Source organism: Macrosteles quadrilineatus, unplaced genomic scaffold (genome assembly GCF_028750875.1).
Source record: "Macrosteles quadrilineatus isolate MER2022 unplaced genomic scaffold, UCM_ALF_1.0 Scaffold_1__1_contigs__length_201487025, whole genome shotgun sequence".
In the NCBI taxonomy this organism is placed as follows: domain Eukaryota; kingdom Metazoa; phylum Arthropoda; class Insecta; order Hemiptera; family Cicadellidae; genus Macrosteles; species Macrosteles quadrilineatus.
Genome location: NW_026542594.1, coordinates 65,141,130 through 65,285,308, shown reverse-complemented (window position 1 = coordinate 65,285,308; position 144,179 = coordinate 65,141,130). Strand labels below are relative to the sequence as shown.

Sequence of the window (144,179 nt, the reverse complement as noted above, 5' to 3'; positions counted from 1 at the left end):
CGCTGGGCGGCTGAGCGACCTAGGCACCGTTACCATTCATATGCACGCCATCGACCGTTATGCCCGCAAATAGGCTCATGTCTCCAGCCGCAACAACCAACATCTACATTCGTATATCTTGTTTCTGCTTCTCTCTAGCTGAAACTATCACCACGATAGTATAGGTAGAATTCACAAGATAACATACGATACAATGTTAGGTTATACGGTTATACCAAAGACTTCCCTTTGTTATACCTAAACCCCATTTCAGCGTTGAACATCAAACTAAAATAAAAATGTTATAAATTACAATAATAATAAATTTCAGTCTCTAGACTACGTGCAATGTTATAATTAGTAATAAAGGGATCTTCACATAAAGGACTGATTATTTTTTGATCGTGTGAACGGCATGTTATCTGACTATAACTACAGACAAGGGAGTAAGGTTCTAATAACCACCCGTTAATAGTTATATGATAAAACAGCAATAAGACACGATCTTGAGTCTCACCAAATAGGCCGGTACTTACCTCCGTGACTGTAAACCATCTCGACTGCTCAGTAAAATATTTCAAATAATTACAAACTGCTTCCAATACAATTACCTTTTTGGTTTTTGTTGCCTTGATGTTTTTGTTGTTTTTGATACCTGATGCGCATTTCGCCACAGGTTGTGGCATCTTCAGAGTTCACTATCCTACACTTACATCCTAATATATACACAGTTTATATACACGAGTCACTGTACCGGTTCACATCGTAGCGTTTTGTCACAACCGGTACAGTGACTCGTGTATATAAACTGTGTATATATTAGGATGTAAGTGTAGGATAGTGAACTCTGAAGATGCCACAACCTCTGTGGCGAAATGCGCATCAGGTATCAAAAACAACAAGAACATCAAGGCAACAAAAACAAAAAAGGTAATTGATTAAAACTGTTCTTGAAACTGGGTTATATCACAAATTTCCGATACAAATTCCATGAGACGAGGGTAAAATGAAAGCTATGAAAATCTACACCATTTATAAAGTAGTCTAGATTTTAAAAATAATTTGTGAACATTTTAGCATCAGGCTATGTTTATATGGCTCAAGCAATACGCTTCAATCAAACAGCTGGTCAACAATGAGTTTCAAAACTGCAACGCAGAAAAGAAACATATGCTTAACCAAGACAGTAATTTTTAGGTATTAGAAAGAAATTGGTAAACGTTTATCATACCACCATTTTGTTTCTGCAATAATTGTTAGTAAGCATTTACAAAGTATTCTCAAAACTTATTTGTGTATAGTTTCGAAGCTATTGGTACGTAAAGAATATCAATAAAGATGTTTCTTTTCCTTTGAATGTCATATTGCATTTGGAATCGTCAATCACACATGTGCAACAACAGTCACAACAGACAAATAACACTCAGAAGTTTACATAAATAAATAAATAAATAACTGACAACAATAATTCTACAATAAATCAGCTCCTGAAGATGCCACACTTGTGGCAAAATGTACATAGAGCTTAAACTTCTTCATTCATCAAGAACCTGGCAATCATAAGGTAAACCAACATAATTAATAATTTGTTCTTGTAACTGGGGATACTACATAAATAATTCTACGTAATGCCACCATAGCAACTCACTAAAAACATGCAAGGTCTTAGTAGTACATTTACATAAGCAATACATAAAAAATATCAAAACTCCAAAGTAAAAAAAAAATAAAATAAAATAAAAAATAGGTACCTTCGGATGCTGCTGTATAGTGGTATATTAAAAAAGTAATTTCAAGAATATTGTGGGTTGGCCAATGAAGGTTTCTAGTGCTTATTTTGAATTTCTAAAAATTCTTGTTGCTGGCTTCACATGGGAGTCTGTTAAGAAATCTTAAACTTATTAAATTGTATTGAACCTGGGGGGTTTCAGTGCCGTATTACATAAGGCACATCAATAAAAGTCGTTAATATTATGTCATGTACATGAAAATTTATCAGCCTTTATCTTAAATTTTAAATGTATCTTAAAGATATAAAACATACAAGCTAAAACATTGCAATAGCAATACACATTTTACGTCTGGCGCACTGCCCCATATCCTCAGGCCGTATAAAATAGCTTTAAAAATCTGTGTATGCAGTCTTGACATAGTCTTTAGGTACACACATCTCCAGGTTTCTGAGTACCGGTAAATATAAAATTCTAGAATGAATTGGGCTAGTAATGACAATTCTACGTCTAAATCTCATCGCGTGGCGCCTTAAATATGTGACTGAAGTAGCCGTGTTATATAGTAGACCTATTAATCAAATACAATTACTGTGGACTATGATTATTTTATTATAGTTTCGCCAACAAGAAATATTACTGAGGATGTTTTAGTCGATGGTCTTAGCTCAAGCATCCTGTCCTAGTCATGCAGTGTGTTCAGTCACGCTCCTGATCCTGGTACTGTTTGGCCAAGGCGAATGACGGTCAATGTTACGTAACACGTCATGCTTTCTGATGTTCCGTTTGACCTTTGACTGTCATTTACTTTTGTTATGTCACGCTCATCTGCTGTTCTGTTTGACCCTTTGATTGCCAATGTCACTTTGTTATGTCACACTTTTCTGATGTTCCGTTTGACCTTTGACTGTCATTTACTTTTGTTATGTCACGCTCATCTGCTGTTCTGTTTGACCCTTTGATTGCCAATGTCACTTTGTTATGTCACACTTTTCTGATGTTCCGTTTGACCCTTTGACTATCATTTACTTTTTTACGTCACACGCTCTTCTGCTGTTCTGTTTGACGCTTGAAGGTCGTCAACTCAGGTATACCCACTTCAATCTTTTGTGTAATCTCTGAAATACTGCTTTGTGGAAATCACGTACAATGTATAATGTGTATGTGAAACTTGATATTTTATCCTGAGGTATTTACAAAGACTTCTAGACGAACAGCGTACAGTGAATAAAAATTAATGTAAACAAAACCAGTTTTTATCAGTTCTTCCTTCTCCGTCATACTATATATTTTTATTGATTTAAAATCAAATCTAACGTAACCTCTGTTTCACGTGCCATCATATCGAATAAGTGAGTGAGCTACATGAGGTTATCCTGTGAAGATGGTGATACATTGCATCAGTCAGGTGGGGCGAGGGGCAAGTGGTAGCCATGATGTTATGGGTAATGGGTTTATGTGATTACCGCATACATGATGGTGTGAGCGGGTAACAACCTGACCTGGCCATGTACTACCCATAATTTCCTCTGCACCCCTCCCCCTCCCCATCACATTTAGCGTCAACGCGCTTTCGACTGCGCGCCTGGAAATCATTGTTTTTATGGTGCGTGAACACGTTGTTGATTAAAATCAATTACTGTAACAATTTTCTGAGAATTTTTTATTACCATAGGAGGAGGAAATTAGAGATATATATTGGGCGGTAAGGTTATAAGCACTCGTTGAAATCAATCATTTGAGCTGTTGGTGCATCGCATTACAATGCTTGGGTACGTTTTAAATAGTCACTTTAATAGTACTCGTTATAACAAAATAATACAATCGTATATACCTAAATGACAATATGAAACTGCAGTCGGTAATGCATGGGTGCATGGACGCGTGTGATTGCCGTGGTCGTCTTCAGTCACTGTCACATTCTATGGCCCATGGCGCTGCTGCAGATCCCAGTCCCAGTCCCAGGTCGAGGAAGTGGAAGGAAGAGTTTCAGTTTCAGTCGGGCAAGTGTGTAACCGTGTCAAGGCACTACGGGACCTTCTGAAGGTCGCTGACCCGGTCCCATCCCGTTAACTCCCGGCCACACCGACACCAACATCAACACCAACATCAATCAGTGCTGGGTCCAACCTGTACTGCAGTTGCAATCTACATACCAAACCAATAGTGGGTCCAGGTACCCTGGGATTGAACCCTTCTTACACTGTTGCACCACTGGCCCGACATCTTTACAACCGTTCGTTAAAGTCTCTGGTCAGGAAACATAGACTTTTGAGAATCAAACTCGAATTTAGTCTCGTACCTCAACACTCGATGATTTCTTGTTAAAAAAAACAAAAAAAACATCTACTTAAAGGATATAAGGCTAGCAGAAATTTTGAAAAAAAAATAGTGGTATTCTGTTAATTACACTAGGATAAATGTCAACTAATACAGAACATTGACTTATCTGTACCGCTATACTGTAGACGTTAACAATCATTATAATAAAGCATATTTACAAAATGATGTAAAATTATACTAGGGTATGAATAAAAACAATAGTAAATCAATCTCCTATTAGATTAGGTATGATGCTGATAAAAATCGACCAGGGATTAACATTGTCAGTGTAATGTTTATTAGGTATTTTTACAACCAACGCCACAAATATATAGGCTTTGCCTAAAATAAACAAATGATTTGTTGATGCGGACGTAGTTGCATCTAGGAATTGACCTCACCTACCTTTAATTTCCCGTCTAAAACTCGGCATTAAACCAAATGATAATATCGTCATTACATAATACAGTATTTGATAATCAGGATGGATATTGTGGCTGAGTATTCAGTATTTACATTAGGCGACAAAAGTGAGGAAAGCACGCTGTACGAATGATTACATGAGCCTCGCGATGCGTGCGATTATGCCATTAGAAAACTCCCGCATTCACATTTCCTGCGAGGATTGCGATCACAAACGAAGGTCGCATTTCACTCGTTAATTGGTGAGAGAAGGAAATGGAAAGTAAAAGAGCATTTGATATGTTTTAGTTTTGCAGTTTCTAAAAACACTGTTTTCACTGGGTAATGGGGTAAATGTATCTAGATACATCACAACTAAACTATAATTGTAAGCGTGCAAGGACAAAGAAAGAGTTGATTGTACGATGCATTTAGTCAAGCTTTTAGGCCACTTACACTAGGTACCCCGCATGGACTTCATTTAGCATAAATTTAAGTACAGTACTATAATTATTTTAACCAATTGGATATTTTCACGACTCTCCTAGCAAATGTCTGAGCATATGTCGTGTGCCTACTACCACGGTTACGTTACGACGTAGCATTATAGCATTATAGCGTAGTAAATTTGCTAAGACATTTCTGTTTCTCCTCACAGGCTAGCGGCAATTCTTCATCGATTAACTCAGTCGTGATGTTATCTAGATCAGTTTTCTCTCTACGGAAAGCATCCACTGTGTGAAACGTCATCATTTGATAGACAGGAAATCCGACGACTTAATCATCGATACGCGATACATTGCTCTCATGACACATTAGAAAAGTAATAGAGAGAGAACCGGTAGTACCAATGGTGCGTGAGTGTAGGACACTTTCATACTTACTTACTTATTTTCTTAATTTTCATTAATTGCAAAGGGTTCTTTTTTTAGCGAATTTTTTATTTTAGTGTGGCCTCACTGAAACATAATTTTAGACTACTATAAATTTGGAATTGACACCCTCTATTCCTCTGTATTCAAATGCATTTAAGGCACTCTGTCGATTCTTCACGTTTATTGAAAATCCCAAAATGTTGAAAAAAACATTATAACGAAACTGTTGATTTTTGTCACTAACTTTATGTTTTCTGATTTAAAAGGGTATCTTCTTGTGCCCATCGTATTGGGATTGAACATTTCTGCATTCCGGCTTAACTCAGGTTAGGTGACCACAGGAATACCAGGTTATGATTGCCTATACCTGCAACTAGGAACTAAATCATCTTAATTTCTTGCTAAAATAATTTTCATAAATACTAAACAATCAATTTAATACGTTACGAGGCATTCGATACATTTTCTGCAAGATATTAGTCATTAAAAGGCAGTTTTTTTTGGCAAAATGATATTCAGGTAAAAAGTGATTGATATCCCCACTACTGAGAGGGTATACCAGGCCCAGTGTAGAGGTTTTGAATTTGAACGGCTGAGGTTCTCTGAACGATTTTAGGCTGTACTGGAATATCACGTACTACAGGGTAGAAACCTTTACAGTCAATGGTATTATCTTGCCTAGGATCTGGAGAAAGCCGGTGCCAACTAGGGGATAATAGTAAAAGTATCTAGGAATCCAAGTGTGCTAGAAGAAAGTGAAATAACTTTCTGATATTATGAAGCGTAATTTTAAGTCAGATATTAAACGTTTCCCTTTTATGTGATTCCAAGGTTGCACGCTAAGGATGTTGGGCTTTTTCCGTTTCTCTTCTCTTGACAACAGGACATGCAACATCTTCTTCGTCTAGTTTTACTTGTGAATATTCATTATAAACTGCATCTGTGACAGTTGTTTCAGCAAATTCCCATGCAGAGAAATTTTTAGGCGTTAGTAAGGAATTGTAAAAACTAAAAATATTTGATTTATTATTCAAATCAGTGTAGGAAGAGAAGAGTGTAGTTTATTTCATGTTTCTTCTACAGTGTGTTAGAAAGCTCCCTGATTGGTGTAATATATATAACTTTTAATACTTTCTTATGAAATGGCGAGCATAAAAAGTAGGTACAGTATTTTGGTCGAAGTATAAATGGAGATGAGTGTAGGATAAGTGGCGCGATCTTGTAGTCTTGTTAGTGAGCTGTTAATTAATAGCCCATGCAGCTAATGACAACTAAGGGACCTACAGTTTATATAGTGGAATCCGAAACACATTTTTTGCCTAGGTGTTAGTATTAACGAATTGGTATAATTATCGGGATAGTACTGCGAATACTCGTAGGGTTATGTCCTATTCCGCCCGAGTTTCATTTCGCCCGTAGCCTAATTAGTCCCAGTTCACCCACGGTCCCAGATTAACCCTTATAATCCTCAGCTCTACCTGTGTCAGGAGTCTCATTCCATCCACGGAGGCGATGTCCCGCCTCCTAGGTACGTACCCATTCTCCCCCAAGTATGACCCCCATCACCTTCCACCTCCGACTACACGGTTATTGGAGCATATATTTCTTGTTAAAATATTTGTTTCACAAACCAAGCGAATTTCCTTTATAGTATTAATGTAAAGTTGAAACACAAAGATCTCAGCATTAAAATATAAAGTGGCATGTGTCCTTATTGATTGGTTAAGTTAATCTTAAAAAAAAAAAACAGAATACAGTAATACCATTGACTATTAACAAAAAATCACACCTGAGGTAATAAATTGAAATAGTCAAAGATTCTAGTTACGTCTTAGAGTTGTTTGAAAACTTGTTAGAAACTAATTTTAAATATCTCTATTTGCGTCGTCAAGGATCACCCGATCACCTACATTATTTCTGCTCTAAGTTTTAACTGATAACTTCTAATGAATGCTAAAAACCCTGCTTCAATTCAAGTAAACATGTTGCAACAAAGTTTTTACATGATTGAGAATTAAAGAAAAATGTTGCTTTACTGAGATAACCTGTGTTGAAGTATTAAGTTGGGTAATTTCTTTATTTATTTATTTTATTTGAGACATCCCCTAAACCATCGAGTTTTCTCCGTAGGGAATCCTGTAAAGTGGGGTGATGTAAACCATTTCATGTGGTCCAAGATTGGACCTGAACCGGCCACGAGTAAAGTCAAGGGTCTTCAGGAGGTATCGCTGCCACCAAACTACTCTAATTATGGGAGAGTAGGCCCTAATGAAAATGGGAAGAAAAAAATAGTAATTTTGATAATGAACACTTGAGGTTTATTTGAACTATTAGATGCGAATGTGTGTGTATATATTAATTTTTAGCAAGAGCAATGACGTATACAGAACGATGGGTAAAAAGCGATTAATACCTATATCACAATGCCCGTGTGCCCCATCCCTATTCCAATACGGGATCAAGTAACTTCAATGCGTCTCTTTGTTCTAACACTCGCATTGAAATCATGAGATTCGCCGTTAGATAAGCCTAAAGGTGCATTGTCCCTGAAGCGACTCTTGCGATAGTAGCTGAGCGATAGTAGCTCAGCGATAATAGCTGAGCACTGGTTAGCGTTGTTTCAAATGGGACCATTGTCCTTGACGCGACTGCGACTCGAGCGGCTAGCGGCTGAACACAGCGACTGTAGCGGGTCTGCTCTGAGGGCAGTCAGAGTCGCAGTCGCTGAGCGATTTGTGTTGTTTATAGACTTGTTTTGGTCGTAATGTCTTCAAAGAATACAAAACTGCTTTTTACCCCTGAAGATGATATCAGATATGTACATAATATTAAATCACTACTATTATAAATTATAAATGAAAATACTTTTTAAAAATGCAACGTTTTTAAACGCACTATAAAGTAAAAAATAGTTTATAAATATGTGGGGAGAATAAATACTTGTAAGATTAAAAAAAAAACGTGGGGCGCATGCTAAGTATTTATTCCCTCCACATATTTATAAATTACTAGCAGAGTACCCGTCCTTCGTACGGGGTTGGCATATAAGTATAAATGCTTATTGTAGTTATGGGAGAGAACACGGTTTAAGAAAATTTGGTCTTTTAATTTATACGGTATCCTATAATGTCCTACAGTATCTACCATAGCCCTAATTTTCTACCACTGCACCTAAACCATGAAGAAATGTTAAGTTCTCATTGTGTTCCACAACTTTTTGTTGCTAGTTGGTTAAAATTAGCTGTGATCATAAATGCAAAAAACATAAAAGTGCTGCACTCTGTTGGTAAGCCTTATACCTTTTTAATGCTATTTAATATCATAGAACCAACTTGTGAAGTTGAAACGGCTGACAACATTCTTTAATTTCTTTAAATATGAATACTCATAAGGTTTACATGTGAAACTCCAGAGCCAGAGCCACTGGGGCGGAGCCTGAAAGGATTTTTGAGGTAAGAATATGTCTATATGTTAATCGGGAATGTCAGCTATAATCATACTAAATTTCAACCTTGTCGGTTTAGTATTTTTCGCGTTTACTTCACAAACATCCATCCATCCATACATCCGTACATCCAAACTTTCTTACTTATACTATTAGTAGGATAAGTAAACAGTTGTAATATTGCTTGTTTATGGATCGATTTTTATCAAACTTGGCAAATTTATTTATTTCACAGTAAGCTAATGATATTTTCCTTAAAGTCGCACTTCCTTACCCTCCCTGTAGGCAGCAAAAACCTAGGTACTCATTAAACCTAATGTTATTGAATTAGATTTAAATGAAAATAAAGGCACACAAATGGAAATTTACTTTGGCTGCAGGTTTGCTGCGGTGGGGGTATTATGGAGTTGTAATTTATGTAGAAAGAATACTTTGTGGTAGTACATGATTAACTCTAATTTATATTAGATACTAAACAAATCAATCCCGTTGGTGCAATTAGTAGCGCCATTGAACAACTACTGCAAATCAGTGCTACTATTCGTATTTGCTAGCAGCTATACGAGTGAAAATTTAAAAACGTACGTTTTCAGGAAAAGCACTTTGCAAATTTTTTTCCCCTTTTTTCAAAACTTTTATTATTTTTTTTAATTCATTAACATTTGAAGTTTCATAAAATGACCATGGTAACGCAATATCTTTGGTAGTTTCTTTTTAAAAGAGCATCTTTAGTAGAAAAACACAAAATCCTGTCACGACCATAACGGACGTTTAAATGAATATTAAAAATAGTTAATATTATTTTTATAACTATATTTTGCTAAAAACTAATTTACTTTTATGACCATTATATAATAAAAAGGTCACTGAGCTTTTTGTATATTTGGTCTTTCTAGAAAAAAATAAAAAACTCAAAAAAATAAAAAAAAGCCTATAAAATCTTTTTAAGTTTGTATAACTCCGAAAAAACTTACCTGAGACCCAAAAAATCGTTATGTTTGTATAGAGGTGTGCTTCTTTTGTGTATAAAACATTGAAATATGACGATATGTTAATTTTTGAAATTTTTATGATAGAAATCATAAACGTGATGGTCAGGGACAAGCGTAACGGTCGTGAATTGTCTGGAATAATCTAAATCTTTCTAAACAATACTTCAATTATCCTGTTAGTTATAATAAAAATATGTGTTTCAATTGAACTAAACTGTTCTATTTACAATTATATTAAAGTTATTGTCACGACCAAACACACTATAATCCATAAGGCTGGATTGGTCGTGAAAAAACCCGCGATGGTCGTGAAACTTTGGTCGTGAAATTACGTGTTATTTGGCTCTGTTCTGGCGGTAGGCCTGCACCTCATGTTCGAGGATACAAAGTGGACTTCTAGGTTATTCTAGCAATTGAAATATCTTATAAACAAAAATTAACACCATGTCTACTTTATCGAATGACTACGTACGGTCATGGACACACCAAAATTACAAAAAACACAATCTTTCCTTTATTAATCTTGTAATTCCTCCTTTCAACTCGAAACGACCGGCACTACAATCCTGACGTACACCCCGAACTAGTCTCTAAAACCAACTGACTCCATCGACGCCAGGCTTGCCACTGTCGTGCTCCAAAGTTGAAAATTTTTCCCAAATGGTCGTGACGCCAAATCGAGGGACAGACTTATTTTGTCATGGTAGTCAGTTTGTAATGACAATAAAATTATAATATGCTCCTTTTTTGTAAGTTTAATAACCATTGATGACATAAAAATATGGCATTATATATTTTGGCATGAATAATTAGTCTAAAAACAGCGTGAAAGTTGGAGAATGTACCCTAGGGACACGTCATGGTCGTGAATTTCGAGACTTTAAAAATACGAAAAAAATACCTAGAACCTATTTAAAACCAAATAAATGTGTGTAACATGTTGCCCCCATCCCAAAAAATATTAAAACACATAATAATAAACTACAAATCCAGTATCTACGAAGTAAAAGGCCAGGGACATGAAAACGTACGTTTTTAAATTTTCACTCATACCCGTGCCTTGCAACGGCGTCAAAAAAGAGACAGTGTTGGTTCTTAGAAACATGCCAAATGGTTTTCCAAATGCCAAATTTAGAAACAAAATTTAACTGTCCTACTGAACTTGATAATAGTACGTTTTTGTTAACTCATACTGTGAATACTTATTTATGCTACCTACGATACAAAACCAATGATAGATTTTAAGGTATAATAAAAGAATGTATTTCATGGTTTGCACTGTAAACGAAAAGCTATCACATAGTTCCAAACCGAAAAATAGGAAAATAGAAATAAATATGGAAAATAAGAGTAATTTTATAACATATTTTAGTGAAATTTTAATCAGACAAATGGAAATTGGCTTAGTCTATAGATTTGCTGCGGTGGGGGTTATTACTGTTTACACAAAAAAAAACCCCTCATAAAACTCACGATAAGAGCCTAGGTTGATACGGCAATGATTATAGAATCTCTTAATTATTCCCTATATCCATGAACGATTTTTTTTACAACGAATTATTTCCTGTAAAATATTATTACAGCATTTCACAAATATTAGAACAGACTCAGTATAATAGATCATAAACAAAACAAATGAAGTAACTGAAAGAATCATATACTAATGAAATTCAAATTACATTAACATATGGTTTGACAGCTCCATTCAAGTAATGTTAAATAATGTTTACATTCGGGTTAGTGACATCATTATTTTAAATTTATAATCCTTACCCTCTCTGTTCTAATATTCGTGCAGTATTTAATATGTTTGAACCAGCTGTGTGGAATTATGAAATCAAAATTCATTTGACAGTTAGTTCTGCTTGTTTACACTTTGTAGGTTTGTTCTTTGTTACCATGGATACCATCAATCAATATTTACTTTTAAATCTTTCACCTCAAATATTTGAAAGCCCACGGGGCAGAGCCCTAGGACAATAGCGGGAATAGTTCTATATGTATCCTCGGAGCTGTAGCTTCATTTGTGTGCAATTTGAGCCCAGTCGGTTCAGTAGTTTTTGAGATTACCTCATACAAACACACACACACACAGACACCACCTCTTCTTTATAATAGTATAGATTTTTACTTTTTAGTGCGTTTAAAAACGTGGCATTTAAAACAAAGTATTTTTATTTATAATTTATTTTATACTTTTTAGTCATTAATGTGTAAATATGTTAAATCTATTTTATATGGCCTGTTAATACATATCAAACCCTTATTATCTGTAGTCATATGTTTTATATTTCCTTTGAACTGCTTATTTTATATTTAGAATCCTCGGGAGCAGAACCTGTACCTCTACCCAAGCTTTTCAAACTGTCAAATTTAAGTATTTACGGCTTACTTCAAAATGGACAATTTGGAAGACCATGGGGCTTAGCCCAAGGAAAATATGAAAATTAAATTATATAGTATTACATTGTCATCCTTTGTGAGCTGTGTTCTCTAGTTTCATTTCTCTAGCTCGTCGGGAAGTTAGTTTAAAATGTATTGCAAAGTTTGTACCGGACAAGAAAGCGAGCTAATAAAAACGTTTTAAAGTTAGGAGGTGTCATGGCACTCATAGCACCAATTCACCCGAAAGTCAGCAAACTAATATACAGAATCGCTCTAGAACAATCGCTTCAGGGACAATGACATGGTTAGCTACTATCGCTGAGCTACTGTCGCTCAACTACTATCGCAAGAGTCGCTTCAGGGACAATGCACCTTTAAGGCCGAAAAGAACCAAGGAAACTGTTACAACTTAACTTAAATAAAAAAATATAAAAAAACAACTAGATATTACACATAATTTAGGGACGGTGACACGCTACAGACCCACAAACTCTGGGTTAAAACACAGCCATAATCCGCTTTTAATAGGCTAAGCAGCGAGCAGCAACGCCATTGAAAGTTGATTAACGGGTTTTAACGTGTTGTCTGTCAGTCACAGTATACATCACAGCATCAGATCATTCTCACGTTGTTCAGTGGAGTTTTTTTTAATCTGTCCCAAAGTTTTGAAAGTATGGATTCATTTGTCAAAATAGGTTGGATAACTTTTCTAGCTGTAAGATTTGGATAACAATTTTCATTTTATCTTTTTGAACAGCGTATATTATTTGAGTCTCCTGAATCATAAAAATAAACTTGACCGTAACAACTCCATCGTTGAATGGATTGCTATTGTATGTTTCTGTTTGCCGTTAAACGCTATAATCCAAATAATTTAACTCGCTTATTAACACATTTTAGATGGGGGGACAATCATACAGTAACTTACAGCACATGGGCAGTAAATTGTATTAATCTGTTATGTCGTAAACATTTATAAATAAAGATTACTGTTGAAGCTTTTCAACCCAAAAAAGTTCCAGATTATAAAGATTTAACATATCTTTATAACGGCTACATCAATAAGGACACATACCACTTTATATTTTCATGCTGATATCTTTGTGTTTCAACTTTATATTAATACTGTAAAGGAATTCACTTGGAGAGGGCCTTTCCATATTGGGGGAGGGTGAGGTCCTAAGAGGCGGGGCTTCGCCTCCGTGGATGAAATGAGACTCCTGACGCAGGTAGAACAGAGGATTATAAGGGTTAATCTGGGACCGTGGGCGAATTGGGACTTATAAGGTTACGGGCGAAATAAAACTCGACTCGGAATAGGACTACACGACTCGTAGTACTCACTAGTGCGGACGTTAATCCACACCAGGGAGTATCGCATCCACAGTGCATGTCTATAAATATCCACAATTCGTGACCTCCTATTAGCTGGATTACGCCACCGTGGAGAATAAATAGTTGTAGTTTGTTTGTTTATGGATATATTTTGACCAAACTTGGCAAATTTATTTTTTCCTACAGTTACCTAACAATGTACATGTTCTCTCACTGATTTAAGAAAGCAAAGTGGCCAATTCGCCCATCAGTGAGACAATGTTAACATTGTCTCACTCTAATTACTTTGTCTCACTCCAGATTTGCAACGTGAAAGCACGAAATAGTTAGCGCGTAACATGCAGGCAACGTACGTTAAATGTTAAATTAAAAGTTCACTTCTGTGTAAAAATAGGTTATGTTTCTTCACCAATTTATTTGTTTTATGGTAACTGTAGGAAAAGTAAAATGTGCAACTCGAGTTCAAAGTACAATTGCCTCACTCGAGAAACCATTCCTCACTCGCCTACGGCTCGTGAGTAAGGATTTCTCTCGAGTGAGTCAATTGCTCACTTTTCTCACTAGTTGCACAAATAACTATTTCTACTACGCTATTGATATTTTCCAACACAAACTTTATCACCTTCCCTGTAGCAGCAAACCTAGGTACTTTTTAAAACCTGATGATATTTAAATAGATTTAATTGAAAATCCAACCAGTTAAATGGAAATTTGCTTAGCCTGCAGGTTTGCTGTGTGGCGGGGTATTTAAGGGCGACGACCCACGAGGAGACAAAAATTATTAAATACTGTAACAGCAAAGGTCGATTTTGGTATGTTTGAGGAAGTGGTTACAACCACAGAGTAGCAATTTTAAATTATTGTAGAAAACGTTTATGGATTTAAAATTTAAACGAAATCTACCTAGCAGCAATAGTGTAAAATGAAATCCCAGCGTATGGAGATTTTAAAATTCGAAAACGTGGTCAAATCATTAAACTACTTTTTGTTTAATTATGCGTACACTGTATACCCCGAAGGTATGTAACAAATAATTCTGAGTATCAAACTAGAATCAACATATTGGCTTAAACTTTTTTATGCTTATCTTTGAATGTAACTTAACTGAAAACTTCGTTTAGTTTTTTTATTGGGATTCCCCGTTAACCCACCTATTCAATATAATAAAAAAATAAATTAAAATAAAATTTCTTCTGAAAATATAATTAAAAAATTAAGGTAATTACAAGGTGAAGAGTTTAAAGATAAATGTGTCAGTTTCAACCGGCTTGAGTGGATCACCGGTATACAGAAATGAAATAAGTCCAGCGCCCGACTAGATGAACTAGACGCTAATTTGAGGGTAGATGAGAAGAAAACGATTAGTTGGAGAGTGAACGGATGGCAGGCGCAGTAAAAAAGTAAAGTATCTGACCTAGATAAGACATAACGGTGGTCCGGGCCTGACCATATCATCGGTACCACCCATCACCCATCCCGCTACACACCAAACTACGTGTCGGGTGTCTCGACCACAATCTATACTACTAGCAAATATGGTATCTTGCGAAAATAGTCACTCATCCTTACTCCTTTTCCTCAGATTGTACCACTTCCAGTCAGTTGTTTGTCAGCTGTAAATGTTCTCAATTTATAACAGCTGAAAGGCCGCGTTATTCTCACAAATCACATTTTCACGTGGATAGGGATATCTTGTATAAAACAACCCATCTTCGAACATATATTCTCACTCCTCACTTGCCGCAGTCATAGTCTACATTTGAACTTTCCTTGGAAACATGCTGTAGACATTCTCGGAGATGGTGGCTAAGTACGAGTGTTATTAGACAGCAACTAGAACGCAGTGAGTGAGTGAGTGAAAGCCCCTACCTCAGCATCAGCATCGTAGTGTTGGGTAAACATGTGTGCCGTGTATCACTTGTGTGATGGCTGTGAGGTCACACACCGGAAACCGGAAGTTACTTTCCCAGCTACAGTATGAGTCTATTACACGCACTGACGCACCACCTACACCACACCCTGTCTCTCATCCCTCTTAGTACACTACACAGAACATGGTCTCCAAGGTCAAAGTAAAGTGAATGTTACAGTGTTCCGCAGAACCATAGCTATTACCAAGTTAGCACGAACTTTGAACCAAACGGCCTACAGTATGAGTCTATTACACGCACTGACGCACCACGACACCACACCCTGTCTCTCATCCCTCTTACTACACTACACAGAACATGGTCTCCAAGGTCAAAGTAAAGTGAATGTTACAGTGTTCCGCAGAACCATAGCTATTACCAAGTTAGCACGAACTTTGAACCAAACGGCCTACAGTATGAGTCTATTACACGCACTGACGCACCACCTACACCACACCCTGTCTCTCATCCCTCTTAGTACACTACACAGAACATGGTCTCCAAGGTCAAAGTAAAGTGAATGTTACAGTGTTCCGCAGAACCATAGCTATTACCAAGTTAGCACGAACTTTGAACCAAACGGCCTACAGTATGAGTCTATTACACGCACTGACGCACCACCTACACCACACCCTGTCTCTCATCCCTCTTAGTACACTACACAGAACATGGTCTCCAAGGTCAAAGTAAAGTGAATGTTACAGTGTTCCGCAGAACCATAGCTATTACCAAGTTAGCACGAACTTTGAACCAAACGGCCTACAGTATGAGTCTATTACACGCACTGACGCACCACCTACACCACACCCTGTCTCTCATCCCTCTTAGTACACTACACAGAACATGGTCTCCAAGGTCAAAGTAAAGTGAATGTTACAGTGTTCCGCAGAACCATAGCTATTACCAAGTTAGCACGAACTTTGAACCAAACGGCCTGCAGTATGAGTCTATTACACGCACTGACGCACCACCTACACCACACCCTGTCTCTCATCCCTCTTAGTACACTACACAGAACATGGTCTCCAAGGTCAAAGTAAAGTGAATGTTACAGTGTTCCGCAGAACCATAGCTATTACCAAGTTAGCACGAACTTTGAACCAAACGGCCTACAGTATGAGTCTATTACACGCACTGACGCACCACCTACACCACACCCTGTCTCTCATCCCTCTTAGTACACTACACAGAACATGGTCTCCAAGGTCAAAGTAAAGTGAATGTTACAGTGTTCCGCAGAACCATAGCTATTACCAAGTTAGCACGAACTTTGCACAAAACGGTCTACAGTATGTGTTCTACGGCCACCTTTAAACGCGGCCTGGAGTTAAAGGTAACCATAATTATCATTTTATGGGTCCATCCTTTGACTGAATTATTTTTGTTCTATGAACGAATAGTGTTTTTGGCCTCTGGGGACATCAAAATGAAAAAGTAAATCGTCCCGGGCCTAGGTCTTACCATGCCATCTACGCTAATAGCTATAGCCCTATGGGCAAATTCGCTAAAATATAGTTACAATATTTTTAATCACCAAGGTCTACCATACAAGGTGCTTAGGAAATTTAAACTCCTTACCTGAATTAAATTAAAAGAATTTTATTACACTAAGTAGTAAAATTAAGGTTTCTTCTAAAATTAATTATGAATGTGTGTTTTGTAATTGTGACTATTCCATACGCTAGGTTTAAAGAACCACATTATTCTGCTTTGCGTCCTCTTCCCGTTGCAAAGCACTGGTATAGCGGTATAGCAGCTCGTATACAGTACAGTATTACACATTTTGTGAAGTGGAAGTGGCAGGGGTAAATACATTAATGTCTTTAGTTTTTTATCGTTTTTATCACACACTAAACCGTAAGTACCTTCTCTACCATAAGAACCATAAGTACGGTACTCATTAACAACATACAATGAAATTGTGATAATTAGTAAACTTTAGTTTTGGATCGAAAGAGTTTTAGTTCCTCAATTCATGTACCTACTTTAAATAGAAATGTTCCAGACCTAATATTGAAACTTATTCATGTTCCGAAGCTGTTGCTCAATACACAATGCGCATCTGAAAGTGTGCCATCAAAAACAATAACCTGATGGCGCGGCGCGGCGGAGCGGTGTCCACGTCACGGAAGATACACCAAGCACCCCTTTCACTTGTTTCCATAGTTCCTGATTGAGCCGCGCCGTAACCCAGATTGTCACAGACATCCTGGTTACCGCGGATGATTCACACATTCCTTGATGTTTAGCGCCTACTTCCTCTCCGCCCATAGTCTCTGACATAGTTCCTTAAAACACTTCTATAAAAACTCTAAGGGTCAAACTAAAATACTTTACATATGGACTTATAACGTGTTACTATTTTTGAATAAATTATAATGTGTGACATAAAATGAGGTTACTTACCTGTCGTCAATCAGTCATCTATTATCGTGGATGACTATAGTTTCGGGGTTAAAACCCCATTTTCAAATCTTCTCTTCAGTCGTCAAATGTCAAACATATTCTCTTTCATAAGCCGTCATCAAAATTACTTCACACATACACATAAACACACACGAAAACATTTATAATTACAAATCATGTACATGCGCGTGAGGCCGGCCAAGGACAAAACCAGAATGCCATTGTATAAATATATAAATTAAAATGTGTATTAAACTATTTGTTTAGAACTGGTTCACATATTTATATCACGAATAGGAGGATTACTTAAGGGGTTTCTTCTCATAGTGTCAAAAACTCCATATTGTGTGTGGTAACTGTATAATGTATTGGAAATGCTGAAAGCAGGCTACTTGATTTATAATATATGTGCTTTATTGATTTGCATAAGCAAATAGAAATAAAAACAGGGAATAATTATTATATTTTTTTGTTATTCTTAAATAATGTAGCCTACCTACATTATTATAATTGACTATTAGTTGAAACAAACTGTCAACGGTAGGCCTACATATTACCATTACATTTGAATTTTGAATATATGAAGTAGACATGAAGGGTGATCAACTCAAGGAGGCCACCATTGGGATATCGGAAACGGTAAGAATTAGAGAAAACTTTAAATGGGGGACATTAATTTATTATTTGTTTGGCAGTTAAAAATATTATTTTATTATTACAATATTCAGCCAACTTTGAAATTTCTTTAGGAACACATTATATTTTATCATGTTTTCGGATAGAACATGCAATTTAAAAACTGTTTTATTCTTGACATTTTTTCGATAAACCCACTTGTTTAGGAGTTACAGCCTTAGGAAAAATGACTTCATGTACATTTTACATCATGTAGCTTCTAACAAGTAGATTTATAGTGAAAATGCGAAGAGTAAATAAGTCAAATGTCTTAAAATTGCATCCACATTCCATAAAGACCATAAAATACACCGTTTTCAACTTTTCAAGTCATTTTGGAAAATGGCCGCCATTTTTGAAATAATATAATTAATATTTTTAACGAATTTTATGGTCTTTTTTGAATGTGGATGTAATTTTAAGACTTATTTGACTTATTTACTCTTTGAATTTTCGCTATAAACCTACTTGTTTAGGAGCTACATTATGTAAAATGTACACCGCAAGTCATTTTTCCATAGGCTGTAAGCTGTAACTCCCAAACGAGTGGGTTTATCGAAAAAATGTCAAGAATAAAAGTTTTTAAATTGCATGTTCCATAAGAGGGAGTTTCATAAGAAATTTCAAAGTTGGCCGCCATTTTGGAAAATGGCGGCTGAATTTCGAAAAAAATAGCTCATATCTTTAACTGCCACAAAAAATAAAGGAATGTCCCCCGTTTAAAGTTTTCTCTAATTCTTACCGTTTCGGATATCCCAATGGTGGCCTCCTTGAGTTGATCACCCTGTATATCGGCCAGCTACAGAGTGTGCAAAGTGCAAGCCCTCACCCTCTAAAGATCTATTTTCTTCCCTAGCTTTGCTGTTACAGCTAACTGTTATGGTTAGTATGGCATAACAGATGCTACCTATAGTTTACAAAAATATGTCCTTTCAGCTTGGCTTGGTAATAATGTGGTGTATCCTACAGAATTTACAAATTTCATTAGCACACCCAATAAGTGACTCTCTGTTTGACACAATAACGGACAATGTCTACTCTTAACTCTGTGGTACAACTACTGTATGTTCATTTTTATCCTAAAATTGGTTATCAAACATTTTCATTAGAATGGGATGTCTAGTGTATATTGAGATAGATCCAATCCATTATAGTGATATACTACAGTATACAACAATTTTGTGTCCAGATATTTAATTAACATTAACAAGTTAAAGCATGTTAATGTAAGAGGTTTCACATTGGTTAAAGGGGTTTTATTTTTGTTTCAGATAGCTGAAAAAATGTTTCTGACTACTGTAGTCCTCTGCGTGCTATTCACTGATCCAGCGATAGCTCTGCCAACAGAGGGTGAAAATGTTACTTCAAGCGACAGTCAAACTGCTTCTGTCAAAGAAGTTTCACAACCGCCAATGACTGTGCAAAATGCTGCTCCTCAAGAGTACATTCCACCCAACTATTATACATTTAACAAAGGTGAACCATTTTATGTAGAAAAAGATCCCTTGACAGGAGCAATTGATTTCAACAGGAAAACCACTCCCAAAAATACTGAGAAGGTAGAATCGTATACGTCTTCAGCCCTCACTAATGAAAAAGATAATCCTGCTGAAAGTGACTACTTTTATGATGATCAAGACTTTACAGAAGATGGGATTGATAGAAAAGACGGAAATATTGAGGGTTCCAACAAATATCGCCCCAATGATATCCTTCAGAATCCATATAAAATTTCCCCAGACTTGCATCAGTTTTTAAACTTGCCAGTTCATTACAGTTCAAGTGATAAATTTCCTCTAATATCAAGCTCTTATGCAAACACCAAGGTCCAAGGGACTGGAAGTTCTACAAGCTACAGTAATCATAAATATGTGAAGACATCGTCGACTCAATCCCCTTCTTATTACACGATGCCAACTACTAAATACACAACTTTGAAGCCTATTCAATATTCAACTACAACCATAAGGCCCTCGACAGCAAAGCCAACCTCTACTACAACTGAAGAAGAAGAATATGAAAATACAGATTACAATGAGTATGAAGAAGATACTGGAGCTGCTCAAGATAATCAAGCAGTACCAAGCGAATACAATACATATAGACCAGAAACGGTTAAATATACAGTTACAACTTACAGACCAACTACCTTCCGCTTTACCACTACAACTACAACACCAAAACCAAGCTCTGAATCTCCAACTACAGAAAAACAAAAACAACAAGTGAGCATTGTCACTTCCTTGCCTTTGGATGTTTATTATTCAACGTCCCAAGAGCAGACAACAGCATCATCAGTTTTAAATGCAGCACCTTCAACACAAACCCCAACCAATATCACTAATGGTTCCAAATCAAACCATACATCAGAATCACCAAGCAAACATTCACCAGAGCCAAACAAGATTGGTAGTATTCCTAACTATAACATACCTTCGGAGGAAATCTATCACAGTTTAGGAGAAGAGCCATTTAGACCAATTTTTGGTCCTATTAAGATAACAGCTGACACCAAAAATGAAGGGGAAAATCAAATAGTTAAGAATGATTTTCCTAAACATAAGCCTGAAGGGATAAATGAGTTTCAAAGATTGCCGTCCCATCAAAACATCAGACCAGTTCCTCCAACACTACTACCCCAGATGGAGCCACCGAGACCTGATGCACCTCTATCATACTTTCCTGAACAACCAAATAAGCTAAGACCATTTCAACAACTACCAAATAATTTTGCAGAAACTGCCGGCCAGAATCCAATAAATAGGCCATCTCTTGGCAATATTTATGAAAGACCGCCCCCACCACCCTACCTCATCAAAGATCCCATTAATCATCCAGATTTTTCACATCCAGGTGTTCAGCATAATAACCAAAATAACCATCCAGTTTATGAAGGTAGACCATCTGAAAGACCCATTCCTAGTGTGAAGCCTCGACCACCAGCAGATATAGGACTACCTAATAAATCAAACTTTAAAGTACCCAGTAAAATTGACAGTCATTTTATCAAAGTGACTCCTGACCAAGAGAATCCCAGTTACTCACTTCAAACTTCTTTCTCCATTGGTGTCCCAGCCCCAGCAGGTCAAGAACCGTTTGAAATTCAGAAAGGTCAAGGAGTTGGACAGGTGCTCTTTCCTGATAATACTCCAGCAGAAACAAATCCATCAGAAGCAAATTCTAACTTTCCAGCCCAACTTCTCCGTCCTCCAAATAATAGGGCACCAGTTCAGAGCTACCAACCAAATAAACCTGGATACAGACAACCGATTCAAATACAGGCCCGACCCCCAGTACACAGACTGCCAAATGATGACCCACAGCCACCTAATGGTGAAGTAGATCTGTATCCCCGACCCCATTGGGAAAATCACAATAAACTAGTTTATAGCCCTGTACAAAATGTGATTCCTAAAAAAGAAATTGTTCTTCCTCAGAACTATCCAGGTCTAAGCAGAGGTAAACCAGAAAACATACAAAGACCTGACTTGCCCAATATTTTACCACAGTTCAGACCAAATGCAAAAGTAGGTCACGTAGATTACCGACAGCCACTGATTCCTGGAGAAATACCGAGGGAGCCATTGGACACACTTCAACCTCCACCTCTTCCAAAACCTCAACATTTAAGAATAAATAGAAATGATGATGAATCGGAGATAGATAGAGAAATATCTTCTGGGGAAATGAGAGCTGAACCTGTCGTTAATAGAAGATCTGGAGCTCAGTTTCCTCGTGTGACTACACTCCAAATGATGCAACAGAACCCTCACAAGAAGACTGGAGTTCGCTTGGATGGATTGGAAAACAGACAATCAACAGAAAAAAATAAGCCTGTTTTTCTAGTATATCCAAGTGCTCATGGAATGGCTCAAAAGCCAGAGCCTGAGGAAGTAGTTGTTATAGGAACTCGTGCACAAAGACCTTTACCTCCTGCAAATTTGGAAAAAGACGATCTTGATTCCTTCCCTCTAGACGATAACAAAAACTTTCCCATCCCTGATCTAGATAGAGTAGACACACCGATACTGAAAACAAAAGTGCCATCAAAACCATTAATCAAGCATGATTTTCCTTACCCCATCGTTAAACCCATAGCAAATGATATACCTGAAGAAAGAATATTATCATCCGGCTCCAATATAAAAGAGTACACTGCTTTTAGTCCAACTCCTGCCAGTAGTACAGAAGAAATTAAAGATCATGACTCAGAAATAAATATCATACCTTACTTACAAGATTATATGCCTTTTGCCACAAAGAAACCACAGGTTATGATTAAATCACCGTCCTTTATTAAAAAGGATTCCAAAATTTCCCAAAAGCCAGTATCAACAAACAACGTAATTTCAACAACACTGAACAATAGTTTAGCAACAACTTCACTGAAAAATACAACAGAGAAAGCTGGTGAAAAACAGACAGAAAATCTGGAGAAAAACGGTTCAGAAATGACAGTGTCAGCCACAATGTACACCCAACAGAGACCAGCAAACCACAAAGTTCCAGTTACGTACACACCGTCTGAACCACAACCACTTGGCTTCCAGGCACCTTTCATGGCAAGTCAAAGTGGTCCTGAGAGCCAGGGCTGGATGGTAGTCACAGACAAGAACTTAAAGCCTGCCGGGGAGGCACAAGAGGAGTCCAACAACACTGACACTGATGGCAACAAGTTTGACATTGAAAACTTTAAGCCACAGTTATTTGGAGGTTTTAAACCAATTTTGCCATCCTCAGGAGATGAATCAGATGTGAGTGTTTCGATCAAAGACAAGGATGTATTGTTGAGTAAAGGAGATAGAGAAGAAAGGGCACTATAATTTAATCTCTCTTATGTTGAAAAATCCAACTCTAATTGTATATTGTTTGCCAACGATTGTTTACTTATCCTGATCTTTTCATCACCACCATTTAATTTTGTACTTATTTGTTTTGTTTGTAAATAGTTTTTTTATATTTCAAGGTTACATTGCAAGCAGTTACTTTGCTAAGATATTTTTTCCTCTTCAGAGGTAAAAACAAGGACTACAGAATGTGCTGTATCAATGAGAAATGTGATATAGGATACTTCCTTTAGAAAACCAAACTAAAACTCACTATATTGAGGTTTTGGCCAGCATAGAAAGTTATTATTAAGAATTGTAAAATGTGCAGCTATAGCAGTAATATATAGAACATTGTTTTATATAACACATCTTTAAGTATAGAATATGATTTTTTTTTAAACCCAACTTTACACTCGATTGTAGTTTTAGAGATAGTTATCAAGTATAATACAGTATTTATTTGTAAATATAGAGTAAGATAATGATATTTATTTTATTTATTTCTATGTTATAGGTTTATATTCATATTTGATGATAAATAATTGATATGTGATAAATAATAGAAAGCTCAGTTTTTCATCACTTAACTCACTTAGCTGCAGGAATGAAGGAAAACTAAAAAATCCTCTATTATATGAATATTTGTTTGGGGACAAACATCTTTTTCATATCATATATAGCGTGCATTTGTAAGACTATGTCAATAAATGTACTTGAAAACAAAAATAAACATTAAAGGAATTGTTTAGTTAATATTGCACAAAGGAAGATTATAATGTACAGAGGGAAAGTAAAAATAATTTAAAATTGTGTTTATGGGATGAAGAAAAGGCTAAAAATGTATTATTTTTAAGGTTAGATTTTGAGGAAGAATATACAGTATTGTAAATTAATAGTCAAACAAATGTCTCGTAGCAATAGCCAAATGGGTAAATTGGAATCTTATTATAAATCCAGTAGACGTTTAAAAAGTGTTGTTTTTTAACAGAATTAAATTATGGTACTGAAGTATAATTTAGTTTAGGCCTACTGTAAATATTATATATATATATTATAATACAAATTATGTTTTTTACCTCTCAGATCAATTTATTTATGATTTTAGAAGATAGTTCTAAAGTTGTATAATTAAAGTTTTTTTGTAAGACTTCCTGATTTGTTACAGTTTATAACTAGCTTTTTGATATTTATCGCAGGAGAGTAAATAAGCGATCCCAAGTAGATTTTACTATTTATATACCTATAGGTACGGTAGCCCAGTCAGGCGTTGGGTTATTTGAATGTGCACACCTAATACAACTCAGCGCTTTGAACAGTAATAGCAACATGTGTGTTCTTACATTAGATATAATTTTAATTACTGATTAAATTTAATACCGTAGCTGAGTTGATTAAATTACAAGTATTGTGAAACAAACAACAAAGTTTTATTAATCTTGTTTCGCTCTTAAACATTTTTTTATATTAACTGTAACTAAATTTTGGTTAGCCTTAAACGAATACCACACAGTATGAATGACTTGTTATATACAACCTAAATATTTAAATAGAAAAACTTACCAGGGATGAGTTTATGGTAGGGTAAATTAGAGTGGTTTAAGGTTAATATCAAGGGCAAGTGGGAACCGGTGGGCCCTTGTGGGATTTCCTTGTAACAGGTTTAAATGATTATTATTTTAATATATTCCTAGTCACCCTGTTCTTTTGTTTTAAGTCATATTTATAATAAATATTTATTAAATAAACAGTTATTGTCAAACAAGTTGTGATTTTTCATAAATCCTCCTCTAATTTGGTAATATTTTCAAAAGGCAGTGTCTAAGAAAGAATTCCCAAAAAAATATTTCATATATATGCCTTAACTATCTAAGAATGTCTAGCATTAACATTCATAAAAATGTAATTTATAATTTATGGATATGAGACTAGAGGGTGCATCTAAATCCCACACCAGTCCTTATCTTCAAAAGGGATCACACATTAACTTGCCCTAACTACATACCTGATAGTCAAGTAACTGAGTTCTAAACTACTGTATTTGGGGCTTTTTAAACCAAGCCCCAAATTATATTAGGACTATAGACCTCGCCACCCTAACTTGAGGCAGCCCAAGGCTGCCGTATATCTAGTGCGGCCTTGGGCTGCCTCAAGTTAGGGTGGCAAGGACTATAAGTCCTCTCTTCCATTCTGCCTGTTGGGGTATATGGCCCTTGATCAAACCATTCCGGCATCCACCCAAGTGAGGAAAGAAACCATAAAAATTTTGTCTCTGAATGGGCGGTCTGGTATTCAAGATTCAAACCTCCCAAAAGCGATACAGCATCTTATTTGTTATGATGTTATGTCACTCAATCAGATTAGTGTTAGTAAGCTAGATGAAATACTTTATATAATACATATACACATGAGATACCCTTAACAGTTAAAAACTAAGTACAAAAGATACTTAATAGGCCTACTAGATACATAACATACTTAATTAATCGCAAGGCTGTTGTAACTCAAACTGTTGTCTGATCTTCTTCAGGCCTTGCCCTTCTTTTGTGCCCCCACTTGTCTTCAATCTTCTCATAGTATTGCTGCAGAACTCTTCAGTTTTCCCTTTTGAAGTTTCCCACATATTCATCTCCTCATCCACTTATGTTTAAGGATTTTAAGATTCAAACTTTAATCAATTGTTTATTTATGATCTTACCCTTTATATCTTAAAAAAACCCTCATGACCTAAACTTCAATAATCATAATCACAATAACAGATTTAAAAATAGTGCCTCGTTAGAATCATATCGCATGAAAAAGACTAGCAAGAACCACATAGTGTTATCAAATAAAGTATATATCCTTTTAAAACACAATATTGATGCTTATATAAAGGAAAAATTAAAAGTCCTTGTTTTATAATTGGCTATTAGAAAACCCTTCTTATAGCCTGGATGTTTTTTCAAATCTGGCCAAATAAATCTTTAATTGCATAAACCCTGCTGCTCACCTGTTGCTTTATCAGGTCCTTAACCCTTTCATTCCCAGTGAGTACATTTTGAATCACAATTTTTATTATAGTTTATAAAGCCAGTTGTTTCCCAATGATTCCATCTGTACTCATTTTTGGGTAGGTAAACTTATATACTTGAAGTTGGCAGCACTGGAATAACTGTTTCCCTGGTTACAAAGTTGTTATTCTGAAAGGCAGACCCCAGCACATGATTTTGGCTGCAACCGCAAAAAAATTCTATAGTAGTTTCAGTACCGCCCACTTCCTGCCGATTTAGTCCGGTTAAACCAATGTACTGATAAAAATTCCGGTTAAAGAGATGTAATTTCCGCTGAGAGTAGTCCGGTTAAACCGATGTCCGGTTAAAAGGTGTCCGGATAAGAGGAAGTCTACTGTACATGTATGTGTGTTCGTTAGCTCACTCGAGAAAAAGGATCGGATTTTGATGAAATATGGTAAAAACATGTAAACCTACATTTATTCGAACAAGTTCACGTACCATCATTATCAGACAATGGGAATGGGGGTTTATGGGGGTTTTAGTGCGGTAAAAAATAAAAATTGATTTTTCCCATTTTGGACCAAAAAACTATAAAATTTAGTAATTTCTCTCCAAACCACTTTGTAGAGCTTAAAATATGCGGAGAATAATTACGTAGAAAATTCCAAAAATTTTAAATTTATATGTTACTAGCTGTACCCGCGGGCTTTGCCCCGTTTAACTTCTTAATTTTCAAGATGAGCTCGTTTGCATGGCTCAATCACGTCCTGGTTGGAGCTCGTTCGCTGCGATCACTTGCCTTCAGGTTAGCTCGTTCGCTACGCTAACTCGCCTCCAGGTTGAAGTTCGTTCGCTACGCTCACTCACCTTTTGGTTGCAAATTAGCTGTTGTCATAAATTTAAAAAAAATGATAGTGCTGCACCCTGTTGGTAATCCTTGTAACTTTAATGCTATTGCACATCATAGAACAGAACCAACATGTTTAATTGAAACAGCTGTTAAGATTCATTAATTCCATTTAAATATGAGTACTCATAACATGGGAAACTCCAGAGCCACTGGGGCGGAGCCCGAGAGTCCGATCAGAATAAAAACAACTTTGTTTTCCTATTTAATGCCTAAAGAATCAGTGTACCAAATTTCAGCCTCCTAGGTAAATGGGAAGTGGGAGAATTAGTGATGAGTGAGTGAGTGAGTGAGTCAGTCAGTGAGGGCTTTGCCTTTTATATATTTTATAGATTCTTATGGAGAATAAGTAAACTGTTGTATTTTGCTTATTTATAAACATATTTTGATCAAATTTTGAAAATGTATTTATTTCTTACTAAATCATTTACACTTTACGAAAAAAAAACTTTTTTACTCTCCCTGTTGCAGCGAACCTAAGTATTCAAAAAATAATTCTATTTATATAAGAAATAAATGTGATATTTTTATGAAGACATTTTAGTGTAAATCAAATCAGGTAAATAGAAATTTGCTTAGTTAAAATTTTAGCTTAATTTCTGCTAGTCATAAAGCAGTCACTAATCGTACAAAATTGCATAAACCAGTTACAGACTTGAATTTAAAAACATGTTTTTAAAATTTACATATTCTGCTATCTGTTAAAGTCTCAGTCCTAACTATGACATTTAATTGAGATTACAACATAAATGTACAGTTTTTGTTAATACAAATTCAACTTCTATCTTATAATAAGTATAATCAAAAGTAGTGTTGAAAAAATCTAAAGTGTACATTTATATAATTTATATATATATAAGTATTTTACAAGTAAGAATAACTATTACACTAAAAATACAAGAACTCATAAACATTTTAACAATAGTTTATTTTACAAGTTGACAAATTTTATCCACACAGAATGCACAAGTCTTAAAAATGAAATGAAAATGTTTGTGAGATCAGTACATTCAATTAGATTTTACCTAACATACATTTGTAGCCTTATTGGTAACAATAATGTTAAATACTATTGACTGGCTACATATAATAAAATCAACAAGATTCATAACTTATTTATTTCTAAGAAGAAAGCTGTTAACACTGAGTAATAACGAGAATGAAGAGTTAAGAAAAAGTGAGAAGACTAAGCTGTTTATCATCAACATAGGATTTGTTCATACAATCAACAGGCTTGACAAAGCTATCTTAACTTGAAACCAAGTTAGTTTTTTCACAGGACTTATGGCAGAAAACGAGTGTACAGAAATTGTTCATCGTGAGCAAACCCTTGCGAAAAATAAAATATTAACCAAAAAATGAAATATAGTATTACAATACATGAAAAAATGAGTAATCATTCTGTAAAGAAAACGTCTTTCCAATCCTGATGAAGTTTATAAATGTTAGTTTACAATGATAATGTTGACAAGTTTGAGTGGTGGCACTGAAAGTTCATTCATATAATTTCCAACCTGAGTAATAGCTGATAGAGATCAGTTAAAGAGGTTTCAGTTTCAGCTAAACAGAGCTGCAATGTGTCTCAATATCATTAAATAAAAATGTACCATTCAAAATATGGCACAGGTTTATTGAACAATTGCTTTATTTGGTGTGCAGTGGGTGTAACCAAATATAAAGTTAAACTTATGATGGTTGAATAAACCATATTCAGTGCATTTCATTTATTACTATGTTTGGTTCCAATCCCGTTTTAATAATTAATAAGTAAAATGTAAGTAAACAATTAGCTACTGGACACAGAAACCAATGAGAAATCCAAATAATTTCAAAATGTGTGAAATACCAACCTGAATTTAAAAAAATAACAGTAATCTTTTGTGGAAATTCTAGGGAAACAAGAGAAAGATTATTAATTTAAAACAATTAGCTGTGGATTTTTTAAAAGATGTTAACACGTTTTTCAGTAGGTCAAGTGCCAAGGAAAATAGTTAACGCCAAACCAAGGGGCTGATGAGGGGGAGCTATCAGTGGTTTATGTCAGTTTTACCTTGCTGTTCCATCACAGGTCTTTTGAGTTCGGTGGCTATACCAGTCCTTATATATTAAACTTATTAACCTATCCTAACACTTCTGAAAGCAACAGGAAAGTCGGAAAACCCAAGTAAATCTGTTATCTAATACTTATATAAAGTTTATTTGTGCCGAGTCTAAATGGTGCAGACAATTCACACAAGGAACTTAACTCTTTGGGTTACATGAGGATAGGTTTTGTTGCAGGGCATGCTATTAGTATTATTGGCTACATGGAATGTAATGTCACACATTTCAAAATTCTTGTTGTTGTGATAAGATCATCTTATTATTGTCATGTTTGTGGGCTTTATTCCCTGTGAACAACAAGTAGTTGTCAGGTCTATAATTCCTTGGTTTAAACAGAGGGTTGAAAGTGGTTGGTCTGTAACATCAGTTTTCCCTTGTTAGGCAAGTAAAGTAGGGTCTGCACAAATCCAGACGACTGCTATCCTTGCACGCTGTATTATATTTGTATTGCCAAGCATATGCCTACAGATAATCATCCAAGCTGTTAATATTTGGAGCATTCATGTTAGTTTAAGGCTAGTTCTGCCCCATTGCTTTTTTGTAATTTTTGAATACCATAAAGACAGTTCCCGAATAACTTTTTACTAAATTTGATTCAGATTTTCATTAAACTCCAGCAGGATTGGAAAGTAGTCATTTTTTTACAAAAAGATAATGTTAATGACTTGATGGCAAATTATTTGATGTTTTATTTTTACCCTTACTATACTCATATTCCTCAGATAATAAGGAAATATTTACTTTTCTTTGAACAAAACATTCGGTAAATTATATAGCCTATGAAAACAAAAAAGGAATTAATCATTATTTAGGAATATAAAACCTAAATATCAGTAGGCGTTTAGCCTCTATTTCGCAAATTTTAAAATTTTGAACCAGCAAAGATCTTTATTTTAGATGGACAAACAGTATTTTACACATTTAATATAACGATTGGACATGTTGGATCCGTAATTGATTGTTCCCGAGTTACATGTTGTACTCACTGTTTATGTATCATGCAATTTTGTGTGTCTTTTAACAGATGACCCATCATTGAAGTGTTTTCCACAGATGTTACAGAAGAAGTAAGTGCCATTGTGTATATTCATGTGCCTGGAGAGTCCAGAATCGTGGCGGAAACTCTTTGGACAGAGTTTGCATTTGTACTCTTTATTCGTGCTGCAACAAAAACTCCATTAGATTGTACTTAACAGACAACATTAATAAAAATAAAATGGCCAAAAAGTTTGTAACTTTCCAACTATTGAAAATTGATATTTTGATTTTACATATTTTTTTCACAATTCTGTTATTCACCATTAATTACATGGACAACAAATTATTCGATATTAAAATTAATGTATATGATTAATAATTTCTTTTTTTATCTCTTTAGTAATTAATATTAATTCCCTTTTATTTACCAAGCTCTACTGGGATTCCTCTAAGTTGATTTTTTTTGCAATTTAATTGTTACCCAACTTTGGCATTTCATTTCTTTACAGATTTTATTGTACTTTATTCAGATAAATGACTCATAAAATACAATGATGTAAAATACAATACATCGATCCATCCAATAATGTTTACTACAAAAATAATTTTCAATTATAAATAAAAAAAACTACAAATTACAAGATCTGGTGAGGGAATTTAATAAATTTGTCTTTAGTCCTCTTGGTATGTAATCAACCAAAAGAAATCTACTCGTTGGTAAAACGTGTCATGGATCTTGAAATTGTAGATCCCCTGTGTGACCCTCTCGTCAAAATTAGCTTCAGAGCTGACCATAGCAAAGGCAGAATTGAATTGACAAATTTTATCCAGATAATTTCTGGATCCAAGCCTCACAGCCCTGTTTTCAGATTGGGAGTATCCAAGTTCCTGAAAGTATGGTGGATTCCGCAAATGAGGTAAACGAACCTTTCATTTTTGGCAACCAAGAGTAGAAATTAAACTGTCTCGGCCAGTCTTTTCTTGCTTAAAACGTAAACCACCACCAATGTAAAAATTTAACATTCATTTATCCGAGATTCGATGTATCACCATCACCATCGGCGGTACTACTGTATCCGTCAAATTGGGAGGTTGATGCAAGCGGTTACGTTTGCGTTCTCTCCAGCCACTCACAGTTCTTCGTCTTACTGGTGGCATCTAATTTTAAATTTAGATAAAATACGAAAGTTAACCAATCAACAACATTACAAAGGAATTTTAATACACATTGTAAATTACATGATAATATGGTAATGTAACGGGTAACTGCACTGTGAATAATCACTTTCAAACATTCACTTAACACACCGAAATGTAACCAAAACTACATGATAATACAGTAAAATACGATGAAGGTATATAAATTTAACTTTTACAAACATTTGTTTTTGTCAGGTATCTATATATTTAATACGCTAGGCATATTTTTGTCATAATTGTTTTGGAGTGGTTGTGCTACCGATCACCATGTCAAAGGTGTCGTTAGAAAGGTCCTAGCATGTAGTTTTGCCATCAAACAAAAAAACTTTGGAATTCCATCAGGACTCTGCCCCAGTGGCCTTCAAAGTTCCCATGTTATTCTTAGGGGGAAAATGTTTGTTTACATTTGAACAGATGAATACTTTGAAATTGACACTGATATTTGAAACAGCTGGTTATACTAAAATTTTGCACAAAATCAAAACATAACAAAAAATCTTTTGACATAATGGAGACTATAAAACGTCGACCAGGACGGCCAATAGGAGGAGGCCGACGAACATTAACTGGTAGACGCGAACGCAATACAAATAATACTATTGCCGTTGATAGCTGAATACAGCCAACAGCCACCTGAAGATTTCACATTCAATTTAGGACTGTTTGATAATCGCTTCATAAGCTGTTGATTTTGGAAAACAAGGAGGCGGTTAGGACTACATCGGAAACAGAAGAGAGGAGATATTAGATGAGTGGCAAATGCGTTGGAAGCAGAGTGTTTTATGTTAACGTTTTAAAGGTAAACGTTCGGATGTATACCTAACATCAGAAAGAGACTGGAACAAGATTGGGAGATGGGCCATTATGAAACGCAGTTTAATTGTCACAGGACATGGAAAATTTCAAGGAAAATTTGTGAAGAATCCACATGGTGGAAGAGGAAGTATGTAGATGTGGAGAAATAAAAACCACGAGTCACGTGTATTTATAAATTGTTCACTTCAGGAGACAAATAGGAGAGAACAGGAATAAGTCTTGGATAAGAGAGGTCTAGAGTTGAGAAAATTAAACATGATGAGTGACAAGGAAACAAATTGAGTTGTTTAGAAAAGTAGCTAGGGAAATAGGAAAAAACCAGGAATACATACAGGCAATAAAATTTTAAAAAAAGAAACAAACAAAAACTAAGAAATAAGGAATGAAAACTTGCCTATGATGGAAAGGTTAGAGCAAATCTCAAGGATCCCTATCGCTCAGGGTGGTATGGGGAAGGGAGTCGTGCTGTTAGGCATTTGGATACATAGTGTGTCTGGAAACCTAATGCGGCTATGAGTAAGGCTGTTTGTAGAAAACACTATACACAATAAATGTTGATTATATCAATCTGTTATGTACATGTTGAGTATTTACATAATCTTTGACTTTGAGTCAAATGTTTTAAAGTCATCAGAAATTATGACTGTTATTCGTTTTAAAATAACGCCTGTAATACTTAGCAATTGCTCGAATTCGAGCAACAGGTACACTAGTTGTAAGGAAACTCTTTATTTATGAACCAGACTTAGTTAACAGATGTTTGAATAATATAAAATATAAAAATATATTGTTATCCTTATGAAGAACATAATTGTTTACATTTTGATCAGCTGGATAATTTTGTTGCTGTTAACCTCCAAGTGTCTCTAGTTGGGGTAGCGGATTTTTATCCCCCTGGGCAAACGTGACGTCACAAACCAGAGGGTAAAATTCCGGCCGCGAACTTTTGAGTTTCGCGACATCAGCTCGATGGATTAAACGTGGAATTAAACATATATTTTCACGGTTGTGAATTTAATCAGAACACATCAAATTATAAAAACCTAGAGTGTACGGCCCGGATTTTTACCCCTGGAATTTTACCCCCTGGCCAGATATATAAATTAGTGAGAATGATTAATTATCTTCATTCTGCTTTAATAGCTAATATAAACATTATATAATAATAATAGTAAACATTTTATTATTAAGTAGCCTATCTTAATTTAGTAGGTTTTTGATTTTAATTTTGACATTCGAGTATCAGGATTTGATCTTTGAAGCCAACTGTTGATTAATATGATGTATAAACAAACATCAGAATGGTAATTAATTCGAAGATTTCTTTAACGATTTATTATACAACCGTGGTAAAACAATGTTTTCGTTTGTATTGTAACAATAACAAAATATGCCTTATTGTTTCTTTACGAAGAAATGTTCACCCAATTATCATTTAAATGAGCTACTCAGTTTATTTTACAGTACCTGGGGACCGAGCTTTGCTCGGGGAAATTCATTCCCCAACTCTGCGATGCCAGCCTTTACTACTTCCCTCACCATTTCCTACGTCATGGACCTGTTTCCTTCCCTTCTCATAGCATTTACGTATTACAGATACATTAATCGAACTGCCACAAAAGGTTCCCACACTCTGCGATGCTAAACTTTACTACTTCCTACGTCGTGGACCTGTTTTAATCTCTTTCAATACCATTTTAGTATTTTAAATACATTAATCTAATTGCCACAAACATTTACCACACTCCGCACTGCTAGCATTTACTACTTCTTTCACCATTTCCTATGACTTGGACATGTTTCCATCCCTTCTCATAGCATTTCAGTATTTAAATTTCAGATACATAAATATAACTGTTACAATTGGTTTCCAGTTCCCAGACTCCACACTGCTCGCCTTTACTACTTCCTTCACCACTTCCTACGTCGCGGACCTGTTTCCCTCCCTTCCCATAGCATTTTAGGATTGTAGATACCTTAATATAATCGTCATAAACAGTTCCCACACTCCGGACTACTCACCTTTACTACTTCCTTCACCACTTCCTATGTCGCGGACCTGTTTCCCTCCCTTCCCATAGCATTTTAGGATTGTAAATACCTTAATCTGTTCGTCATAAACAGTTCCCACACTCCGGACCGCTCACCTTTACTATTTCCTTTACCACTTCCTACGTCACGGAGCTATTTCCTTGCCTTCCCATAGCATTTTAGAATTGCAGATACCTTAATCTAATCGTCATAAAAAGTTCCCGCACTCAGGATAGCTCACATTTACTACTTCCTTCACCACTTTTTACGTCGCTTGTACGTCGGTCCTGTTTCCTAACCGTCCCACAGCATTTTAGAATTGCAGTTACCTTACCATCCTTATGGAATAGCTGAAGCCACTTTTCTTGTTAGTTCTGTCTGGTTTTCTGTAGATGTCATGTTTTGTTTACAATTTGTTTCTATTATTTTAGGGTCATTTTCTCATTATTTGTGTCTCACTGTTTTCTTATATAGCCAACTATAGTAATATAGTCATATAGTACGGTAATATAGTGAACGAGTCTTCGTTTATGATTAAATAGTATTACTTGGTTAAATGAGGTTTTAAATTACTGAAATAACAAGAAACAAATTGTATACAAAGCTCGACATCTGCAGAAAACCGGACAGAACTAACAATAAAATTGGCTTCAGCTGTTCCATAAGGATGGGAAATTTACCTTAATCTAATCGTCATAACAGATCCCACACTCTGCACTGCTAAGTTAGCCTTTACTACAATGTATCGAGTAAGCTTCAGTATAATCATTGCTCAATAGTAACAAGTGATGTTTTTGCTTTTGTACTTTATTTTGGAATTTCTAGTATACTGTGGGTAGATGCCTTTACGAACACATGTGTTACAACTTACAAGTCTTTTGTTTACTTTTTCCTTGTTATTTAATTCTTCCAACATGGTTACTTAGCAACCCATAAGACTAATGTTAAAAAAATGTGACTTTCAGTTTCATTTTTCTACGTAATTAGATTTTTGTTGGCAGTTGTAACTATAGTAAACTCGTTTTTAGGCCAAAAATAATCTATTTACAACATTTGAAGAAAATCGTCGGAGCCGTTTTCGAGATCTTGGTACAAGCAAGCAAGCATACATACATACAAGCAAACATTGCTCGTATTAGATTATAGGATACTTATTAACCAACAGTTGGCCCTAAACGCAAATCCCGAAAATAAAAATTAAACAGCAAATTCTGTTTACTTAGTTGAGATTACAAAATAAATAAATAAAGATAAGCGACTAAATAATGAAATGTTTACAATAAATTAAAAACAGAAATAAGAAAATCAATAATTCAATTTCTAAAATCGGCCAGGGGGTAAAATTCCAGGGGGGTAAAAATCCGGGGGTAAAAATCCGGCCCGTACATCTTCACTTGTCTAAACTCTAGTTATATGGACAGAGGGTAAAATTCCGGGTTTTATCGCGCTAATCTAATTAATCACGCTCTGGCTATTTTCATTAGACTTCCAAATTCGCAGGGGTAAAATTCCGGCCGCGAACAAATTTTGGCCACTCAGGTTACTACGTCATAGTGACGTCAGCTTTGCCCAGGGGGTAAAATTCCAGGGGGATAAAATTCCGGCGACCCCTCTAGTTTTGGTCTTTATGTTCACCCATTTATTGCGCAATCGCAGGGTTTTATTAATATGTATCTTAGAAACTTAAAAGCAATGTAAAGTATACTGTTTTATATATCATTTTGTTTGGAAAATTATGGGCTTTAATGTAACATATAAAACATTACAAAATAAATGTTCAATAATTTTTGTGGGGTTAACATTTCTCAAAAATTATAAAATAAATGAAAAAAATTCATGTTTGCGCTTAGTAAATTGTTATAGTTTATAGGTCTACAAATATTTTAAAATAGCCACTTTGTTCAGAATTTTATGAGGATTCCAAAAATATAATATAATAAGGAAGTAGGTTTGCAAATAAATAAGTTATAGGCAAAAAACAGATTTCCGTACATAGTGTTTAGCTAAGAATGCATAGCCTAACCATAGCTAGGAATCTGGCTGATAATTTACATCAATATCACTACCTACTTCTTCAGGATCATCAACCAGCCCTTCAAAATCACTTAAATCTTCTTATAATGCACCACGTATATCACTACTTTTGATTTTTAACACTAAAACAATGATAAAAGTAATAAAACACATCAGTCATCGGTGCGAGGTTAACCAAGCTGTTTACAAATACGCATGTCAGCTGTCTGCTACAATATTTTCGGAACTAAAATGAAAAGCATATAGAAACAGACATCAGGAGAAAGCTCTGAATCTGCTGAAAAAATGATACCTAACTCGATCCAGTTCAATCCGATTCAGTCAGTCCCAGAGCCGTCGCCGTATACAGTGTTTGTGAGTCGCAAAAGCGACACATAACACTACAGCGGATGTGTTATGAGTCGCTTTTACGACACACGCTTTTACAATTTAAGGAAATGCAACCTACAAAAAATAAAATTTGAGTAACCTGGTTGAAATTAAATATTTACTCTTTGAATTTGGGTTTGCGTATATATTACATTGGAAAAAGTGAGAAAGCCTGGACAATTTGATATACTATGCAAATAATAACATTGAATTGACATAGTACTGTATTTCTTGACAATCGTTGAACAAACCGATTTGCAAACAATGGAAACATAAAAAGTCATAGAACGCCACCGAGTAGAAGAAATAGAGATAGTGTTTTTAAGAATTTATCATCGTTATTAGCCTATATAATTAAGAGCACCTACAAGATGAAGGATTCCTAAAAACGATAAACGAGGATGTTAGCAGGAATACTTTTTAGTAGGAGGCAAGGACTTAACTTTGTGATCATTGCAGAGGAAAGCCCTCTAAGGCTAAATAAATCTGGTAAGTCAAGGACATTGATCTATGTTTCCATAAAAGTCAAGTGATTTTAGAACAGTAGCCTATGACTACATACAAGAAACCCTTACCAACATTGTCATTGAAGGATTTAATTACTATCCATAGTTAAGCAAAACAAAAACCAACTGAAAAACATCAGGCATTTTACCCTACATTTTCTCAAGTAAATATAATTAACGTTATTGTTATTGCAACTATCCAAAAGATAGGTTATGGAGGAAGTCCTTAAGGTAATGAGAACAAATTTTATCTTTATTAAAGAATTACTGTAATTTGTAAACTTACTGCTGGGGACAGGGGTGGTACCATGCAGGTTTATCAATAACGAAGATAGACATGGACAAAACCTAATGCGGCTATAAGTCAGAAAATGTTTGTAGAAAACACTTAAAAACAATATCAGCTAATGAAATTAAAGGGGTAGCGGATTTCTACCCCCGGATATTTACCCCCATGAAAAAACGCCTACGTCATTTTGACGTCACGAGGGGCGGGGCCTATACACGGTCGAGAAACAGCCCGCGACTGGAAATTTACCCCCAATATATTATTAAATAATCAACATGTAATTGTTTGATTATAAAGTGATTTGCCATAGCACGGAAATCTACCCCCGGATATCTACCCCCAGACATTTACCCCCGGATATCTACCCCCGGATATCTACCCCCGGACATCTACCCCCGGATATCTACCCCCGGAAATCTACCCCCAGATATCTACCCCCGGACATCTACCCCCAGACATCTACCCCCGGACATCTACCCCCGGACATCTACCCCCGGAAATCAACGGCTCTTCGGTTAAGCATTGTCTTGTAATATCCAGTATTAAGCATGCGATATGTCATTGTCTTGTTTAACATTATCTATCTTCCTAATTCAGTAAGCTGTAACAGTCCTTTTTTCACCCGACCTTCTTCGCCGATTGTTACGATTGAGGTGTCATTTTAAAGCTTAAGATCTTGCGCAGAGCAAAATGGCAATTAAAAAGGATATTTCGATTAGGGCTTCAAAAGGTTGACCCCTAAGCCTTTGATTTATTCCTAGAAGGTGCTTCCAATGGTTGACCAACTTTCACACTATACAGTAACAGTTTTAAAGGTGAAATGTGAGCAGATTACTAATCAGTTCCATTTTTAAGTCAGGTTGAAAACCAGAATAGATCGTCTGCATCTGTAAACAAGAGATGGAACACTACCCCAAAACGACTTTTCGTTCTCAATTGGCCCTCTATCAATAACCTGTGTTGCCTGTACAGCGAGGCATTTTGAGAAGGAGAAAACCAGCCGGATGAAAGCTTTAGGTTTATCAATAACGAAGATAAACGTGGTTTTAGTTACACACCGGTAATCTTTGAGTTGACTCATTTAAACTCATTGTAAATATTCATTGTTATTCATTTTGAAATAACTCCTTTAATACTTTGCAATTGCTCGAATTCGAGCAACATGTACACTAAATACATATTTTTGCACTTACGATTTATTTGATCCGTTTATTTACGTGAGTCACAACGTTTTTAATCTTACTTGGTTTTGGATTTTATTACAAAACATGATCGGAAATGGTTGCAGTATTTGTAAACTAAATGTAATAACAAATTTCCAGTGACAGCTAGAAAAAAATCATCTTTATCCAGCTTTTCATCTTTCACAGCTGTTCGGTATTTCATTGATGTCGTATTCTCCAAACAAATTATTAGTATTTCATTAATTACTGGTAAACATTAGGAGTAGACTAAACTTGACAAAAATTCAAAAAATTGGGGGTTTGAACCAAATTTATTTTAATTCAAAAGTAGTGAGGCCATATTTTAGTGGCTTAAGTTACTCGTGTCAATCCACCGAATCCAAAAAGGCTATTTAAATCGAATCACGATCGATGCTCTAGTTTTTGAGAAGAAGGCCACGTAAAATGCCTTCTGGGCCTTGACAGACAAGACATAAATTGAGATAAAGACTTGTTTTGGCTTCTTTAATGTATGAAACGTAAAAATGACAAAAATAAATAATTTTAAGCAATGTTCATACTAAACTCTAATTTCATTAAAATAAATTTGTAAAACCAAAAGAACCATGAGGTAAAAATACCTTCCCTATCCCGAAATATCCAATTTTATGCTTTTACATTATTCTCCGTTATTTCACAACCAGCATTGACAACCAGAACCAATCATAAAATATGTTTATGTTTTATTTTTTACGATTAATTATATGTGTAAACAACTAGACTTTTTAGCCAATGTAAAACTCCGGATAGTGTCTACGACATAGGAGGTAATTACTACTTATTACTAGGAGGTAATTGATAGTGAAAAAATTATTAATTCATTAATCTACCTGTGGCAGGCTTTTTATGAACATTTAATTTCATTTTTACCACTAGTAATCAGAAAATAACCTCCTTCAGTGATATGTTTTAAATTTCACGATCTGCGCTCGTGCATGTGCCGTTAGCTATGAATGTATGTGAAAATTGGTTAACAATTTAAATCACTGTCTGAAAATAAATCAAATGCTTATGGGTTACACTTTTGGAGCCCTTTATCAAAATATCCTTTTTAATTACCATTTGCGTTGCACTGAATCTTAAAGCTTAAAAATTACACCTAAATCAGTAACAGCTTAATGAATTGGGAAGATAGATTACATTAAACAAGACAACGACATATCACATGCTTAATACTAGATATTAGAGAGTAATTATTAAACGAAGAGCCATTGATTATTTTTATAAACCAATTACTAAAATCAACTACAACAATGAATATTGACCGATACGTAGTGTAGCACGGGGGGTAGATTTCTGGGGGTCGCAAATAAATATTCCGGGGTCGGACATTTATGATTTGACCACTGGGGGTACATTTCTGGGGGTAGATTTCCGGGGGTAGATATCCGGGGGTAGATGTCTGGGGGTAAATGTCCGGGGGTAGATGTCCGGGGGTAGATGTCCGGGGGTAGATGTCTGGGGGTAGATTTCCGGGGGTAGATGTCCGGGGGTAGATGTCCGGGGGTAGATGTCTGGGGGTAGATTTCCGGGGGTAGATGTCCGGGGGTAGATGTCCGGGGGTGGATGTCTGGGGGTAGATTTCCGGGGGTAAAGTTCCGGTGTCAGGTTTATTAGCATTTTGATTAATTACAACTGTTAAGTAAACCGTGAAATGCGAGTTGATTGAATATACAATAATTTATCCATCCTAAAAGTTCGCGGCCGGAAATCTACCCCCATACATGTGACGTCAAAGTGACGTAGGCGTTTTTTCATGGGGGTAGAAATCCGGCGACCCAAATTAAAATATTAATTCTATATTATTTTTATATAAATAAAAATTACTTACGTTAAATGTGTTTTTTTAATATGAAAACGAAGAATGGCAAATGTACCATAAGCTTTCTTACAGTATTGACATTTGTGTGGCTTGTCCAAACTATGTATTTGCTGAAAAAAAATACAAAAAATTATGATGAGCAGTGGTTGGATCAAGTGAAATTCTCAAGTTATTCAAATCTTTAGTCTATTCAGCTCAAATAAATCAAAACTCTTCTATGTTTTGGTTAATTAATATGCATTTTAGGGTCTGCACCCAATTAAAAAAATGGTTCATTCTACTCGAAATTCAAAGCTGATTCCAAAAATGACATTCTTTTTCCGCAGAAAAAGTCTGTAAAACCCGTATAAAGATAAAAGAATTGCTTATCACAACATGTAACGTGGGTAATCAAATTAACTGGAAAAACAAGCAGATCACAAATATGAAATATTTCTTTTGATTTGACATGAAATAAGCCAGACATTCACGAAAATGTGCGTTAGCTAGGTTAGGGGTACCACTATCTTAAACTTTCTAATAACTCTCTTCAACTATTCTTTAACATAAACACTGCAACTTTATAAAATGAATTGTTGGTGCTACTACCTTTTTTTTATTACTAATTAAATACATAAGCAATAACCTCTTAAGGGGGTCTGTGAGAATTCGGTGGTTTAGGGTGGGGGAGACATCCACCATGGTTGAAAATAGGGAGAAAAGGGTAGTTAGATGGGCAAAAGGCAATTGTACAGGTAACAATGGGTATAGAGCTAGGAGGAATGGAAATTTTATATGAGAACACAAATTGAACATTGATCTTATTTAGGCGTGTGGGGAGGGCAGTTCGTATCTAGGGGGGTTCGTGGCTGCATTAAGTGTAATAAGTTAGGTTAGATTAGGAAGGTAAATTGTAGGTTATAGTCTACTGGGTTGTTAATTGTGTTGAATCCATATAGGTTAAAGCGATTGGAGTAGTTGGTTAAACATCAAGGGAATGATTTCAAAAATGCTTCCAATAGTTTAAAAATATGGATTCAACACAAATAACAACCCGGTAGACTAAATAACCCGCACTTTAGCTTACCTAATCTAACCTATCTTCAGCAGTCACAAATCTGCATAATGCACGGCCTGCCCTCATGCTTTTTCTCTTATAAAACTGATTAATTAGCAAGTTTTATTTAGCTTAGAAGATTAGTTTATCAAGATTAGTTTAGAACAGTTTCATTTGATAAAAAATGCTTATAATACGGGTTTAAGAGTTCGTAAGAGCTACATGGTGAAATCTAAAGTGTAACAATTTGCTATTAAAATGGGTAAAGCGCAATAATTTTCTAATAAAAAAACAGGTAGGGTACAATAATTTGCTATTAAAACTGGATTAATGGTATAATAAACAGGGGAGTTTTCAGGGTATTTTTAGGGTATTCCGTAATCGCGCCACACATCTTTGTAGATACCTTGCTTTTTTGAAGTCAGATCAAAATAATTTTGCATGTTCATGATCTGCTCGTAAAAAAAAAAAAGAATGTAGTTGGAATCAGCATTGAATTTCAAGAAGAATGGAAAAAAGTTTTCAAAAATCAGGTACAGACCCTAAGATGCATATTCACCGAAGTGCATATTTACACAAATTAGAGTTAACATAATAATCCATATGATATATAACAACAACCAATAATGTAAATAACACCCCTGGAACCGCCGCAATGTGGGAGGTGCCGAGGTCCAACTGTTACCGCTCACCCAAATCCCAGAAAAAGGTTATGTTGTTTCCATGAGACGTTGACGATGTCTTCAAGAGCGAAGAAGATATACTACTTACACCACTGACCAAACTCCGATCAATCAAAAATAAAGGAGGCAAGGCCATTTTGGGCCATTAAAGTATTTGGTTAATAAATAGTTGGCATTTGAAGGTTATTTCAGTTCAAAGGGATCTAAAATAGTTGTTTTTAAAATCTACAACCGTATAGTGTAGTTTATACACAAAAAAGGAGTTTACTGCATAACAAGATTTTTTATCCATACAAAAGCAAGTTTTTTTAGGTTTAAACATTATTTGCATTGATTGTAGTGGTACAAAAAGGTCATTGATGCAGTACTATTTAGAAAATATCTAACAGCTGTTGTGTCTAGGACTGTCAATTCCACTATGTTAGTATCGAGTGATTCAGTAATTTTACAATTTGAAACACATCCAGCTACACCTCAGCTGGCCTCTTGTACCCTGTGTAATGAAAGTAAACCCAGATTAATTGTAATCAGAATAAAGGGTTTTATTAATCTGAAAACTGAACTATGAACAATAATGGAATATAAACAAAGCTGAGTATTTACTAATAACATATGACAGTAAACATATTAAATAATCAATCATGTGAGTTAAGTTTAGTTGTATTTATCATTGACTGTAGATTTTATTCCCTACATTCTCCCCTCCTAGATAGAGAATAGTCTTTCAGGTATTTTGGAGGATATCTGATTCTTGATGTTCACCTTAGGCTAGGATTATACTAGGACGCTGGCGTCCGAGAGGCCAGCGTCCGGGACGCTTGCGGGGCATTAAATCAAATGGGGGCGATTATACTATGGATGCTGGCGTCGGATGCTAAAAAAGCCACCGGACGCTCGAAGCTATTACCGTAGGTGGCATGGTAAGACCTAGGCCCGGGACCGACTAAACATTGAAATAAATTGGCAGTCCGAGAGGCTAGCATCCCAACACAAATCACGTCATTTATCGGCTCGAGGTGGGACGCTAGCCTCTCAGATGCCAGCATCCCGGACGCCAGCGTCCTAGTATAATCCTAGCCTTAGTGTTGCTTGACCATCACTTAAACTATTCAACTGGTCAGCTTTGGTCTGGTTGGAGTTTGGTTGAGATTGATAGACAGTTGGAAGTGACTGAACATGTGTGTTCAGTTGCTGTTGTTTTGTCTGAGAGATGGTGTCTTCATTTATGGTCAAATGACATTCTTCCCTGATGTCAGCAAGCTCAGGTTCATCTACACTTTTCTCCGTATACTCTTCAGAACGGTTTGTGAGCTCAATGTCTCCCCTTGGAGCCAACTGTCTAAGAGAGACTGTCTTTTCTTCTCCATTTGTTAGTTGTATTGTTGCGTAGTTAGGATTAACGTCAATCAGATCAACTTCGTCAACCAATGGATCATATTTACTTTGTCTAACATTTCTTTTCAATAATACTTTTTGGGATTCAAGAAGCCAAGTTGGTAAGGACTGACCGTTGGAGGATTTTCTCGAATGAATAAACATCCGTTCATGTGGAGTCTGGTTTGTGGCAGTGCATAGAAGCGAACGAATAGCGTGCAGGGAATCATTTAATACAAGTTCCCAATTATGTACTGAAAGATTGCGACTTTTTAACAATAGTGTAATTGCTTTCCAAATTGTACCATTATACCGCTCGATTTGACCATTTCCTTGTGGGTTATATGGCGTGGTTTGGCTTGTCACTACACCTTTAGTGTTTAAGAAATCTTTTAGTTCTCTTGACATGAATGATGCGCCTCGATCAGTGTGAATAAAAGAAGGTAGACCGAATAAGCAAAACAAATCACATAGCTTTTCTATCACTGTGTTAGTCGTCATATCCTGGCACGGAAACGCAAATGGAAAGCGTGAAAATTCATCTACTATAGTCAGCAAGTACCTATTTTTAGAATTTGTTGGCAATGGTCCTTTGAAATCTATATTCAACCTTTTGAATGGAGCAGTTGCTTTTATAAGAGTTGTTTCCTGAGGTCTGTAAAAACGAGGTTTTATTTCCGCACAGGTGGGACACAAAGCAGTCATTCTCTTTATTTCTTCCAAGGAGTATGGTAAATTCCGACTTCTCACCCAATGTGCCATCCTTGTGATTCCTGGATGACAAAGTTGAGCATGCAGTTGATGCAGCTTGTTTGAATTGGTTGATCCACAGACTCGGGATAAGGTATCAGCAACATTATTTTGTTTTCCCGGCCTGTAAATAATGTCATAACTATAGCATGCAAGCTCCAAACGCCATCGAAGTATTTTTTCATTCTTGATTTTGCTTGAGTGGGTGTTATCAAACATGAAGGACACAGATTTTTGGTCCGTAATGAGTTTGAAGTGTCGACCAATAAGGAAATGTCGCCACTTTTTCAGAGCTTCGACTATAGCATAAGCTTCTTTTTCAACAGCAGAGTGTCTTTGTTCACTTGATGATAAGGTTCTTGAGAAAAATGCAACAGGTCGACCGTTCTGGGAAAGGCTTGCTGCAATTGAATGCTCGGATGCATCAGTTTCAACATCAAAGGGGATATCCTCATCAATAGCAGAAATAGCTGATTTGATTATTTCTTGCTTCAGATTTTCAAAGCTTGCGGCAGCCTGAGATGAAACTGGAAACGTTTTAGTTTGTATTAAACAATGTACTTTTTCTGAGTAATGTGGGACCCACTTTGAGTAGTGAGACAGCATACCTATAGTTCTTCTCAGTGAAGCAGTGTCTGTAGGCAGCGGTAGATTCTGTAATGGTTTCAGTCTATCTTGATCGGGCCGGATGGTTTTATTACTTATATCCCAAGAGGTTTATTGACTTTAGCGAATACCTGCTTTTGTTCTCATTAATAGTAAGGCCATATTTCTTGACAGCTTCAAGAAATTTGTCTAAGTTTGCATCATGGTCACATTGATCATTTCCGCATACTGTGATGTCATCGAGATATGCAAAAGTTCCATTTAAATTTTCAGTTCGAATGATATCATCAATTACCCTCTGAAAACAAGCTACTCCATTTGTGACCCCAAATGGAATCCTGGTGAATTGATAAAGTCTACCATCACCTTCAAAAGCTGTATATTGCTTTTCATCCTCTCTAATAGGAATCTGATGGTACGCACTAGATAAATCGATGGTACTGAACACTGAGTATTTTGATACTTTAGAAACTACGCTTTCTATGCTAGGAAGTGGATAAGCATCCAGCAGCGTAAAGCGGTTTATAGTTTGAGAATAGTCTATAACCATTCGTTTCTTATGGTTTTCATTGGTTGTGACTAGAGCTTGAGCCCGCCATGGTGATCGACTTTCTTCAATTATTCCTTCCGACAAAAGTTTTTGAACTTCGCTTCGAATGAAGAGGCTGTCATTCATTGAATGTTTGCGAGATTTAGTCGCTATAGGTCTTATGTTTTCAGTAAGATTGCTGAATAACGGCGGAGGATCAATTTGAGCATGAGCTAGAGCGCATTTTTATGTTTAATGGTGATTTATGTCCTCCAAAATCCATCTGAATTTGTGAGTGATGTTTTAACAAATCGTGACCTATCACAACGTCAGCACATAGATCCTTCAAAACCGCCACTCTTGCTTTGGTGTATGAATGTTCTAAAAGCCTTACATTTACAATGCAATACCCAACAATTTGAGAGCTAAGTGAAGTGGATGCCATTGAAACTCTACCAGAACTATGGAAAAGTCTAATTTTATGTTTAGAAACAAATGCATCACTTAAAAAAGTTTCTGAACTTCCTGTATCTATTAATGCATCGGCTTGAAGATTATCTACAGTGACTGGTACCACAGCTCGTTTTAAACAAGAAGGTGAAGCTGCTGTCACAGTAGCAACGACATTTGGATCAGTCGTAACGGCGTTAGAAGCTTTATTGTTACTCTTTTTGAGATTAGACCTACAGACTTTTGAATAATGGCCTGTTTTAGAGCAGTTCTTGCAGACTGCATCTTTAGCTGGACATGATGCACGTGGATGTCTACCGTATCCACAGAAGTAGCATTTAGAGGTTGTTGCTGAAAGCTGTGACACATCATTCTCAGAAGCAGAATTTACAGATGAAGTAGCATTTACAACAGGATCGACATTAGAATAGCAGACTGACTGATTATGAGCAGCTTCCAAAGCTAGAGCTTGATTACAAGCTTGTTCCAGAGATAGAGTATTATTTTCTAAAAGCCGTTGTCGTATTGAAGAAGATAAAATTCCACTAAGAAATACATCCCGAATAAAGTTGTTTTTATGTTCTTCAGCAGTGACATTCCTTACTTAGAACTTTTAGGGATAGTAGGTATTCACTTTTTTCACTGATAGTCTCACCTGATTTTTGCTTATGTGATGCTAACTGGTACCTTGCGAAGATTTCACTCGTTGGTTTTATAAATATACTGTAGGGATGGTCAAGTCTCGAAATTTCGGGAAATTTTCGGGAAATTTTCTATCTCGTTACCCGAGACGAGATAACTTTTTGGCCGAGATTTTTATCGAGACGAGAATTAAAAAAAAAAAAAAAAAAAAAAAAAAAAAATAAATAAAAACGCCTGCAGAAAGTCAATGCAATACCCGCAATACAGGAGCGTGTTGTAGTTGCGTTTCCTTTTCGAAGGCGTTCTTATTTAATTAATTCTTTTAATGTAAATATTACTTTAATTCTTTTAATGTAAATATTACTTTCATTATTTTAATAATATTACTTTAATAACATTTGAGAAGTTTTGTTAAGTGTAAGCAGTGTGAGGAATGTTTTATTACTATAAAAAAAGTCAAAACAAGTAACTATTTTATAAAAATTAATATTGCTTTTATTTTATGATTTATTTTATTTTAGGACAAGTTGAACTCTATCCTAACTGATATCACCATGTTTCCTAATCGTAGGCATTTTTAAAAAGTTAGGCGTGATTAATAAAAAAATGTTATGCTGATGTTATTTAATGAAAGATTGTAAATATTCTTGCCTATTATCATTATTTTAGTATTTAAACAGTCATCTAACAATGTTACAAAATCAGGTAAAAATTTTGAACGTGCATTTCCCGTTGTGTATGAGAAGAGAAATCTCGTCTCGATCTCGTCTCGAAATTTTATGAGAAATAAAAAATCTCGTCTCGTCTCGTCTCGAACTAAAAATCCAATCTCGTCCATCCCTAATATACTGTTCAGAATCTTGATGGCTTCATCATAGCTATTACATTCAGTTATGAATTCGAAGATAGGTTGGGAAACATGATTAATTAAAAGGTTCAGTTTGTCCTCTGAAGTTACTCTTTCTTCATTTGTTCCAATTTTGTTTACAAAACTTTCAAATGTTTTTAGGAAATGTTTCTAAAGTTTAGCACTGTTGGGAGAACTTGGATCAGTGTCAAATCTATCTGGTTTTAGAAATCTTTCCATAGTTTAAGAGTTAGAGGTAAGGAAAATTAAATTATAAATAATCTAACATTTGAATAATTCAGATTAATAAATTGTAATGAAAGTAAACCCAGATTAATTGTAATCAGAATAAAGGGTTTTATTAATCTGAAAACTGAACTATGAACAATAATGGAATATAAACAAAGCTGAGTATTTACTAATAACATATGACAGTAAACATATTAAATAATCAATCATGTGAGTTAAGTTTAGTTGTATTTATCATTGACTGTAGATTTTATTCACTACACCCTGTCTGCAGTGCAAAGTAATATTACAACCAAACTGAAAATCAAGCTACTTTAGAAGTTAAATGGATTCTATTGACAAAAATTTGAGAGTATTTTGTTATTATGAATATGCCAATTTGGTAAACATTGACATACCCTAACAATATCAAATTAAATAGTCTTGCAATATTTTAAATGGATGTTACTAGCAAATCTTAAACTTGTATCGTGTAAGATCTTTTTTGTGAGAATCTGATCAGGACCTAAAAAATACAAAGTTTCCAACTTCCAATGTTATAAAAAAAAGTAAAATAGAAAAAATAAATATACAAATTACTTTGTTGTAAAAGTGGATATCTTAGTAAAGATTTGTCAAAATTTATTGATTTATTGTCAAAAAATCCTTGTGGACTGACCTTGACTCCATTAGGGAATTTTTTGACCAATTATGAACTTTCAATACTAAGAAAATGTAAACCGTTAAACAATCTAAATGTTAAACATTCTGGATTTTTGTGACGCCATTGTATTTCTTAAAGAAATTACAAATAAAGGAAACTGTCTATTGTCTATCTATTGTCTATTGCCTATTGATACAATTTTTAAATACTGTAACAAGTTTTTTAGTCCACAAAGGTTTTTGCACACCTTAAATGGTATTAAAATACAAAGTGTTATCCTCAATATGATTGATTCTATGAATTAATTACCAAGATGCCTGAGTAACCCAAGAAAATATTTTTTTAATGAGGATAACAGCCGTATAATATTTTAGTAGGCTTACTAACTTACCGCTATATGCCGCTGAAGAAGTTCTTTCTGGGAGAAGGTTTTGTCACATATATCACAAGAAAATGGCTTTTCACCAGTATGGACTCGTTTGTGACGGGCTAGCAGGCTTGGTGTTTTAAAAGGCTTTAGACACACATTACACATGTAAAAACCCTTAGAAATTCGCCTCAATTTGACATCTTCATTCAACTGTTCGATATCATTTTGATCTTGAGTGGGAGCAGGTGTTTCTGATGATCCTTTTCTTCTCTCAGCCAGCATACTATCAATTCGTAATCTCTCAGATAGAGGCCAGTCGTCCAAATCATTTATATCAAGAGGATGTTTTTGATATAAAATCTACAAAAGATTTAAGAATACTTAAAAAACTTATATATTTAAGTATTAAATAAAGAAAAACAAATACCAGTACCAGTACAGTAGAGTCCCGCAAACTCGGCGTAATGTGGACTGGAAGGGTGCCGAGTTTGTGAAATGCCCGGTTATCGGAAACTAATGTTAAAGATAAGAACAATACAATTTTTAAGGTTATTAACTACCTCTTTTACTTATATTTATATTACAAGTTAGTATTAAGTCATCAGATATAGTACAATAAATCATTTGTACGAGCTGAAAATGATTTGACTTGAGCTGGCTTGAGTCCATGTTTAACTCAGACTCAAAAATCACCAATTTTCTGAGCCAGGTAATGGCCGAGTTATCCAGACTGCCGGGTTATTGAGTGCCGAGTTTGCGGCAAGTTGAATAATTGATCTAGACTGCAATCCGATCTAGATCGTCATTTTTTACTTGAAGAATATTCCGGACAATGTACGAGCAGCACACCTCAGACTCACATTCTAGGCTATTAGTCCATAGGCTATTAGCACCACTGCCCCATGCATCGATGTATAATAACTCCCTGGATTGCGCGCTGAGGTTGAAGTAGGGCTCGAAAAACGGTCCGTCGCTGCCTCGCTCTGTCCGCGAGAAACGGCATGAGTCATCCTAGTGGCGAGCGTCGTGCCCGCTCTCGCCGCGTATTGCTATGTTAGTATTGTGGAATTACTACGAGTAAAATTGATTATAACGAACTTAAGGAGGTTTGTAGGCAGATGTAATTAATCTAATTACTTGCTGACACTTTACCGACTATGCATCAAAGTAAATCTCAGAAGATGCTATGAAAGAGTTATATTTATTTATAACCTATTTGAACATTGGCCAGAACAAAATATCACAATAATTATTTGATCACATAAGCATGTCATCATTTGCTGCGGTGAGCCCTAATTATTATTGAGAGACTTAGCAACATGTAAGAATATACATTTTGGTTATTACAGTATGTTTCTTTGTCATACGTGTTTGTAAAATATATTATATGTTGTTAAATAAAAGGAGTGTATAATATTTTATGCCAATATCTCCAATCCATTGATTATTCTCAGTAAAGTAAAATTATCACAAAATATTTTCTCAGATTAATATTAAATACTACTGTGAATCCAAAATGTATTTTTTGATTCAACGATTTTTTTTAAACTATAGACTACGGTAAGCAATAAAATGCATAAACATACGCTTGTAAATTTAGTTACCCATCCTTCGTGTAATGACATATTTAATGTGTATAATGATAATTAAATGCCAGAAACTCGGTATCTAAATCCCGTAAACAGATGCCTAGCCGGCCGTGCTCCTAGCGCCAATTCCGCACCAAGCGATTTAATGCCTATTTTTAATCGCTTAAAAATGATACAAGCAAACTCCGTATCAAAAAAGCTTCAAATAAAAAATAAAATTCATACTTTAATCTAAAACTTTGCCGCAGGAATATTTTTCCTGACCAAAAAATTAAAAAGTTCCTCGCTTACTACATTTTTCATGTTTTTAGTTGTGCTAAAAAAACGATCATCAGTTTTAATTTGCCTAAATAAATTATAAAAAATATGTTTAGGTTAAAACAAACTACGGTATACAGTAAGTAGCACTGTCTTTTCCAAAAAATAAAAATAAAAATTTGAAATTTGTACGTTGGCAAATAAGTAAAGCAGGGCAGGTTGAGTGAAAGTATGTTTGTGTAAAAGACAGAGGTTCATACGGCCCGTCCACCTCGGTATCGCACCAATTCGATTGGTGGGCACGGACCGTTTTTCCACCACACAGTGTGCTATCCAGTAGAGCTATATCTATATCTATATCTATATATCTATATATATATCTATATATATCTATATATATCTATATATCTATATAAGCTATATCTTCATTTTATACATCGATGGCCCCATGTTGTTGCTCCAATTGAGACATTTACAAAGTGTTGTTTTGTTAAATTTTCTAATTTACTAGTCAATGTTCCATTCTGTTTTCAACCACATAAACAAATACCCCCGCCGCAGCAAACCTGCCGTCTAAGCGAATTTCCATTTGGCTGAATTGATTTTCAATCGATCTATTTAAATAACATTAGCTTTAACGAGTACCTAGGTTTGCTGCTACAAGGAAACTAATAAAGTGTGTGTTTTAAGTAAAATAATTATTGCTTAGTAGAAAATTAATATATTTGCCAAGTTTGATCAAAAGATATCCATAAACACGCAAACTACAACATTTTACAATATTCTCCATAAGAATAACATGGGAATTTTAAATTTACAATTTTTTTAGTTTTCTCCGTAACCAATAACCGTACACAAACACTTTGATGTACTGAATTTTTTGTTTTTTTAAGCTCTTTAAGAAGGTTTAGAGAAAAATTGGGAAATTTTGTGTTTTGTGGTTCAAAAGTGAGAAAAACAAATTTTTACCCCATAAAACCCCCCATAAAACCCTGTTCCCATGGTCCGATCATGCTGGATCGCGAACTCATTCAAGTTTATCCCGCCTTACATCTTCAAACCAAATTTCATCAAAATCGGATAAAAATTACTCAAGTTATCGTGTTCACGGACACATATATATATAAATCTATATATATATACATATATAAAAATTTGAACGAATGGTGTTTTTGGCCTCTGGGGACATCAAAATGAAAAAGTAAATTGGTCCCAGGCCTAAGTCTTACCATGAGACCTACGGTAATAGCTACGGTACTTCCCTATAGGGAAATTCGCTAAAAAAGGAAGCAAGCTGGAGATGAAGGGCTTAGCTCCATCACCATCTTCAATTTTTATTAACCATTGTGATTGTAGCTTTTGTTCAATAATTGCTATGGCAACGGCCCTCCTCGATCCAGAGACACCCCTTTAGTTTAGGCTGTTCCAAAAATAGTACGCCATCCTAGATTATCCCAATATTTTTCTTACAAATCTTAAAATCGTATTTTAAAACATTTTACCCCTCATTGAAAAAAGTATAAAATTTAATATTAAATCCCAAGTTATTAATAATGTTACAAAACAAATAATTTATATTTTAATAACAAATGTTAATATCCACCCGTTACCCTACACACCGAATGTGAAATACTGGGTTGGTGATATGTATAGGCCTATCGGTTTGCGTGTGTGTGCCTACACAGCTCGCCACAGGGACTGAGCAGAGAGCTTGGAGCTAAAACATTGGTTTTTGGTGACTCGATGGCCGTACAAATGATTGTGTGTTTGGGGGAGGGGGGGGGGGTGTAATTTAAGTGTGAACCACTATATGGGACGTTTTTAAAATCTCAGTGAAACACGCCTTTTCAACTATTACCTAGGTCTTTGATATTGCTGGTACAGTAATTATTTTTTTAAATATTTTTTGGTAAGTTTATCTACTCTTTCCTCTCGAAAGCATTTAAATTAATTTATTTAGTTGGGCCTATGTGTGACAGCTAAGGTTATGTTTTTGTGACTGAAAGTTATCATTCCCAACAGTTAAATTTATAATAGGCTAATATATTTTACTCATAATAACTCACCTTGCTAACATTACGACAGGTCTGTTTAACTTTGTAGTTTCCTCTCTTGGAAAGTAAGTTAATTTCTACTTTAGGAGCTGCCTTCGAACGTAAGTTGGTTCCTTCTTTAGGAGCTGTCTTCGATCGTAAGTTGATTCCTTCTTTAGGAGCTATCTTGGCAGGTAAGTTAATTACTTCTTTAGGAACTGTCTTGGCAGGTAAGTCAACTCCTTCATTTGGTGCTATTTCAGTAGAAATGTTCTTATAATTGTTGTTTAAAGACTGGGTCCTAGGCACTGTGCAAGTGTTACTCAGAATTCCTGGTGTTGCTGATGAAATTACAGCTGCTAGTGGTACTTGATCATCCCAAGAAATAGTACATTCTTCTTTAGCAGGTTGTAAAAATATTAGATTCTCTTCAAGAGATGAATCCCATTCCTAAAAAAATACAATTATAAAGGATGATGCAAAAATAAAGCATTCATTTCAAACTATTCAAATTAAATATGGCTTTAATTAAATTAGTGCCATTAGTGGAACCCCGTCGAAATCAACGGTTAATCTTGAGGGTTTATGTAAATTCAGCTAACTGCGATGGATAGAGTGAAGTCATTAAATCTTAGTTAAGGTGGTGCAAGGGGTTTTTTGAAAATAATATTTTTGCATATTATTATATTGCATACGATTTGACTAGCTCTTCATAAACACAAAAAAATATTTAAAAAAATTTTTTACATTAATTTTATGATTTAATGTCCTCTAAAGTTGCTGTTTTATGAAGTATTGGGGTGACTCCAACCCAAGCATCTTAAGAGTGTAACTTTTCATATTTGGTAATTCCTCATGTATAACTATAAAGATCATAATGACATATTTGAAAACATGGACAAAAATATTTTTAATTTTTATGACCTCTTAAATTTTTGACAATAACAAGATTTCAACCATTTAAGTTTAGAAAAATATGTGTTTATCTTCGGATATGTTTGAACTTTATAATTATATGAATTTAAAGTTAAAAAAAATTTTTTTGCAGCCAGGGTGGTCATCCCAAAGTCGTATTATTGAGCATTATAATGCCTTCAAAGAGTAGGCTGCATCCCGCGCATCTCTCCGCCCTCGCCCAGCGCGCACGCCCGAGCACGCGCGCGGGCCGTGGGCCTTCCCAAGGTCGACACTACAACATTGCTACAACCCTCAACAGCACCAGCGGGCAATGCAACACGAGTTGAACTGAACGATGGCCCACCCGGTCCGTTACCAGTGATTTTTACCTTTGGTTTACCTTACTGGGAAATTCATCTTGGTACCAGACAAATCATATTCTTGGACTCAAATATTAAAATATAATTTTTAAAAGTATTGATTTTGCTTGTTTGATGTTATGTCGATATAAAGATTTAATATCAGCAACGCATATTTAAATTATGTGATTCATCAAAGGCAATAAAGATTCTAATCCCGATTATTGTTCAATCAAAAATTACTTTTGAAAAGTATGTGAAATGAAAATTGTAAACAAACTAGAAGAATGTAAACATATAAATTGAAGTCAGCTGTAAATGATTTAATCTAACATTAATCTGACATGTTAATCTGAAAATTCTGTCCTCACTAGGTGGAACTGTACCACCCTGTTTAAGAAAAATTAAACATACAATATCAAATGTTTTGCTTAAAATGTATATAAAGGCCCAAAAAAGCGATATAATAACATCTCTGTGTTTTTTACAAATTGTTTCTCTTCACTGAGAACCATTTTGTAACTATTTTAATCACCCTAAAATGTATCCACACAAATTGTTATTAATTGAATCTGTGCTCTAATGACTCCGCTCAATTTTGTAGACGCGTCTGCGAGCGCCGCCTAGTTATCTAAAATTGTCCCGCTATATCTTAGTTACTTCCTCTGTATTTGTTTACAAACAAAAGGTTTTGGTTGACAGCTGATAGAATATGTTAATATGCCAGACTTGGTGCCAAATATCTAGAGATATGGAAACTGTTGGTACCTGAAGCAGTTGGAGTGATTGGAAGTTATTGTGATACCACAGCTGGGGGGATTGACCTGTTTGTTTATACAGTAGTTGGGGTTTCCAAGAAGCTCTGCCCGTCTCGACCGCTATTGTCGGGTTCGGTGGAGTACGAGTATTTTCACTAGCTATGTTCAGTTCTGATTGATCTCTGAACAGAGGTGGTTTTCCTACAGTATAGTGCTGAATTTTGTGGTGATTTGTGTGATTTGTATTTTAAAGTGATAATTTCGGTTTATTAGTTTTTAGTTATATATTTTTAGTTAGCTTATTAGTTTAGAGGTGTTTGTGTCATAATGCCCAGGAAAGTAATTAGGCATAAACGGACCAAAAGATCTCAAGTTGTAAGGCTTGTTAAAGCGAGGATGAAAAGTTTAAAAAGTTCAACTGAAGTGTCAAATTTCGATCAAAATGAAGACGGCGAGGTTGATCTCAGCGGTACTTCTGAACAATCCAGGTGAGAGTTTTTCCTAAACAAAGACTACGTTTATCGAATATTATATTTGAGGAAAAGTTTCAGGACGGACGAAATTTTGAAGAAAGAACATGTTTGATTTTTTAAATAATTTAATTAATTGTTTATGAATTGTCCATATTTGTTTTAGAATGTAGAATTAGAATGTAATCAGCGATCGCTCAAATAAGGTATTTTGATTGTTTGTAACATTTTGTTTGTTTTTCGCTGTAATCATGAAGCAACTCAAGTTATGATTAATGGTCAGTGGTCATAGCTCACATTTACAAAACTGCCTATGTAGTTTTTTCTGGTGGTGATTTGGTGGTATTTGCAAAAAAACCCCTATTTTTTTCTTGATGCAAACCTGCGTACTTTGCCCCAATGTTGATCTTAGAATACGCAAATGGAATATAGATATAAATATATTTTTATCAAACTTGGCAAGCAGCTTTATGTGGTCTTGAGAGATTGCATTGGAAATTCGCTGAGTACGCAGGTTTGTTGTGACAGGGGTAATATTATAATCTGGGGAAATCGGTGCTAAAGTTATAATGCAGAAATTAGTACAACAAATAAAAAAAGTAATCATAAACAGCTATTACTATTTGAAATGAGGACTACCGAAACCATGTTATCTCGAATTTACTCTATTTTCCTACGATTAGTGTGTACAAAAAAAATTTCGCGTAAACACCGTACGTTGTTCAATATGAAAGTATAGTTTAGCGTTGCATATTTGTTTTAGTACTTTGGTTAAAAGTTATTTATTATATATTGATAAATATTTATTATATGAATATTGATTTACGCATTTGTTTAAAATTTCATCCAAATGCGACTTTTTTACTAGAGTTATCGCATAGTTAATACAGTGAGACCTTAGTTTCGGCCAGGCTGTAATGAAAATCCTTTTCAGGGACGTTACATGAGACGCTAATAGAAGACGTCAAAGAAAAATGTTAATTTATCAGACAGCAAGCGAAATGGTTGATCCACGAATAAAGTAGTTATGTACAATTAAAACGTACAGTTTTGAACATGACGTGTTTTTTTGTATTGTGTGTAACCGAATGTGAATATGTGTAACAAAATCTGAAGCGTTGTTTATTTTTCAGATTACAGTGCGACATCCCGATGATTGAGGAAGACGAAGCCTACGGTGACACGGAACCTGATGATCCATTGCCCCCACTAGTTATAGAGAAGTGTCAAGAACCCGCGAGTAAGATTTTAAATGGCAAGAGGATTGTGGACGTAGAACACGTATTCAAACAGTTTGAATTTGTAGCTTCTCAATCAAAAAGATGTACAATGGGGAAATTTAGTTTCCAAAAAGAATTTCGTAATGGATTGTCTTCTACTTGGACATTTTATTGTGATAACTGTGAGAAAGAATACAAGGTTTCTTCAGTCCCACTTGAAGAAAAAAATGATATAAATGACGCTCTGGTTTGGGGAAACTAAAAAAGAAAAAACTTCTAGGAAACTCCAAACAACGGTGAAAACTCGTGGCTGGTAACAGCTTGTTTGTCCTTAGATTATGATATATGTATGATAGATGATATCTCCTTTTTTATAGGTTTAGAATTATTCGCGTATGTGATTTGTTCTATGTAAATCAATATTTGTATATAAGTTAAAGATTGTATTTGTATAAAATGTAAACATATGACCTAAGTGTTGAAACATGTCGTTTGCTAATTAAAATGTTTTGAAAAGGGTACTAATGTTTTATAATGTTTTTAATTATTTGTATATAAGTGTATTTCAAAGTATAAACTGATCGCTATATTACGATTGGGATATTTGTTACCAATATGCTATGTTCTTTTGCAGTTTAGGGCTACTATAATACACTGTAAGATTTTTAAAATAAAAAAACAAAGTACCCTGTAAATCTTTTTGATAAATATTGTTAGTAAAAATATATTTCAAATTTAATACTTTTATATTAAACATTTTTAGGATAATTACAAAATTGAGGTAATTTCCTGTATCAATGTACATATTCGGCATTTGTAAAGTAGATTACTGTAGCGTATTTATAACAAAGACAAATGATCGTTGTGAATGATTTTAATTTATATTATTGTATTCAGGGTATTATAATAAATTTAAGAAGAGCTTTATTCAGTTTATATAATTATGCTCGTATATATCTGGATAGCTTTTTATTTGTAAATATGTTCACACTTAGCCTACTGTATTTTGAGTTTTTTCCCTTTATCGTTAATGTATTTGACTTGTAAGTACATAACAACTCTAATTAAATAATTTAATTATTTGACTAATGTGTTTTTGATCACCCAGTGCAGTACTGTTAATATAATTTATATACCTACTACCACAGAAAACATATAGTAATATGTTTTCTGTGCTACTGCATAGAAGACCTTTGTACTTTTAGCTATTGAAAGAGTTGAAAACGTTCATCAAATTAATTTAATTGATTTGTTACCATAACTATATTTGATCCATTACTTGTCAGTTAAATTACTAATTGCAGTGCAAACAATGATCGACTCTTGGTATAATGTGGGTGTAGAAAAAATGATTAACTGATACGTGGTTGAAATGCAATCAAATCTATAAAGATAACTTTGTAGGACTATTATTGACATCATTTACAACGCGTATTAACTATTTTGGAGTAAAAAAGTTAAATCAATAACTAAAAGCATTCATTAGTTATATTTTGATCATAATAGTAAAATAAAAGTACATTATTTGTAATTTGTTGCAAGTGGTTAGGTGGTACGTCAACACGAGAAACCTCCAACTCCACAGTTTCTTTACTGCAAGAGAACAACAACTTTTAGTTTGTAAGGGGATGGTCACTCCCGAGGTGGAATATACAAAGAGAGAGAAAGTCAGGGTGAGTTTCGTAGAATATTCCCTTTGTGCGACGAGAACTACCCCGATCACGCCACCCGGATAACGGCAACCTCACCACCACCACGGCACCACAGCGGCGCGCCCGGCGCGGGCGCGCTCGCACGCACAGGAGCAGGCCGGCTAGCTATTTTTGCGACGGTGCTGCAGACTAGCGGCGGACGTTTGTCCCTACGAACCCTTGCACCACCTTAAATGAAGGGAAGATAAGCACTATAAGGTATGACGATTTTGTTCCCTAAAATATGTTATTGATGAATTCGTTTAACACAATATTTCCTACCTTTTTATCGGCTTTAGGTTGCCCAAACAGTTTTTTAGGAGTCTTATAATTGTTTGTTCATGAGTTTGTTTCATACCAAAGCCTCTTTCACTATATGGGAGAATGAGTTCATATAATTAGTCTATCATGTTACGGAAAGAGTCAATATTAACTAGTGGAAATTTGAGTGGACAAAGCTTTTTTTAACTGATTCTCATTCAGATTTTTGCGCTGATTACAAATATGCTGGGTGCCACTTTGGCACCCTTGGGCAAACGCCGCCATATTGGAAAAATGGCGGCCAAAACTGGTTTTTCTCTAAATACTTAAAAACCCTCAGTTTTAGAGATTTTTATGAAGAGACATGAAATAAGGAGTGTAAAATTTTACACAATAAAGATGTATTCAGTAGTTTTTGTTAACCTTGTGGTTTTTGCATAGTTTTATAAATTTAAGTTATTAATAACTAAAAATACCCATGACATATTACACAGATTCATTAGTAAACATAGTTAAAAAATGCAATGTATAATAGTACAAGTAACCTTTGTTAAAAATAATTGTTAGTGCCTTCCAACACCCCTCAGCCCCCCCCCCTCCCTCCCACTATTCAACCACACACACACAGACCACCAAACCAAATTAATGGTTCAGCATCTTTGCAAAAAAAAAGCTGAACATTTGCTGATTAAAGTATAAATTTGGTTATATGATTTTGTGTTTATCCTAATATTTCCTATCTGAGCACAACTACCAACCCTCCTTTTATCACGTGGCCTTGATGCTATTTCTGTCTGCGTGCGTCACTGGCGGGCGCGGTGGTGCGGTCAGTCTTCTGCTCAGGGGCACGTTGGAGTTCTGAACTAGCCCTCATCCCACGCTCAAACGTAGCAATATAGAATGCAGGGATGCTAAACTACATCCATCAACTACATGTAACTGGCAGAGACCCAGTACCACTTCTAATACACATGTGTACCGTTATGCCGCAGGCTAATTTGAAATCAACCCATGAAAAGGCTGTTATCATAATGGTACAGGTAATTAGTGCTGCATAGTTACTTTGTACAAAACAAATAATGGTAGTATATGACGATACTGATGTTTTTCTTTTACTCTGCCACTATTAACAAAAGACAGTGATGACATGTGAGCTTTACCCATGCAGACAGAAATAGCATCAAGGCCACCTGAAAAATAAGGGTTGGTAGTTGTAGTTGTGTCTCAGATAGGAAATACTAGCAGAATACCCGTCCTTCGTACAGGGTTGGCGTATAAGTATAACATGCTCATTGCAGTTATACTCATGCTTTGTGTTTGCAATGGAAGAGGACACGGTTTGAGAAAATTTGGTTCTTTTAATTTACGGAAGCTATATAACACATACACCATAGCCATAATGCTCTACCACTACACCTAAACAAAAAAAAGTAAATGATCGAATATTCGCACAATATTGAAACATTATTTATAAAAACATTAACTTGTAAACAATCCTACTTTTACAGTTCTCATTGTGCATCACAGCTTTTTGTTGCTGCTTGGTTAAAATTATCTGTCCTACTATAATATTATAAATGAGAAAGTTTGGATGTATGGATGTATGTTTGTGACAAGTAAACACGAAAAATACTGGTCAGATTGGGCTGAAATTTGGCATGATGATAGCTCACATTCCCGATTAACATATAGGCATATTCTTATCTCAAAAATCCTTTTGGGCTCCGCCCCAGTGGCTCTGCAGTTCCCCATGTTAACCTTATGAGTATCTATAATATTAAAACGAAACAGTGTTTTTTTATTTCACGATTCTGAATCAACCACTCGACCGATTTTCATGATTTTTGTGTTGAAAGAAAGATAATTTTGAGAGCTAGGGAATGTCGAAGCCATAATTTTAGTTTAGGGTCCCAGTTTTTTAGAAATTAAGATTTAATTTTTAAAAAGTCTAGCAGCCGACGCTAAGATTCTAAACTATCTTTTGGCATAAAATAATTTGCTTAACATAACAGCTGTAAACATTTAGCTTTTGTGTCACAAATTCAGCATTTGGATAAAAATGTAAAGACATACTTAGGGTTGACTTATTTATACTATGTGTAATGCTAATCATTGGTACGTTCAATTCTTCTGTAAGAGGGTGACAGATTAATTAAATATATACATAGTAAAATACTAGGATGTTATAATTTTGGGGGATTATATAATTTGTTTTAACTAACAGCTGGTTAAATATAAACTATGGAACTATGACGTTATTTACTCTTATTTTGTCATTGATTATAGGAAATAGAAATAAGTAAGATTAGTAGAGATAATTAGACCATAGTTTAAAATAGTTTAGACCAAAATTAATTAAACCACATTACAAATCGAGGCTCTGTACACGAATCTTAATAAAAAAGGATAAATGCAAATTATTTTACTGCTCCACTTTTCAAGGAAAGATTAGAAAAATAACAATGTTTACATTTTTAATTCTTCATGGTAGCTTTTTGTTTACAATTATGTTTGTCTGCTTTAACTTTGTTTGGATTAGGCCCGGAAATATTGATGTCATAAAAAGAAGATCAAGAATAATCAGGAATCACGATTTTAAATTACCACCACAACCTCAGCCGGGTTTTATAAAAAGATGGATGACATGGATTGACACACGTCACAACGTCAACATTGACCTAGGATACTGCAATTAGACAAACTGCAATTAGACAAACCATCCTTTTATAAAAATCTGTTCAGTTGTGGTTACGTTTGGGGGTGCCTATATCAGCGCCCCAAAAGTTAAAATATCACTTTTATTTCAACTATGAATATATTGTAGTTTAAATTAAATAATATGGGAAATTACGATGTACATTTATTCAATGAGGGTGGGTAATTATCAAGGGTAGAACTGATAACGGTATGGATAATAAACATTGACAATTACGTCATTAGCTTTACTAGCGTGTTTACTTTTTATATTCCTGCTACTATGTGACCAGTTCTTTTTTTTCAAATGAATGTTATTTGAACCAAACAGCTGTTTCAAAACAAACTGTTATTGTTTTTACTTTACTTTGTTTACACTTATTTATTTAGCAATTAATGCAGTGAAATTTATATAGAGGATAGGTGGGACGATTAGTTTGTAGTTTTGATGTTAGGACACCAAAGTTAAATTATGTGTACTGTGAATTTTATTGGATATTATCGTTTTATTCTGGGTCGTTTCTATTCAGACCTACTGGAAATTGTGTATAGTATGTATTGTGGTGATAATAATTATGGAAGAGGCAGGTATGCTAATGCTATGGAAGGTGGTATCGTTGACTAGGTCTATACACTTCTCAATTGACTATTAATCTCTCTACTGTAGGCTACTTATAATCAGTGTGCGTCTGTGCGAATCGGCTGCAAATCTCACTTCAACGCTTTTCACATCGTAAAAATTGCAGAATTGCTGTTTTATTGTAAAATTATTGGATTTAAAATGCATATCGTATAGGCATATGATGGAATAAAAACATATTTGGTCACACAACATTTGTTTACAAGATGATTTGTCACATTAAAACTGCAAGAAACTTTGTCTTTATATGTGTAAACTAGCTGATCTGAATTGTACACGGTTTTAACTGGCTACTGAATTCCCGTCATCGATATATAACTATCGATGATTCCCGTACGCAGGACGGGCTAACACCTCGTTCATATTTAAAGGGAATTAAAGAATTTAGCCAGCTGTTTCAACTAAAAGAGTTGGTTCTATGATATGAAAAAGCATTAAACATTTACAAGATTTACCAACAGGGTGCAGCACTATTATTTTATCATTATTTATGAAAACAGCTAATTTTAACTAAGCAGCAACAAAAAAACTGTGATACACAATGAGAACTGTCAAAGTAGGATTGTTTACAGTTATGTTTATGTTTTTAATTTCATGAATAATTTATGATATTTTGCAAATTTTTAATAATCTATCTTTCTCTATTGTGTAGGTGAAGTAGTAGAACATTATGGCTATGGTAGATGTGTAATCCTATCGCATACCGTAAATTTGAGGAAGCAAATTTTCTCAAACCGTGTTTTCTCACATCGCAAACGCAAAGATCGGGTATAACTGTAATAAGCATTTTATACTTATTTGCCAACCCCGTACGAAGGACAGGTACTCTGCTAGTGTTGTCATAAATGAAAAAAATTAACAGTGCTGCACCCTGTTGGTGAACCTTATAACTTTTAATAATATTGAATATCATAGAACAACTTGTGTAATTGAAACAGCTGACAAAATTCTTTAATCCCTTTAAATATGAATACTCATAAGGTTAACATGGGAAACTCCAGAGCCACTAGGCCGGAGCCCGAAAGGATTTTTGAGATGGAAATTTACGGGAATGTGAGCTATCTCATACCAAATTTCAGCCCAATCGGAGCAGTAGTTAAAGCGTGATTGAACTTCAAACAAACATACAAAGAAACTTTCACATTTATAATATTAGTATTAGTAAGATAAGATTAGGATAAACACAAAATCATATAACCAAATTTATACTTTAATCAGCAAATGTTCAGCGTTTTATTTGCAAAGATGCTGAGCCTTTCATTTGGTTTGGTGGTCTGTGTAGTTGGTTGATGAGTGGGGGGAGGGGGGTTGGGGGCTGAGGGGTGTTGGAAGGCACTAACAATTATTTTTAACAAAGTTTACCTGTACAATTATACATTGCATTTTATAACTATGTTTACTAATGAATCTGTGTAATACGTCATGGGTATTAACATATTTGCACATATTTTTTGTTATTAATAACTTAAATTTATAAAATTACTAGCTGTTGTACCCGTGCTTTGCAACGGGAAGAGAACACGAAATAGAAACATTTTGATCTTTACATCTGTTGATAAAATAGTTACACATGAGCCGTTTAAAAACAAAATTTAACCTTTATGTCCTTTATAGGATAGATGTTGTCATAAATGTAAAAAATAATAGTACTGCACCCTGTTGGTAAACCAAAAATTGGCAACCTCTTCTGAAAGACCCAATTTGGAATACTCCATAGCTGTCTGCAAAGGGTTTAAAGTTCAGCAGTACGGAAACAAATTCCACGGTTAAGTCATCATTGTCTTTGGCGGTTTTGACAAATTCCTGAACATGCTAACCCGACCTTTTCACTGTCTTGGCCACGATCCGAGTCTCACATGTGAAGGGTTAGCTTGGTTGTACTGTATGAAGCTCAAAACATTAATAGTTATAAATTTTTTTTAGTTTTTTTCTTTACGTTTGGTTGTAGATTTTAAGATAACAGTTTGTTCATTTAAAAACAACTGTTCTACACTACTTTAAGCCAAATAGCTAAGAATCCAAATTCTAATAATTTATAAACCGAGTGGTTGGATGAAACGGCTTCGTACTCCTTATTTCAATTAGTCAGGAGTTTAGTTTATCTTGACCTACTGATCTAAAGCATTGGCTTTAACTCCTGTGAGGTACAAGGTATTTAAAGACTGGAAGTAGGTGTAATTTTTTGATTGTTGGTTACATAAGGGGGTTAGCTACTGTATTTAGATTAGACCTATAACATTCTGTATTTACCTTACCTACATTGGAAGTTTCTTACCTTTTCTACATCATAGGTCTTCAGCTCATTTGTGGCAGTACTGAGTGGTTTTAATGGTGTATATAAATACTGCCGCAGCTTATATTCACTTTCCAAACACCTTTTCTTAAAATTGTAAGCATCATCAAGTTGATTCAAACAATTGTCACAAATTAAATTGGGCAATCTGTCCTCTTCACATATCTATAAACAAAAAAACTACTTAAGTAAAATTTGGTGGCCAGCAATAATGCTGCTTTTAGCGAATTTCCTATAGGTATAGGGAATAAGCTAGGCCTATTACTGTAGGTCTCATGGTAAGACCAGGACCCAGTACCGATCTCGAGTTCCCTAGAGGCCAAAAACACCATCCGTTCAAATTCATATATATATATATATATATATATAGGCCCCCTATATATATACAGGGTAATTGATATAAGTGTGCCAGCTTTTTTTTTTTCAAAAGTTATAAGAGATATAAACAAATGTTAAATTGTAACTGCCTTGGATTTTTTATTTAAAAAATTTTGGTCAAGTTCAAAAAATAATTTAAGCCGCCATTTTTCCAATATAGCCGCCAACTTTGATTTTTCTTACAAAAGACCCTATATTTTATGATTGTTTTAGAAAGAAAATGCAATTTAAAAACGTTTATATAAGTGGCATTTTTTTTCTCTTAAGCTTTAGGAGCTTAAGTTTAAAGTTACAGCGTGTTAAAACTAAGAAAAAATGACTTGCGGTGTACATTCTGCATCATTTAGCTCCTAAACGACTTACGTTCAGAGCGAAAATGTAAAGAGTAAAACAGTCTTAAAATTGCATCTAGATTCTAACATTAGTAGAATGTTATACTGTACATAATTTTGAAGGTATTTAATAGACAAACATTTTGGCCAAAACATGAATGAATTATCTTTTTCCGTTTCAAAATGGCGGCAGTTTACGAAATTAGCTTTACTGTGAAATGCTACAAGTAACAGATTTTTTAAATAATGAAAATTCAAAAAAAATTTAATTTTGAAAGTTAGCAATTGCCCATTGTTCAAAATTTTCAAATAGCAACATGTCAAGTGGCACATCATTTAATGGGTTTTTTCATTCTTAACTTTGTAATTTACTTCTTAGGCTATCTCTTTTAGTTTTTGTGCAAATAACAAAAAACCTAATTTTCCTAGGCCTATATCAAATGTATGTTATTTGGGTTTATCACTAGGTAAATGAAATGGGACTAAAAACCCAAATGACATGCATTTGATATAGGGAAATTAATTTTTTGAAATTATTATGTTGATAATATAGCATCTTTGAAATTATTATTTATTTTAATAATAATTTCAAAGATGCTTATAAAAACAATTAATAACTTAAATTCTTTCTGATTTCTATCTTAAATATTACCTACTTAAATATCCTGTGCTTTAGATAAGGTTCAAGGCTACCAATGTCACAGAGTATAGGCCTACTGTAGGCTTTGACGAATATTGCCAAGAGTGCTAAATAAATTAACTTCAACTATGAAGTTAGGAATATCACAGGGATTGAAATTAAGTTAATTATAAGTTTGGTTATTCTAACAAAATTAATTACAAATTTAATCACAATAGTTTTGTAATAACTTAACTTAGTAGTAATAACTTATATCATTGACTGCAAGTGGATGCCGCAGAGTAGATCCGGACAGTCCAGGAGGCCATTGACCAACTTGAAGAGTGTCAGTAGGTCTGAGTGTTGCCGCCTCACGTGTAGAGGGGCGTATGCCTTTGATTAGTACATAAAATCAAAGGCATTGATTCGTCCAATTTCAGTTAACTAACTAACTTAAGCTAAGGAACATAAATGTGTCACCTAGGGCTAACTTAACTTACATGAAACATTTCATAGGCTACGGGTGTTTAATAAGTAAGTTTAGGCCTAATGAAAAATTGATAACAGCTATAAAAAAATTTAAAAGCTTGTTTTGAAGATTGTCGTGTTAACTCAATATGGTAAGATACTTAAGTACCGGTAGGCCTACCGGTACTTAAGTTATTGTTGACAGTTAAGTTAGGCCTAAGTTAACATGTAATAAGCCCTAGTTGCAGTCGCTACCTAGGGCTCATCACTGCCTGCAGCCACTGAGCTCGGCAGCACTTAAGTATCCATTCTACACTCATTCAAATGAAATATATATTATAGTTTGATACAGTAGTCTCGCAAACTCGGCACTCGATAACCCGGCAGTCTGGATAACTCGGCCATCACCTGGCTCAGAAAATTAGTGATTTTTTGAGTCCGTGTTAATCATGGACTCAAGCCAGCTTAAGTCAAATTATTCGCAACTGGTACTAACGATTTGTTGTACTATATCTGATGACTTAATGCTGACTTGTAATATAAATATTAATAAAAAAGAAAAAAGGCGGTTAAAAGGCTTAAAAACTGTATTGTTCCTTAACCAGGCTAGTTCCCGATAACCCGGGATTTCACAAACTCGGCACCCTTCCAGTCAACGCTACGCCGAGTTTGCGGGACTCTACTGTATATCAAAAAAATATTTCATTCAGTTAAGTTAGGTTAACCTAACTAACCAAACTTGATAAGTTAAAAGTTATAGGCCTATCGAATGAAATACACAAGATAAGTTATTCATTTGAATGAGGACAGATAAGGACTACTTAAGTGCAGCTCCTAGCTCCATCTAACTTAGGCCTATTGGTCTTGTGTGATCGTTGGTTTAGGCCTACTCCTATTCCCCATGGCTCTAGTAACTTACTACCCTAAGTAGGCCTAAACTATTACAGTGTCAGCCTGGTTTACAACGGGCCAATAGATTTAATTTTTTCACCTAACTTATAACTAGCTTATAAGTTAGTAGCCTAAGCCCAGGCCCACATTAATATTAGGCTAGGCCTAGAATGAAGCAAATAATAAGCTAAGTTACTTACTTCAATTTCAAGAAGATTTTTAACCTTGGTTTTGATTGGCACTACACTCTCTTCATCACTGTATATATATGTCATAATGTCAGATTTACCCAAACACAATCGACAAGCAGATTCATATTCAACAGGTATCTCTCCACTGCCAAGACTCCAAGTACCATCTTCTTTGTATTTACATTGCCTACTGTATGTACGAGTAGGTAATTTTTTGTATGGCATCATTGTGCAGTAGAATTAGGCCTAAGTTAACCTAAATAATATAGTCAATGGTTAAATGTAGCCTAGCCTAGCTAACCTATTTTCAGGCAAGCTGGACACGGTGAGCCACAGCCTAATTATTTTTTTGTCGTAGCTTCATTTTATAATGGCAACATAAAGCTAGGCCTAGGCCTAGGCCTAGTGGGCTATGTGTAGTACCAATGGTTAGTAGAGTACCTCATCTATGACCCAACAAAAACTAACTAGCCCTACATTCACCATTAAAGTCTCCACTCTCCAGCCTTAATGGTCTTTTTATTTAAGCACGTAAACGAAATAAAACACACTTTAGTGTTACTGGTAACTGTAACTTAAAGTTATTAAATTTTAGAACACTGTTGTTTGTTGTTATGGTTATGTTTAAGTGAAAGGAAAGACTCTAATTTTTTGTACCATTTGAAAATATTTTATATGTTCTTCTTTTTTTTTACTGTCGTACTTATTTCTCTCTCTACTTGGCTCGAATTCACCTCCACCCCACCACAATTCCAGTCAACACACACTTAGTTCACTCCCACTGCCCACTCCACTTCACTCCGCTGTTAACTTCAATCATAGTGCTAACAACAAACTAACCAACAGAAGTAGACTTCCCCTTCCATTGTAAATTTTGAAGCTGGTTTTTCGTGTCTAGTTCATGTCCGGTGACACTGATGGCTAGTGTTGACGAAATTAATTTTTTTTCTATTATTTTAGAATTAATTTCATGATTTATTTATGCTTTAATGTTTTGAAAACTAGAGGATGAGTTATTGTTTATGGTAATACCGGTTTATTTGGCTAAACGGGTTTTTAAATGACAGAAATAACAAGAAACAAATTGTAAACAAAACACGAACTCTACAGTGCTCCGGACAGAACTAACAATAAGATTGGCTTCAGCCATAGATAAAACATACTCTATGTTTTATCTATGCTTCAGCTGTTCCATAAAGATGAGAAATCTACTAACCGAGAATGTTATATTACTCGTTTGAGTAAGGGAGTATGTATTATCATAGATAAAACATACTCCCTTAGGTATTATCTATGCTTCAATCTGTTTAGCGAATTTCCCATTATAGGGATAAGTCACGGCCCCCTTTAACTCCAGGGGCCCATTTCATAATAAACTACAAGTTACAAGTTACAACTTGTAACTTGTAATTTCCATTAAATTTGCATTATGGGCGATCGGCTGATTTACTAATAATATTAGTTTGTACTTTATTATGAAATGGACCCCAGGCCGCGGCCTTCGGAGTGGCAACATCTATTTATTTATTTATTTACGGCAAAATCACCATTTGTACAATCAATTACATGCATAACAATTTGTGGATCAATAAATACTATTAACATGCTGTAAGTTTTACATCTTGCTATTTGGTCATGCTTTATGAATACATGCTAACAGCTAAGTAACACTAATTATTCGGAACTGAGTAATGAAAAATGAAAAACAAATATATATACTACTAGCAGAGTACCCGTTCTTCGTACGGGGTTGGCATATAAGTTTAAAATACTTATTACAGTTATACTCAAGATTTGCGTTTGCAATTTGGGAGGACAAAGTTTGATAAAATTAAAATTTGCTTATTTAAATAGACGGTATACTAGTTGTATTACACATCTACCATAACCATAATGGATACTTGGATACTTGGATACTTGGATACTTGGATACTTGATACTTGGATTTTTACTTACTTGGATACTTGGATACTTGAATACTGCATCGTTGACCGACAAAGTCGGAATAGATTGCGTCACATATAATAATACTACTATTTACAAAAATTATTTACAAAAATTTAACTAAGATGGCGGCGGGTTGCCAAAAAGTGGTGTGTCGTCCAGCTCACTTAGTGAGTATAGAGGTCTGCCCACCAGATAGTCTCTCAGGGTGTCCTTGAAGGCCCCAATGTCCAGCTCGCGCACTTCAATTGGGAGCGTGTTATAGAGCTTACTTGTATAGTAGGGGTAGCCCTTTTGAGTCCAGGCTAGTCGGCATCTAGGTAGGTCAATGAGATGGCCATGTCGCGTTTGATAGGAATGCTGGTCCTCACGTCGAGCAAGATTTGCCGAATTTTCTTTGAGTAGCACCATACTATTTAATACGTACTGGCTGTAGATGGTCAGAACCTTTAGGTCTTTGAAGATAGGCCTACAGTGGTCACGATGCCCGGCGGATGTAATCACCCTCAAAGCCATCTTCTGAAGAAGCAAGATGTTATGTGCTGCAGCTGTATGGCCCCAGAGTGCAATGCCATAGCTTACATGGCTTTGAAAGAGGGCGTGGTACACTGTGACTAAGTACGGTTTAGTGATGACCAACACAAGTTTCCTTAGGAGATAGACCACTCTGGCAAGTTTGACACATACCTGGCTGATGTGGTGTTTCCAACCTAACCTGGAGTCGATCCAGAAGCCAAGGAGTTTAACAGCTTCCTCACCCAGATGGTTTGGTTTGAGTGTGCACAGCAGTGATTGAGTCTTCTAGTCATTTATCTTTAGCAAATTCTGATTGAACCACTCCTTTGCACTAGTAAGAAGGCGTTCTGCATCAGTGCGTATTTGGTTTAGGTCCCTGCCTCTCGTGATCAGAGTGGTGTCGTCTGCAAATAGTAAGGTTTGGTTATTTAAAGATAAATCATTTATGACGATAGTAAAGAGGAGGGGGCCAAGGACCGAGCCCTGGGGGACTCCGTGTCTTAACAGCTTTACACCAGATGTTGCACCGCCGTAGGAGACGACTTGCTTACGACCTTCAAGATAAGAGTTAATTGTCTGCAGGACCACGCCAGTTACCCCATACTTCCTGAGCTTGGACAAGATGATTTCATGGGACACCACATCAAAAGCTTTGCTTAAGTCACACATGTTAAGCAGGATTGAATCTCTGGCTTCAAAAGCATCGGTGATTTGGTCGACCAGGCTAACCAGGGCTGTCGTGGTGGATCGTCCCTTCCTAAAGCCGTGCTGGGCATCTATAAGTAGGCTATTAGACTCAAAATACTCAATCAGCTGTACCTTCATTACAGACTCGATTACTTTGGAGAGAGCAGGCAGTATGGCAATAGGTCTGTAATTAGACAGCTGTGAGGGGTCACCTTTTTTGAAGACAGGGATGGCCCGCGCAGTCTTAAGCACATCAGGGAAACAGCCGTTTCTCAAACAGAGGTTGATAATATCCGTGAGAGGATGGATCCTCTCAACTTCAAACATAAAATGAGCTCAAGCCAGCTTAAGTCAAATTATTCGCAACTGGTACTAACGATTTGTTGTACTATATCTGATGACTTAATGCTGACTTGTAATATAAATATTAATAAAAAAGAAAAAAGGCGGTTAAAAGGCTTAAAAACTGTATTGTTCCTTAACCAGGAACAACAGCCTTTAGAACTGAGCAGGAGACACCAAAAACATCCTGGCTATTTGAGCTTTTAAAACCTCTAACAAGCTTAATAATAAAGCTAGGGCTCACCTTATTCCAATGGTTTAATTTGTAGACAGATGAGACATCCAGGAGGGAAGCCGCCGGGTCAGTCTGCAAAACAGGTAGATTGACTACAACATTATCAGCGATTTGGGAGAAATAGTTGTTGAAATCATCAGGAGAAACATCTGCTACAGTCTTAGGTCTAGGAGACCGATGAGAATTTACAATGTCCCATGCTGCTTTGCAGGTGTTGGACGCCTCCTTTATCTTAGACACATTGTAGCTTTTTTTTGCTTCATTTACTTTAGAGCGATAAAGTCTTTTGGTTTGGAGGTACAAAACATGGAGTCTTTCTTTCCGTTCAGGAACAGTAGACGTCTTATAGAAATCATGTAAGATGCCGATATAAGAACGTATTTTGGCCAGTTCCTGGGTGTACCAGGATTTATCAAGTTGGGATTTGTTGGTTAAACGGGGCTTGGCCTTCACAACTTTGAGAGGAAAAATTTGGTTAAAATTTTCCATGAAAATGTCAAAAAAGTTGTTAAATTCTACTTCAGGTTCGGAACGAACATTTGGTAAGGTCCAACAAATATTGAATAATTTGTGACACAATAGAGGCATATCATTGTCATTAATGGCCCTTTTAACACTAACATACTTTGTATACCAATCAGGTTTATTTGAGCTGAGGCTTACCTTGTTGGAGCTTATATTAACCAAAACTGCACTGTGGTCTGCCACAACAGGTTCCCTGATGTCCACTTTCCAGTCCCAGGAGTCTATATTAGTTGCTATGGAGTCAAGGCACGCCTGCCCACGAGTGGGTTGTCTGGTAGTGAAGTATAGCCCATAGCTGCGAAGTAGGTTTGAGAAAAGTTCCTCATCACTGGAGTGACACTCGAGGTGAATATTGAAGTCACCACATAGGACAATTTTCTCAGGTTTAAGAGTGTTCAGCAGGTAGTGTAAGCAGGAGTCCAGCAGATCAAGGAAGAGATCCACTTTACCGTCTGGGGATCTGTACACAGACAGCACAACAGTTGAGTAGTCCAACAACAGGACTGCAGTCACTTCAAGTTCGAGTTCTACACAGAATCTCACAGTGTCTATTTCTTTGCATGCTAGGTCACAGGTACTATAAATAGCAACACCACCATGGAGTCTTTCACTTCTACAGAAAATATTTACAAGTTTGAGGTTAGCTAAGTTTGTGTAATAACACTCTTCGCCATTTGCTAGCCAATGCTCTGAGACACAAAGGATATCGCATTTAATTTCTTCTACAAAAAGGGACACAAGTTCACTTTTATTCCTTAGGCACTGGACATTAAGAGCACAAATAGTAATATCTTGGTGCTTGCGATAGTTTACGATGGTGTGAGTGTTATTTACCTCAATCTCAATAGGCTTCGGCTTAGGCGAGTCGTCTGCTTTTACTACGTGTGAGGTTTGTTCCCCACTCGGCGGAATAAAAAACGCTTCACCAAGGTATTTTTAGGCCAAATGGCAGGGTTCATTAGCTCATCCTTTCGGTCAAAGTCAACGGAGAGACGAAAACTTGCATTAAAACCCTTAGTTTCCAGCTTTTCTGCAGTCACTGCAATGTTAGGAAATGACTTTTTCACAAAGTCGCTAACAGCTTCGGTAGTAGTATCACCCTTTAATCGGCCTACAAAAATCCAGGCTTTCTTCTGTCCAGCAGCTATTATTTCGTTTCCATCAGAAGTTCCGATTACAACATTGGAATTGGATTTTACTTTTTTCCTATTTTCAGTGTTGCCAACAATTCGTCTGACGGGAGTTGTTTTGTCATCGTTTTTGTTGTTCAAATCCAAAGAGTTTCGTTTATTTCCTGCAGTGACATTGCTGCATGCATTTTTTGTAGCAGAAGCATAACTTCTGTGCCTATTTTTGGGTTTCGTCCACTCTTCTAGAACGTTAGATGAGTTTTCAGGCTGAGATTGTGATGAAAGATGAAGATCCACCATTTTGTCAGATTCGATTTCAGTAGTCGATAGTTTAGTGTTCGATATATCGATTGACAGATGTTTGGTCGCATCAGGAGATTCGATAGGCAATTCGATGTGGTGAGCCAGTTTTTCTTGTACAGTTTGGTTTGCATTAACATCCAATATCTTATTGAAATTTATGTTAAGTAAATCATACTTCTTTGCTAGTTTCTCCAATTTACTATTAAGATCATTGTTTACATCCTTAATCACATCAATTTGTCCAATAAGATTTCCTACCAGCTGGTGTAGTGCTGTATACTCTAGAGCTCCCAAAGCTTGTTTCTTCATGCTTGCTAGCTTGCCGGTACAGGGCTCACAGAACCATTTAATTTGCGGTCCCAAGTCAGATATCTTCTTAAAACTTTTCGCGTCAATATTTACACAATCAGCGTGATGCCAATAATCACAGATTCCGTCACACTGAATCCCTCTTTCGTCGTCCTTAACGATATTTTTGCATCGCGGACACACCAAGTTATCATCACCGGCCGCCATCTTGCGCGTCACCCCAATGTTCTACCACTTCACCTATAAACAATAAAGAAAAATAAATTATTATGAATTCGCAAAAAATCACAAATTATTCATGACATTAAAGATATAAACATTACTGTAAACAATCCTACTTTGACAGCTCTCATTGCACATGACAGTTTTTTGTTGCTGCTTAGTTCAAATTAGCTGTTTACATAAATTAAAAAAAAAAATTATAGTGCTGCACCCTGTTGGTAAATCTTATAACTTTTTAATGCTTTTGTATATCATAGAACCAACTTTTTTAGTTGAAACAGCTGGCTATAGTTATTTGTGCAACTAGTGAGAAAAGTGAGCAATTGACTCACTCGAGAGAAATCCTTACTCACGAGCCGTAGGCGAGTGAGGAATGGTTTCTCGAGTGAGGCAATTGTACTTTGAACTCGAGTTGCACATTATACTTTTCCTACAGTTACCATAAAACAAATAAATTTGTGAAGAAACATAACCTATTTTTACACAGAAGCGAACTTTTAATATAACATTTAATGTGAAGGGACCAATACAACAGTACAACAGCTGACCAGCTGATTTACAGCCAGTGCTGCCAACGTATTTCGCGCGCATACGACGTTGCCTGCATGTTACGCGCTCACTATTTCGTGCCTTCACGTTGCAAATCTGGAGTGAGACAAAGTAATTAGAGTGAGACAATGTTAATATTGTCTCACTGATGAGCGAATTGGCCACTTTGCTTTCTCAAATAAGTGAGAGAACATGTACATTGTTAGGTAACTGTAGGAAAAATTCTTTAATTCCCTTTAAATATGAATACTCATAAGATTAACATGAGGAACTACAGAGCCACTGGGGCGGAGCCAGAAAGGATTTTGAGATAAGAATATGCCTATATGTTAATCGGGAATGTGAGCTATCATCATGCCAAATTTCAGCCCAATCCGTCCAGTGGTTTATGCGTGATTGAACTTCAAACAAACAAACATTCTTTCTTTCAAACAAACTTTGACATTTATAATAGTAGTAAGATAAGATGAACATACAACATCGGCAAAACAAGAGAAAAAAACATGCAATGGTCTTAAAATTGAACTAACATTAACATCGCAAGTATGGTTGTAACAGCTGTTTTTTGGAGGCAGCTAATGGCATTTGTGTACATATTTTATGAATACGAAAGCTTGGTTACCTTGGAATAAGAAAATATTGAGTTCACTTTAAATGTACAAAAATAGATTTCAAATTTAAATATTGTTTTGGTTTTCAATTGTATATGTTTTATTCTCAATATATTAATAATGTTATGTTTATATATTTAAATTTAAATGAATAATACACGAATTAATGAGCTGGTGTCACCTGTCTGCCATGTTATCTTATGGGACGTCTGGCGCTAGACAACACCGCTTGGCTTGCAACGTTGTCAATTCTACCAGGCCGCGGCCTGGAGTTAAAGGTGGCCGTGGATAAGTATGGTTGATTGGTTGAAAGAATTTCCTTCCACCATTGGGAAATTGAAATTGAGATAAATAGATTATAACTGGAGTCACTACTCTCTGGTTAAACAGAGAAAAACGTGCCACTGTTTTTGCTATATTTGTTTTCGGTGTTTCGTGTTGTTGTTAGGTTGGCCGTGTGATCGGTTGGTGGGATGCTGTGACATCCCAATTCATTCTAACCCATCGATATAAAACAAACAGCGAATAAGAAGACCATAAAATACACAGTTTTCCACTTTTCAAGTTTGCCACCATTTTGGAAAATGGCCGCCATTTTTGAAATAATAGAATTAATATTTTTAACGATTTTTATGGTCTTTATGGAATGTGGATGCAATTTTAAGACTTATTTGACTTCGCATATACGCTATAAACCTACTTGTTTAGGAGCTACATGATGTAAAATGTACACAGGAAGTCATTGTTCCATAACCTGAAACTCCTAAACGAGTGGGTTTATCGAAAAAATGTCTAGAATAAAAAAGTTTTTATATTGCATGTTCTATCCGAAAACATGATAAAATATAGGGTGTTCCATAAGAAATTTCAAAGTTGACCACCATATTGGAAAATGGCGGCCATTTACAAAAATTTTATTTATTTATTTTTGAACCTCTTTAAAAACAAGGGAATGTTCCCCATTTAAAGTTTGCTGTAAAATCATGAGTTACTGAGATCCCAATGGTGGCACACTTAAAAAAAAACACCCTGTATACTACACCGATTGACGCTTTCATTACTAACCAACATTTTAGTATGCCGACATACTCACACTCAAACATACAGAAAAAGCAATATCAACACGTAAACCACTTATATCTTAAACAATTAAGCGATAAACTGCTGACAATTTTTTTCCCAAATATGAGTTTAAATTTGCAATGCATAAACTAAATACTTACACAGATTGCATTAACGACAAAACTTGAGTAAACGCAAGTTTTTGAGATGTTTAGTTCAAAATAACACATTTCCTGATAACGCAGATCCTTCACGGTAGGGGGAAACTACCTACATTTTAAAGTGAAATAGTATGTAGGCAAACACCAACGAACAATATTTTTGTAAACAAACAACTCTAACATAAACATTTCAATGACAGTTATAAACCAGCTGTTAGTTAAACCAGCATTGAAAATACTTTAAATTGCTAGCGTCGGCTGCTAGACTTTAAAAAAATTCAACTTAATCTCTAAAAAACTGAAACCCTAAACTAAAATTATGGCTTCGACATTCCCTAGTTCTCAAAATTATCTTTCTTTCAACACAAAAAAATGAAAATCCGTCAAGTGGTTGATTCAGAATCGTGAAATAAAAAACCCTGTTTCGTTTTAATATTATATATAAACAGAAAACAATAGTAATAAACTTCAAACCTACAAACCATAACAATGAAATTTCAACTACAGATGAAAACTCTCACGAACTAACTAAGTTTCTTAGGATAATATTGGACAAAAACCTAACACATGGCATGATCACCTTTTAAAACTAGGTGGAAAGTTATCAAAAGTTGTATCTATATAAATAAAATTAGAGTTTTGTCTGTACATTGCTCAGAATCATAAATTTTTAGGTTATTTTTACGTTTTAAAGAAAAAGAAGCCGAAACAAGTCTCATCTCAATTTCTGTCTGTCTGTCTTCGTCTGTCAAGGCCCAAGAGCCATTTTACGCGGCCTTCTTCTGAAAAACGAGAGTACCTATAAAGATCCGAATCATTTTAATGTATTCACTGGATTGGCGAGAGTGTCTTTAGCTATCAAAATATGGCCTCACTACTTTGTAAATAAACTTACGGACGTTTAAAAACCCAATTTGGTGCGATTTTTGTCAAGTTTTCTCCCAATGTTCATCACATAATCATCTATGAAATAGCGAACGGCTGTTCGGATCAAGATTATTTTTTTCTAGCAGTCACTGATGTGTTTACATTGAGTGTTGTTTACAAATACCGCAATCATTTCCTTATAAAACCGTTTTTCCTTACTTAACGGATTTAATTAATTGCAAGTGCAATAATGTGTAGAATAACCGTAAATGAAAATAGAGATTCTTTGTGTATAACATTTGTCTTGAGTTTTGATAACCGGGAAAAAGACCTTGAATCAGTGCTTTATATAGCTGGGAAACTTACATTTTTAGCGAATTTCCCTATAGGGAAGTAGCTATTACCGTAGGTGGCACGGTAAGACCTAGACCCGGGACCGATTTACTTTTTCATTTTGATGTCCCCAGAAGCCAAAAACACCGTTCGTTCAAATTTTGATATATGTATATATATATATATATATATATATATATACGTCCGTGAACGCGATAACTTGAGTAATTTTTGTCCGATTTTGATGAAATTTGGTTTAAAGGTGTAAAGTGGGACAAAATTGAATGAGTTCGCGAACCAGCATGATCGGACCATGGGAACGGGGCTTTACGGGGGGTTTTATGGGGTAAAAATAGGGTTTTCTCACTTTTGACCCTCCAAACACAAAATTTCCCAATTTCTCTTTAGACCTTTTTAAAGAGCTTAAAAAACAATTAATTTAGTATATAAAAATATTTTGTTCGGTTTATAGTAACGGAGAAAATTAAACAATCGTAAATTTAAAATTCCCATGTTATTCTTATGGAGAATATTGTCAAATGTTGTAGATTGCTTGTTTATGGATATATTTTGTATTTTGATCAAATTTATTTATTTTGTACTAAGCTATCAATATTTTACAAAAAAACACACTTTATTAGTTTCCTTGTAGCAGCAAACCTAGGTACTCGTTAAACCTAATGTTATTAAAATATATTTAATTGAAAATCAATTAAGAGAAATGGAAATTCGCTTAGTCGGCAGGTTTGCTGCGGCGGGGGTATTTTACATAAGCGTTACCAATAGCTTACATAAAAGGTTTCAACTCATTGACGGCACTTCAATGGTGGTTGTGTAAAGTGTAAAGTGACAACTGCAGTGGGTGATTGTAACAGAGGTTTACGGATTATGCTCAAATCGCTTTTCCAATGTGTCTTCTCAACGCTATGTGCTGCTCGCTGGACCATACAGCCAATAGACCAATTGCCCATCTCTTGGGTTCGTAGGCCTTTAAAATTATTGATAAGTTGGTAGCGCATATTACTCAGTGTTCCGTACGGACAGGACAAGAGCACCTTTGATAGTGAAATTGCCAACCTGAATGTTTAATGACGAGGTTGAGGTTAGTTAGGTAAGGTTAACCTAACCTAACTTAACTAACCAAACGATATATCAAACTAGGTGAAACCCGTCGAAATCGACGGTTACTTTCAAGGCTTACTTTAATTCATCCACTGCGATATAAATTGGGTGAAATATACATATTTTGAGCATTTAGCATTGTTTAAAGGGTAGTAAGTGTGAAAACAATAATGATTTTAATTGCGTTAGTTGCCAAATTTGGTTGATCATTCAATGATTAAAATATTTCCCATACCGTACGTCATTTGAATCATCGGAGTTATTATTAGTATGTTATATGATATCTCTTCCTTTGGAAGAACCTTTAAATAGTATTAGAATCGTATTGGTGGGTCTTTTGTAGTTAAACACTTCTGTGATTTCATCAGTGTAATATGATTTGATTTGAAATGAAAATATTTTTTGGGAAGAAATGTTCTAACTTCAAAGGGAGGTATGTCCGTTACAGTGTAAGTTTGATTTTTCCTTCGTCACGTCGCGTCAGTTCATAACGTACTTCTGTGCCAATGAATGAACCCTCTAGCATAGTTATGAGAAATTTATTGTGGGGTTACTGTTAAAGCTGGAATTCCTTGACATGGGGGATGTCAGTTAGTTGTCTCAGCCTTATCAATAACATAAAGTTGTCAATATAATCTCTCTACGGAATGTTAGGTGTAGTGGAATACTTGAAGTGAAGCTGGCTTTTATTCTTGAACTGTTAGGGGCCTCTTCATTTATATAGTCTTGGCGGCTTCATTGGCAACAAATAATGCAAATGACTTAGCAATGGGACATTTCCAAAAAGCAAAAATACTGTAAATTGGCTGTTACGTATATGTTGACGTTTACATATTGGTAATCAACGTATCTTATAAAGGGTTATGTGATCTAGTTTAAAAGGAATATGACCTTTCTGTCAAGACAGTAGCTTCTTAAATCGTATTTTCTCTTTGTACCATATTTTACAGCCAAAATGTAGTGTTATTTTCAATAATGTTACCAGCCCAGTGCACCAAAGTCCGTAATATAGGCAGGTGCAAATAATTTGTCAAGATGAATACCATTTTAGGCAAGGTTTCTATGTTTGGATTTTATTAGACACGATAAGAGCAGACTTTTTACATAAATATTTGATATGTGTAGAATAATATGATAAAATGTAGGCAAAAGTGGTGAAAAATTCAGACACCAACCCGTACAATAGATATAAGATAGTTCAATGACAAATAATTTAAGAATTGCTGTGATAAAAGGATTTTCCACTGATTTCGTAATGGAAGGTTATATTGCAAAACATGACATGACAAAAAGGAAAATTAATTTTAAAATCAGAAAATAACATTGCAAATACTTATTTGGTACAATTCAGTAACTTCCAATAAATATGTGAAATACAATTTAAAAATGAACAGCTGTTTTATTACAAAGTATTATTCACATGGCCAAAATGTATGTAAATGTGTGTAGGAAATGTGGGCAATCAGAGGAGACTGCTGATCACCTACTCTACGACTGCACAGCTCTGAATGAGGTAAGGGACAGTACTCTTGGTGCAATGACAAGGGGCAGACACCTTCCTCAGGAGGAGCTCATTGACAGGATGCTGGAGTTCATTAAGCAACTCAGGTTTGACGGACTCTGAAGTACCATGTGGGGAGCGCAAACAGCCCATCAGTGGCTGACGTGCAACAGGACAAGGTCCGCCCCTACAGAATCAATCAATCAATGGCCAGAATGTAAACAACTCTGTGGAGGGATCTTTAAAGGCTTCTGGGGCAGAGCCCTAAGGGATTTTGCTTAGTTTTTCTTTTGATAACTCATCTACAGACCAAGACCTTTCTTTGGACACCCCTACCAAGTTTCTACGCCCAGCCGTTCTCTCAAATTAGTGGGGACAAAGTTTCCAATTAAATATTTTAATTCACCCATGTTAACCTTATGAGAGAAAATCCAACTTTGATAGCCTGTGGGGCAAAGCCCGAGGATTTTCATTACAGGAATTGGTGAAAGGGGGCGTCTACACAAAAAATACTTCATTTTGACACGTCGTTTGTAAAAATCCGTCCATTATTAACGGAGGAGTAGTGTTTTGTAGAAATCACCTTCACGTATTATATAAGGATTAAACAATCGAATAATCAATATTACTAATTTGGTTGTTTGTGCCAACAGATATGGAAGTGTACCCCTCATAAATCTATTACGCATTTTTTTTTACTTGAAACTGTCAGATACTGTATTTGTTTATATGTAATAGTTTGGCCAGCATATCTGAAAATATGGAAACCAACTGCTGTTCTCTATATAGGAAGGTTTCAACTGACCACTATAAGATCCCCGTGCGTAGAACGGGCACACAGCTAGTATGCATTAAAAATAATTAGAAGCCTAACAAACAAAGAAATCATTATAACTGAGAACTAGAGAATTGAAACTTGAAACATAGCTCACAAATGGAAGACAATGCAATATTATATCATTTAATTTTCATATTTCCCTCGGGCTACGCCCCATGGGCTTGTTTTTATTAACTCTCTTTCTTGCAAATAAAATCATAATAATAAAATCGCTATACTTCCCAATTTTATATAATTTAATTTTCATATTTCCCTCGGGCTACGCCCCATGGGCTTGTTTTTATTAATTCACTTTCTTGCAAATAAAATCATAATAATAAAATCGCTATACTTCCCGATGAGCTAGAGACTTGAAACTTGAAACATAGCTCACAAATGTATGACAATGCAATTTTATATAATTTAATTTTCATATTTCCCTCGGGCTACGCCCCATGAGCTTGTTTTTATTAACTCACTTTATTGCAAATTTTGATACTTCCCGATGAGCGAGAGGCTTGAAACTTGAAACATAGCTCACAAATGTATGACAATGCAATTTTATATAATTTAATTTTCATATTTCCCTCGGGCTACGCCCCATGGGCTTGTTTTTATTAACTCACTTTATTGCAAATTTTGATACTTCCCGGTGAGCTAGAGACTTGAAACTTGAAACATAGCTCAGAAATGTATGACAATGCAATTTTATATAATTTAATTTTCATATTTCCCTCGGGCTACGCCCCATGGGGTTCCAAATTTTCCATGTTTACATTTTGAAAGAATGTAAATATATCAATTAATTTAAGTCAGCTGTAAATACTTAAATTTGACAGTTCCAAGAGCAGAGGTTAAGAGGTACAGGTTATGCTCCCAAGAAATTCTTTATACAAACAAATACTTCAAAATAAAGATTCTTTAGATTGCAGATACATATGAAGGTGTTTGTTAATGTCAATTGTTATTTATTTAGTATTTTCTTAAGTAAACAATAAATTAAATAGATGGATATATTTATAGTTAGTAGGTAGGCCATACATTCAATCTAATACATAATTATATGAAAATAACTCAATAAACCTTGGATATTTCACATACCTCTGTCTTAATCTGATATAGATGCTTGAAATAGATTTATCATCCACACACATTAAAAACTAAAAACTAGAAAATTTATAAATAAAAAACTTTTTTAAACAAAACGTTTTTAACGCACTAACAAGTAGAAAATAACTTATAAATATGTGGAGGGTATAAATGCTTGTAAGATTTAAAACGAAAAACGTGGGGTGCATGCAATTAATTGGTAATAATACATTAGTTCAATAGGTGAAGGTAATTGTAAATTATATATTGCATGCACACCACGTTTTTCGTTTTAAATCTTGCAAGCATTTATACTCTCCACATATTTATAAGTTATTTTCTACTTGTTAGTGTGTTAAAAACGTTTTGTTTCAAAAAAGTTTTTTATTTATATATTCATTTTGAGGTCCCTAGCTAGAGGCCAAAAACGCCACCTGTGGTCCGTTTTTGATTAAATATTGGTATGTAGGTATACTAATCCACGGTATCCTCAAGGCGTTTTTTCATTTTATTTGGATTTTTATTTTTAATGGGGATTTCCCATAAAATAATTAAAAATTTGGATTTTCTCGAAATGGCCCGAACGATTTTCATAAAATGTTAGTATGTTATAGTCCTTTAAATTTTGAACAGAACGGTACAAATCCCATTTCCGTAAAATTAACTGTTCAAAAGTTCGTGTAAGCTATGTTATTTTCCCATAAAAAAAACCATAAAGCAACAAAAATCAGATTTTTTGACAAAGCTAGTTTTGATCAAAATTAATTTGTTATAGTCCTTATTATAATTCTAAAAAATAGTACAACCCCCATTGCTACAACAATTACGGTTCAAAAGCTATTGCAACTGTTGTGATTTTTAACAATAAATCACCGTGTTTACTCCTATATCTTACCCATGATAAAGGTTATTGACAAGCGTATGGGAGAAAGTATGTGTCATAATGCTGATACCATTTATTTTTCTTAAATTCTCCCAGATATTATTTTGTTGTTAATAAGTATTGATGTATTGGTGACAAAATAAAGTCGATTGCGGTTGCAAATTGGAATGTAATTAATTATTCATGTCATGTGATTATCGGAATGCAAATACTAGTTTTTACGAGGGGCGAAGGTACTCATTTTGGTATTATAAACTCAAAAATTTATAATGACTTTTCGTCTTGACGTTTAAACAAGTTATAATATGATTTGAAACCCCCATTTTTTTAATCATTCCAGGAAAGTTATAGAATTTGAATTATTCTTGACCGGAATTTTCTTCGGTGGCCTTACATACAGTTGTCATCTTTTCTCATTGTAGTGTACCCTAGACCAAGACAAAGTATGGTTCTGTATGTATAAGTGTGCCATTAATTTGCTATTTCAGGTTAAGTTTGAGAAGATCTATATTCACAAGATATACAGTACAGTATTTTAATCAGTTTGTGTTTATTTTAAGTTGGATATTTCTTATAGAGAGAGCGTAGTTTGGTTATTAATATTTTTTTTATTATACAGTAACGTACTCCAGCTGAGTTGAAGAAAAATTTGCATAGGTAAATATGCGAGATCGTATAAATAGAAGAAATATATTGCAACGAAATTCAAGACGTTCAAAAATAGCCCGCCACTGAGTTTGGAGGTTCGCGCGCTGGCGGGAATATCTTAGTTTTGCCGCGAGGAGCGTGAGGGGCAAGGCAAGGGCGACAATAATCAGGTAAAATATAATCAGACTCGCTCTTTCATTTGTTAGATAAATGTGTGACATTAATGATACGGTGCAATGTGCATATGTTACATCTCGTATTGCAGATAGGCGTATCCGCGTCTGCACGATTGACAAACTAGGTAGATAATAGATATTTAAAATATGGCTGTGACAAGTCGAAGGTTAAACGGTTATAATTATCTGTGTTGGAGCATAAGTTGAGTTAATGCCAACCCAGCGACTATAATCCACGTTCCGGCCAACAGCATGGTCTCTACTCTCCCACGACCCCTGGCATCGTCACACCGTCGCGAGGATAAACAAGTCTTTTGTTCAGCTTACTTTGTTCTTTCGGGGACAAACTACTATTTGAACAATAATGATTCACCCTTATTACTTACCTACCTACCTACCTAAGTTTACCATGCATAAAATGATTAGCTGATTTGTGTGAATTTAAGAGTTTGTAGTCTATAATATAACCCATCAATCAGCTATCGTGCCTTTAATATGCATTGAGACTGGCGCACGTAGGCCTACGGATACAAAACTCCTTATTTTTTGTTACAATTTCTGTAAGTTCGTAAGAATAAATGTTCGAACAAAAGTAGTCAAATATTGTTGAAAGTTTGTTAAACACCATAGGCATTCACTGGAAGCTGTTAAACTATGCTTGAAACCGTATTGTATAAGTATAATATCTAAAAATATTGTGCAAGTTAGCCACAAAGCCTTTTTAGGAAAATCCGTCGCATTTCTGAGATAATAGTACACACGGCAAATTGAGGCTAAAAATTTACTTTAGCGTATAATAAACCTATTACTAATTCACGTGTCGACATGAACTTATCACGTGTAATTGGCACGGAATAGAAACTTTTTAATGTTCGGAATAAAATGGATTGAAGGGCGTCTGTTGGTTTGAGGAGTGAACTGTAAGGGCGGTAAGGGAGGGGGGATAATTAAGAGTAAGAAGAGGTTTATCTTTTTGTGGTTACAGTACTTAGGTGTAATAAGATGAGTTTTAAGTTCAATTGTTTGTAGATTTACGCCTTATGATAAAATACCTGATAGGCATATCAGGCGTTTAAATTTCACAGAATAGTTAGGCTACATTACAAAAAAATAATTAAATAATTCAAAAAAATACCTTACTAGTCCGGAAAATAGTCATGTCAATAGTCCAACAGTTTCCTCAAGCGGTAGTTAAATTGTTTCTGGGAAAATTAATTGTTGTTTTGCAAAATGTTGACAACACTCATACATTTCTGTTGGTTAGTAATGGTAATCACATATTCTCTGGCACAAAGTCATATGAGGTAATGCGATTGTATATCGAGGACAATGTTACACTCATCATATTCGTGGATCTGTGCGTGGTTTAGAACAGTGGACCCGAGCCAAACTGCAGTAATTCGTAATTGCTGCATTCCTTGCACCACTACAAACTGTCTCGCTACTGCATGCCACATAGCCACACAGTTGCACAGACACGCATATATGTTCAACGCATAATAACTTAGTCAAATATTATTGCGCTTAGTCAGGATTGCACACGTAGGGGATCGAACCCAAGCATGTAGAAAAAGTAAAATCCTAAAAGAAATGTTCTTAGAGTAACAACATCAAATAATCTGAAGTAAGAATTAATTTCAACTTTCAACTGGTTGTACTAAATAAGACATTGATTTATTGCCGGCTTAAATCGGCTAATAAAATCTTAAAACAATCCGAATATCTCGGTATTTTCGATACAGTATTAAAATTTTGATAGTAAAAGAAAAATATTTGTAATGTAAGGTCTTACCTTAGCAATTCTTATTGTATGTATTATCCGATATTAATTTCGGACCCGAAGGTCCATCTTCAGCCGGAGTATAAGTAGACCGAATATTCATAGTAGAATCCACCCAATGAGTTTCGTATGGGTTTTCGAATGTGATACAAGAGATATATTCCGACTGAAGATTGACCTTTGGATCCGAAATTAATATCGGATAATACATGCAATAAGGATTGCTAAGGTAAGACCTTACATTATCAATTAATTATATATAAGAAATCCAGAGGCTACAATGGTTGATAAAAAAAATTAAATAAGATAGTCAATTGTCATTAATCGTACTTATTGGAATCAACTATTAGAAACAAATTGTAGAATTGCTACAGAATTGAGTGGAGCTGGAGTCGTTCACCTAGGCGTATCCTTGCACATAATCCCGGGTCACCAGCCCCCGGGGTCGACAAATTTCAGCGCACCCCAACGTCCGACTTGCGTTATCAAGCGTTATTAACAAGGACGATATGGTTACCTAGGCTGCAGGTCTGTTGCAGGGGAGGTTTTGACAATATGAGAATCAAGGAACCATCTAACAGTTGTGTTTGAATAATATCCCTGTTCCTCACACGATATTTTTGAATTGGGAGTTTGGTTTTTAACAGAGTTGGCGTTAATTTTGACTGATATTATTGTACAATAAAAACCTTTTAAAGGCTGTAAGATTCTATTTAAAATACAGTACAGTAGTTAGTTATAAAGATTAGGCATATACTTAAAGTAAATTTTGAAAATTTTAAGTACGTACACTAAGCAAATTTAGCAAAACGTACTCACACATATGCATGCATATTCATTTTAACGAACTGTGTTTTTAGCCTATGGGGACTTTGAAACGAAAAGTTAAAATGGCCATAAGCCATCGTGGTGACGACTTTATACTTATAGGAAATCTGCTTAAACCCTGGTGAAATTGATAAATCTCTTACTCAAATTCTGAATATATATGTAGGTAAATAAAACAATTGTCCTTACAAATAAATATGAGTAATTTGGCTGTAAGTTCTATTATTCTAAATTAATTTGTGTGTTTTTTCTAATTCAACCCAGTATCCAGTATTTTGTGTGAGTATATTTAAAACTGTTAATCCTCTTTAGTACATTATTATAGTGATAGTCAAAACTAGGAATTTTGAATCTCAAAACGAAACCAGAAACTTTATAGTTGCATAGGTTGCAAAAAAGGTACCTTTTAATAAAATATTTACCATGCAATCGAACTGAAAGAACTTGACTCCTGATTATATTAACGTGAACATATGACTAGTTTATAGACCTACTTTAAGACATCAAAATGGTTAATACATATTAAATTAGTATAAATATGTTCTAGCACAAGTATTTACTATTTATGATCTCTTGCAGTACACAATATTATTTACGTACGGTACTTTATTGGTGTTAGCCCCTTCAATTTTGAAAATTTTAAATCTCGAAACTCATCCATCGAATCTTGAAACCGAAACCATCCCAAAGATTTGATGGTTTTGAGATTTGGTTTTGACACATCACTACATTTTTATTACAGTTAGGATTATTTCAAAACTAAAATTATTTTTAGGTTAGACATTAAATTTAAAGTTCAAATTCAGATTTATTTTACAGTTTTGGTTGTTGCAAATTGAAACATGTTATAGTACGAAATAGGAATGTTTGTTTGGTTAGGTTGACAAAATAAATAAAAAATAGTAAAGATAACTTATGCATATTAAACATTCTTTTTGCGAAGTAACAAAGTAATGATACATTTTCAGTGCAAACATATGCAAAACATATATCAGGCGATTCCACAGTACTGTAGCGAATAGTATATTCAGCCTAATGAATCCCAATTTTGTTTAATTGTTTTTGCTTAACTTACTTATGAAGTAGTATAATGCAGAAAATTTACATTTGTTTGCATATATTTTGTGTATATGTTTTTGTTTACTATATGCGTATTTACCTATACTATTTTAAGTTTGTAGAATACTTTTTGGGTTTCTTTACTATTGTTAAAATGTGTATTTACTTTAAGTGAAAATGTTCGACTTAGTTTGTTTTACTGTTCTAAATCTGAATGCCATGTATACGGCAGTAATTATTTTTTTCGTTTTAGTTTAGTTATTATCATTATTAAATCAAGTGTAAAGTACATCTCAGGCCTAATGATTGTCCATTTTTTTTACTAAACTGACTAATCATATTAAAACGTATCTTTTTCATAGGCATTATTAATAACTGTTGGTACATGTAGGTATATACATGTACTGATTTATACTTGTACAATATTTTTTGATTTAGTTTAGGCTAAGTTTTTTTATTTTGTAATTTATAAATCATTTATTTACATGAAGTAGGCATCCCTAAAACAAAAATATATTAAAATATTTTTTTACTAATGTTTGAAAGTTCTAACACCATTGCTAACATAATAGTCTATATAATATTTGGTATAAGGGAATCGATTGTTAATTAATTTTATTATTGTATATTAATGAAGTGTGTATTGCTGAACGATGTACATACCGAAGCCTACGTACACATTCTTACTATGCATCATGGCTTGACATTATATTTGGTCACAAAAACCTTTCCCGCTATAGAGCCAAAAAGTGTTTATAAATTTTCACTAACAAGCGTGTTATTTAACATTTTCTTTAACGCTTCACTGATTTTGTCGATGGCTAGCGCAAGTCGGATGTACCTCTAGAGGGCCGAGATAAGCCTAGCGCAAGTCGGATGTACCTCTAGAGGGCCGAGATAAGCCTAGCGCAAGTCGGATGTACCTCTAGAGGGCCGAGATAAGTGCCTAGCGCAAGTCGGATGTACCTCTAGAGGGCCGAGATAAGCCTAGCGCAAGTCGGATGTACCTCTAGAGGGCCGAGATAAGCCTAGCGCAAGTCGGATGTACCTCTAGAGGGCCGAGATAAGCCTAGCGCAAGTCGGATGTACCTCTAGAGGGCCGAGATAAGCCTAGCACAAGTCGGATGTACCTCTAGAGGGCCGAGATAAGCCTAGCGCAAGTCGGATGTACCTCTAGAGGGCCGAGATAAGCCTAGCGCAAGTCGGATGTACCTCTAGAGGGCCGAGATAAGTGCCTAGCGCAAGTCGGATGTTTGAAAATGCCGTGGCAGGTGTTTGTGCGCAAGTCGGAAACTCCCGTTCACCTGATTACAACTGAAAGGGGAACAGGTACAGGAGTTCTTGGACATGAGGATTTTGAACTACCATGTCACGTCGTAATCGATTCGAAAAATCACAAATACAATGGAGTTACTGTATATATGACTTGCCCGATTATTGTTTTGCATACAGTCTGAACTAACTCATTACACAGGCGCCAAAAATGCCGCGATTCCTCTCAATTCGCGTTGCCCCACCAGATTGAGTTTAGGATCTGACTCATGGCAATGTTCAACATCGGAATGTTGGCAGCTCTACGTAAACACCAGGTGGGACGTTTTGTCCTGTATTTTGCTGCTCAGACACAGAATCGTTATCTTGTTAGGGCCTTCACCACTTACAGGCAAACAGGACCCCCGTACAGTTACCCCGGTAAGTGCATGTCCATTAATATGTCAAGTTAGAAAAAACAACTCACGTGTAAACAAAACACAACTGAAGTAACTACAGTACATTCTGCTTTGTTTGTACTCAAAACTCAAATTCTTAAACGTAAAAAATGATTGTTTGAAAATTAAAAACTGATCGTATAAATATAAAAGATACTTAAAATAGCCCTGCCACAGCAAACCTGTCGACTAAGCGAATTTCCATTTGTCTGAATCGATTTTCAATTAAATCTATTTAAATAAAATTAGTTTAACGAGTACCTAGGTTTGCTGCTAGAAGGAAACTAATTAAGTGTGGCTTTTAGTAAAATATTAAAAGCTTAGTATAAAAAAAATTAATCTGCCTAGTTCGATCAAAATATATCCCTAAAGAGGCAAACTATAACATTTTACTAAGAATAACAGGGAAATTTAAAATTTAGGCCTAACTATTTTAAAATTTTCTCCGTTATCAATAACCGTACAAAAACACTTTGATATACTAAATTATTTGTTTTTTAAGCTCTTTAAAAAGGTATAGAGAGAAATTGGGAATTCTTTTGTTTCGACGAGGGTCAAAAATGAGAAAAAACTAATTTTTACCCCATAAAACCCCACAGAATATCCTGTTCCCATGGTCCGATCATGCTGGTTCGCGAACTCATTGGAGTTAACTTTGCCTTACACCTTTAAACGAAATTTCAACAAAATCGGACAACAACTAATCAAGTTATCAACTTGTTAAACATTTGAAATCGCGATCATTATCTGGGAAACTAAATGTTTTCTATGAAAGCATCCCAACATAACAGAACATTATGTAAACTGCATACAAACATAGTAAAAATATAAAGTTGCTAACATAACAAAATACATATAAAAACGTCTAAAACGGGTTGATTAAAATAATGGTTAGATACGTGTTCGAATGTACCGTAATAAGGACCGACATTTTAAATCCGTTCGTCATATATTGTCTGGTTGATGTTTGTTTTTGTGCAAGCGAATTTTAGAAACCATGAATTTCAAAAATGCTCGAACCATTCAAATAACAGTTATGCATAACATAGCATGTTATTAACTATGTATTTATTTTCCAAAAAATAAATTTACGATGGTGGGAGCGTGCTAGACTAGTGGTCGAGTGCAGGTCCTGGGTTCAAACCCCGCTAATCAATAACTTCTAACTATCATATAATACCATGACCCTGGAAGATTTAACGTAGAATCCTGTAAATGATGTTGGCATAGCTGTGCTGCAAATCTACAATAAATAAACTGATTCTATTAAATGCAAGTTGTATGCTGCCCATTGTTCAAACGAGACGTATTGTTGAGAAAGGATGAAGGCATGCAGCGTCGATCTTCCTGTAAATTGGCCTGGGTCTAAAACTTGGTGAATCTAATAATACGATTTGCTTGTTTTTTTATCGTCTTAATTTGAACTACAAATAAATAATCGTTGTTCCCAGGAGATGGCTACGATGCGACCGCAGCAGTACAACTCGCCCATCCGCCTCTACTCTCCTCAGACTCTACAAGAGACCCTAGCAGCCCAGTCTCAGGTACTGGCCAACGGCGCTATCGGGTAAGTTGAACCTTCGTTTTTTTAAACGAAATGAAATAACATTTTATTTCCCATTATTTATATATTCATAATTACATTGTATTATTTTTTTACTTAAAAATAATACAGCAATTATTACTATCTAGAAAACAACAAAACAAAAATTATATACTGTAGAAATAAATTGTACAAAAATGTGTTGTGCAAAAAGTGTAAACAAATACCTTCTAGGCCCTATAACAACGGAAAAAGTCTACATTTCTACCTCCTATAACATTGGAAAAAGCCTAAACATAAATGTACTAACATAAATATTTTCAACTATCTTATAATGTTGTAGGCCTATTTTCTTTGAGGTTTGCCTCAATTTTAATCTTGTGTATGAATTTTAATGTGGATATTATGCTGCATCAACCATTTAGCAAAAGGTTATCAAAATTAGATCACTATACACATGCTAAAAGGTACAATTATTAGAATTTAAGTGTGGTGTGGGTTCAACACAAAAGAATGCTAAAACTTAAAGTATAAACACGAATAACGTGGCGCGTGTCTTTATTTTGACGACTTACCCATAGGGCTATAGTTCGGCCGCTTAGATAGCGACCTCCTCTAGCATTGGTTAGCATTAGCGCACAGGTCGCTATCTAAAAAGCGGCCGAACTATAGTGCCGTAGGTCTCGTGGTAAAACCTAGCCCCGTGACCGATTTACTTTTTCCTTTTGAGTCCGTCAGAGGACAAAAATATCATCAGTTCAAATTCATATGCGTGTTCGTTAGCACGATAGCTTGAGTACTACTGTAAATATCATCAGATTTTTATGAAATTGTTTACAAAGCATGTAAACCTACGTCTATTCAAACGAATTCTCAAACCACCATGATCAGTCTATGGGGACGGTGTAAATGACTGTGGTTCACAATTTTTATTGGGTAAAAATGGCGGTTTCCCATTTTTCCCAGACAAAAATAAAACTTAGCAATTTTATTGTAACACTTATTGTGTAACATAGAGTTTAAATAACAAATAGTTTAGTACATTGAAGTGTTGTGCACCACGTGTTTGCCGACATTTTTAATGACATACATATCTATTGAGATTTAACAAATCAGACAAATGGAATTTTGCTTAGTCTACAGGTTTGCGGTGGCGGGTGTATTTTTGCGGCGTCTTCATGTGTCTTCACGGATGGAGTGATGTACAGTGTATACAATTTGACTACAACGGTTGAAGCAGGTCTATCTACGTTTTTAGGTTCATCGAACAAACACAATCATTCCGTTTTAATGTTTTTTTATAACTTTATGCAGATTACAAGCAAATTATCATTAATGATATTTAGGATGTATAGGAAGTATGATAAGTAGGATAATTTAATACCAATTGCTTCTTCTGACAATATCAATTAAACCCAAGACAAGGTGTGCAAGTCATCCAGTACTTCAGCCATACTCAACTGGAAGAATCGAATTACATTCTTCATCACCATATTCTAAACGCAACTGGAATTTTTCACTATGAATGTGATGGCCTTATTTGAAGAAATGCATTATCCCCACAGCGCAATAATGGCAGATTTATCTGTGATGGTTTAAGAAGGTTATGATCTAACTCATTTGTATTTTAAGCTCAGAATTTGGCAACTAGAAATCACTGAATCACTCTCTCTCTTGATCAACCCAATCTCTAAGCCGAGAGTATAGGCATGAGTAATGAGTTTGTGTTGATCTCAAAATAAGCTGGGACGCAACAGGTGATGCATTGGTCGTGGTCTTGGCCACTGTGTGCGAACAGTGAATCGACACAACAAACAATCCAACTTTACACTGCAAACTCATTGTTCCGACAATGACTGATAGGCACGGTCGTGGTTAGCTATTTATAACACTGTCTAATTACAATGCGTTTATAAATAAACAAGTTAAATAGCAATGAATGGGCTGTATTTATATTGTCTCATTCAATGTTATTTATCAGATCTATCAACATAAACTTAGATTTGAAAAGAGAATGAACGCTTATGGAAAATCTGACTTACTTTAAAAGTTCCAAATAATTTTTCCTTAAATAATCAAAGGCAGTGTAATAGCTTTTGAAACCCCAGTTAGTATACAATTAAGTGGTAGCGGATTTTTATCCCCCTGGAATTTTACCCCCTGGGCAAAACTGACTTCACAAACCAGGGGGTAAAATTCAGGCCGAGAACTTTTGAGTTGCACAACAACAGTTCGATGGATTATAGGTGGATTTAATCCCAATATAAAGTTCGGTTGTAATATGTTTGGTTGTCTTTTAATGTACCATCAAATTTAGGGATACTTCCCCGTATGATAAATCTTTTAAAAATTGTTCACGAAATTATCATTTAAATGAGATACTTAGTTTATTATACATATGGTCCCAAACCCAAATCCCGAATATCAAAATTTAACAGTGAAACCTAAGAGGATGTATTATGTCCAACATGTTCAGTGTTAGACAAACTTACGGTTGTTTCTCTGAACTTACCTATAGACATAGTCAGTGTGCTTGTTGCAGGACTTTGTTTCCATACCTTACCATTGACCCCAGAAATCGTCAGTCAGGTTTGGCCCGAGTTCAGGACCAAGTAGTCCGTCAGAAGAGCCAATGAAACCATCTCTTCATCACTTGTTTATTTTTACTCCACCGGAACATCTTCACTATCACTCACGAACTCAAAGTGGCAAGTGGCGTCAACATTTAAATCATAATTCTTGATCAAAAATTTGATTTCTGAATCATCAACTGTTTCGTAATATTGATACACATGACTAGGTATGTACAGTGTTTTGAGTTTGCCAGATTAAAGAAATAAGTACCTGGGGACCGAGCTTTGCTCGGGGTATTTATACAGGATATATTGAATATCCTTGTGTCCCTGCGCATTGACTTCAGTGGAGTTAACTCAGATTTTTTTATAATTATTCACTAAACATAATTAAACTTCAATACCAACTCCGTGGGTAAACAAAGGAAGGTCTGAAGGTGTTTAATGAGTTTCATAGCTCGTGTATTTTAAAATTGAAATATTTACCTGTAAATTACGGTTATGTTAAAAAGTTGTTTGGACATGGTTGCGTCTATAAGAAACGTTTTAACATTTTACATTTTGGCCGCACATGAGCCAAATAACCTTCATTTAATAAAAGCTGAAGGCAAATGTTCGCGTTTCAAACGGCAACACGGATTTTGTGATGGAAACTGGGCTTTGCCAGAAGAACACTGACACATGAAAAATATTTAAGCAATGAACATTTGAATCCTTCAATGACTCGGAAAATGTAACCATTATACACCAAAAGCCCTGAAAACACCCTTTTAATCGGTGGGTATATTGTATAAAAACATTAGTATTTATTATATCCTCGTAAGCTTGTCACCGATGGTCGTTAACGTGGAATATCCATGACCTACCTTTAACTCTGTATAGCGTCTACAGTACAATACGTCGTGCTGTTAACTGTGTTGAGCGTGTTCTCGGAACATGAGTCAGAGGAGCACCTAATTTTAATAGCTGAGGCACGTGCGCAAATTGTCCAACCTGGCAGAGACACAAGTGACGTCACCACTCTGTCATCAGCTTGACTGGAACACATGAATTCCCTCATTTATAGCTCCAAAACGTTGTAAAATGAGCACAATTTTAACAAACCAACAGCTAACGAGTTCTTATTTCTCGTTTCACCAAGAATGTATTTTACAAGGGCCACGAGAAGTAGATGTTGGATGGGTCAAATCACAGTTGTAATGGAGTAACAAATAAGTTGTAATTGACTTTGAGGATTTATCCGTGAGTCCTGCACATATGACAGATTTACATTGAGGTGAGGAATCAAGTTGAACTAAAATGCTGTTATACAAACCCAAACGTATGTTTACCTACGAGACTGTAAAAGATAGCTTGGATACAGTTTGTCATAGTGTGTAGCCTAGAACCCAAATTGTATTAGTTTTACTCAAAACCTTTGATTGCTTGCGTTTGATATGTTTGCAATAAGAGAGTTGATAAGAAAGGTGGATTTAAACTTCGAAAATCAGTCTCAAGATACCTGGGACCTGGTGTTAAAACAAAAAACATTGACGCATGTTTTACATCTAAGAAAGGAAGTGTTTTGAGAGAATTTGACTTAGTGTTCATCGTTGCATTTTAATAAATAATTATTTTTTAATTTACTATTTTTACGCCAAGTTTCGTTAACTTGATAAAGTTTTTTGTTGTAAAATGTCGATGGTTTAGTAAGAAATGAACGTATTTTCCAAACTATAACATTTGACTTATTCTCCATGAGAATAGCATGGGAATTTTAAATTTACAATTTTTTGGAGATTTTCTGTAACTATTTGGTGCGTGACAACGCTTCAACATACTAAATTATTTGTTTTTTAAGCTCTACAAATGGTTTGGAAAGAAAGTGTGAAACTTTGAGTTTTTTGGGTCATAAATGGGAAACCCTATTTCTACCCCACAAAAAAAACCGTAAACACCCGTTCTCATAGTCCGATCTTGCTGGTTTGTGAACTCGTTCGAATAAATGTTTACACGTTTATACCAAATTTCATCAAAATCTGATCATTTTTGCTCGAGTTATCGTGCTAACGGACATAATATATACAGGTATATATACAGTATATAAATATGCTGTATAATTGGATTTGAACGGATTGTGTTTTTGCCCTCTGGGGACCTCAAAACGACCCCCCGGTCTGGGGGTAAATCGGTCCCGGGTCCAGTTCTTACCATGATTACTACGGTAAGCTTATTCCCTATATGGGAAATTCGCTAAAAAGAAAGTACATTTTTATGAAACTTGTTTGTAGCACTACAAACTGAGGCATAATGACAATGTCATCGCAGCGCGGCCTTCACATAATTGATAACAGCCTCGTGTATTGTTTACTTGTTTGTTGCAGTATGTCGGCGACGGTGAGCGCGGAACGAGGTCCTTTATTGTTTTGTTGTATCGCACTTCTTAAAAATGGTCAGTTATTGAACAGAACGTATTCAGAAACCTTCATCAATGTTTGATACTTTGTGATAATTGGTGAGCATTAGCACATATGTAAAAAATAAATAACATAAATGGATAATAGTAGTACAGTATTCTTTTGTCTTTAGCATTAAACGTTCATTGACTACAGCACAAATAATGTTTTACACATTTTAAAACTAGTATTTGAGGACGTAATTAAAAAAAAAAAAACTAATTCAAAGGAGTTAAAAACAGCAATCCTGAAGCTACATTATTTCAGGCTTAATCTACGTTATAAAACGTAATATTTGTGATATCCAACTGTTATGCCACACAATACAGAGTGACTAATCTTTTTTTTTGTAGTTACAAAAAATTCATCAATAAGGTAAATGTTTTGATAGAAGAATCGACAAAAATGGGATCCATGTGGACAAATTAATTTGGCGTGTGTCGTAATTTCGTTATTTAAACAGCGTTACCTATGGACTCATTTACGGAACACCCTCGATATTAAAATCTGTTTGGAGCGTGGATGCCGAGGTATGACAAGACAAACCTTCATCCCCACGTGATGGACTTCCAAAGAGGTTCTGCATTTTAAGCATTTTAAAATCAGCCCCTCCAAAAATATAAACTTTTAACCACGGCCAGTTGTGGATTATTAGAGTGTCCAGAGCAATTTTAACTATATTAAATGACGACGTATAGATTCTAATGGCACTTGTACGTGTGAGTAACATTTTATAAATAGCGGGAGAGCGCTGGGTCCCACGGCAGCGGCAGCGCGAAGAGCCGCATTCTGTCCATTGTAGGATTGAAAGTGACTGCGAGCTGATATCACCATGCAGGTCCAACGCAGACCGTAAGTAGGCATACGCCAATAATACTGATATTTACATTTAAATATACTAAGAAAAAAAACTCCTTTTAATATCAAAATATTCTTCTTTATAAATTTATGGTAACTCTTGTTGTTGATAATATAAATAGGCCAATCCTTAAGTAAGTTTTAAAACATTTTTGATTTAGTGTATTTTTTGTGTTTCGTTTTTGCCTTTTAAGTTGCTTGTCAGACTTTGTTGGATCTTTCGCCATAATTTATTAGATTAAGTAGAACGTTTTGGGATTTACTTAAGTTTTTAAAACTTCCAAACATTGGCTGAAAAGTGTTAGGAACCTTACAACGGCATACTTTTAAATGCAAAATCAATGCTCAAAATAAATGTTTCGCTCGAATTCATTTTTAGTTTATACTTGGATTATTACCAATGAATACCAGCATATATAGCTACTCAATTAACTTACAATCAAATCAAGTGAGCTTATTTGCCCTTAAAGCGTCAAATATGCAAACGTCATCATCACTTCCTTATAGTTAATATATTTATTATATATTTAAATGTACATTTACAACACCTAAAGGCTAAATTTGCTATCCAATATATACATATTAGTATTATCGGCTGTTTTGTGTTTATGATTTGACTATAGATTTCGCAAAGACACTTTGTGATTTTTTCTACAGATTTTAACAATCAATTCGATAGAGGTAAACACAAAATACTCTCTGCAAAATGTCAGATCAATGACTCTCATCTCATTAAACGTAACACATAGCAAATGTTCACAATGGTGAGTTATCCAGAATAGGCTACCGTAATGAGAATGACATTGTTCCTGATTACAGCTTTGAATGCACCTTATAATGAAGGCTTTGCAAAGCTTACATAAGTATCCATGGCTGTAGTATACTGTATATACCACCTATAACATGTAATTATAATTATATGACTAACGGTTATTTATTTGAAAGGATCTAAATTATCTTAAATTATTTTAGCTACAACGAAATATTGACTGTTCTTACCTGACAGTTTGTAGCAAAACTAATGAAACACATTTTAGTTTTAAATCGTGATTCTTTACCACGAAAATCACATTTAGAAGTAATATACCACGAATATAATATAACTTTCAGAGTAAACACAATAGGTATTTTGACAAAGTAAGTACCGTACCTCTTGAAATATCTCTTTACACATGAGGGATACTTGGCCACCGAGGTGCGTGACATAATAATGATACAGTTTGGTTAGAGGAAAGTAAATAATTAAACGACTGTCAAAACCCTAATGTCTTGGAAGAGAGCCTATAAGCGAAGGTTCTGGCTTGTGCCTCATTAGCAGCACGTCACGCTCATTGACGTCACGGATCACGCTAATTAATACAGAGCATCACTGCAGGGGAAAGCTGAAGATTCTCTTTACAAGTCTAGTCAGTTCAAATGTACAAACATTGAATTTTTAATACATTGATGATGGATAGAGTCGAGATATTCATGCATTCAGTCCGATGTGATAGTTGTATTTTCCAATCATTGATGTTTTAATAAATTATCTCGACTGGCTAGTAACGGTTGCCGTACGAAGATCACCTCTTTACTCATTTTAGTTTGTATTCAGCTTAAAATACACACCTTGGCGACGCCAGCATTGATACCGAGTTGTTTTATCACTACTCGATTATACAGTCATTCAGCAGTTTATGCATGTATGTCTTTAACAATACAAATCATATTTGGGTACATATCAGCTGGATCTAGTTGTGAACACCCAAGGGTTGATGCTGAGACCATGTTATATAGAACTGAGGCATCGCAATATAACCTAAGTGCTATGCTATCGGTTAGATGCTATAACAAAAGGTCAACTTTATATAATAACAAGAGTTCCGCATTTCACTTATAAAACATGTAAAAGAACACTAACAAGAAAAAATCAGTCACCTTGCCATGAAACCTTTACTGATTTAGAACTAGTTGCTATTGATTTAGATCGTAAAGTTTTTGTAAACTAACATAGGCTATTATTTATTCACACACGTCAGGGTAGATGTAAGTGGGCCAGTGAGTAGTGACGTAGGCTGTGGTCTTCTGATGATAATGGGTGTGAGAACGCGACCGTGGTGAGAGCTCTTCGGTTCACACACCTGTTTGTTTACATCGCTCTTTATTTTAATGCCACCTTCCGCCATTCCCTGATACATCAGCTCGGCACGCAACGTCCAAATAGCATCGGGAACTTGTAGTATAAACTGAAATTTTCTTCGTGAGTTTATAGTTTTTTTTTGAAAACTTAACAACTGACAGAAAGTACACAGGTCACTTGGGCATGATAAGAAAACACCTCTATTACTAATTAGGAGTTATGTATTTAGATAACATGTTTTAAGAAATTTGCGTTATATTAAGTATACTTTCTTATAGAGTTTACATTTTATTTGGACAATAGCTAATACCTACTGTAGCCCATGAAATAAAAGTTTACAATAGAATTTGAATAGGGTTACTCATCTTGTTCACACCTTATTCATAAGACCACAACTTACATTTTTTATTTCCAATAAGACAGGCAACTTTATTTTCTTTTCAAATAAACCCTTTACTTAGCAAATGGAACCAAGATATTCCATATTCGTATGTGATTTGGGTAATAAGATCATAACTAGTTGTTGGTCTATGTGTGTCAAGCAATAAAAAAAAATGTATACCTGGACATTACTTTGTTAGATATTAGCCAGATATTTTTTATGCAGTAGAGTAACTCGGGACAAGAGTGTGTACGGGGTAAGAGGGGTAAGTGTACGCAGAGCGAAAATTTTTACCTTGCGCTTGAGCTAGTTTATTTATTTATTTGTCAACGGATTTACACCAATTTTACAGTTTGATTGAGTTGTAAATTGCTGCTTGTTAGAATGATTAGATAATCCATAATAATAATAACAATGAAAGGAATGTCAAATGTAACAATAATAAGAGTAAAGTATACAAGTGAAAAAACTAGGACAAAGAGAGAACTGAGTAACGATAAGCAAATACATAGTTAAATGAATAAAGAAGATATGTATACAATAAATGGCACATGGACTAACCTAGAAAACAATAAATAATATAAATAACAATGAAATAACAATAAACATGATAAATATTTTTGTGAGAACAATAAACAATACAAATAACAATGAAATGAGTTGGTACTGTACCACTAAATCTCATTCGGTGCAAGACAGAACACTCGTCATTCCTCCGTAGTTTGATGGTTCCTCTCCGTTCATTTATCTCACAATGAGGTAAAATAATTTTACCGTTATTTTGATATAATATTTGAGAATTTGGGAATTATTATACGTTATTCAAATAATTAATTCAATCCTACACAGTTTAAATGGTCATTTAATGATCTACTTATAGCCACGTTAGTTTAGTTCCATTAATGGCCACAGCGAGCAGCAGCTCATTACATGTAAAAACTTTGAATGTGGGGCAAGAGTTCGCATGCCCCAAACATGTTATTTTAGTGTTCACACCTCGTTTAAGAAATCCAAAGGTAAAAGAACAATTTAACAACCAAGGACCACTGAGCTAAAATTATAACTGGAGGTAGCACTGCCATGGCAGAAGTCTGTCAAAAGCGTGTCGCTGATTTTGTTAGGTTGGTATAGCAGCAGGTTTTTTTATCCAATAACATGGCTTCTATAACTAGGTTTGCATAGCAGTGAGTTTTTTCATCCAATAACATGGCTTCTTTATAACTCACACCTCACGCAAACATGGCGGCTGGCGACACGCATCGTTGACATTCAGTGCTACCTCCAGTTAGAATTATAGCTCAGTGCCAAGGACATCAAGTTCCAAAATTATCTGTCTAGAGGAACCGCCAAAGGAGGACTGGATTCAATGCACTTCATTCAAGTGCATAACTCTTGTTTCTTGAAAAAGGTTAGGATATACTTGTATGACAATGCATTTTATACTTTGAATGACTTTTTTAACAGTAGTGCTAAGTTAGTTTAAGCTTTGAGATGACATTTTACTTACTCATCATCAATGTATGACTATTCTCTATGTACATATTTGTATATTTATGGAGAATTAAAACTCTTTCTTTCTTTACCAATCTATATTGTTTATATTTAACGATTAAAAATATATAAAACTGTTCCAGGACTTCTAAGGCAGGGTGCACACTGGAGAAACCCGTTTCAGGAAACTGGTTTCATTAAATTGGTTTCAAGGAAACCATTTCTTTAACAAATGCACACAGAAGAAACGGGATTCCATCAGTTTCGTGATATGAATTCGGATGATGATTATGTGACTATATTGGTGGTGGCTAAAGGAAACTAAAAGAAGGAAGTATTGGGTTCCCCTGTTGATTAGGGATGGTCAACACAGTACTTACATTGTAGCTCATTAATTATGCAGTGATACGGTCAATTTTTTTTATATTTTAGAATGCCAAAGCCTCTTTTTGAACGTTTGGTGGAATTACTTAGCCCACTAATAACAAAGAAGGACACCAACCGGAGGTTAGCTCCGAGTGCTGAGGAAAAATAACAATACATTGAGGAAGTCAATAAAACCAATAGAAACGTGAAACTGAAGCCTATACGAAATCTGTTTTTTGGATTTCATGTATACCAGTTGCAAGAAACAAATGAAATTACAGTTTCATGCAACGCAGTGTGCACTGCCCTGTGTTAAACTAATCTATCTGTTGCGAGCAACTAAAGTTTCTCGTTTCATGAAATCGGTTTCCTGAAACGGGTTTCTCCAGTGTGCACCCTGCCTTACTCATTATATTTTGCTCTTACAAATATTTTTCAAGTCTTTTGGTTGCTGGGCGATTCCAATTTTATAGATTGCAAGTATTGCACAAGCTTTGGAGACACAATGACTAAATTCTAGTAAAACATTTGGGAAACTGTGTACATATTTTTACTATCATATGTAATTTGATCATAATATTAGTGTCTAGAGCTAAAGGATTAGATATGTTTAAGTATCTGACAGTGAGATCTTTTAGAGAATTTGCAGCCAATACAAGCAAATACACTTTACAAAATGTTTCAGCTCGTAGACAACTTCACACCACTCAGATACCCTGGAGGGACACACATAACCGAACGTTTCCCATGGTTTACTACTACCAAAACCCTCTCGACTGGCTTAAGATTAAATGGCAGTTGCTAAAGTTGAAGAAATGGGATAGAGATTTCAATGAGAATGATTTTTTTGTCGGTTCCACCTACGCTATTTCTTCAGTAACTCACAAAATAAGGTTGGAAAGCTACAACGAGCTCGAAGGTCTACTCACACCGATAGCCTTGTCTAAACTAAAAAGAGACATTTTGGTTCTGTGGAATGATGATATACTGAGGAACATTGCTTTAAAGTTGACTGATATTAAGTTGGCTGTTCCAACCAAAGTTCAACTACGTTCAGTTCCTCTATCTCCAGCTAAGCTGTGTGATATAGACATGTGGTACATGGCCATGAAATGGCAAGACCCTAGTAACACTGCACTTCTCATCATTGACGTTGTCGCCAGATTCAACAGGGACTTTAACCACCCTGACTGGACAATTTCCTTCTTTGAACTTAGGAAATACCATGTGCAAAACTACAATCAACTATAAGATAAATGTATGTTTTGTATTTTATTGTCTCAGTGCACAAGATTAAGATTGTGACCAGTTGTGCTTAGTTTGTAAAAAAATAAACAACATAAATTACAACCAATTAAACCACAAATATTCCAAAGCAACGTTTATTTACAAAAATGTTATAACAATGTATTTATTTACTTTTTTTAAGCGTATTAAAGCCAAACTCTTTGATAAATAAATTAAACCCCCACCAAGCAAACCTGCAGACTAAGCGAATTTCCATTTGCCTGATTTGATTTTCAATTAAATCTATTCAAATAACATTAGGTTAAACGAGTACCTAGGTTTGCTGCCTACAGGGAGAGTTCAATTAAGAAATATTGAAAACGGGAGGAGGAGACAATTAATACTAAGGTATCTTATGCGAATGAGGAGAGTAGAAAAAGAGAGACCTGGTCTAACAGAAACACATTCACTTTGTGAGATGAATACTGCTTGCCAGTTCTGCTGTACAACTTACTTTGGAAGTGAAAAAAATATATAAAAGCACATAGTGTTGTCAGGTAGAAAAGTAAACTTGCCTAATGTCAGATCAAATTTTTTTTAACATAGTTTTATTTACAATCTGTTTTGCATTTAAACAATAAGTAAATTAATGCATGCAAGATATGTTTACTTCTGTAACTGACAGATCGAGATATTTCAAAATATTTAGTAGAAACTATAATAATGCCATGGCTATGATAAGTTTAAGTACCAAGATTATACCTATACATAATCCTACCTATTATAATCTTGGCGGACCTTATGTTTTTATTGTAAACGTTTGTATTACTTGCTCTACTTCAATTGAGAAAAAACGCTAAGGGATTGTTTACTTCTAGGTTATGTTGCCAGTTCCTCTGACAAACTTATATTTTTGACTGAATTGGCCAACACAATCCAGACATTTCAAGTAAAAAATAAGAAGTTTAAAAAAACTCATTTTATGTTGAAAGTTTTAGTGCAATATTAGACCAAACATAATTGAAGAAATTAGTGTTTATGTATTCAACGATCGAGTAGTTACGGCCAAGTTTATTTTTATGATTCAGAAGAGGCAAATAATATACGCTGTTCAAAAGGAGAAAATGAAAACTGCTATCCAAATCTTATAGCTACAAGTGTTGTCCAACCTATTTTGACAAATGAATCCACACTTTAAAAACTTTGGGACAGGTATTAAGAAAAACTCCACTGAGCAACGCGAGTACGTTCTGATGCGGGCATATACTGTGACTGACAGACGTTAACCAACTTTCAAAGGTGTTGCTGCTTTAGCCCATTCAAGGCAGATTATGGCTATCCAGTTGGTAACCCAGAGTTTGTGGGTAAAAAATAGAGCACATGAAATGGTTGATATCACCCCACTTTTCAGGATTCTCTACGGGGAAAATTCGTTGGTTTAGGGGATGTCTCAAATCAAAGAAATAAAATGACCCAACGTAAATTACTTAACACAGGTTATCAGTAAGGCAACAGTTTTCTTCAATTCTCAATGCTGGAAAAACTATGTCGCAACAAGTTGACAAGAACTGAAGCAGATCGTTTAGCATTCATTAGAAGTTATCAGTAAAACTGAGAGCAGAAATAATGTAGGTGAACCTTGACGATGCGAATAGAGATATTTAAAATTAGTTAAAACAAGTTTTCAAACAACTCTAAGATGTAACTAGAATTACTCAAATTTAAGCATAACGTTTTCCTTGACGTTATGTTTCATACTATGCGGCTCATTGAGCCGCACGGGTTCTCTAGTAGATTATATTTGTATTTTTTCGTAATATGTTTAGTAATATCCCAATCTTTTGAGCTGTTTTTATATGTATATGTACGTAATAGAACATCCCAAACAGGTCTTTGACCTAGGGATGAATTGTTTCATAGTTAAATAATTCACAAGTGTGTGTGGTTAGTTAATCTAAGTTATTCTTAGTACTCTGTGTATAAACTTGTAATTCAATATGAAACAATAAAGATTTTCTGATTGATTCTGATTTCTGATATATAGTAACATTGACTACATAACATTCTAAGTTTATACTCAATGACAGTATGAGCCAATAAATAACAGTGGCTAGTCAGAGAGTGGGCTAACTTCCTACCATGCAGGCTTCTTCCTATTTATCTGGCTTAAATATGTAACACTTGGTGTTATATATTTAATATTAGTAAGTTATTGATTCATGTTTTTTTTACAATTTTCTCCAACTAAACTAGAACTGATTTGGGTGCGAGGGGTGGCACAGTGGTGGTTCTCCTCATACTGTACCATCAAAGGAGAGAACAGTTTATTGTAGTCAGAGGAGTTGACAGGTCTATGCGCTCGACCATTTGTCTCATCTTGGGACATAGTAACGTAATTGTGGGGTTTCTCAGGGGCCTGTCCTCGGAACTGTGCTGTTCTTGGTTTACATAAATGGACTGACTTCAAGTCTTGAGACTGGGATTTCTTTCTCTTTGCAAACGAAACTTATTTCGTTTCCATATCCTTCTGACACCCTATTATGTTCCCTCATTTGGGATGTTAAAATGCATCAGGAACCCGATTGCTTTTAGACTCCATAAGGAAGCAATTCGAACAATTTTCAAAATTTGCCCAAAAACTTCTTACCAAGAAGTTTTGTGTGTTGTTGTTATGTTGTGTGTATTTTAAAACGTCAATGCTTACATCCTTGAAATAACGTTTTTGAAAAATTGCTTCTCTAAAATGTCCAGGCTTAAGATCTTCCCCTTCTTCTCTGCGAAACCACCTCAATCTTTTTATACCAAGCATTCAACCACTTAAAAAACAACAACAAAATTATACTACCGGTATCTGTAACATCTATAAGGGAGTTTTGCTCTTTAATGCTTCGCCAAATCATCTAAACATTTAGGTCAAACCCAGTTTTCTTTTAATAAACCTCTGGAATTTACTGGTAACCAAATGCCCCTACTCACTGTGTCCGTGGGTGTATTGCTGACGTACAGTTATAGGCTTGGGTACATTTCAGCAGGGATTTCCATGTAATCTAAATACGTTAAACTGTATAGACTAGAACATTTGTATTTATTTGATTTATTAATTTACATAGCCAATATATTTATGTAATATTCTAGCCTATGTCTTATTAAATTATTTTTTTAGCGAACATGATTTCTCAGTAACTACCCACTCCTTCCTTACAGATTGAAGATTAATAAATGACGTGTCTATCAAGGGGGGAGAAGAGGAGGGAGAAATAAAATGAGTGGTGGGGAGGAGGCCCCTCAGTTTCCTCTTAACATTGGACACTGGCTTTTCAATAGCGCTGGTTGTGTATTATTTTTTTAATATTGAAGGTTTAAGACAGTAAGACACTGTATTTTGATTGATGTGTTGCAGAGTTGACTTCCATCAGCTCGCCAAGCCAGCGAACCTGTCCAACTCTGCCGTTCTGCGCATGCTAGAGGAGGAGGAGGCGCGCGGCAGAGGCCAGGGTCAGTACAACCATTCATACCACTAGATGTTGTACTAAAAATTATCTAAATACTTCCGCATAAATTACAATTTCTAAATTAAAATTATATTTTAATAATTTACATAAAATTGTTCGTCAAAATAGTGTAGTGTGGTGTAAATACTTCTATTGATTTTAAGTTTTCAAAATGGATTGTCCGTTGAAATAAAATAAAATAAAATAACGAGTGTTTACCAAACACCAACCTGGTGATTATATTTGGCAATGAGTGGTTATAAACAAAACATAACTTCTCTTAGAGGTTTATGAGTAGTGGTTGTTAGTCCTTTATCGGTGGGAATATATAAGAATTGTACAGAATTTTATTATTAAGTTAGCTTATACTATAATTTGACAGTTCAAGGAGCAAAGGTTATGAGGTACAGTTTCTGCTCCCAAGATTCTTAAGTTTTATGATTATGAGAATACAGTAGTTTTATTGGTGCATTTTCATGGAAACAGAAGGAACATTACAATAAAAAAATTGGGGTTACAAAAATAGGGGTTGGCTTTCTTACAAAATGTAATACAAGTTTCCCGGTATTTTATTTTTGCTTCTGTGATATTTACATTATTAGTTGCAGGTAATGATTCCTGACAAAATTTCAGTAGTCAGGGTACAGCATAGGCCTATTTATTTTATGTGAAATCATTATAAATTGTCTTTTTGCTTTAATACAGTACCCTGTGTTGTGCGATTCTTTTATAACCATCAACATTTAATATGTAAGTTTTTTCAACAAAGTAAACTTTTAAGTAAGTGTATAATTTGAAAATTAAATCGTATGTTACAGTATTTTCATACATGCATCAGCTCCTCTTAGAACTTTCACTAGGACGCCTTTTAAGTTAGCCTAGCTTGAAAGAAAGCTATTTGTTCAAACTAAGAGGTCCAATGAAATTTTGTTCCTGAAATCAAAGGTGGAGGTGTAACTATTTTATAAAACAGATTGAAACATCAATATTTTCTTTTTAGTATCCTCTCCGTTGCAAAGCACGGGTACAGCAGCTAGTATAAAATAAATTAACTGTAAACCCCTTTTGGACAGGTTCAATTTTGTACAGCCAAACAGGATGGATCAGTTTGTTACAATAGTTTATACTATTATTTTGAAAAAGCTACAAATTTGAATAAATGTTTTAGTAAATTGTAATTTGATGTAGGCATGTCATAAAAACAAAAGTGAGTCTTCCACCCTCAAAAGACAAGCCATTCATTTGTATAGTAACTTATAATCCCTGATTGAAAAGTAAGAAACAAAACTAAGAAGGCAAAATAAATAAAGATTTATTTTGCTTAGTACCTTAACATTACATGTTGTTTCACTAAATAATATATATTTTCAATTCCCATTTAGGTTATAAAATACCTTACAACTCTTATCCATTTGTGCCAAAAGGTAAGACCTTAATGCTGATGTTGGCACTCTGCATCAAGAATGAAATAGTTGCAACTCTATAATATCTAAATTAATGTACAAAGTTAGTTACAGCACATAGTCCAGGACCTGACTAGGGTTCTGTGTGCATGTCGTGTATAGAGAATTTTGCTTTTGCATTTCAATATAGGTGTCTTAGGAAGTGTTTTCCACTCGGGTGTCAAGTTCGCACCTGGTACGTTTTCGAGCTATGACGTCATCAAAATGGCGGCCATTGATTTTTTTAAATCGTATATTTCGCAAACTATTTGTCGGATTGGAATGAACTTTTTTTTGTTTGAAAGATAATTTTAAATGCTACCTGTTTTAAATTTACACATTTGTTGTATGTTTAGTACATTCTTCGTAATTTTGCAAAAACCTGTATTTTTAAATATTTTTGTGTTATTTTTGTTTGTAATGTTTTATTGATACAATTTATCAAAAACCACCAATGAAAAAGTTTTAGAACGTTTAAAAGTCTTTACAAAAATACCAAATTCGATATGTTTTACTCAAAAGATTACTTCAAGAAACTAGATAAAACTCATAAAAACACCAATTTTGGCGCAAAAACGCCTATTAGTCCGGCATCTAGGGCAGTTCGCAAGTCTTATAAAGACAGTTTTACCATTCAATGTTGATGTATGTGTCTAAATAAGTGTTATCAACTCGGGTGTCACGTCTGCACCCACTGCAGTTTCCGGTTATGATGTCTTTAAAATTGCTACATGTTACGATTTTACCAACTATTTTACTTAAAATAAGACCATTACCTTCTTTTAAGCAAATAAAAGCACAACAAATCAATGTAATTAGTCCATAAGAATGTTTCCACTGTATGAATACCCCCGGTACAGCAATCCTGTCGACTAAGCGAATTTCCATTTGCCTGGATTGATTTTCAATTAATCTATTGAAATGAAATGAAATAATATTTTATTTCCCATAAATTATAGACATATAAGTACATTGTATTTTTTTTTACTTAAATATAATACAGCAAACATTACTAACTAGATAACAAAAGAAAAATTATATTCTGTAGAAATAAAACGAAAAATGTGCAAAAAAAAATACCTTCTATAACAAAGGAAAAAGTCTACACAGGCAGGGCCTGTGCGTAGACTCGAGTTGCGAAAAAGGTTAATTTAGATGGGAGGTAAAAAAATGTATAGGAAAACAAAAAATAATTAAATTAACATTGTTTAAGAATACCTAGATTTGCTGCTTAAGGAAAACTAATAAAGTGGATTTTTTATTAAAATATTAATAGCTTAGTACTGGATAAATAAATCTGCCAAGTTTGATCAAAATATATCCATAAACAAGCCAACTACTACAGTTACAATATTGTCCATAAGAATAACATTGGAGTTTTAAATAAAAAATGTTTTTATTTTCTCAGTAACCAATAACCGTTCAAAAACACTTTCACCGTTAAAAAAACATAGGTACTCTTAAACAATGTAATTTAATAGATTAATTGAAAATCATTCCAGGCACTTAAAAACACTTCTTTAGACACATACATCAACATTGAATGGTAAAGCTGTTTATATATGACTCGTACACAGCCATCGATGACGGATTTATATGGGTTTTTGCGCCAAATTAGGTTGTTTTGTACGATTTTCTAGTTTCTTGACGTGATCCTTTGAGTAAAGCATATCGAATTTGGTATTTTTTTAAAGCCCTTTAAATGTGCTACAACTTTGTTTTTAAGTTATTTCTGATATATTTTATCAATAAAACGTTATCGACAAAAATAACACAAAAATGTTTAAAAATATAGGTTTTTGCAAAATTACGAAAAATTTACTAAACATACATGAAAAGTGTAAATGTAAGAAAGATAGCATGTAAACTTATCTTTCAAACAAACAAAAGTTCATTCTGATCCGATACATGGTATGTAAAATATAGTTATTTTTAATATAGCCCTTTCCGCCATTTTAATGACGTCATAACCGGAAACTGCAGTGGGTGCAGACGTGACACCCGAGTTGAAAACACATAATTAGACACATACATCAACATTGAATGGTAAAACTGTCTTTATAAGACTTGCGAACTGCCCTAGATGCCGGACTAATAGGCGTTTTTGCGCCAAAATTGGTGTTTTTATGAGATTTATCTAGTTTCTTGAAGTAATCTTTTGAGTAAAACATATCGAATTTGGTATTTTTGTAAAGATTTTTAAACGTTCTACAACTTTTTTCATTGGTGGTTTTTGATAAATTGTATCAATAAAACTTTACAAACAAAAATAACACAAAAATATTTAAAAATACAGGTTTTTGCAAAATTACGAAGAATGTACTAAACATACAACAAATGTGTAAATTTAAAACAGGTAGCATTTAAAATTATCTTTCAAACAAAAAAAAGTTCATTCCGATCCGACAAATAGTTTGCGAAATATACGATTTAAAAAAATCAATGGCCGCCATTTTGATGACGTCATAGCTCGAAAACGTACCAGGTGCGAACTTGACACCCGAGTGGAAAACACTTCCTAAGACACCTATATTGAAATGCAAAAGCAAAATTCTCTATACACGACATGCACACAGAACCCTAGTCAGGTCCTGGACTAACATGTGTATATTTCGGTGTTAGTCATCGTTTTTTCATGTTAGCTTATTATTTTGTATAACAGTTTAAGTCAGTTTCTGAGTTGAATGAGTTTGTTTACAATGTTGATAAAAAATACAAGTTTTAACACTAAAATGTTATGCCATCTGTTCTGGAAAATATATGTGATCGAATGTTTGGTTTGTGCAGTATTGTAAGTTCAGTACCTACATACTAACATTATTTAGAAAGGTCATTCATGATTTGGTTATTATGATCCTAGCTTATACCTACGACAGTTGTTTTTAACCGTCGTCTTTTCAATTCAATTTTTAGAATCGAAAAAAATCTACTATACTTACCTACGACCGGTTTTTAAACTAGCCTTTTCAATTAAGTTTGAGAATTCAAAAGATTCACTTTACCACATCGTTTACTTACTTTACAGCACTAAGGTGGTAAAATAACGGACCAATGAGGTTGAAGGATTGAGAGAAAAGAAGACAATTGATATAATATGTTGCTATTTGAACATTTTAAAACAATGGGCATTTGCACATTTTCAAAAATCAATTTTTTTGTAATTGTTATTGTAAAAAAAACTTTATTTGTAGCATATCACGGTAACACTAATTTCATAACGAGTCAGAAAATTCAACCGGAGAAGGGCTAAGTGCATTGGTATAGGAAACACAGAGTATTAAAAACGTATTGATTTCCCCCCAAAAAAACTGCCACCCCGTTGAAAAATAAAAATAAAATTAATTGATGTTTTCGCCAAAATGTTTGTCTATTGATTCCTTGGGGTCGATTTAGCGGGAAATAATTTGACTTCATCCTTGTAGGCCTACGTTAAGCCGTTTTTCCGTAGTCAATTTGAGACAACTTTTGTGGGAAACCCCTGCAGCAGGGATTTTTATAGGTACCGTTCTGTTTAATTTGTCACATACTTATATTAATGGGCTTTATTTATTTCCCACTAGGAAGGTGAAGATGTATTACATAACCACCAATAAATCTCAACTGATAGAAGAGTTGTTAGGAGCCAAATGTTGTTCTTTGATGTGCTGGGATCACCTCACAACTTAATTTTAGATCTTGATTAATATTGTCTGACTAAACAATAGCTTCTTCAGCCAAGTGGGTTAAAATGAGTCCAGGCATAACAATCACAACAAGGTTTAATGCTTGGCTGAATACAAAGTATTTTTACCATCGTCTTTTGTGCCACAAGCAGCTTTAGTTACAATGACTGAAAACTGAACCAAATTAATTAAGTAAATTCAAATCGATACTTGCAGTGGTGATTTTTTTTATCCTAAAACATATATTCATATAATTAACCGTAGGCCTACATCTATACTTATTTAATACGCAAGCAGGATTTTTGTGACAATTACTCCTCCGAAACTACTGAACCGATTGTCATGTTTTTGGTGTCATTGGAAAGAGCGTAGCGTGAAGTTGTTCAGGAAACCTTTTTTTTTAGGAAATAATGAGAGAGTGAGGCCCTGGAGCCCTTTAAAGTTTCGTATTTCTCCATAAGATTAACATTGGAAACAAAAATTGTTATGAAACTCCAGCTGTTGTCAGAAATCAAAAGTGAAAAGAAGAGCATAGGTTAATCCTAAACATTCAATAAGTTTGGTAATATAGTATTATAACAGTTCGCTACAAATATTTACTTAGCAATTGCTCGAATTCGAGCAATAGGGACACTAGTCTTCTTTAATAGTAAGGTATTTTCTGATTATTTAACTTAGTACGTATATCAAAGTTAAAGACGAATTTGAAAAAAATAGCCTTTTCTGAGGGAAGGTAATGTGATTATAAGTAGTAAAAGTGAAATAAATAAATTAATACGGTAGTACAAAAATATAAAGATTATAAGAACATGTCTTAGACAATGCAAGGCAAAACAAGGAAACTTATTGGCATGGCAGAGGCAGGGAAAACAGTTGTGATGGCGTTACTATAAACACATGTGGGAAGTGAAAATAAACCAAGTAGTCACTGACCGTATCAGACTGCTTGCAATGTGAACTTCAAATAGCCAACTCTCACTGGCGCCTAAGCTTCAGAGAAGGCATGCAGTGTTTACATATTGTATCAGACTGCGTGCAATGTGAGCTTCAAATAGCCAACTCTCACTGGCGCCTAAGCTTCAGAGAAGGCATGCAGTGTTTACATATTGTATCAGACTGCGTGCAATGTGAACTTCAAATAGCCAACTCTCACTGGCGCCTAAGCTTCAGAGAAGGCATGCAGTGTTTACATATTGTATCAGACTGCGTGCAATGTGAACTTCAAATAGCCAACTCTCACTGGCACCTAAGCTACAGAGAAGGCATGCAGTGTTTACATATTGTATCAGACTGCGTGCAATGTGAGCTTCAAATAGCCAACTCTCACTGGCGCCTAAGCTTCAGAGAAGGCATGCAGTGTTTACATATTGTATCAGACTGCGTGCAATGTGAACTTCAAATAGCCAACTCTCACTGGCACCTAAGCTTCAGAGAAGGCATGCAGTGTTTACATATTGTATCAGACTGCGTGCAATGTGAACTTCAAATAGCCAACTCTCACTGGCGCCTAAGCTTCAGAGAAGGCATGCAGTGTTTACATATTGTATCAGACTGCGTGCAATGTGAACTTCAAATAGCCAACTCTCACTGGCACCTAAGCTACAGAGAAGGCATGCAGTGTTTACATATTGTATCAGACTGCGTGCAATGTGAACTTCAAATAGCCAACTCTCACTGGCGCCTAAGCTTCAGAGAAGGCATGCAGTGTTTACATATTGTATCAGACTGCGTGCAATGTGAACTTCAAATAGCCAACTCTCACTGGCACCTAAGCTACAGAGAAGGCATGCAGTGTTTACATATTGTATCAGACTGCGTGCAATGTGAACTTCAAATAGCCAACTCTCACTGGCGCCTAAGCTTCAGAGAAGGCATGCAGTGTTTACATATTGTATCAGACTGCTTGCAATGTGAACTTCAAATAGCCAACTCTCACTGGCGCCTAAGCTTCAGAGAAGGCATGCAGTGTTTACATATTGTATCAGACTGCGTGCAATGTGAGCTTCAAATAGCCAACTCTCACTGGCGCCTAAGCTTCAGAGAAGGCATGCAGTGTTTACATATTGTATCAGACTGCGTGCAATGTGAACTTCAAATAGCCAACTCTCACTGGCGCCTAAGCTTCAGAGAAGGCATGCAGTGTTTACATATTGTATCAGACTGCGTGCAATGTGAACTTCAAATAGCCAACTCTCACTGGCACCTAAGCTACAGAGAAGGCATGCAGTGTTTACATATTGTATCAGACTGCGTGCAATGTGAGCTTCAAATAGCCAACTCTCACTGGCGCCTAAGCTTCAGAGAAGGCATGCAGTGTTTACATATTGTATCAGACTGCGTGCAATGTGAACTTCAAATAGCCAACTCTCACTGGCACCTAAGCTACAGAGAAGGCATGCAGTGTTTACATATTGTATCAGACTGCTTGCAATGTGAACTTCAAATAGCCAACTCTCACTGGCACCTAAGCTACAGAGAAGGCATGCAGTGTTTACATATTGTATCAGACTGCGTGCAATGTGAACTTCAAATAGCCAACTCTCACTGGCACCTAAGCTACAGAGAAGGCATGCAGTGTTTACATATTGTATCAGACTGCTTGCAATGTGAACTTCAAATAGCCAACTCTCACTGGCACCTAAGCTACAGAGAAGGCATGCAGTGTTTACATATTGTATCAGACTGCTTGCAATGTGAACTTCAAATAGCCAACTCTCACTGGCACCTAAGCTACAGAGAAGGCATGCAGTGTTTACATATTGTATCAGACTGCGTGCAATGTGAACTTCAAATAGCCAACTCTCACTGGCACCTAAGCTTCAGAGAAGGCATGCAGTGTTTACATATTGTATCAGACTGCGTGCAATGTGAACTTCAAATAGCCAACTCTCACTGGCACCTAAGCTACAGAGAAGGCATGCAGTGTTTACATATTGTATCAGACTGCTTGCAATGTGAACTTCAAATAGCCAACTCTCACTGGCACCTAAGCTACAGAGAAGGCATGCAGTGTTTACATATTGTATCAGACTGCTTGCAATGTGAACTTCAAATAGCCAACTCTCACTGGCACCTAAGCTACAGAGAAGGCATGCAGTGTTTACATATTGTATCAGACTGCTTGCAATGTGAGCTTCAAATAGCCAGCTCTCACTGGCGCCTAAGCTTCAGAGAAGGCATGCAGTGTTTACATATTGTATCAGACTGCGTGCAATGTGAACTTCAAATAGCCAACTCTCACTGGCACCTAAGCTACAGAGAAGGCATGCAGTGTTTACATATTGTATCAGACTGCGTGCAATGTGAACTTCAAATAGCCAGCTCTCACTGGCGCCTAAGCTTCAGAGAAGGCATGCAGTGTTTAAATATTGTATCAGACTGCATGCAATGTGAACTTCAAATAGCCAACTCTCACTGGCACCTAAGCTACAGAGAAGGCATGCAGTGTTTACATATTCCTTCGCAAATCCATTGGAGGAATACAGATCAGTTTTGGCAATCAAGGGACATGCTTTAACTCCATGTCAGTAACATTTATTGTGGTTTATTTGGTGCAATTTTAGAAAACTCGTTTAACAAACTGTTTAACTTTAAAGATTTTATTATTAGTGCCTACAATAATTAGATAGTTTGTTAATTATTCACAAATTTCTTTAGTTGGCAAACCCCTCCCATTACGTTAATATTTGGTTTGTTTTGGATATGTAAAGCATTTAAATATTTAGTTTTGAAATACTGCAATATTGGTTTAGTATTTAAAATAATTATTGTTCAAGAGTCAGGATGTTCCTATAAAATGTAAACTGACACATACTTTCTCTCGTTGACTTAACAACCCTAACCATGCAAGGGTGGGAGTAACTTTGATATTCCATGGGAAAAATCACAAAAGCCACAATAGCTTTTGAACTATAATTTTTACTGCAATGGGGTTTGTACTATTTTGTTTGGGGTTAAAAATGACCTTAAGAATTTAAATTTCAACCAAAATAGTTTGAGCAGTTTTTGTTAAAATTTCATTTTCCTGTTATCTTGTGAGGTTTTAGGGAAAAATCATAATTAAAAATCAAGAAAATTAAAAAAAAAACACCTGGAGATACTATGGACAATAGTATCCACATACCAAATTTCATCAAAATCGGACCACAGGTGTGGTCTGTACACAACACATTCACACATACAGACACACATAACTTCGAAAACCACTCTTTTGGGTTCAGGGGGACCCAAAATGGATATATAAATAAAAAAAACTCAAACTCGAAAATGTTGACGAAATCAATACTTTCTCCATATACTATACAGGTAGTTACTACTATACAGGTGGTAGGGAGAGGAAGTTAAAGGGTAAAATCAGAAACATGTGGAATGCTCACAGTCAACCAATAACAAGAGTCTATTTGGAAAAATACAATTCAGCATGAAAAGAAAATTGTCAGTACTTTTTATGACAAAACATATATGTGCTTAGACTCTTAGCTTTCAAACAGAAAAAATAGTTATACAATTAGTTACAACTTACTGGCACAATGTGTTTATTTCCTTAGAGGAATAAGTCAACGGTGTTGAATGTTATAAGATCACTAAAACGAATTATACCTAAACCAAATTATCACTAAAAATTATAAAATAATTTGACCAAAATGAAACAATGTGGTTAAAAAATAAATAGATAACTACAACTTGTTTTTTAACTTTACAAAATAAACCAAATATCTCGGACATCTGACTAAAAAATGTGATTCTAATCTAATATGCTATAAGCAGCTTAATGAGAAAATGGCTGAATTGAAGTTTGATAGCAATACTATTGAAAGTTTTGTTGGAAGCTGAGGTAATGAGGTCGTGACATGAGTGTTGAGTGAAGATTGAGTATTGTTTGTGAGAGAGACAGACGTGGACAGGTGTGAGTGTGACCTGGTTGACTGGAATAGCTGAGAAGCTGAGTATAGTCCCTCTGGCAAGATGGGCTAGCCTCACAATAAACACAACTCTAGATGACCAACATAATGAAAAACAATTCAAATGCTGTAGTTTGTACAAATGATTTTAGTATTCTAATTTCCGCCTATAAAAATGTGATATTGACAGTAAAATCTATTCTAATTTATCTTAAAATGTTGCTTTTGCAAATGCTTCAAAAACATGTTATTTCATAATAGTATATAATTACATGTTGTATTAACGAGTTACATTGTTATAATTACGGTTGAGCCATATGTACAGGCAGCTATGTGTAAAAATAAGTAGTTTATGTATAAGATTTTAGTTTTTATACTCAAGTTTTTTGTTTTAAATATTTATGTTCATTTCATGAGGAATGGCAGGGACATGGGGGAGGTGTCCATGCTAATAACCAATTTTAAATTCACTTTGCTTTGTAAGATGTTTAACCTATTGTAGCAAAATATTTGTATTTTTTTAAATTTCTTTAAGACAGTTCAATAATATGTTGGACAGCCACCAACTGTGTTTTAATGTGATTTACAACCTTTCCCTCCAACCCCTGGAACAATACACTGGGTTTTCCCCCTGGAGAAAATTCATGTTGGCGCCCATGGTTCAATTGAATAATATGAATTTAATATTTAGAACCAAACAATGACAAGATAATAGTTTTGCAAAACGTTTAAATGTATTTGGACTAATATTAGAATAATAAAGATATTAAAGGCTTGCAGGAAAAACTCCAAAAGGATATAAAGGATCTGGGTAAAAAACCATTAAAGGAACCACCAACCTGGCCTCCCAGCAGTAGCCTGCCGCAGCCTGTACGATGGGTTCTGGCGCCAGACCTGGGCAAACCTGAGCCAGGTGTGATACAGAACAGACTAATGGTGATGAAACTATGTGGTATTGAATAACTTATTGTGGATTTCATTAATTGTAAGTTTAGTTTACTCTCTAGTCAGAATGTCTTTGTAATGTCACTGACAATAGCTTGAATGCATTCTAATTATTATTTATTACAAGATTTAATAATAACTATCGTGGATTTTATTTGTTGATGGATTAGTGTCTAGTGTCTAGTGAGCATGACTTGTGATGTCACCAATATCACGTCACCAATATGATTACAGTATTGTTTATAACGAGGTTTAATAATAACTATCGTGGATTTTATTTGTTGATGGATTAGTGTCTAGCGTCTAGTGAGCATGACTTGTGATGTCACCAATATCACGTCACCAATATGATTACAGTATTGTTTATAACGAGGTTTAATAATAACTATCGTGGATTTTATTTGTTAATGGATTAGTGTCTAGTGTCTAGTGAGCATGACTTGTGATGTCACCAAGATGACTACAGTATTGTTTATTACAAGGTTTAATAGTAACTATCGTGGATTTTATTTGTTGATGGATTAGTGTCTAGTGTCTAGTAAGAATGACTTGTGATGTCACCAAGATGATTACAGTATTGTTTATTACAAGGTTTAATAGTAACTATCGTGGATTTTATTTGTCGATGGATTAGTGTCTAGTGTCTAGTGAGCATGACTTGTGATGTCACCAAGATGATTACAGTATTGTTTATTACAAGGTTTAATAGTAACTATCGTGGATTTTATTTGTTGATGGATTAGTGTCTAGTGTCTAGTGAGCATGACTTGTGATGTCACCAAGATGATTACAGTATTGTTTATTACAAGGTTTAATAATAACTATCGTGGATTTTATTTGTCGATGGATTAGTGTCTAGTGTCTAGTGAGCATGACTTGTGATGTCACCAAGATGATTACAGTATTGTTTATTACAAGGTTTAATAGTAACTATCGTGGATTTTATTTGTTGATGGATTAGTGTCTAGTGTCTAGTGAGCATGACTTGTGATGTCACCAAGATGATTACAGTATTGTTTATTACAAGGTTTAATAATAACTATAGTGGATTTTATTTGTCGATGGATTAGTGTCTAGTGTCTAGTGAGCATGACTTGTGATGTCACCAAGATGATTACAGTATTGTTTATTACAAGGTTTAATAGTAACTATCGTGGATTTTATTTGTTGATGGATTAGTGTCTAGTGTCTAGTAAGAATGACTTGTGATGTTACTAAGATGATTACAGTATTGTATTGTTTATTACAAGGTTTAATAGTAACTATCGTGGATTTTATTTGTTGATGGATTAGTGTCTAGTGTCTAGTGAGCATGACTTGTGATGTCACCAAGATGACTACAGTATTGTTTATTACAAGGTTTAATAATAACTATAGTGGATTTTATTTGTCGATGGATTAGTGTCTAGTGTCTAGTGAGCATGACTTGTGATGTCACCAAGATGATTACAGTATTGTTTATTACAAGGTTTAATAGTAACTATCGTGGATTTTATTTGTTGATGGATTAGTGTCTAGTGTCTAGTAAGAATGACTTGTGATGTTACTAAGATGATTACAGTATTGTATTGTTTATTACAAGGTTTAATAATAACTATTGTGGATTTTTAGTTGTCACTAAAGTGGTATTGTGTATGGCAATATCTAATGAATAATTGGGGAATGGGGATTTAAATTGGTTCATAGGTTTTTGATGGTTCAAAACTGGACCAATTTCCCTCGATCATTCGGATTTTACTTTTAATAAATGATTATTTTTCTAAACTAACAGCTTACTTTAGTCAGTATCAATTTGAGTTCCACAGATCATCTAATCCATTGCACATTCAGCATACTCTGCATCCATTCAGCCTTAAATTCACACTCAAAGTACCTAGTACTGTATGTTGCTGTCCTCGTGAAGTGGATTGTGTATTGTGTCTTTAGAATATCGTGTAATGTAACTAAGATAATATTATCCATGACAATGTGTATTAACTGTGGGTTGTGGGTTTAGTTAGTTGATAAATTAGTATCCATTGAGAAGATATTCAATGGTCTTTAGAATAGACACAATAGCGTGTTAGTAAGGTGGTGTACAAGATTTTCTCTATGACAGGCCTTTGCCCCCATCTCATAGTGATATTAATGTTCAGTGAGATAATGTTAAAAACAATGTTAAGATCAAACGGATAAAACTAGTGTGGATTATATTAGCAAAGACGCCGCGCCGCAGGGACAGGGTGAGGGGCCAAAGACAGATTATCAGTACATGGAATTGTCTTCGTTCATTCTCATACGCGACTTCGGAGCGTACTCCTAGTTTATTTTGGATTACATGAATTGTATGATTAGTATCTAGTAAGAATGAGCAGGTATTTGTAGAACCATTGTCTAAGTGGTGTTAATAATAATGGTCGTCTGTAACACAGTTCAATAACAACTATTTGTGGATTTCATGAGTTGAATATTGTGCTATGTTCCAAAAATGCCAGTCCGTTTCCATCTGGTACAAGCTATTCTCCTAATCTGTTGCACTAAATAGATAGTATTCACATTTCATTACCATTTCTTACATTGTTTTAACAATCAGGAAAATTAATAATATAGGCCTAACAACAATTTTAATACAAGTAAATAAATAATATAAGATGAAGCTTGTAGGTAGTAGAATGTCTCAAGGCAGTTTTTTCCAAATTTTTTATTTGAAAACTAAAAAAAAAAAAACATTCTAGATATGTAGAGGAAAATCATATATTTAGACTACCTACCTGTTTTGTCACGGAGTTATTATGCAGTTTCATCAAATCAAACTTCTATGATATATGATTCTAAACTCTATGGAGGTTTTGCTTTTATAACCCCTGTGGCTGTATTTAAATTGGATACATAAACAGTATTCCAAACCGGGTTCCCTTTTCAGTCTTTACATTTCAGTGGAATTAACAATTATTATTTCCCCCCCTAGAATTATTCAGATATTAATGAACGCCAAAATTACGTTTTTAATGTTGATAATTTACCAATCTAATCACCGATTGATTAATCATTCAGCAACTGCCCTTATGAGGTTACAAAAATGTTATAAAGCCCATCTCCTGTGTTATAATTAGGCTATAATAGATATTTTGCAAACAGTAACTAATAGGTAAAGACCTATTAGTTACTGTTTGCAAATTTGAAATGCCAACCATAACATAATCATGTTATCACTATAATCAGTCATAATACTATATTTCACTACTAGTCACAAAAGTGATCCATTTCGGGGCGAGACATAGTTTTACATGCAAGTCGAAGACGATCATGGGAAACACTATCGAGCCCTGGAATGTGACGAGTATTGAACGATACTGTTTATCACGATGAAAAAAAAACTACTTTATCAAACTTAAAAAATTATCTCGATACTTCGTACTTTATCAAACTTAAAAAATTATCTCGATAAATCTATTCATTTTTTTTTTAATCTCAATTCTACTTTAGTACAGGTAAAATTATACTAAAAAACGAGTAGAAAATATAAAAATTTGTCCGTTCATGAAACTTGCAGAAAACGTAGTTATTACCATTAGATTTTGGAATCTGAAGAGTCCCTAGTGATTGTGGGGGTGGAAGTACCATTTTATGGGGGTTAAAGCTTATGGGGGTAGTGATTTTGAGAAAATTTTTATTTATGGGATACAAGCAAGTGGGGTGTCTTTTTCTATGTTTCTTAGGATGCAGAATCGAAAAAAAACATAATAAAAGCAATAAAACCTACAGTTTATTAGAAAAAGGCTAATTTATTCATGAAAAACTAAATATGACAAATTAAATAAGGTAAAATAATCCTGTTAATATCAATTATTAAAAAATTGATCATGAGTCTGTGTCATATGTTAAAGTTGTGAGGAAAATTAATTAAGAAACTGGTAAATACCCCTCTTTAACCACCACGTGTCAAATTGTTCATCAGCTACTGATGCATCATCACCACCCATGGAATCGTCAGGGTCTCTAACTCGTTTTTTCCATCATCGTTTTGACTTGACACTGACAGCTTTGTAGTGGGGTGGGTAGCAGAAAAATATGTTAGTTCTGGCGGTGATCTTGCAACTTAGGGTGAAGATAATATATAAGACCAAGAATTTAAAACCGCTCAGACCCCAATTTTTAAGGACCTTGGTCTTCCGTAATGACGTCATCAATATGGCACTCGTAAGAGGATGCTGGGTCGCTATGAACTGGTTATAATAACAAAATGCCTGAACCGATTTTAATTAAATTTTGCATACAAGTGCTTGAATACGATATCTAATCCCAGTTTGTCAATGGTCGATTTTGATTAGGTCATTTCAAAATGGCGGCCGTTAATAACTAAAATAATTAAAAATTGTTTTGTGTTTTGTTTTTTCAACTCTCTCCAGAAATCTGCAGCAATCTTTCATTTTCCTTGCAATTATAGGTTGTGATGCCGTCTCTGTATTTCATATAATAGGCAAAGTACCCCCACCGCAGCAAACCTGCAGATTTAGTGAGTTTCCATTTGCCTGATTTGATTTTCAATTAAATCTATTTCAATAACATTAGTCTTAATTAGTAACAAGGTTTGCTGCTAAGGGGAGGGTAATAAATTGTGATTTTTATATTAAAATATGAATAGGTTAAAATAATTGAATTGGCCAAGTTTTATCAAAATACAGGGTGATTTGTACTCAGTGTGACAAAATTTTTTTGGTGTAAGTACAAAGTAAATGAAGTGTGATGATGCATATCAAATGTTCCAAGTCAAAAAATTAGCTTCCAAAAAAATTATTTTATGTTTTTCAAAAATAACCATATTTTTAAACTTAATGCAGTGATTTCTCAACTACCTGTATATGGATTTGAGTAGATAATGTCATTTTCGTGTTCTACATTAAATTTTGAACAAGAATAATAGAAAATGACGGAGGATCAGTTGTAAAAACTCTATTGTAAATAGATTCAAAGATAAAAATTAAGATGTTTGATAAAAATTTTAAAAGCAATGGTATATTGCATTTTTCACACCCTGTATACAAGAAAGTGTCAGACTATGTTAAAAACTGCGACATTTTATAAGCTTTCCAACCATATGCTACACTATTGAGGTTTATGTCTGCTTATGTACGCGTTAATGGTTTGAAGAGTACAAAGCATGTTGTATTTAACATTTAAAACATAGAAAGTCGGCATGTATTAAGCAAAAGTTGTATTTTTGTTTCAGCTTGAACAGTAAAAACAGTAAAAAAAGTTCCCTGTTTTCTGGTATTCAAACCACAAAAACAAACAAAAAAATATCTAAACCTCAATAGTGTAGCATATGGTTAGAAAGCTTATAAAATGGCGCAGTTTTTAACATAGTCTGACACTTTCTTGTATACAGGGTGTGAAAAATGCAATGGACCATTGTTTTTAAAATTGTTATCAAACATCTTAATTTTTACCTTTGATCTATTTACAATGGAGTTTTTACAACTGATCCTCCGTCATTTTCCATTATTCTTGTTCAAAATTTAATGTAGAACACGAAAATGACATTATCTACTCAAATCCATATACAGGTAATTGAGAAATTGCTGTATTTAGTGTAAAAGCATGGTTAATTTTAAAAACATAAAATATTTTTTTCGGAAGCTAATTTTGAGACTTGGAACATTTGATATGCATCATCACACTTCATTTACTTTGTACTTACGCCAAAAAAATTTTGTCACACTGAGTACAAATCACCCTGTATAACCATAAACTAGCAAAATAACCAATTCAACATGGTTTAGAGAGAAATTAGAAATTTTTGTGTTTAGAGGGGCGAACATGAGAAACCCCAAATTTTACCCCATAAATCCCCCAGAAAACCCCGTTCTCATGGTCCGATCATGCTGGTTCGCGAACTCGTTCGAGTAAACGTAGGTTTACACGTTTTTACTAAATTTCGTCAACATTGGGTAATTTTTGCTTGATTTGTCGTGCTAACGTTCTTTAAAAAGTACACGCCATTAACGATGTTAAAGTTTGATGCTATGTCATATAGAAAAGTACAAACAATATTTTGGATTGATTCTAACGAGTTCGCAATCCAATCATGGGAACGGGGTTTTTGGGGGGATTTATGGTGTCAAAATTGGGTTTTGTCATGTTTAACCCTCCAAACATAAAATTTTCCAATTTATTTCTAAACCATTTTGGATACCATGATGAATTTGAATACCTTAAAAAACAAATAATTTTGTTCATTGAAGTGTTTTTGTATTGTTATTGGTTAACCTACAGAGAAAATTTAAAAATTGTAAATTTATCATTCACATTTTATTCTCATGGAGAATAAGTAAACTGTTGTAGTTTGCTCGTTTATGGACATACTTTGATCAAACTTGGCAAATTTATTTATTTTGACCTAAGTTATTGATATTTTAATAATAAACCCACTTTATTATCCTCCCCTTAGCAGCAAATCTAGGTACTAATTAAAATAATGATATTGAAATAGATTTAATTGAAAATCAAATCAGACAAATGGGAACTCACTTAATCTGCAGGTTTGCTGCGGTGTGGGTATTTTGCCTATTCGATGAAATACAGAGATGGCATCACAATCTGTGATTGCAAGGAAAATGAAAGATTGCTGCAGATTTCTGGAGAGAGTTGAAAAAACAAAACACAAAACAGTTTTTAATTATTTTAGTTATTAACGGCCGCCATTTTGAAATGACCAAATCAAACTCGACCATTGGCAAACTGGTATTAGATATCGTATTCAAGCACTTGTATGCATAATTTCATTAAAATCGGTTCAGGCATTTTGGTATTATAACCAATTCGTAGCGACCCAGCATACTCTTACGAGCGCCATATTGATGACGTCATTACGGGCGACTAAGGTCCTTAAAAATTGGGGTCTGGGCGGTTTTACATTCTTGGTCTGATAGGGTGAATCTTCACCCTAAGTTGCAAGATCACCGCCAGAACTAACATATTTTTCTGCTACCCACCCCCCCACTACTAAGCTGTCAGTGTCAAGTCAAGACGATGATGGAGAAGAACGAGTTAGAGACCCTGACGATTCCATGGATGGTGATGATGCATCAGTAGCTGATGAACAATTTGACACGTGGTGGTTAAAGAGGCGTAACTACCTAGTTTCTTAATTAATTTTCGTCACAACTTTAACATATGACACAGACCCATGATCAATTTTGTAATCATTGATAATAACAGGATTATTTTACCTTGATTAATTTGTCATATTTAGTTTTTCATGAATAAATTAGCCTTATTCTAATAAACTGTCGGTTTTATTGCTTTTATTATGTTTTTTTTATTCTGCATCCTAAGAAACATAGAAAACGACACCCCACTTGCTTAAATCCCATAAATAAAAATGTTCTCAAAATCACTACCCCCATAAACTTTAACCCCCATAAAATGGTACTTCCACTCCTACAATCAGTAGGGACTCTTCAGATTTCAAATCCTAATGGTAATTACTACGTTTTCTGCAAGTTTCATGAACGGACCAATTTTATGTTTTCTTAGGCGAGTTTTACCTGTACTACTTGGCTATATAGCCATAATATAATTATATAATTAATTTTACTGTAAAATTCAGCTGATGCACAACTTTTTGATGTGAGGCAAAGTATTGTTTGTGTAGTAATGCTCACTACATAAAGTAATGTTTATGTAGCGAAAGTAATGTTTATGTAGCGAAAGTAATATTTATGTCAAAAAAAGTCAGCTGATCACTATTTGTTTTTGGTGTATGAAAATTAAAGATTTTCGTTGATCTCAGCTGTATGGAAATGGGCTATTTTCTAATAAGAAATTATGAAAAAATATATAAAGTGATTTTAATATTAATGCTCTCCTTCTGAGGCAATTGGAAAAGCCAATTGATTTCACAAAAAATATAAGTGACATCCTCTGACTATTTAACACACTGTCTATACACCATAGCCAAAGAAATGCCAGAAATAATCTTCTGTGATCAAGAAAACAAATTACTTGGCTCAGTAAACTGCTTTAAAAACTGTCTCCTGCTCCATTAAATATTAAATTAGTTATTTTAAGTTTCGACAACCTTGACTTGCTCATCTGTGAAATTCCAATTACCTAAATTTGTTTGGATTTATGAAGATAATTTGTGTTTTAACAATTTTAAATAAATGTCACTTGAAACTAAGATTTTACTCATTCGTCAAGCTCTAATAATATCCAGAAAATAACAACTCTCTTACTTTTTTAATAAGTTGTCCCTGTTTTCAGATCTTCCTTCACTAAAAGCCATCTATTCTATATATAATTCAGTTTTAAAAATCTTTGTACAACTAAATCTAGAGTTCTACTGTACCGATTTTATTAATTAATGGGTCGTTGGAAAGCTTAGGTCGTGTAGATTTGCAAATAATTATGAAAGTTTTTTTTTATTATGATTTATGGTGAAAAATTTCAAAAAAACATGTTTTCCATAAGAAATACATTGAAAACGGTGTTTTTCACACTTTTTATTTGGGTGCGACTTTTAGCTGCCTTTTTTAGTGTTTCCAAGAAGTGTATGGTATCAATTTGTAGGAAATTTTATTCTCTTTCAGAATATCACCTTCCACTTTGGTCGATTTCCTCACCATTTAAAAGTTATTTGCAAAAAAGCTAAGCAACCTCCGAATTTATAATAATGAGAAAATATTGAGTTTGGGATATTTTTGTTAAACTTTGTACAACTAAATCTAGACTTCTACCGGACCGATTTTGTTAATTAATGAGTCATTGGAAAGCCTTACTCATGTAGATTTGCAAATAATTATGAAAGTTTGATTTTATTTAATTTTTGTGGCGGAAAAATAAAAATAACAAAAATACATTCAAAACTGTTTTTTTCAGGTTTTTATTTTAAAGTTTATATTTGTAGTCAGCTTTTAGCTGCCTTTATTAAATAATTTCAAGAAATACACAGAGGGTATTTGTAGGAAATTTTATCTTCTTTCAGAATATCACGTGCATTTTCTACGATTTACTCACCATTTAAAAGTTATTGTCAAATTAGATAAGTGACCTCCAAATTTTTAGTTGTTAAAAATACTGAATTAGGAATATTTTTGTTAAACTTTGTACAACTAAATCTAGACTTCTACTGGACCGATTTTGTTAACTAATGTATTGTTTGAAAGCCTAATTTGTGTAGATTTGCAAATAATTATGAAAGTTAGGTTTTATTAAATATTTGTGGTGAATAAAGAATAAAAAGCAAAAATACATTAAAAACTGTTTTTTTTATAGTTAATATTTTAAAATTTCAATTTATAGTTAACTTTAGGTTGCCTTTTTTGAATATTTTCAAAAAACGTCTAAGAGTACTTTGTAGCAAATTTTATTCTCTTTCAGAATATCACCTTCCACTTTGGTCGATTTCCTCACCGTTTAAGAGTTATTTGCAAAAAAGCTTAGCAACCTCCTAATTTATTGTGGTGAGAAAATATTGAATTGGAGAGATTTTTGTTAACTTTCTACAACTAAATCTACAGTTCTACTGGACCGATTTTATTAATTAATAGGTCAATAAAATCTGTGTAGATTTCCAAATAATTAGTAAAGTTTGAGTTTTATTTATTTATGGTAGTAATACGTTTGCTGGTATGAATAATCTAAAAAAAATTATGGTAGTAATAATGGGTTAGCCAGTATGCATCATATGGAACACAACCTTTAGTTTAACAGCTGATTTTTTTATTGTTATTTCCTTGATTTTTCTTTGTTTACATTTAGTTGTTTACTATTTGAATTGGTGGTTAAAGTGAGGTCCGTAAAGTGTGTGTTTCTAAAGTAATGTTTTTAATCTGTACCATTTAAGTATTGGTGAGTTAAGTGATGTATGGATTTCATAACCAAAAATTATTATTTTAAACTGTCAATTATAAATTATTCAAATTTAATTTATAATTCACAGTTTAAAATAGTATTTAATATTCGTTATTTTGAACTGTTCGTTATAGACTCAATATTTTAAATTAGTTGAAAACTGAATAACTTTACTCTTCACTACATGGTTGGTGATAGAAAATGTTTCTTTTGAAGTGTCTCATTTTTATGCCATAAATCTCAATCCAGATACAGTGATATACGATCCACAGTAGTTGATGAAGTCGTCAACTGGGACTACTATTGTTCTTTTATTTTAGGGGATAAGACATATAGACAAGAAGTAAAAAACGTGACGGAATACAGATATTTGATGACCAAAGATGGGGAATACGCCGGTAATGTCGAAATCGAAGCTGCAGCAAGAGTTTTTGACTGCCAATTCAAAATATATGCTGAGAAATTGGATTATTTTGTAACGGTTGGTGAAGGCACAACGATCTTAGAACATCAGTTTATTTTCTAAACAATTTCATTCTTTAAAAAATGTTCAGGTACTTACAAGGACATATATTATGTACTACTGTACTTTCTAGGGACCGTTGTATTTAACTACAACGGGCTCTGTTGCTAGTATAAAATAATGCTCTTTACGCAAATTCAACGATGAAAAATGAAACTCATTTAAATTATAAAACAATATATTGCCATAGGATACTGTGGTCTTTTTAAGACATTAACATTTTAAGACTTTTACAATGTAAAACCATTGTACTATATAGATTTTAATTGGAATATTCATTGATGCATTTATTTTATTAGGGGGTAACTGGTAGGGTAAGGAGGCAAGGGAATATAGAATGGTTGGTACAATTTTACCTGGGTTCCATATATAAGACAGTTTGTAGTAAATGTGTTTTTGAATTAACTTTTTTATGGTATCACTTAACATAGTGTGTTGTTTTGAACAATAGCAAAATCACCAATAAGTAAGAAGTTTTTTTAAAGAATTTGAATGCCTCTTATAACTAAAAATACCCCCGCCGCAGCAAACCTGCCGACTAAGCGAATTTCCATTTGTCTGAATTGATTTTCAGTTAAATATATTTTAATAACATTAGGTTTAACGAGTACCTAGGTTTGCTGCTACAAGGAAACTAACAAAGTGTGTTTTTTAATAAATATTGATAGCTTAGTACAAAATAAATAAATTTGCCAAATTTGATCAAAATATATCCATAAACAAGCAAACTACAACATTTGACAATATTCTCCATAAGAATAACATAGGAATTTTAAATTTACAATTTTTTTAATTTTCTCCGTTACTAACAATCGAACAAAAATACTTTTATATACTAAATTATTTGTTTTTTTAATCTCTTTAAAAAGGTCTAAAGAGAAATCGGGAAATTTTGTGTTTTGAGGGTCAAAAGTGAGAAAAACAAATTTTTACCCCATAAAACCCCCTGTAAAGCCCCGTTCCCATGGTCCGATTGTGCTGGTTCGCGAACTCATTCAAGTTTATCCCGCTTTACACCTTTAAACAAAATTTCATCAAAATCGGACAAAAATTACTCAAGTTATCGCGTTCACGGACGTATATATATATATATATATACATATATAAAAATTTGAACGAATGGTGTTTTTGGCCTCTGGGGACATCAAAATGAAAAAGCAAATCGGTCCCGGGTCTAGGTCTTACCGTGCCACCTACGGTAATAGCTACTTCCCTATAGGGAAATTCGCTAAAAGCAAAAGGTGAGCCAGTACAACACATGTTATTTGCTATTGATAGAGCGACTCAATAATAAAAGACAAATCTAATTGAATATTACATGTAGCTCTACTATGACTGTAATAATAACATCATTAACATTCGTGTAATACTAATAACAATTAATTTTCTGGGTATCAGTGGTTACAGTGCTCACCTTCAAATCTGAGGGTTGTGTTATATCAGAACAGATCTTTTCCATACCCAAAAGTCATTTGTGTCGTCAAAATTCCAAAGACGTAGGAAAACGTCTTATAAAAACACACTTAAAACATTTGCTACCAATAAACGTCAAAAGCTACCAACATATGAAACAAAACTAAAACTCTATTTAGCTAGGTAAAAATTATTGAAATCTTATATTATTTTATTTTATACCTACTTAATTAATTAAAATTAAACTTCTTTAAATATCTAGTACAAGGATTTATTATAATCTGGTAATTTTGCCAAGAATTTGGAAAGTAATAAGGAAGGTGGAAAAATGTCTTACAACCTTCAATCTAATTTAGTTAGAAAGATCCTTGTGAACATAATATGCTATACTAGAAATAGAGAGCCATGAATCAGACCTAAGATAAATCTTGAAGAAATCCCTCGAATCCATGACCATCCAGACGCTAGCTGAATATGTCACCTCAAGGTAGCAAGGGGTGGGGGGTTAGAGGACTGGACAGAAATAGCTCAGATTTCCCCCTACTGGCAATCACTGAATTTAATGCTCTTTTGGACTGTTCTCAAAGAAATTTGTCGTTGCGAATATTGTGGAGTGGAGAGAGCAGTCAGTTCCTTAGTGTTGGTCGTTCAGCTCACTACGACCTGGATAATAGCTGGATTACTTTATCTAATTAAGGTAGGCTTTAGGTGACATAGGCCTACTTGGTCAAGTTGTTGTAATCAGCTACTTACTTTCAAGTTTATGTTGTGGTGTTTCCTGATTATTAACATATTAGGAACATAAAGATACAATACTTCTTGTAAAAATACAGCCAATAAGTTAAATTATTTACTGTCTCATAATCACTAATTGGGAGGAAATGCTACTTGTTAAATAAATTTTCTGGCTGCAGAGGATATTGACTACATAAAACTTTTTTTAATAGTTTGATTCATAGACTAAAGATTATTTTAGTTGTTTACGCAAAGAAAGTCAAGTGGGGGTGTTTTGTTGAAACTTATCCATTATATAAAGATTATTTCAATATGTAATAATCTATATCTATATCTATATCTATTGTATTACGGAAATTTGTTGGGACAAGCGGAGGTGTTCTTATGAAATTCTAGTAAGAGAATAGTGTTTATCATAGAAAAATTATTGTTTTTAGTGTGGTATTAATGCAATTACAGTATATAAAAAGATTTGTCAAAATTTTTGTTTCAAAGAACTTAATTTCGTAACTTAACCTTAACGTAGGTACCGGTATGCAATTTGTTGAAAGTTCATTTAAGCTTATGAAGCCTGCATTAACTATGTATGAAGAATCTGTTTATGAATACCTATCTATGTTAACCTTCTATTCAAATTTTTTTTTTCAAACTTCTTATTCTTTTGAACTTTACTTAATAGATGAGTGAACAAAGTGAACGAATCTATGTATCGTGTATAGCGGAGTCGGAGAAAAGTTGTCGCTTGTCCGTGTGTTTGTGTGTGTGTGTGTGTGTGTGTGTGTTCGTTCTCACCAAAAACTCAAGAACCGTCGCACTTATAGCGTTCAAATTTTGCACAAATAATTATGACACCAGTGGGAAGACACCATTAAAATTCTAGACGATTCCGCTCAGTATTAATTATAAAATACTTAAAAAAGATTTTTAAATTTGTTCCATAAGAATAACATTAGGAGCTACCTTCTTCTTCTTTTTATTTGTTTACGTTTTACGACCAACAATTTTGTTGTCTACTTAAGACAGAGAGAACGACTTTTACTCTAAGCTCTTTCATTCATGGAGTAAACAGTTTGGCGTCTATGAATATATATCATTATAATTTCACTGCTTTCAGAATAATGTTATTTAAGCTGATTAATTTTCACAACTTTCAGATTTACCAATTGAACTTAACAATATTAGTCGGCAGTTATATACCGTTTATGTTCAGTATTAAAATTCACCTGTTGTGTAAATTTGAGGAAGTAGTCAAGGCGAGCAGTGCGGAGTGTGGGAACCGTTGGGGGCAGTTAGATAAATGCATCTGAAATACCAAAAGGCTATGGGAAGGGAGGAAAACAGGTCCACGTCGTAGGAAGTGGGGAAGGATTTGGTAAATGCGAGAAGTTCTGAGTGTGGGAAAAGTTTGTGGTAGTTAGATTAATGTACATTCAATACTAAAATGCTGGGGGAAGGGAGGGAAACAGGTCCACGACGTAGGTAGTGGCGATGGAAGTGGTAAATTCGAGCAGTGCTGAGTGTGGGAACCGTTTATGGCATTTAGATTCATTAGTTAGATGAACATTTATTGGATTGGATCATTTTTAGATGATATAATAGCGCTATCGTTGATATAAATCATCATTGTAAGCAATAAGATATTTTTTCGGAGATTCCTTACACTGTGCTTTGGCAATTTATTTAAGTTAGATTAGTTCAGTTTGGCTTAGTTTTGTTTATGATAGGCTTCATAACAAATATGGAAATAGGTTTTATTTAATCAAAAGACGTTTTGTACAGGAACGATGGATTTACCTCCTATCGATAACTGTTGGAAATCCATTACGTATATTACCAATGACTTTGGTTAATTAATGGACGAGAAGTTAGGATTGTTGTTGACTGAGATTTGGTTGATTTGCCCATACAAATAACATTATTGTGTTCACCAGTGACACCGGTAAGCAAGTAGGCTAGGTGTGGGTGGACTCTTTCATTATTGCGCTCATGTTCACTCATCCCGTTACGCGCAGAATAAGCGTACTACTAGTATAATTCACAATATACTTACCAAGTTGTGGTGATTACTAAACTAAGTAAATTTTTTAATCTTGACTTGGAAAAACCAAATAAATACGGTTTAAAAATTGAACAATACAAAAAATAATTAAGAACGAAAAATCTATTATTTTTGTTTTATTTTAACTAGTTTTACTCTTTTGTGACAAAAAAGAGTTACTTTTGAGGTTTTAACTCATCGTCATCTTTAAACAATTTATTTGGGCACATGATCTAAGATTTATCTGGGCTAAAAAGGCCTTATTTCCATGATTATCAGACCCAAACACTCAACACAGTATTTTGAAACATCAAAAAAGTCACAATTGATTCCACTTTGTCCTTCAGAGAATATGTTTCAGTAAATTTATTTCATAATGCTGCATGTTGCATTTCTGTTGAGAGTTTTTTGGACTTATGATTTCCCTGTTTCTTAATGAACTGCAGACAAGCGATATGTGGCTTTTACTTCATGGTGTTCTATGATCCTTTGTAACAATGTATTTTTCAATTTGTTTCAAAAAAATAAATAAACTATCTTAATTTTATAAGCTTAACAAAAACTAGCCTAATACATGGTCCATAAAAATATCACCTTTAATTAGAACAAAATACCCTATAACCACAGCAAATTGCGCTGACTAAGCAAATTTCCATTTGCCTGATTGGATTTTGGCTTAAATATTTCCTTAAATATGTCAGATTCATACTCTATTTAAATAAAATTAGGTTAAACAAGAACTTCGGTTTCCTGTTTCAGGGAAGGTTATGTATATAATTATGTATATAAATAATGTATATAATGTAAATAGAATTAATTGGTGCATTTTTTAAATGCAGCTTATAGGATGAAATAAGTAGTGTTTTGCAAAATTTGATCAGAACATGTCCATAAACAAGCAAATAATAACAGTTTACTAAGAAAAACATCTTTTATGGAATGTTCTCCTTAACCATTAGGCATATTACTATGCTTTTTAATATACTGTACAATTTTTTTTATCCCTACAGAAGTGGTTTGGATAGAAATTGTAAAATCTTTTGTTGTGAGGGTCAAAAATGAGTAAAACTAATTTGTTACCCCCATAAACCAAGGCCCCCACTAGAAAATCAGGCCATGCTGAAAAAAACCACGTCACAGTGGTGGATAGTTGTACTAAAGTTGCCAGACGTAAACAGCCAGCTTATTTACCTAAAACATACGGGATATGGCAGTGAATCTATTCGCAAGTGTGACGTCATGGATCTTTCAGCATGGCCTGTTTTTCTAGTGGGGCCTTGATAAAACCCGGTTCCCATAGTCTGACTCTCGTTCAAATAACTGTATGTTTACATGAGTATACCAAATTTCATCAAAATTTTTTACTCAAGTTAATGCTCAACTTTCACACATATATATATATTTGAATTTGAATGGATTGTGTTTTTGGCCTCTGGGGTCATGAGACCTAGGGTAATAGCTTATTCCCTATATGAGAAATTCGCTAAAACAAAGGACCATCTGTGTTTGGAATGTAACTTATTGTGTATTGTGATGGCTTAGCCAAGGTATGGGAGCTAAGTATAGGGCGGCATACCAGTAATTCGCAGACTTAGACGCCACGGCCTGGCACTCCGCCATCAGGTGGTGGTTCCGCTACTGTCTTGGTTAATTTGTGTCCCTGGCTATAATTAGATTTTATCTCAGTAATTGGAGTTTCCAGTACAGTTCACTTAATAATTTGTTTCTGGCAGTTTACACTGATCTAATTGATTTTGGGACTCGAGGTCAGTTAACAATAAACCAAAACCTTTGTTGTTCTTAATTTGTAGTAATGATTTCTGCAGCGAATGTACAATCAGAATAATATACAGTGTGTAAATTAAGTCTTGAATCAAATCTGTATTTTAAAAATCGAAATAGATAGAAATATTGTGTTTGTAGCATTGATTCTTAACAAAGAGTCCGCTATTTTTTACACCAACAAATTTTAAAACCCTCCTAACAGGGGTATGGGGTGACTTATTTTTTTAAATAGCAACCCCTATTGAGTGACCCCTCATTTTGAAGGGCTTGTCAAAAGAAACATAATGACGCAAATCTGAGGTGAATATCTCACCCCTAGCCAAAATGGCGGGTATTCCAAAATGGGTGCTTTTTCACATAAATCTAATTTTGGAGTACCCGCCATTTAGGCTAGGGATGAAATATCTACCTCAGGTTTGTGTCATTGTATTTATTTTTACAAACCCTTCAAAATGAGGGGTCACTCAATAGGGGTTGTTATTAAAAAATAAATCACCCCCTCCACCTACACTGTTAAAGGGGGTTAAAAAATATTGTTGATTTGGAGCCAATGTAAACAATCAATTTCACAAACAGAATATTTCTAATTATTAGTTTAAAAAATAAAGATTTGTTTCCATATTTGTGAAATTTGTGCTTTTTCACATACATTAAATCAAATTTTGGAATACCTGCCATTTTGGCTAGAGGTGAGATATCCACCTCGGGACTGCGTCATTGTGTTTATTTTAATAAATCCTTCAAAATTAGGGGTCAGTCAATAAGGGATACTATTTGAAAAAAATAAGTCCCCTCCTACCCCCTACCCTGTTAGGAGGGTAAAAAAATATTTTTGATGTCAAAGTTACGAAAACCTTTGATCACAGTCAACGCCACACACAGAATATTTATATCTATTTCAGTTTAAAAAATACAAATTTGTTTCAAGATTTAATTTACACACTGTATTACAACAATAATAAACCGTATTGGTGGAAAGCTTAATTTTATTGTCTAGTTTCCTTATTAATAATATTATACTTCGAGTAGAATAATAAAATAGATAAAGCTTTGGCAATAACAAAGCCATGGTAATTACTAATTAACCTACAACTGACATAACACTGATTCTACAAACTATGTCCGTAATCACCTTACACCTGAAACCTACCTACTTCTCATGAAAATAGTGCATAAGGAGCTCTCATAACCCCTTTTATTTTTTTTATTTAATTGTATTATTAGTACTCTATGTTAAAAAATTCCCAATCTCGAAAATCGATTGGTGTTTCAGAATTAGCCAATTCTATCAACTCGTAAAAAATAGATAAGTAGGTTTTTGCAACAAATATTTTTTTAGTTTCCCCCATTTATAGAGGTGTTTTTGAAAGTGTTGAAATAAGTAAATTAAAATCTATATATTAATTTGAAACTGTTTTTCTTTGTCATAGCTATTTTGAGAGAACGGCTGGGTGTAGAAACTCTGTAGAGGTGTCTAAAGAAAGGTCTTGGTCTGTAGATGAGCTATCAAAAGAGAAACATGGTGAATTCCCTTGGGGCTCTGCCCCAGTGGCCTTTAAATTCCCATCCCAAGTTATTATTATGGAGGAAAACGGGGTTTTTGTCATAGCTAATTTGAGAGAACGGCTGGGTGTAGAAACTTGGTAGGGGTCTCTAAAGAAAGGTCTTGGTCTGTAGATGAGCCATCAAAAGAAGAACGAGGTAAATTCCCTTGGGGCTCTGCCCCAGAAGCTTTTAAAGTTGCCTCTTCAGATTTGTTTACATTACGACCATATGCATAATTCTACACTACTGTTAATGAAACAGCTGTTAGTGATTTATTGAATTTGTCAAAATGAAGTACAGTATTTGCAATGGGGTTTTCTGATTTTAAATTGGATTTTCTTCTGCATCATGTCATGTTTTGCAATATAATGTTCTAGTACCTGGGGACCGAGCTTTGCTCGGAAAAATTATTAGTTTACTCTGAAAAGTATTGCAGATACATTAATCCACTCCCATTCTCCACACTGCTCACCATCACTACTTACTTCACCACTCCCTACGTCGTGAACCTGTTTTCCTCCCTTCTTGTAGCATTTTAGGATTGTAGATACCTTAAAGTAATTCCCATAAACAGTTCCCAGACTCCAGACTGCTCACCTTTACTACTTCCTTCACCACTTCCTATGTCGCAGACCTCTTTCCATCCCTTCCCATAGGATTTTAGGATTGTAGATTCCTTGATCTAATCGTCATAAACAGTTTCCACACTCCAGACTAGTCGCCTTTACTACTTCCTTCACCACTTCCTACGTCGCGGACCTGATTCCCTCCCTTCCCATAGCATTTTAGGATTGTAGATAACTTGATCTAATCGTTATTAACAGTTCCCACACTCCAGGGTGCTCACCTTTACTACTTCCTTCACCACTTCCTATGTCGCAGACCTGTTTCCCTCCCTTCCCATAGCATTTTAGGATTGCAGATTCCTTAATCTAATCGTCATAAACAGTTTTCACACTCCAGACTGCTCGCCTTTACTACTTCCTTCACCACTCCCTATGTCATAGACCTGTTTGCCCTCCTTCCTAATAATATTTTAGAATTGGAGATACATTAATGCCACAGACGGTTCCCACACTCTGCACTGCTAGCCTTACAACTTCCTTCCCCACCCCCTACGTCATGGACCTGTTTTCCTCCCTTCCCATTACATTTTAGGATTGCAGATACCTTAATTTAATCGTCATAAACAGTTCCCACACTCCAGACTGCTCGCCTTTACTACTTCCTTCCCCACTTCCTACGTCATGGACCTGTTTTCCTCCCTTCCCATTACATTTTAGGATTGCAGATACCTTAATTTAATCTTCATAAACAGTTCCCACACTCCAGACTGCTCGCCTTTACTACTTCCTTCACCACTTCCTATGTCGTGGACCTGTTTTCCTCCCTTTCCATAGCATTTAAGGATTGCAGATACCGTAATCTAATCGTCATAAACAGATCCCACACTCCACACTGCTACCCTTGAATATAGAATCGAGTAATCTTCAGTATAATCTTTGCTCAATAGTAACAACTGATGTTTTTCCTTTTGTACTGTATTTTGTTTTGCTAGTATACTGTGGATAGACAAATTACAAGTCTTTTGTTTACTTTTTCCTTGTTATTTAATTCAGCCAACATGGTTACCTAGCAACCCATAAGACTAATGTTAAAAAAATGTGATTTTCAGTTTCATTTTTCTACGTAATTAGATTTTTGTTGGCAGTTCTAACTGCAGTAAACTCGTTTTTAGGCCAGAAATAAACTATATACAACATTTGAAGAAAATTGTCGGAGCCGTTTTCGAGATCTTGGTGCAAGCATACATACATACAAGCAAACTTTGCTCGTATTAGGGTATAGGATTACCAAATCAGTGGAAAATCCTAATATCACAGTAACTCTTAAAATTATTTCTTTTGGAGTTAACTTATATCTATTGTATGGGTTGGTTTCTGCCTTTTTTACCACTTCTTGGAGATTGTACGTAGGTGATATTTGTTGGCATTTTGCATCTGTAGATGAAAATTGGGTTGGTATAATTATTGCAATGGAAAATTATATTATATGTTATGGAAAATAAATCCTGGACAATTTGATATAGGCTAAAAATACCCCCGCCGCAGCAAACCTGCCGTCTAAGCGAATTTCCATTTGGCCGAATTGGTTTTCAATTGATCTATTTAAATAACATTAGGTTTAACGAGTACCTAGGTTTGCTGCTACAAGGAAACTAATAAAGTAGTGTGTTTTTAGTAAAATATTGATAGCTTACTATGAAATAAATAAATTTGCCAAGTTTGATCAAAATATATCCATAAACAAGCAAACTACAATATTTTACAATATTCTCCATAAGAATAACATGGGAATTTTAAATTTATCATTTTTTTAGTTTTCTCCGTAACCAATAACCGTACAAAAACACTTTGATATACTGAATTGTTTGTTTTTTTAAGCTCTTTAAGAAGGTTTAGAGAAAAATGGGAAATTTTGTGTTTTGAGGGTAAGAAGTGAGAAAAACCAATTTTTACCCCATAAAACCCCCCATTAAACCCTGTTCCCATGGTCCGATCATGCTGGATCGCGAACTCATTCAAGTTTATCCCGCCTTACACCTTCAAACCAAATTTCATCAAAATCGGATAAAAATTACTCAAGTTATCGTGTTCACGGACACATATATATATAAATCTATATATATATATACCTATATATATATATATATACATATATATATATATATATAAATTTGAACGAATGGTGTTTTTGGCCTCTGGGGACATTAAAATGAAAAAGTAAATCGGTCCCGGGCCTAAGTCTTACCATGAGACCTACGGTAATAGCTACTTCCCTATAGGGAAATTCGCTAATAAAACTGAATTAACACCGTTCTACATTTCTTGAGCAATCATTGAAATAATCGATTTGCAAACAATGGAAACATAGAAAAAGTCATAGAACACAACCAAGTAGAAGAACTAGAAATAATTTTTTTTTTCATTCATAATCGTTGTTATAGACAACCTAATGCGGCTATGAGAGAGAAAAATTTGTAGAAAACACTAAAAAAACAAGATAAGCTTTTTGAAAAAAGATAAGATATTTACAAAAGATTTTGATTATATCTAACTGTTGTATAGATCGTGAGTATTTCCATAATCTTTAAGTCGCCTGTAATGCTTCGCAATTGCTCGAATTCGAGCAACAGGTACACTAGTAGTAAAAAAAATTTAAATTTAAAATTTAAAAAAATACATTAAAAATAAATGTCACAAAAAATAACTGTGAACAATGTAAAACCCTCGTTGCAAACTATGTGAATAAAAATGTACATCCCTTTTAAACATTAGGTTTCCTATTGTAGAAATGTCAATGTAGGTACGGTATTTGCTTTAATTTCTTACAATGACATTTCAACCAGCAGCATAAAACTACAATCTGAAGAAAATATATCAAAAACTTCAGTATAATATTAACTGAAGGTTTATTTTCTCAATAATTGATATTTTTTGGCAACAGCAGCTCAACATAAAGGTTTTATTATGTTGGCAACAATTCAATACATTAAAAGCCTTGTTTTACTAGTTGTGCATTTCTCTGTTTCTGATATCAGACTATTTTGATAAAATGCCAAATTGGCTTGTTCATTTACAATGTATTGCTATTTATTGTCATTGTATTGCTATTCTTGGTAACATAGTTGTCCTTATTGAATCTTTAATTGTTAAGCGGCAAGATTATACATGCTTCTAATCTTTATCATTCTACTATAGGCTATAACAGGGCTCTGCTGTAAGGGTTCAAACCCAGCAGAGGAAGTGGCTTGGTACTGTTTGTCTTCATTTTGAACCAATAGGGTTTGATTTTTCCAAGCGCTGTTTGCAGTTGGTTATAATATACATGTATGCTCTATTCTTTTAACAGTCTATTCTTTATGCAGGGAGTTCTAATATAAAACAATAATAGAATCTGTTACTAAAAAAAAAATACTGTTATTCTAGTTCAAAAGCCATGGGGGGTTCATGTACTTAATGTGTGGGAAGTGTGCTATTAGATGTCAACCAAAATAAAATTATCTCTACATAGCTAATGGTTTTTAAATTTTCTAGGACTGAAACGAGTAGCGTGGCCTCCACCACCAACCGAAGAAGCTGAGTTCTTAGTTGAGGAGCCTGCTCCGGTATACAGCCAAGTAAGTGCTTAAATAGTTAGTTTTTTGGTCCTGATGGCTTAAGGTGCTCTGTTGCCAATAACTCATCCAGTCATCATATAGTTATGAAAAAAATAACCTACAAACACAGTTAGCAACTAGGCTACTTATTACAAAACCTTCCACAATAGACTAATGTTTCTCTTAAGTTCTGTCTGATGTTTAAAGAATGGCTTAAATAGTCAAAGATTATATAGTTACGATTCAGAGAGCTCCATAGATCTAAGAGGTCAATATTACATCAACCAGACTTATAAAAAATATGATTTTCATAAATGTGTGGTTGGTATTCAGAGTTGGTTTCACAATAACTTTTATTGTTGTTTGTGCTCTGTGTGCATTAGGAGTAGATAGCTTGTAAATAAGAAAACATTCAATCAGAAAAGTGCTATGATGATCCCTAGTAGTGATCTTTTTAGGATATTACACCTGTTGCATTATCACTTTACATATTAGCATAGTTCTCAAAATATTTGACATTATTATTTTAGGGGGATTTAATTTTGAAGTCCCTATTTGGATTGAATGTACTCAAGTGGAAAGTCATGCCATTTAAAAGTCGAAACAAGCTCTCTATGATTGCTCCAGCAAAAGATGAGAAAGTTGTCAGTAGAAACCCTAGATATGTTCCCATGAAGGTGATTAGACGGAAGCCCAATGTAATTGCCTTCATCAACCTTGATTATATCAATGTGTAACTTGCTATTCCTATTCTTCTTTCTCTTCCAGTTTTCTATTTTCTATTTTATGTAACCCTCCTTCAACTTTCTCCAGTGTATTTGACAGGTTTTACGAAGTGTCCTAACAATTCCCCATCAGCTTTTTTCAAGATAGTTATTGATAAATCAAACATGTTTACTTTGAACTTACAAGGCGTCCAGTGGTCGAAAACTCAATAAAAAATATGTATGTACAGCATTAGAGATCGATGATGTACAGACTCTATTTTCACCCCATACTGTAAATAAAACATGTTATTCATGGAATCCTTAATACGTGAAGGCGATTCCTACACAACTACTCCTCCTTTAATAATGGACGGATTTTTACAAACAATCTGTTAAAATTAAGTATTTTTTGTGTAGACGCCCCTTTTCACCAATTCCTGTAACAAAAGTCCTCGGGCTTTGCCCCACAGGCTATCAAAATTCCAATGTATTTCTTATGAAGAAAAGATACTGTTTACTTAACAGACGAATAATTTGTAATAATTACAGCTGTTCATAGTAAACACATGATACACACAAGAGCGTTCATTTTCAGAGTGAGTTCGTTTTCAGTTTCGATAACTGAAGTCGAGTATTTGATTAGACTACATTATCTTTGAGTTGACTCTTTTAAGTAATTGGAAATTATGACTGTTATTCGTTTTGAAATAACACCTGTAATACTTTGCAATTAGTTTGTTTTGATTTTCTGTTTATATTTTACTGTTATTTCGTCACCAGCATGGCAACCCATAAAGCCCATTTTAATTGTTTTTAAATTTCAAATTCATTTTTGTGCTTATTTTTGAGCCTATTATAATTTATACAGTAAAATATCTTTCATTTGGTACCTTGTGTAATTCGGTCTAGTAGTATGGCCAGGCTAGCTGTCATAAGTTTGGCAAAAGTTTTTTTTTTTTATTAGTGGAGTTGTATAAAGTGGCAGAATATTTCAGTTCTGGCGGGGAACATGCAACCTGAGGTGATTATAGTATACAAATCCCTGAACATTAAACGCCCAGACCCCAATTTTTAAGGTCCTCGGTCGTCTGTAATGACCTCATCAAAAAGCTGTAAGAGGATGCTGGGTCGCCATGAATTGGTTATAACACCGAAATGCCTGAACCGATTTTAATGAAATTTAGCATACAAGTTTTTGAATACATTATCTCGGCCCAGGTTAACAATGGTCGAGTTTGATTAAGTCATTACCAAACATGTAACTCTACGTTTCTTTGAACAATTTCGTGATCCAGCATGATCGGACCATGGAAACGGGGTTTTTAGGGGAATTTAAGGGGTAAAGATTGTGTTTTCTCATGTTTGTTTTCTCATAACCTTCAAAACATGAAATTCACCAATTTATCTCCTAACAATTTTGAAAAGATTAAAAAAATTTAGTATGTTGAAGTGTTTTTGTATGGTTATTGGTTACAGAGAAAATACAAAAAATTTTAAATTTATAATTCCCATGTGTTATTTTTACGGATAATACATAAACTGTTGTAGTTTGCTTGTTTATGGATATATTTTGATGAAATTTTTCAAATTTATTAATTGTAAACTAAGCTATTAATATTATTAATCAAAACTCAATTTATTACTCTCCCTGTAGCAGCAAACCTAGGTACTCATGAAACCTAATGTTATTGAAATAGATTTAATCGAAAATCAAATCTGGCAAATGGAAACTCACTTAGTCTGCAGGTTTGCTGTTCTGGGGGTATTTTGCCTATAAAATACCCCCAATAAGATAAATAAATGCCTAAAGGAAAGCCTATTAAAAGGAACCAATGCCTTAAGGAATGCCTATAAATGCAGACATGGCATCACAACCTGTGATTGCAAGGAAAATGAATACGTTTCCACAGATCTCTGGAGGGAGTTGAGAACACGAAACACTGAAAATTATTTATTATTTTAGTTATTAACGGCCGCCATTTTGAAACGACTTGATCAAACTCAACCATTGTCAACCTGGGCTGAGGTAATGTATTCAAACACTTGTATGCCAAATTTCATTAAAGTCGGTTCAGGCATTTGGGTGTTATAAACAATTCATAGTGACCCAGCATCCTCTTACAGCCGCACTAAATATATAATAAGGTTGTGGAATTTACATTTAGAACAGATGAACATAACACATTACCAGGAGCAAAAATAAAATGTTAACATCTTTGAAATAATCACTTATAAATAAGAAAATATAGAGATATAATCGATTGTAGGCGACTACAGTACAAATAGATTCACTAAAAATTAAATCTACTTAATTTTTTGAGTCTTCTGTTCCTAATGTGTATTCCTAATCTATGACATGTAAAGATTTTGAGTTGAAATGTTTTTCACAATATATTTAAAGGAATCTGAGAAATTGTTTTAGCTTTCAAATAAGTTATAGGTAAAAAAATTAATATTAATATACTATGTCAAAGCTTGAAATTGTTATTTGCTGATACTTGCATATTGAATCACAGATAACAAATGAAAAATTATTGCTAAAAGCTAAAAGATCTTTACCCTTCCTGGACGGGCGAAATCGTGACATAAAACGGGAAAAAAATATAGGAAAATAAAAATCAATTTTCCTTATTTGTGTTTTGTTATAAAAGTATACATTAAATAAACACAATGAAACACTTCTTACTGCCAAAATAATTTTTTACTCGTTTTTTACTATGCGGATATATCCGCTACCCAAATAAAGAACAATATATAAACAATAAATAAAGATAACATAGTGTTGAGCACGAAACATCGAGGGGGGAGTGTAGGAGAGGTGGGGGTGTGCGGGAGAAGGGGAGGCGTGGGAGAGGGGTAGGCGCGGGAGAGAGCGCAGCCATGGAGAGAGCAGGAAAGTGGCGCCTTGGTTGTACGGCGAAACATCTGGTTACTGCTCAAGCTCCTGCCAGTCTGTCTGAAGAGAAGGCGGATATATCCGCTTCCCGTCCGGAACATCAAAAACCATAAGCGGATATATCCCAACAACACTGAAAAGTCTCACCCCACTAGACACTAGTGGTATTAAATTAATCCAACGGCAATTAATTTTTGAGATAACTGAACAAATGCAACAGTGGGGAGCATGCCATCTTGATCGCTACTCTAATTGAGTTGATCTATACCTAGATGCACAATAATTTGCAAAAAAATCAATGTTAACTGCACATTCCAAAGACCACACCAGGACACTTTTTGTTGACCATTACTTAATTGTGTCACTGTCCCTCGGCACAATTTAATCTCAACACTATCTATGATAATTCCTTGAGTTCATCGATGTATTTAAACAAATGCTATACATACTTTATTGTAACATGTTCCCACTAATGTTGCAGGCACCAGGAGTACAAGCACCTCCAGCTCAGCCCATCCACCGACCGAGTCCATCACCCGTACCATTCACACCCCCTCCAGCTACAATCACACTACGAGCCTCCCCTCCCATCAGTCAAGTATCTGCCCCCGTGTACTCCAGCCAACCAATCACGGCGTCTGTCAAGGGAGGAGCCCGCAGCCGCGGGGATCAGAAATGGCCTCCAGAGAACGTCAAACAGCAGGCGGAGGCTGAGAATGAGGCAAGGATAGCCCTGGCCAAGGGGCCTGCGTTCCGACCTCGTAAGGTGAAGAAGGACTACTCACAGTTCTTTGCACAACACGCCCTAAACAGCACATACCCTGGCTATCGCCCCCCTCCCGGCACACAACACTATTTAGAGGACGGCACGTCGGCTTTGTAACCACATCTGTATAGGGTGTGATGCAACATGTACATACGAAGAATTTTACAATTCAAACATCGATAACGATTATTAATGCAATATCGTCGAAACATTATCTGCAGTGATTACATGAAGCCAAACGCTTGATAATGCTGTTGAAATCCGTCACAGGGTAGAATTTTATTTGTTAACCACAAGCTGATTTTGTTGCATTTGCTTTCATAATATACCTGCACAGTCGCTTTAGTAGGATTTGGCTTACACCATTGTGAAACACAAAGATAGAAAACAAGTTTGTTTAAAGAAAAATCATTATTGTAATGAAGCAAATTAAAGACACAATTTTTGTATTAATATTTACTGTGTTTGATCAAATTTCAAAAATGATGACCTTACTTTGATCTACTTTGTGAAACAAATCATGTTAGTTTAAGACACTTGAAGTGATATTTTTGTACTTGCAGTTTTGTACTTTAGTCATTAGATCGTTCACCAAAGAACCCTCACTAATTATCTTTCTTATTTCTTCTTATCTTTTACTAGACTTTTGTTTCCTTTTATACACGAGCCCTCGATGCCCACATGTTATAGCTTTCACTGTATGGTTGTGGTCCTTCAATGTCCTCAATCTTTGTTTTGTTATAAATGTAAGCTATTTTTAACTATTGTTTTAATAAACATCAAAGAAAAATCGTCTATGACCACTTTATTGATGAACCAATGTTTTATTCTAAGGTTATTTTATAGAATATCTCCAAGACAAAAATAATGTAGAAAAATCTTGTTATTAAAAAAAATACTTTTTTATATTTTTTTATTTTTATGTATGTTATACAGGGGTGAGAAAATTCAAAGGCTCCCTTATGAAAAATATTACAAATAAGAGTCTGATGATGAGTAAAAAACCAGGAACAGCAAAAAATTCACTCATTTACAGTGTTTAAACACAATAATAATTCAATATTTACTGACAAATAACCCAAATAAGATAAATTGAAAACATGATTGGGAAAGGAGTACAAGCTGCTTTGTGTTACGCAAATTTACATTGAAGTTAGTGTGCAGTCGGCCAGTCGGGTTTTACAGTAATAAAATAATTAGAGTAAGAATTAATTTAGTATTCCTGACCGATACGCAATGTAAATTGTATATAATTCAATTTTATACAATACATTTTAGAGCAGTAACACAAACAATAGGTGGACAATGAAGTTTTCTGCTTGCAATGTTTCATAAATATATACATGAACATCTACTACAGTCTATTTACTTCATATAATACTTTTATATTATCAATTATCAACTTATTAACTTATCAATCTACATAAATCTACTTATCTTATACAAAAGTTTACTAACTTGTATATTTTTTTAATAATTGCAAATAGGGTTCCGACGTTTCCTGGCCTCCGATCTACTACAATCTATTTTCTTCATATAATACTTTACTATTATCAACTTACAAACTTATCAATCTCCTCTTATATATTCATGAAATCGTTATTACTTTAATGTTGATTTTCACTCTATAACGAACCCTACTCTCCTTATATTTGTACTTCGCTTGACCAACAACTCAGTTGTAAAAATACTTAACTAACATACTCTCTTACCGCAACTTTAAAAATGATTTTTTTATGAGGTGTTCCTTAAGGTCGAGCTCGAAGTTAGCTTATATAACTTAATATTGACGGTTTCACTTCTTCCTTTGTTACAACTTAACTCTAATATACTAATGAAAAAACTAACAGCTAGCTGGATTAGCTGTATACTAATGACGACTAACAGCTAGGGGGCCTGGGGGCGGAGCCCCCAGCGAGCCAAAGGCGAGTGTCAATTATATATTTGGTTTGCACAAATAAGATGCCTATTGCCTATTTGCATTATTCAAAGTCAATGGTACGCCTGGTTCATTGAAATGGAATGTCTATTTACAGGTTCTAAAGTCAATGGTACAATTGGCTCACATAAATGAACTGTCTACTTGCAGTATCCTAAATCGATGGTACACCTGCTTCACATAAATGAGAAATCTATTTGCATTATTCAAAGTCAT

At 34.7% G+C, this 144,179-nt stretch overlaps 4 protein-coding genes across 7 annotated transcripts in view; 3 read left to right on the top strand and 1 right to left on the bottom strand.

Annotated features, from left to right (window-relative positions):
- The window catches only part of LOC128983422 (titin-like), a 26,939-nt gene extending 1,901 nt beyond the window's left edge, over nucleotides 1–25,038 (top strand). The window contains exon 2 of the mRNA XM_054402705.1: nucleotides 19,728–25,038. Within this exon, the coding sequence (XP_054258680.1) occupies nucleotides 19,740–23,279 (3,540 nt within the window). The 5' untranslated portion in view covers nucleotides 19,728–19,739 and the 3' untranslated portion in view covers nucleotides 23,280–25,038. The remainder of the gene's footprint in view (nucleotides 1–19,727) is intronic.
- A 3,056-nt stretch (nucleotides 25,039–28,094) lies between these two features.
- Nucleotides 28,095–67,506, bottom strand: LOC128983420 (zinc finger protein 271-like). Its single transcript, XM_054402703.1, has 6 exons — nucleotides 66,787–67,506; nucleotides 63,881–64,063; nucleotides 52,649–53,065; nucleotides 48,757–49,095; nucleotides 40,566–40,666; nucleotides 28,095–30,449 (listed from the first exon to the last, which is right to left on the bottom strand). Exons 1-6 carry the CDS (start codon nucleotides 67,003–67,005, stop codon nucleotides 30,278–30,280), a joined length of 1,431 nt encoding a protein of 476 aa, XP_054258678.1. The 5' UTR covers nucleotides 67,006–67,506; the 3' UTR covers nucleotides 28,095–30,277.
- A 15,235-nt stretch (nucleotides 67,507–82,741) lies between these two features.
- LOC128983414 (uncharacterized) lies at nucleotides 82,742–142,817 on the top strand. 4 transcript variants are annotated; one of them, XM_054402695.1, is made up of 6 exons: nucleotides 82,742–82,803; nucleotides 89,637–89,752; nucleotides 104,580–104,674; nucleotides 115,448–115,588; nucleotides 137,594–137,676; nucleotides 141,740–142,817. In XM_054402695.1, the coding sequence occupies exons 2-6, from the start codon at nucleotides 89,640–89,642 to the stop codon at nucleotides 142,139–142,141; spliced, it is 834 nt and encodes a 277-aa protein (XP_054258670.1). In that variant the 5' UTR covers nucleotides 82,742–82,803; nucleotides 89,637–89,639; the 3' UTR covers nucleotides 142,142–142,817. The 4 variants fall into 4 exon arrangements, with proteins under 4 accessions (XP_054258670.1, XP_054258673.1, XP_054258671.1 ...); XM_054402696.1 differs by lacking the exon at nucleotides 82,742–82,803 and adding an exon at nucleotides 88,106–88,168; XM_054402698.1 differs by lacking the exon at nucleotides 115,448–115,588 and having other exon boundaries at nucleotides 82,749–82,803.
- Nucleotides 100,448–101,307, top strand: LOC128983415 (uncharacterized). Its single transcript, XM_054402699.1, has one exon. It carries the CDS (start codon nucleotides 100,559–100,561, stop codon nucleotides 101,201–101,203), a length of 645 nt encoding a protein of 214 aa, XP_054258674.1. The 5' UTR covers nucleotides 100,448–100,558; the 3' UTR covers nucleotides 101,204–101,307.
- Nucleotides 142,818–144,179: the final 1,362 nt, after the last annotated feature.

Excerpts from the sequence above, each read along its gene's own strand:
- LOC128983420 (XM_054402703.1), bottom strand. The coding sequence starts at position 67,005 with ATGATGCCATACAAAAAATTACCTACTCGTACATACAGTAGGCAATGT. Across the intron at positions 64,064-66,786 it reads AAAATCTTCTTGAAATTGAA|ATATGTGAAGAGGACAGATT; the intron begins GTAAGTAACTTA and ends TTTTGTTTATAG. Across the intron at positions 40,667-48,756 it reads TTCTTCAGCGGCATATAGCG|CAAATACATAGTTTGGACAA; the intron begins GTAAGTTAGTAA and ends ATTTTTTTTCAG.
- LOC128983414 (XM_054402695.1), top strand. The coding sequence starts at position 89,640 with ATGGCTACGATGCGACCGCAGCAGTACAACTCGCCCATCCGCCTCTAC. Across the intron at positions 104,675-115,447 it reads GGCGCGCGGCAGAGGCCAGG|GCTTGCAGGAAAAACTCCAA; the intron begins GTCAGTACAACC and ends AAGATATTAAAG. Across the intron at positions 115,589-137,593 it reads CCTGGGCAAACCTGAGCCAG|GACTGAAACGAGTAGCGTGG; the intron begins GTGTGATACAGA and ends TAAATTTTCTAG.
- LOC128983415 (XM_054402699.1), top strand. The coding sequence starts at position 100,559 with ATGTTTAAGTATCTGACAGTGAGATCTTTTAGAGAATTTGCAGCCAAT.